Here is a 144,179-nt window from a genome sequence, read left to right as displayed (position 1 = left end):
GGTTTATTCTTGATAGAATCAATCACACAGAAAACTTTATTGAAATGAATTAAGAGAAAGTAGAGAAAAAGGAGAAAAACAAACACAAATTTTCAATGGAGAAATAGAACTCATATGTTTTCGAAAGTAGTATAAAATTGTACAAAAGTGTTGAAACAATTTGGCAATATCTGCACAAGCTCCATATGCTATCTTCCAACAATTCTGCTTCTAGATATTTATGATAATATATAATTGAGTGACTAATTTCAGGGTGTCATCATTTAGATGCAGGTATATAATGTCATGAAATCATACCTGAGATTTGGGACACAATATGTTTCATGAGAATGTGGCTCACACTTAGAGCACCCAGACCTTGTTATAATATGTTTCAAAGAGTAGATAAGCAAATAAACACAAAACAAGCTCAAAGAAAATTAAGTATCTTTAGACCTACAAGACCTTTTAGAACTAACAGCCCCAAAAGATGTCCTTTTCATTATAGGGGACTGGAATGCAAAAGTAGGAAGTCAAGAAACACCTGGAGTAACAGGTAAATTTGGCCTTGGATAATAGAATGAAGCAGGGCAAAAGCTAATAGAGTTTTGCCAAGAGAACACAGTGTTCATAACAAACACTGTCTTCCAACAACACAAGAGACAAGTCTACACATGAACATCACCAGATGGTCAACACCAAAATCAGATTGATTATATTCTTTGCAGCCAAAGATGGAGAAGCTCTATACAGTCAACATAAACAAGACCAGGAGCTGACTGTGGCTCAGATCATGAACTCCTTATTGCCAAATTCGGACTTAAACTGAAGAAAGTGGGGAAAACCATTAGACCATTCAGGTATGACCTAAATCAAATCCCTTATGATTATACAGTGGAAGTGAGAAATAGGTTTAAGGGACTAGATCTGATAGACAGAGTGCATGATGAACTATGGATGGAGGTTTGTGACCCTGTATAGAAGACACGGATCAAGACCATCCTCATGGAAGATAAACACAAAAAAGCAAAATGGCTGTCTGAGGAAGGATTACAAATAGCTGTAAAAAGAAGAGAAGTGAAAATCAAAGGAGAAAGGGAAAGATATAAGCGTCTGAATGCAGAGTTCCAAAGAATACCAAAGAGAGATAAGAAAGCTTTCCTCAGCAATCAGTGTAAAGAAATAGAGGAAAACAACAGAATGGAAAAGACCAGAGATTTCTTCAGGAAAATTAGAGATACCAAGGGAACATTTCATGCAAAGATGGGCTCGATAGAGGACGGAAATTGTATGAACCTAAAAGAAGCAGAATTATTAAGAAGAGTTGGCAAGAATACACAGAAGAACTGTACAAAAAAGAGCACCACTATCCCAATAATCACGATGGTGTGATCACTCACCTAGAGCCAGACATCCTGGAATGTGAAGTCAGAAAGCATTATACTAACAAAGCCAGGGAAGGTGACAGAATTCCAGTGGAGCTATTTCAAATCCTGAAAGATGATGCTGTGAAAGGGCTGCACTCAATATGCCAGCAAATTTGGAAAACTCACCAGTGGCCACACGACTGGAAAAGGTCAGTTTTCATTCCAATTCCAAAGAAAGGCAATGCCAAAGAATGCTCAAACTACCGCACAATTGCACTCATCTCACACACTAATAAATACTCAAAATTCTCCAAGCCAGGCTTCAGCAATACATGAACCATAAAATTCCACATGTTCAAGCTGATTTTAGAAAAGGCAGAGGAACAAGAGATCAAACTGCCAACATCTGCTGGATCATCGCAAAAGCAAGAGATTTCCAGAAAAAAAAAAAAAGGAAAGAAAAAAAAAAAACCACATCTATTTCTTCTTTATTGACTATGCCAAAGCCTTTGACTGTGTGGATCACAATAAAGTGTGGAAAATTCTGAAGGAGATGTGAATGCGAGAACACCTGACCTACCTTTTGAGAAACCTGTATGCAGGTCAGGAAGCAACAGTTAGAACTGGACATGGAACAACAGACTGCTTCCAAATAAGAGAAGCAGTACGTCAAGGCTGTATATTGTCACCCTGCTTATTTAACTTATATGCAGAGTACACCATGACAAACTCTGGGCTGGAAGAAGCACAAGCTGAAATCAAGATTGCCGGGAGAAATATCAATAACTTCAGATATGCAGATGACACCACCCTTATGGCAGAAAGTGAAGAAGAACTAAAGAGCCTCTTGATGAAAGTGAAAGAGGAGAGTGAAAAAGTTGTCTTAAAGCTCAACATTCAGAAAACGAAGATCATGGCATCTTGGTCCCATCACTTCATGGGAAATAGATGGGAACAGTGGAAACAGTGTCAGACTTTACTTTTCTGGACTCCAAAATCATTGCAGATGATGATTGCAGCCATAAAATTAAAAGACACTTACTCCTTGGAAGGAAAGTTGTAGCAAACCTAAATAGCATATTCAAAAGCAGAGACATTACTCTGCCAACGAAGTCCCGTTTCGTCAAGGCTATGGTTTTTCCAGTGGTCATGTATGGGTGTGAGAGTTGGACTGTGAAGAAGGCTGAGCACCAAAGAATTGATGCTTTTGAACTGTGGTGTTGGAGAAGACTCTTGAGAGTCCTTTGGACTGCAAGGAGATCCAACCAGTCCATTCTAAAGGATATCAGTCCCGGTGTTCATTGGAAGGACTGATGCTGAAGCTGAAACTCCAATACTTCGGCCACCTCATGTGAAGAGTTGACTCATTGAAAAAGACCCTAATGCTGGGAGGGATTGAGAGCAGGAAGAGAAGGGGATGACAGAAGATGAGAGGGCTAGATGGCATCACTGAGTCAATGGACATGAGTTTGAGTGAACTCTGGGAGTTGGTGTTGTACAGGGAGGCCTGGCATGCTGCAATTCATGGGGTAGTAAAGAGTTGCACACGACTGAGTGACTGAACTGAACTGAGACTTAAAATGAGATTTATAGCCATTTCATGTTCAGGGCCCTCAGTTTCTAGGGCTAGTCTTCTTACAACATGTACTTGAGTGGATGAAGCACATGAGATAAGAATCCCAGCAAACTGGGCACATCAGGATTTAGGAAAGCAAATGTACCATAAACCACCTTTCAGTGGGCTGACAGTTTCTCAGATGAAAACTCTCAACCACACCTAGAATATTTATTACGTATCAGTCATTAAGCTAGGAACATCATATGGACTATATCCAAAGTTATGTGGGTAAACTATTATTTAATATTACTTAAAAGTGATGCTTGTATATATATATATGGGGGTAACAGAAGATGAGATGGTTATATAGCCTCACCAATTCAATGAATATGATATTGAGCAAACTCCTGGATATAGTGAAGGACAGGGGAGCCAGGCAGGCTGTAGTAGATGGAGTTGCAAATAGTTGGACCTGACTTAGAAACTGAGCAGAAGAAAGTTATTTTCATGGATTTATATATACATATTGAAGTAGGAAATGGTAACCCACTCCAGTATTCTTGCCTGGAGAATCCCATGGCCAGAGGAGCCTGGAGGGCTACAGTCCATAGGGTCACAAAGAGTTGGACATGACTGAAGTGACTTAGAATGCACACATATGTATATAGATAGAGATAGAGATACAGATAAATATAGATATAGCTATATAGATTGTTGTTGTTCAGTCGCTAGGTTGTGCCTGACTCTTTTTGACCTCATGGAGTGTAGTCCACCAGGCTCCTCTGTCCATGAAATTTCCCAAACAATACTGGAGTGGGTTGCCATTTCCTTTTTCAGGGGATCTCCTAGATCCAGGAATTCAACCTGTGCCTGCTGCTTGGCAGACCAGTTGTTTAACACTGAGCTACCTGGAAAGCCCCATATTAATGGAGGGATTTTCTTAAATTACACATTGACAACTGTGAATATTTCTTAAATCTTCTGTTTTTCACTAACAGGCTGAGCAAAACATAAATAGCTAATCTTACTTTAATATATTTTGTATATAGCCTTGTGCAATATCGTCAGATTTTTTGCCAATTTGTGAACTTCAAGAAAAGGAAAAAAAAAATGATAATAAAATTTTATTTATTTGAATAGCACTTCTGTGATGGGATGATAATTTCCCATCCAACTCCAATACTCTAAAGGCCCCCACACCATATATACACAGACACAATCATTACATGCACACACAGATACACGCAGCATGCATATACATTCTATACGTGTATACTTTAAAGAAATCCAAATGCTTTTGGAAAAAAATTACATTAAACCAGATCAAATGGTACTATGAATGTTTTGTCAAATCTAATTTACAATGGAATGGGCAGAATATTTCTCCTCATATTCCAATGTATCCAGAAGAGAAAGAAAGTTATTATCTTCATATGAAATAAAGAGACTGTGAGATATTTCCCCAGCAAAAATTAGTTTATTCACTATTAACAGAGAATCACAATGTGGGGTCTGAAACCCTGGCAAGAAAAATGCTTGAGCCTGTGTAAGTCCTCGAAAAACGAGTGTGAAGGAGAAATTTATTTATACAGAGAAAAAGGCAGGTTATAACAAACAAAGAGGTCATGGCTTTTCTTTGGCTGAGCCTCTGTCAGGAAAGGAAAGTCTTTTCTTTTGTATTTTGGGCTGTGTTGTCACAAGATGTAAAATGTCCTTGCTACCGATCTACCAATACAATTTAATTGAGGTTTCTCTTTATTAATTTTTTTTCACTGTTCTAAGAGCTGGAACATTAGAAGAAGGGATCTTGATCGTTAAGACAATATTTAACATAGTCTCTGTGTGTCTTTCCTGGGTTTTGTCTTGGTTGAGAGTCAGGAGTAACTTCATCAAGAAAACTGTGTGGAAGATACGTCATCATTTGACTGAGAAAAGAAAAGTGCTTGGGCAGAGTGAAATGTCTAGTCAAGTAGGAACCAAAGTTAGAAGCTGAGATTGTGTTATGTGATTCAGTGAATACAAGGGTAAGGGACAATCAAAGAGCCATACCTTCTCAATGCATTAAATAAATAAGTAAAATATATATTATTGGTGATTGAAAGTCTGCTGGATTTCAATCACTCCATGATTGAAACATGAGGACATATGTTAAAATTTTAGCCTTTCTGACATTATTATTAATGCATGATTGTTAATGACATAAATGCAAGTTCTAGATATGTGAGAAAAAATGCATGAAGTTAAACAAAGAGAAAAAAAAGAATTTTGTATTTAATTCAGAAACTTTTGCTACATCTTAATTTATCCTGGAAAAAGAGATAAAACATAATTAAGATATGGCACACAATGTTCTGTCTAAGTCATATTAGAAAAACCCAGTTCATAAGAAGAAACATAAGATGCCAGGTTATTTGAAATAGAGCCAGACATCCTGGAATGTGAAGTCAAGTGGGCCTTAGAAAGCATCACTATGAACAAAGCTAGTGGAGAGGATGGAATTCCAGTTGAGTTATTTCAAATCCTAAAACATGATGCTGTCAAAGTGCTGCACTGAATATGTCAGCAAATTTGGAAAACTCAGCAGTGGCCACAGGACTGGAAAAGGTCAGTTTTCATTCCAATCTCAAAAAAAGGCAATGCCAAATAATATTCAAACTACTGCACAATTGCACTCATCTTACTCACTAGTAAAGTAACGCTCAAAATTCTCCAACCCAGGCTTCAGCAGTACATGAACCGTGAACTTCCAGATGTTCAAGCTGGTTTTAACACAGGCAGAGGAATCAGAGATCTAATTACTAAAATCCACTGGATCATCGAAAAAGCAAGAGTTCCAGAAAAATATCTATCTCTGCTTTATGGAATATGTCAAATCCTTTGACTGTGTGGATCACAATAAACTGTGGAAAATTTTGAAAGAGATGAGAATACAAGACTACCTGATCTGACTCTTGAGAAATGTGTATGTAGGTCAGGAAGCAACAGTTAGAACTGGGCAAGAAACAACAAACTGGTTCCAAATAGGGAAAGGCTGTATATTGTCACCTTGCTTATTTAACTTATATGCAGAGCACATCATGAAAAACACTGGGCTGGAAGAAGCACAAGCTGGAATCAAGATTGTTGGGAGAAATATCAATAACCTCAGATATGCAGAAGATACCACCATCATAGCAGAAAGTGAAGAAGAACTAAAGAGCCTTTTGACGAAAGTGAAAGAGGAGTGAAAAAGTTAGCTTAAAGCTCAACATTCATAAAACTAAATTATGGCATCTGGTCCCATCACTTCATGGCAAATAGATGGGGAAACAGTGGAAACAGTGACATACTTTATTTTGGGGGGCTCCAAAATCACTGCAGATGGTTATTGCAGTCATGAAATTAAAAGACGCTTACTCCTTGGAAGAAAATTTATGACCAACCTAGATAGCATATTCAAAAGCAGAGACATTACTTTGCCAACTAAGGTCCGTCTAGTCAAGGCTATGGTTTTTCCAGTGGTTTTGTATGGATGTGAGATTTGGACTGTGAAGAAAGCTGAGCGCTGAAGAATTGATGCTTTTGAACTGTCGTGTTGGAGAAGACTCTTGAGAGTCCCTTGGACTGCAAGGAGATCCAACCAGTCCATTCTGAAGGAGAACAGCCCTGGGATTTCTTTTGAGAAAATGATGCTGAAGCTGAAACTCCAGTACTTTGGCCACCTCATGCGAAGAGACTCTGATGCTGGTAGGGATTGGGGTCAGGAGGAGAAGGGGACAACAGAGGATGAGATGGCTGGATGGCATCACTGACTCGATGAACGTGAATCTGAGTGAACTCCTGGAGTTGGTGATGGAGAGGGAGGCCTGGCGTGCTGCGATTCATGGGGCGCAAAGAGTCGGACATGACTGAGCGACTAAACTGAGCTTAACTGAACATAAAAAGAAAAGTCAATAGAAGACCTCAGTTACCATTATAAGAAAATAATATTTTTACTGTGTCACAAACAACTTTAAAAACTTACCTGCAACAGAGAAGCAGGTCTCCACCATTCTGTTTCTCTGTGGCCTGAGTATAACAGGGAGACCAAGGCTCTTGCATCTGAATCTGTAGCTCTAGGGACTCAAACCCTGGAGGACCACTAGCAACATTTTCCTCAGAAGCATCACATCAGATCATTAAGGCAAATGGCAGGTCTCATACCGTTTTTAATAACTAGAAATTTTTTGGAATTACACAAAAAATTATGGCTTAAAATTGGCTGCTGGGATTTGTTTCCGTGTAATTAAAATGCCCCTGGAATGAATGACACGAAATTGAAGCTAATGGAAAAAAGCCATATATATGTGTGTGTGTGTGTGTGTGTGTATACACACACACATAAAATGATGTCTAAAATTGGAAGTTTATACACATAATTTTCTTTGCAATTAGGTTTAAAATTTTCCAAATTTTTTCACACATGATATACACAGTGTTGCAAATATTTTCATAGAAAGCATTTTATCAGATATATATTTCATGTTTGAATTATAATGAACAGGACACAAGTCAATTCACAGTCAGCTACATCAGCAGTATGTGAACCATGCACTTCCAGATGTTCAAGCTGAATTTAGAAAAGGCAGAGGAACCAGAGATCAAATTGCCAACATGTGCTGGATCATCAAAAAAGCAAGAAAGTTCCAGAAAAACATCTATTTCTGCTGCATTGACTATGCCAAAGCCTTTGACTGTGTGGATCACAATGAACTGCAGAAAATTCTGAAGGAGATGGGAAGACCAGACCACCTGACCTGCCTCTTGAGAAACCTGTATGCAGGTCAGGAAGTGCAGTTAGAACTGGACATGGAACAACAGACTGGTTCCAAATAGGAAAAGGAGTAAGTCAAGGCTGTATATTGTCACCCTGCTTATTTAACTTACATGCAGAGTACATCATGAGAAACGCTGGGCTGGAAGAAGCACAAGCTGAAATCAAGATTGCCAGGAGAAATATCACTAACCTCAGATATGCAGATGACACCACCCTTAGAGCAGAAAGTGAAGAGCTAAAGAGCCTATTGATGAAAATGAAAGAGGAGAGTGAAACAGTTGGCTTAAAGCTCTACATTAAGAAAACTAAGATCATGGCATCTGGTCCCATCACTTCATGGCAAATAGATGGGAAACAGTGGGAAAAGTGGCTGTCTTTATTTTTCTGGGTTCCAAAATCACCACAGATGGTGATTGCGGCCATGAAATGAAAAGACGCTTACTCCTTGGAAGGAAAGTTATGACCAACCTAGACAGCATATTAAAAACTAGGGACATCAATTTGTAAACAAAGATCCTTCTAGTCAAGGCTATAGTTTTTCCATTGATCACATATGAGATCACGTATGAGAGTTGGACTATAAAGAAAGCTGAGCACCGAAAAATTGATGCTTTTGAACTGTGGTGTTGGAGAAGACTCCTGAGAGTCCCTTGGACTGCAAGGAGATCCAACCAGTCCTTCCTAAAGGAGATCAGTTCTGGGTGTTCATTGGTAGAACTCATTTTGAAGCTGAAACTCCAATACTCTGGCCACATGATGCAGAGAGCAGACTCATTTGAAAAGACTCTGATGCTGGGAAAGATTGAGGGCAGGAGGAAAAGGGGACAGCAGAGGATGAGATGTTTGGATGGTATCACCGACTCAATGGACATGGGTTTGGGTGGACTCCGGGAGTTGCTGATGGACAGGGAGGCCTGGCATGATGCAGTTAATGAGGTTGCAAGGAGTTGGACACAACTGAGCAACTGAACTTAACTGACTCTGTGTGTAATGGGACCCCCTATGATGTACAGGGAAGGCTGACATGCTGCAGTCCATGGGATCACAGAGTCGGACATTCCTGAGTGAATGAACTGAACTGATGATGGAGTCATTAATATTTGATTTCCATCCAACTGAAATCAGACAAGGACACTATCCTGGCCTTTCTTTGTGGCTGAACTCACTGTTGACCTCTTCCCTCATCTGTTTGTATAAAATAAACACATGGCATCTTCCATATAGCTCACACAACAATTTGCCAGTTCTGTGAAACTGTACCCCTTTATTTGTAAATCAGTTTGTGAAAAGTTGTCTAGGTGACTTTTGAATATTCAAATAGGCCTTTATCTTATATTTCAATAAAATTTTGTCAGTTTTGATTGACAAATGAGAGAAGAATTTAGGTTTGTCTCTGTCAATTTTTCTGAAACAGCATAATTTATTCTCCTCTAGTGTAATTACATCCAGAATAACTATATTGCTCTCCTCTAGTATAGTATAACTATAACCTATAACATTACTCTTATAGGATTAAAACAAGCTCCAGAGGCATCCATACCATGACTCCTTTTTCTCATGATTTTCCTAGAGAGAGGTCAGTCTAAGTAATATAGAGATGCTTTGAAAATACTAATGTCCTGGATTTATGATTTTCTTGTTTTTTTTTTTTAATTTTATTTATTTTTTTATTTTTTTAATTTTAAAATCTTTAATTCTTACATGCGTTCCCAAACATGAACCCCCCTCCCACCTCCCTCCCCATAACATCTCTCTGGGTCATCCCCATGCTATTCTTGCCACATATCTTTGACTAAGAGATTAATCAACATATTAAGTTGTGGTCATATTTTTTAGCCTCTGATCATGCATCTTAAAAGGTTAAATATTTAGAAAGATCGCTTTATTAGTTTCCTATTGTTACTTTTAAAAATTTGCCACAAACTTGGTGGCCTATAACAATTCATAATTATTATCTTGGTAGCAAGAAGTCCAAAATGAGTCTTATGGGGCTTGAGACAGGGAATGGGCACAGCTCTTTCCTTCTGGAGATTCCAGGAGCCATTCATCCTTCTCTTTTTCCTGCTTCTGGTGGCTGCTGGCATTCCTTGACTTACAGCAGGCTCACTCCAGTCTCTGGTGCATTGTCACATTTTCATCTCCTCTGTAACAAATCTTCCCCATCTTCTTCTTGTAAAGACCCTTATATTTTGTACTCAGATGATCTTCCTATCTCAAAGTACTTATCACAGCTGTAAAGTCCCCTTATAATAGAAGGTCACTCACAGATTCCAGAGTTTAGAGCCTGAGTGACTTTGGGAGCTATTATTCAGTCTCTCACAGTAATTCTCTAATTTTGTCCTGAGAAGACTTTGTAAGTGTGTATGTATTTGTGTGTAGGCACATGAATGTATTTGTGTATTTATATGCTTACACTGTCATGCGTGTATTTATCTATCTTCTTCTTCCACCAAGATACACAAAGTATTGAAGAATTATACTTGTTATGAGGAAATAACCACCCCCGCCCCTCAGGACTTTGCTGCTGTTATAGTCCTCTACTGTATCTGCACTTGTTTGAAAAATTTGTCTTCTGTTTGTATCATCTTCTACATTTAATAAAGAGATGAAATTTGCTGCTTTCTTCTCTTTCCCACTTTTATTGAGGCATACTATTTTCTAGCTTTATTAACTTATAACACTATACAATTTTAATGTGTACAATGGGATGATTTGATATACACATGTATTGGGAAACATTACAATAAAGTTAGTTAGCATATCTGTCATCTCACATAGTTACTAATGTGTGTGTGTGGTGAGACCATTAAGATCAACTTTTTAGAAACTTTCAAGTATACACTAGAGTATTTTTTAACTACAGTCACCATGTTGTACATTGGGTCTTCAGAACTTATTGTCTTCTTTTTTTTCTGAAAAGCTTATTTATTTATTTATTTATTTTTAATTTATTTATTTTAATTGGAAGCTAGTTACTTTACAATATCGTGGTGGTTTTTGCCATACACTGACATGAATCAGCCATGGATGCACACACGTTCCCCATCCTGAACCTCCCTCCCACCTCCCTTCATCCTTCAGGGTCATCCCAGTGCACCAGCCCTGAGCACCCTGTCTCATGCATCGAACCTGGACTGGCGAACTTATTGTCTTATAACTGGAAGTTGCACCCTTAGACCAGTATCTCCCTGCTTCCCTCACTCCCTAACCCTTGCAAACCACCATTAAACTCTGTTTCTATGAGATCATATTTTCTGATTCCATATATAAGTGAGATGGCATGGCATTTGTCTTTCTTTGTCTTAGTCTATTTAGCATATTGCCCTCAAGATTCATCCATGTTGCTGAAAATGGCAGGATCTCCTTCTTTTCTATACCCGAATAATATTATATATTATTATACATACTCATAAAATTCTTAATCCTTTCATTTGTTAATGGACACTTATGATACTTGTATGGCTTCCATGTCTTGACTATTGCAAATAATGCTGCAATGAATGTAGGGGGGCAGATATCTCTTCAAGATACATTGATTTCATTTCTTTTGGACATGTACTCAAAAGTGAGATTACCACATCATACGGTAGTTGTATATTCATTATTATGCACCATTTTCTATACAGTCACCAACAGTGCTCCAAATTCTGTTTTCTCTTCACTATTAGCAAATTTTCTCTCCTCTCCCTCTTTTTTTTTTTTTTTTGTCTTTCTGTTTAATGTTTGTATAATAAGCATTCTGAAAAAGGTGTTGCTGCTGCTGAGTCGCTTCAGTCGTGTCCAACTCTATGCAACTCAATAGACAGCAGCCCACCAGGCTCCTCCATCCCTGGGATTCTTCAGGCAAGAACACTGGAGTGGGTTGCCAATTCTTTCTCCAAAAGGTGTTAGTGATATTTCATTTGGGGTTTAATTTGTATTTCCCTAATTATCAGTGATGTTGAACATGTCTTCATGTATTTTTGGCTATGTGTATATTTTCTTTGGAAATAAGCTGCTTCTCTTCTGGAAAAAAATTTCATCTTGATTATGTTGTAAATCAAGGTGACTCTGCCTTTTGGCTAAAATTTTAGTTTTTTCCATGAGTTAAGTATTTCAGAGTACTAAATGAGCAGTTTCATTTTTTAAGTTTTCTAGAGCCTGCTTTTTTTCTATACCAATATATCACTTGATAAGAACCATTTACCATTCACAGCTCTTCTAAATCTTCTACATGTGAAATGTTTAAATGGTTTTAGATTTACAACAGATATTTTTGTCACACTGGTTATAAACAAGAAAACTAAATATGAATACACGTTGTTTTATCAACTCCAAACTCCCTGAACATCAAAAAGTAATTGCTTCCTAGAAAAAGATTTTTTGGTACTTTTAATGATCTCCCTTGGGGAAGAAATAAAGAACACTGAGACTTTCCATTGTGACTTTTCTTTCCCATTGAAACACTGAGAGCTCAATATAAAAAAAAAAATTGCTTATTTATTTTTTTTTAGAACACTACATCACAGATCAAAGATCCTTTCATAACTTCCTGGCAGTTCAGTTCTATTCAGTTCGGTGCCTCAGTTGTGTCCGACTCTTTCAATCCCATGACCCATGGCACACCAGGCCTCCCTGTCTATCATCAGCTCCTGAAGTTTACCCAAAGTTATGTCTATTGAGTAGGTGATGCCATCCAACCATCTCATCCTCTGTTGTCCCCTTCTCCTCCTGCCCTCAATCCCTCCCAGCATCAGGGTCTTTTCCAATGAGTCAGCTCTTTGCTTGAGGTGACCAAAGTAATGGAGTTTCAACCACAACATCAGTCCTTCCAATGCACACCCAGAACCTATCTCCTTTAGGATAGCAGTTCATTCCCTTCTTATTCCTTGGTGAGTAACTTAATCTATAATTTGATTATTTTCACTCCCATGATATTGTTTATCTTGTAGTACCTATGTGAATATTTATAATCAAGATATATAGTATTCACTGTACTTTTGATTATAGATGAGATTGAATGATATTTATGCTAACTGGTATACTTTTCTAAGGCAATAGTTTTAACTTGTACAGTATTTAATTGTGTGACTATATCATTTTTAAAAAATTTCCATTAAGGCTATTTTCATTTTTTGTTATTGCAATCTATATGCAGCTGAATGTTTTTTCATATCTTTTTGTGCATGTACATTTGAGTTTCTCCAGAGCAGTGATTTGCCATGATTTTTCATGTGATGACATACACAGAAAAAAAAATACCTGTTGGATACACAAGGAAAAACTGAAGATGATTTATTCCACATATTTTCTCAGTTTTATAACTTCTTTACTGTATTTTCCTAAGTATTTTGTCATCGATATTGTAATATTGATATTTACTAGATACTTCTTGTAGATATTGATCTTCAGCTTTTTAAATATATTTATGTTTTTTCTCTCATTCTGAGGCTTCTTTTTAATGTTTCCACGTGCTTCAATATAACATATTTTAGTTCTAACATGGTACGTTTATTTTGATTTTTAATATTTACCTACACTGAATTCATAATTTGTTCATTACCTTAAGAGAGACCAACTTTTATAAGAACATTAGCATAACAAGTAAGTATAATTGCTTAAAGAGAGATTTTTACAGACTTTCTACAGGGTTTTTTACATATTTCAGACACATTTTCTTGTGAATCATACAATTTTTCTGGAACCTGAATAATTTTGAGGTGCTATACTTCAGGAATAGGAATATGAGTGTCACTATTTCAAGCTTTCCAATAAGCACAATTATCACTTGGTAGGTGTCCCAAACTAGTTTAGCCAGAAATATGTGGAATGATCCAGTATCATTCTGGCTTTTAATTCAAGTTATAAACAAATTTCTCCAATTGTGGTGGACCAGAATCAACCTAATCAAAGATATGATTTATCAATTATATCTAGAACCCTACAAGTTTGAATTTCTGGATCCAAGTAATTCAAATGAGCTAATATATCTAAAGTATTAACTACATTACTGAATAAACTCTTCAGATTTTCTGAAATCTGTATTACCTTATAAAGGGCAAGATCCCTAAATGAACATGACCAGTTTTAATAAACTACATTCAAGGCCTAATTATGAGACACTTTTGATAATGAAAGTGTCATTTCTGTGGTTCTCAAAACTGCAAGAGTCAAATGTTTATAGAAAATGCAACTACAACTAAATACTTAAAATTGGATAAAGAAATATATTTCAGGGTACCGTACTCAGCAATAGAAGCATTTACATAAGTATGGTTATGTTTTTATCTTTGAGTGTATTATTTACATTGTTTTACCTTTTTAAATTTCATGTGACAACTATATTCATTAAAGAGACATCACCTAGGTGAAGTGTTAATCACTCAGTAGTATCCATCTCTTTGTGACCTCATGGACTATAGCCAGGTTACTCTGTCCAGGGGATTCTCCAGACAAGCATACTGGAGCGGGTTGCCATTTCCTTATCCAGGGGAACTTCTCAATCTGGGGATCGAACATGGGTCTTCTGCACTGCAGGAGGATTCTTTACCATCTGAGTCACCAGGGAAGCTCCCTTACCTAGGTGAGCACAGTACTAATTATTATGAATTATTATTATTATAAATCATTATTATTATTACTATTATTTAGTCAGAAATTTTCATTTCTTTTTATCTTTTAGTCATCTGACAAGTATTCACTGAAGGCCAAACATGTTTCTAGGTAATTTTTTAGGCATTAAAGATATAATATACAATAATAATACCAGAAATTTCTGCTCTCTTGGAGTGTATACAAGGAGAAGGAAATAAGAGACAAATAAATTGTTGCATGTATTAAACATATCATCAATTTCTAGGAAAAAATATAAATCAAGTTAAGGGAATAAGGAGTGATTATCTCATTATGTTAGGCTTTCAAAAAAGAACTTTCTTGGAAGGTGATAGTTGAATATGCACATACATGATTTAATTGAAATATATTTATTAATGCTGAATTGAGCACTAAAATATTTTGGTGTCTATTAACTTCTTTACAAGGTGTTTCATGTTTTTGTATTTCAAGTATTATGTCAGTGAGTATATCAGTATGTATACTGTATGTCAGTGAGTTCAGTGTGAGGATTAGTGTGGTATAAAAGAGACTCTACTTGAACAATTATTTATGAGAATTTGGAACTGAGCATACTATAGAGGGGCTTCCCAGGTGGCGCTAGTGATAAGGTACCTGCAGGAGAATAAGCGACTGGGGTTCAATCCCTGCATCCAGAAGATCCCCTGGAGGAGGGCATGGCGACCCGCTCCAATATTCTTGCATTAGAATCCCATGGGCAGAGGAGCCTGGAGGCTACAGTCCAGGGTCTCAAAGAGTCAGACACGAGTGGAGTGACTTAGCACACAGCATGCACATAATATATAGAGAAATGATGATGATGTGTGGAAGGCACAGGTAGACAGGACTCTGTGATGTCCACAGGTAGAAAGTATCTTTAAAATAGTGACAGAAGGGAAAGCTAGGAAATGATGACTATGAACTTTCTTAGTTCATTGAATTGGCTAAAGTAAAACAAGATCTAAAAGGGCAGCAGATTATTCATATCAAATATGTTAACTATGATGGATTCACAGTAGGGAGTACAACTGAAAGGATGAGTGTAAGAAATAGTCTACGCTCAGCTGTAGCATCAGCCAAAAGGATGGAAACAGCTTCTGGGGAACAATAGTTGTATAAAGTGCAGGTTTACAAACATCCAGGAAGCAGTTATGTACCAACAATACTAAAAATGAGTTTGTTTTTTTTTTTTTTTTTGAGAATTGTGTGTGGTTTAGGAGGAAAGAGAGAGAAGCAGAATTCACACACCCTCCTTCCCTGTGTGTCTCTGTATATCTTTTTCTGTATCTTACAAGGACACTCATTAGATTTTGAGTTCACTTTAAGCTCATCTTAACTGTTACCTTAATTACATCTGCAAAGATCTTATTTTCAAATAAGGTGACATTCTGAGGTCTAGATGACATGGATATTTGGGGGACATTATTCATCCACAGCACTTCCATGGTGGCTCAGAAGGTAAAGAATCTCCCTGAAATGCAGAAAACCCAGATTCAAACCCTGTGTCAGGAAGATCCCCTGGAGAAGGCAATGGCTACCCACTCCATTATTCTTTCCTTGAGAATTCCATGGAGAGAGGACCCTGGCAGGCTATAGTCTGTGGGGTGGCAAATAGTCGGACATGACTGAACAACTCACAGTTTCACTTTTCACATACCCACAACACACATCATTTTACACATGTTATACAGCTATTTTATTTGACATTGAACTAAACAGAAACTAAAAGATCAAATAGGCAACTTATGACTCTAAATTTATGGTCTAAAGAGTTGACTACATAATTTGAGTCATCATCTCTATAAGAATATTTAATCAACACTATGTAATAGATCAAATTTCTTTTGGACATACAGATATTAAACCAAATTGTATTAAGTGATTAATTAATTTCTTGATGCTCTCTTTCACAACTTTGTCCCTGAGGCTATAGATCACAGGGTTCAGCATGGGACTCAGTTCAGTTCAGTTCAGTTGGTCAGTCGTGTCTGACTCTGAATCCCATGAATCGCAGCATGCCAGACTTCCCTGTCCATCACCAACCCTGGGAATTCACTCAGGCTCACGTCCATCGAGTCAGTGATGCCATCCAGCCATCTCATCCTCTGTCGTCCCTTTCTCCTCCTGCTCCCAATCCCTCCCAGCATCAGAGTCTTTTCCAATGAGTCAACATTTCACATGAGATGGCCAAAGTACTGGAGTTTCAGCTTTAGCATCATTCCTTCCAAAGAAATCCCAGGGCTGTTCTCCTTCAGAATGGACTGGTTGGATCTCCTTGCAGTCCAAGGGACTCTCAAGAGTCTTCTCCAACACCACATTTCAAAAGCATCAATTCTTCAGCCCTCAGCCTTCTTCGCAGTCCAACTCTCACATCCATACATGACCACTAGGAAAACCATAGCCTTGACTAGACGGACCTTAGTTGGCAAAGTAATGTCTCTGCTTTTGAATGTGCTATCTAGTTTGGTCATAACTTTCCTTCCAAGAAGTAAGCGTCTTTTAATTTCATGGCTGCAGTCACCATCTGCAGTGATTCTGGAGCCCCCCAAAATAAACTCTGACACCGTTTCCACTATTTCCCCATCTATTTCTCATGAAATGATGGGACCGGATACCATGACCTTCGTTTTCTCAATGTTGAGCTTTAAGCCAACTTTTTCACTCTCCTCGTTCACTTTCATCAAGAGGCCTTTTAGTTCCTCTTCACTTTCTGCCATAAGGGTGATGTCATCTGTATATCTGAGGTTATTGATATTTCTTCCAGCAATCTTGATTCCAGCTTGTGTTTCTTCCAGTCCAGCGTTTCTCATGATGTATTCTGCATATAAGTTAAATAAGCAGGGTGACAATATATAGCCTTGACATACTCCATTTCCTATTTGGAAGCAGTCTGTTGTTCCATGTCCAGTTCTAACTGTTGCTGCTTGGCCTGCATACAGATTTCTCAAGGGGTATGTCAGGTGATCTGGTATTCCCATCTATCTCAGAATTTTCCACAGTTTATTGTGATCCACACAGTCAAAGGCTTCGGCACAGTCAATAAAGCGAAATAGATGTTTTTTCTGGAACTCTCTTGCTTTTTCCATGATCCAGCAGATGTTGGCAATTTGATCTCTGGTTCCTCTGCCTTTTCTAAAACCAGCTTGAACATCAGGGAGTTTACGGTTCATGTACTGCTGAAGCCTGGTTTGGAGAATTTTGAGCATTATTTTACTAGCATGTGAGATGAGTGCAATTGTGTGGTAGTTTGAGCACTCTTTGGCATTGCCTTTCTTTGGGATTGGAATGAAAACTGACCTTTCCAGTCCTATGGCCACTGCTGAGTTTCCCAAATTTGCTGGCATATTGAGTGCAGCATTTTCACAGCATTATCTTTCAGGATTTGAAACAGCTCAACTGGAATTCCATCACCTCTGCTAGCTTTGTTCCTAGTGATGCTTTCTAAGGACTCACCACTGTATAAAATATATAACCTACTTTGTCCATGAGCCATGAGTTTTTGGAGCTGGCTACACGACAAAGAAACAGAACAGTCCCATGGAACATGGTGATGGCAGTCAGATGGGAGGCACAAGTAGAGAAGGCTTTTCAGCGAATCCCAGCAGAGGACTTTTTTATGATAGTGACAAAAATAGAAATATAAGTAGTGAGGATAATTGCCAGGCTGCTCACCTCATTGAATATGGCAATAGCAAAATAGCTCTTGGCTGATGAAGGGATCAGAGCAGAAGATTGAGACAATGATAGAGAGCTCATAGAGGAAATTATTTATGATGTTAGACCCACAGAAGGATAATGTCTGGATAGGACAGGTGAATGTCAGGGAGGAGCCTACACCCCACGTACAGGGACCAGCCACTGACAATGCACAGAGCTCTGGGGACATGACCACTGTATAGAGTAGTGGCTTACAAATGGCCACAAATTGGTCATAGGCCATCACTGCCAACAGGAATGTCTCTGCCACTGCAAACATACAAGCTGAGAAGAATTGCATGATGCATCCTGTGAAAAGACGGTTCTATCTTCCACACCAAGTTATCCAAGAGTTTGGGTGTAACTGTGGTGGAAAGCAGAAATGAACAAAGGACAAGTGACTGCAAAAAATGAACATGGGGGTGTGGAGTTTGGGACTGATCCTGATGATGGTGATCATGCCCATGTTCCCCACTACGGTGACTGCATAGATGGTGAGGAAAACCATAAACAAGGGAACCTGGAGGTCAGGATATTCTGAGAAGTTCAAGAGGATGCACATGGTTCCAGCACTCTGATTTCCTTCAGCAAACCACATATTTATTGTTGGAGAAAATCTGCAATAGTGATAATAAAATGGTAACAGTGATAATGATGACAGTCCATGGATATCACATTTGTTGTGTGGCAGATATTGTGCTAAAATATTGGTAAGTTTATTTTGACCACTAAGTAAGACTTATGAATTTCAAAACAACCAGTCTCATATTTTACAAAAGGAAATGGTAGTATATATGAGTTAAGAAACTTGTTTGAATTAACACAGCCTGCTGGTGATGAGATAGGTTTGAAGTGACCATGAGTGACATAAATTGAATTTAATTTAGAGTCAGAGAGAAATATTTTCTATGGTGTCATAGAAAAACATGTCTTTCACAGTTCTATCATTCTGAAGGTCAGTGTTGTTTAATGGGAGTAACATAACAATAAATGAAATCAGCACTCAAGTTTATTTTCAAAAGCAGGAGGAGTAATATTTTTAGAGGCAGTAGTACTTCTATCATTATGTTCAAACTGAAGATCATCAAAAAGGCAGAGGTCATGGGTCACCACAAGAATTTTCATATTTTGGAAAACATAAATGGACATTGAAAGAAATAAATCTCCATCTTCAAGTTTTCCAATGATTCCAGTTTGATGCTGAAATTGTTGGCTTTGTGTTCAATGCGTTGACCTGGTAAAGTAATGATGCCATATTATAATTTGTAGTGCCCTCACTACTGTTTTCTTTCCTGTTTGACTGTTTATCATTTGTCTCACATATTGCCATTAATGCTCTCAATATAGTCTTTTAAATTATTTGATCAATATCTCTAACTTGCTATCAATATTTTTAATATAATAAATTTATTAGGAATATTATAGCATTAGATGCTTATAGAATATCTGAATTACAGAGTAACTTAAAATATATTTTGCTCAGCTCTTCCACATTCTATACTGTTTCTCAAGAAAATCAGAAAATACAGTGATAAATACGAGTGGTTACATTACCACCTTCAAAACTTCTGGTGACAGGACTATTGAGTTTGATTAAAACTACAGGTGATAATCTTGCTTTGAGTCATACAATTATTTGTATAGATTATTTTGGGAAAACAATAGCATCTTGTACTGGTAAGCAGTTTACAACAACAGAAGCATATTTATTTAGCAAAGATTTTAAAATAAGCTAACCAATAATAAGCACACATCTGAAATATTCAGATTAATAAAGACTATCAGTTAGACTGTCATAAACACAGATGCAATTTTAGTTTTGTCTGACCATGTGAAGGGAGAAATAATTGATTATTTCTTGAATACCTTTATGGTACTTTTGACAGTCAAAAAATGTATTTCCTATATGCAGAAAAGGGAATGGGTGGGAAGGGGAAAAGAGTTAGTGATAGACTGGCACAATGAAAGGAGGAGTTGGAAACATAGATTTAAATTCAGTTTCAAGCTTTGGCATTTACTGTATGATCTTTGGTGAATCACTCAGATTTTATGAGCCTCAACTTGTTTATCAGTAATAGTTACATGATAAAGCTGAAACTCCAATACTTTTGCCACCTCATGAGACGAGTTGACTCACTGAAAAAGACTTTGATGCTGAGAGGGATTGGGGGCAGGAGGAGAAGGGGACGACAGAGGATGAGATGGCTGGATGGCATCACTGACTCGATGAACGTGAATCTGAGTGAACTCCTGGAGTTGGTGATGGAGAGGGAGGCCTGGCGTGCTGCGATTCATGGGGTTACAAAGAGTCGGACACGACTGAGCGACTGACTTGAACTGAATATATATTTTATAAGTGTATAAGTATTAAGTTAGAAAATGACCTTAATATAATTAGCCCAAAGTCTGACAGTTATGGAATTCAAAATGTATGCGTTTTCCCACCCTAATCCCTTTTAATTCTTAACACTCTGAATAACTGTTATTATTTTTAAACACATATTATTTTAAACAATGTAAGAAACAGGTCAAGGTCCAAAGTTGGCAGCAATAAAAATGAAGGAACAATTTGTAATGTTGAAGAATAGCTCAACTAATTTTTTTTTTTTTTCCTGAATTTCCTCTTGGCCCTGTTCATGTTAATTCATCAATCACTATCCTTCAATAAATTGACTCCATTTCCCCTTCATGTTATCATAATTATCTGACTCTTGCTAATCATCTAATTTTAATCTCATGGTCACCTAGGCTCAGCCAACTTGCCTGTAGTGCTGCTACTCTGCATTGTGAGAAAATGAATTTCTTCTTTTCTCGATTACTCTTTTATGACAGTTTCTGACTCTTGAAAACTCTAATTTCTCCCTATTAACTAATTTATCAAGTCTAAATTTCTCTGCTCAGCTTTACCTAAAGCCTTATCCTAGCTATATTCTTCAATTTTCAACCTTCTTTGAGCGCCAGTATTCTCAGATTATAATGCCTGTAATTTCCTCTTTTCTTACATACTGATACAGCACTTGAATAATATACCAAGCATTTCATGAAAATTGCTATCATAAGGATGATTTTCCCTTTCACTTCAACCATATTTCCTACACCCTTGATATACCTGTGGAAATTACTGTCAGAAAAATGAAATCGTATATTATGGTGTTCATTATTATTATATACATATGATTCTTACCTTTTTTGACTCAATTTTGAGGTGTTGAGGAATTCTCAGGCATTATAATATTTTTAAAAATTTCATTGTGACTATTCTGCTAAGCACAGTGTGGATATCCTCAGAGCAAAAATCAAGATAATACCCCAGTGAAGGGGAAAGAGATCAAAGTTCAGCCTTCAGGAAAATGGACTTGGGAGACATCACCACATAGAAACTGACAAAGAGTGTCCACTGCTTCAGAGGTTTCAGGATCTGAGTTCCCCAAAGGGTAGAAAAGAAACACGATAGACCATCCCACCTGAAACCAACTCACCTGAAGATCCTGTTTCTACTATTAAATATCTCCAGGCGAGTTCCCACTCTGAATTCAAATATCATGCAAAATATTAAGGAGTTGGTCAATGTAGCAGGAGCCCACAAAAAATGTAATGGGACTGGAATATAATTCTTTTTTAATATCCAGAAAAACTAGGAGAAAGGAAGAGACAGAGAGAGAGAGAGAGAGAGAGAGAGAGAGAGAAAGAGAGAGAGATTTGGAAGCTGAATCTAATGCCTATAAACAAAATGTAAGGCTTATTTATGCTTCCATGACCTTGGGGATTTAGATCCCAGAGAGTATTTTTTGAGCTATTACTTTTTATATCCGACATCCAGAAAATAACTTGAATGTTTTTCTATGTGGCAATTTGCAAGAATGTAATTTCCTCTAAATGGCTGGAGATAGAGCCTCAATACAATATTTCATGGATTTCTTAAAAAAAAAAAATTATAGAAAAATAACATGGTGACTAAAATAAAACCTCAAATTAAAGATAAATAAGTTACTCATACAGAGATATTAATAACTGCTATTATATATATTTACTTTATGATTTTTCTGTCCCATTCTGTGTATGAAGTGCCATGTGTTTTGAGATGCATGAACAACACAAATTGGTCTCTGGTTTTATTGCCTAACTTAAATGAATATTATTCTCTGCAGAAACAGTGATGTTCTTTACTGAAACTAAATTGTGTTTCCTTCTAAATATGAGCTATACACACCTCCAAGCTTCAGTTCAGTCGAGTTGCTCAGTCGTGTCCGACTCTTTGCGACCCCATGAACTGCAGCACACCAGGTCTCCCTGTCCATCCCCAACTTCCAGAGTTCACTCAAACTCATGAGTCATGAGTCAGTGACACCATCCAGCCATCTCATCCTCTGTCGTCTCCTTCTCCTCCTGCCCCCAATCCCTCCCAGCATCAGAGTCTTTTCCAATGAATCAACTCTTCCAATGAGGTGGCCAAAGTACTGGAGTTTCAGCTTTAGCATCATTCCTTCCAAAGAACAACAAGGGCTGATTTCCTTTATAATGGACCAGTTGGATCTCCTTGCAGTCCAAGGGACTCTCAACAGTCTTCTCCAACACCACAGTTCAAAAACATCAATTCTTCAGCATTCAGCTTTCTTCACAGTGCAACTCTCACATCCATACATGAACACTGCAGAAACCATAGCCTTAACTAGACGGACCTTTGTTGGCAAAGTAATGTCTCTGCTTTTGAATATGCTATGTAGATTGGTCATAACTTTCCTTCCAAGGAGTCACCATCTGCAGTGATTTTGGAGCCCCAAAAAATAAAGTCTGCCACTGTTTCCCCATTTATTTGCCATGAAGTGATGGGACGAGACGCCATGATGTTAGTTTTCTGAATGTTGAGCTTTAAGCCAACTTTTTCACTCTTCTCTTTCACTTTCATCAAGAGGCTTTTTAGTTCTTCTTCACTTTCCTCTATAAGGGCGGTGTCATATGCATATATGAGGTTATTGATATTTCTCCCAGGAATCGTGATTTCAGCTTGTGCTTCATCCAGCCCAGCGTTTCTCATGATGTTTAATATGTATCTGCATAGAAGTTAAATAAGCAGGGTGACAATATACAGCCTTGACATATTACTTTTCCTATTTGGAACCAGTGTTTTGTTCCATGTCCACTTCTAACTGTTGCTTCCTCTCAAGAGGCAGCTCAGGTTGTCTGGTATTCCCACCTCTTTCAGAATTTTCCACAGTTTATTGTGATCCACACAGTCAAAGGCTTTGGCATAGTCAATAAAGCAGAAATAGATGTTTTTCTGGAATTCTCTTGCTTTTTTGATGATCCAGCAGATGTTGGCAATTTGATCTCTGGTTCCTCTGCCTTTTCTAAAACCAGCTTGCACATCTGGAAGTTCACGGTTCACGTATTGCTGAAGCCTGGCTTGGAGAATTTGGGGCATTACTTTACTAGCATGTGAGATGAGTGCAACTGTGCAGTAGTTTGAGAATTCTTTGGAATTGCCTTTCTTTGGGATTTGAATGAAAACTGACCTTTTCCAGTCCTGTAGCCACTGCTGAGTTTTCCAAATTTGCTGGCATATTGAGTGCAGCACTTACACAGAATCATCTTTCAGGATTTGAAATAGCTCAACTGGAATTCCATCACCTCCACTATCTTTGTTCATAGTGCTGCTTTCTAAGGCCCACTTGACTTCTCATTCCAGGATGTCTGGCTCTAAGTGAGTGATCACACCATCGTGATTATCTTGGTCATGAAGATCTTTTTTGTACTGTTCTGTGTATTCTTGCCACCTCTTCTCGATATCTTCTGCTTCTGTTAGGTCCATACCATTTCTCTCCTTTATCGAGGCCATTTTGCATCAAATTTTCCCTTGGTATCTCTAATTTTCTTGAAGAGATCTCTAGTCTTTCCCATTCTGTTGTTTTCCTCTATTTTTTTGCATTGATTGCTGAGAAAGGCTTTCTTATCTCTTCTTGCTATTCTTTGTAACTCTGCATTCAGATGCTTATATCTTTCCTTTTCTCCTTTGCTTTTCACTTCTCTTCTTTCCACAGCTATTTGTAAGGCCTCCTCAGACAGCCATTTTGCTTTTTTGCATTTCTTTTCCATGGAGATGGTCTTGATCCCTGTCTCCTGTACAATATCACAAACCTCATTCCATAGTTCATCAGGCACTCTATCTATCAGATATAGGCCCCAAATCTATTTCTCACTTCCCCTGTATACTCATAAGGGATTTGATTTAGGTCATACCTTAATGGTTTAGTGGTTTTCCCTACTTTCTTCAATTTAATCTGAATTTGGCAACAAGGAGTTCATGATCTGAGCCACAGTCAGCTCCCAATCTTGTTTTTGCTGACTGTATAGAGCTTCTCCATCTTTGGCTACAAATAATATAAACAATCTGATGATATGGTGTTGACCATCTGGTGATCTCCATGTGTAGAGTCTTCTCTTGTGTTGTTGGAAGAAGGTGTTTGCTATGACCAGTGCGTTCTATTGGCAAAACTCCATTAGCCTTTGTCCTGCTTCATTCCATATTCCAAGGCCAGATTTGCCTGTTACTCCAGGAGTTTCTTCTTTTTTATTATTTTTTAAAATTTTTATTTTTACTTGATTTTGCTATACAATACTGTATTGGTTTTGCCATACATTGACATGAATCAGCCACGGGTGTACATGAGTTCCCAATCCTGAACCCCCCTCCCACCTCCCACCCCATAGCATCTCTCTGGATCATCCCCATGCATCAGCCCCTTGATTTCCTACTTTTGCATTCCAGTCCCCTATAATGAAAAGGGCATTTTTGGGGGGGGGGGGTGTTAATTCTAAAAGGTGTTGTAGATCTTCATAGAACAGTTCAACTTTAGCTTCCTTAGTGTTACTTTTTGGGGCATAGAGTTGGATTACTGTGATATTGAATGATTTGCATTGGAGATGAACAGAGGTCATTCTGTCGTTTTAGAGATTGCATCCAAGTACTGCATTTCAGACTCTTTTGTTGACCATGATGGCTATTCCATTTCTTCTAAGGGATTCCTGCCCACAGTAGTAGATATAATGGTCATCTGAGTTAAATTCACCCATTCCAGTCCATTTTAGTTTGCTGATCCCTAGAATGTCTACGTTCACTCTTGCCATCTCCTGTTTGACCACTTCCAGTTTGCCTTGACTCATGGGCCTAACATTCCAGATTCCTATGCAATATTGCTCTTTACCACATCAGACCTTGCTTCTATCACCAGTCATATCCACAACTGGGTATTGTTTTTGCTTTGGCTCCATCCCTTCATTCTTTCTGGAGTTATTTCTCCACTGATCTCCAGTAGCATATGGGGCACCTACAGACGTGGGGAGTGCCTCTTTCAGTATCCTATCATTTTGCCTTTGCATACTGCTTATATTAATACAATTAAATAATATAATCTCTTAAAAATGGCAAATCCGTCTTGGAAACATGTTTAAATCTCTAAAACCTGAGTGTCAATCAATCCACTGGTTTCACTACACTGAAATATCACACACACAGGTAGACCCAGTGACTTGCCTGGTGGCTCAGCAGTAAAAATCAAGTTGCCTGCAATGCAGGAGATCTAGTTTCTATCCCTGGGGTCAGGGAGAAACCCCGGAGAAGGAAATGGCTACCCCCTCCAGTATTCTGCCTGGGAAATACACTGGACAGAGGAGCCTGGTGGGCTGCCATCCATGCAGTTGCAAAAGATTTGGACATAACTTAGTGACTAAACAACAACAAATGCTGTCCCTATCTCCTGAAAACCTGCCTAACAACTTGCCAGACTCTACCATGAAGCCGTAACACACCAGAGGCTGTTTCCCACCAGGCACAGAATTATTGTACACAGCGTGATCTTGATCCAAAATCCCACAAGTCATCGTGGCTATTCTTTCACTGAGATAGGTTTGAGTTCCACAATGCATCTTCCCCACATTGCTGACACTTCTGTACACTGGAGTAACTTTGGAGCCGATATCTACACTCTAGTCATCCAGAGTTAGCAACCTTTTTGGATATTAGTTTTCCATGCTGTACAACAAATTGCCACCAACTTAGAGACTTAAACTGCTATCACAGTTTCTGTAGCATAATAGTCTGCCGCATAACTTTATAAGATACTGCTAAACTATTTTAAAAGTTATTTAACCTTGTATTCTTATTTGAAATGCATAAGCATTCAGCTTGTTCCACATTTTCACCAAGATTTGAAGCTCTTATTCATTTTAGCTATTCTAAATAGGGTACAATAGTCTCTTCTTGTGGTTTAAGTTGTAATTTTAATAAGAATGGCATTGATGACTAATGATGCTTAGTATTTTTTCATGTGTTTATAGATGGTTTGTGTGTTTTGTTTTGTCAAATGTGTGCTCAGATAATTCATCAAACCTTTAAGTAGCTTTTTTTCTTGTTGTTTTGACTATAAAGTCTTCTCTGTACAGATAAAATAATTTATCAAATATAAGTTTTGCAAATATTTACTCACAATCTATAGCTTATATTTTCATTTTATTAATGGTGTCATTTATACTTAAGAAACTTTTACCAATTATTTTTAATGGTAATGAAGTTCCTCTTGTTGTTTTTTAAAGATCCATCATTTTTATGTTCACTAAAAAAGTTCTCACCCCAAGTTTTAAAAGATATTTTGTTTTATGCTAAATTTTTTAGTTTTAATTTTTATGTCTACATCTATGATTCATTCATCTATGATTTCTTGGAAGTAAAGCCATGACAGACCTAGACAGTGTATATAGGATGCCTGGGGCTGGTGCACTGGCATGACCCAGAGAGATGGTACGAGGAGGGAGGTGGGAAGGGGCTTCAGGATGGGAAACATGCATACGCCCATGGTGGATTCATGTTGATGTGTGGCAGAACCAATGCAATATTGTAAAGTTAAAAAAAAAATCCATAAAGCCAAGTCAGGTTAGAGCTTAAAAAAATAAAAAAAATAAAATAAATAAAAAGTACAGACATAACTTTGCTGACTAAGGTCTGTATAGTCAAAGCTATGGTTTTTTCAGTAGTCATGTTCACGTGTGAGGGTTGGGTCATAAAGAAGGCAGAGTGATGAAAAATTGTTACTTTTGAATTGTGGTGCTAGAGACTTTTGAGAGTCCCTTGGACAGCAAGGGGATCAAACCAGTCAATCTCAAAAGAGATCAACCATGAATAGTAATTGGAAGGACTGATGCTGAAGCCGAAGCTCCAATACTTTGGCCATCAGATGAGAAGAACCGACTTATTAGAAAATACCCTGATGTTAGGGAAGGTTGAGGACAGGCAAAGGGGGAAACAGAGGATGAGATGGTTGGATAGCATCACTGACTCAATGGACATGAGTTCGAGCAAACTCTGGGAGATGGTGAAAGCTAGAGAAGCCTGATGAGCTGCAACCCATCAGGTGGCAAAGAGTTGGATATGACTTAGTACCTGAACAACAGCAACGATTCATTTTATTTCATTCATGTTAATAGTTGTGTATGCTATGAAGTAAAAATAAGAGCTTATTCCTCCATGTGGATATTCAGTTATCTCATCCTTGTTTATTGAAAATTATCATTTCTCTATTGAATTATAATAGCAGGTATTTTTGAAATTTAAATGACCAGAGACACTTGAGTCCATTTTGGTACCCTATTAGACTAATCTCCTATTGCCTTGATTACTGGAAAAGCTTTTGTAATAAAATGAGGATTTGAACATGGGGAAAGTAGAATGATATTTTAATTTTGTTTGTTGGTCAGCAGGCTTTATATTTCATGAATAGAAATTGACTTCTACCATTTATTATGCAATGATTATCAAATGATTCATTATAAACTACAATATTTGCTTAAGCCAGCTCTGGAGTATGATTCCTAGTCTAGGGATTTATGTTTGGCTTGCATATATCTGATGAGCTGAGAATCAGTTTTTCTTTAGAAAGGAAAGTTGCTCAGTCGTGTCCCACTCTTTGAGACCCCTTTGGAACTCTCCAGACCAGAATATTGGAGCGGATAGCCTTTCCTTCCAGAGTCCAACTCCAGCAGCCAGGGATTCAACCTGAAGGGGTGAGTGGTGTTGGTGAGAAACTGAGGCAGCCTCTCAGTTTTCTTGGACTGCCTATTTATTTCAAGCTTAAGATTCTCCTTTATATTTTTCCAAAAGCATTAGGTCAGAGGTTTAACATTTTCAGTTCCCCCTCACCCAGATTTATTATCTCTATGAATCATTGTTGCCCTTCAAACAGAGTTCCTGCTTCAGCGGTTCTCTCAGAAAAGTTTTTCCTTTAACTCATGATTATATTGTAACTTGTGCTTCAGGTCTGGGATGCATACCACAAACCTCAGCTTATTTCTTATCTTTCTAAGTCCTGTTTGCCCCTAGTATACTGAGCTCACTAACTATTAAAAATACTTCCAGCTATTAGTATCTCTAAAATTCCTAACCTCTATAAGCTATAGTAAAATATGTTAACATTACAACATTCCTTAAATCTTTAACTTCTAACTATTTTAATTATTTCTAAGCCCTAAATTCAGTAAACTCCTTTGCCCTAAACATTTTCCTCACAAATAGGCTTCAGATAGCAATCCCTCCATGGCCTCAAGCTGCAGCCTATGTGTTCATCCTGGAACCCTCTTTTGTAAATGTCCTTGAACAAATGTCAATGATTAATTTTATGAATTATTCTCTGAGCACAGCTGCAGAAGTCTGTGTGCCTTCTCATGCTCCTCTCAAAAACAATAAGCACCTTAATACTCCTTTTTAGTCAACTCAGCCGAGAAGAGGAAAAAGCAAGTCAGAATTATAAGGCCTAACTCTTTCATCCTGGGTCCACGCCTGCAGGACAAGGAGAGGGGGTTGGGGCCGTGCCTCCATTTTGTCAGTAATACCTAACATGGCTCCTGACATTTTCCCATCTCCAGGGGATCTTCCCAGCCCAGGGATCAACCCAGGTCTCCAGCATTGCAGGCAGGTTCTTTATCAGCTGATCTGCAAGGGAAGTCCTTTCTTTGGAAACACACATATAAAATTATACTCTTTATGGTAAAGATTTCCTAAAGCAACTATACTCCAATAATAAAATAAAATTAATTAATTAATTAATAACAGTCATTGAAAAGCTTTGATCAACAATTGCTCTTACTATTGTTGACATTTTTATTATCAATAGCAAAACATATGAAGTAAAATTGATTTTCATGGCTGTGAACTCTAACTGATAGTACCTGATTGTTTTCATAAAGTACGAGTTTGAACCCTAAAAAAATGATAAAGAAACAGGGTTACCAGGGGCCAAGGAGGAAACAAAACCTAATAATTTTCATCAAGCTCTATTCTCCCTGCTGACTCCAAGTGTCTTCTATTCTAGATTGCTGTCATGCATGTCTAAACACTGTAGTCTAAGACAACGTTTGGTCATTGTATGATTAGTATAATTGTGTTGTTGTTTGGTTACTCATATTTTATTGCTATTGAGTGTTCAGTTGATTGGTTCTTGGAGTCCACGTTGCCCTCCTGTCTTTAATTTTCCCAGACTTGTGTTTTGAAAAGGGAGTTATAAATAGTTTTATGCCTTCTTTGCATGAAACATGAACTTTCTCCTTAGTCATCCTTTTTATGATGTTCATGTCAACTGTCTAAGGCAGAACAATAGTTTATTTCACCCTGTACCCATAAACTGTTAATAAATGTTGATTCACTCAATTTGTAAACAATTTACAAATATTACAAAAAAAACAGTCAAAATTTTGTTTGTTTTGGTTTATATGGTTTTTTTTTTTAAGTTTTACTTTATTTTTCTTTACAATACTGTATTAGTTTTGCCATACATTGACATGAATCCACCAAGGGTTTTTTTTTACTTTTTTTTTTTTTAATTTTACAATACTGTATTGGTTTTGCCATACATTGAATGGAATTGGAGGAATCAACCTGCCTGACTTCAGGCTCTACTAGAAAGCCACAGTCATCAAGACAATATGGTACTGGCACAAAGACAGAAATATAGATCAATGGAACAAAATAGAAAGCCCAGAGGTAAATCCACATACATATGGACAACTTATCTTTGACAAATGGGGCAAGAATATACAATGGAGAAAAGACAATCTCTTTAACAAGTGGTGCTGGGAAAACTGGTCAACCACTTGTAAAAGAATGAAACTAGATCACTTTCTAACACTATACACAAAAATAAACTAAAAACAGATTAAAGATCTAAATGTAAGACCAGAAACTATAAAACTCCTAGAGGAGAACATAGGCAAACACTCTCCGACATAAATTGCAGCAGGATCCTCTATGATCCACCTCCCAGAATACTGGAAATAAAAGCAAAAATAAACAAATGGAATCCAATTAAAATTAAAAGCTTTTGCACAACAAAGGTTTACATGTGTTTTACAACTATTTTACTAAACATTGATGTATGCAACAATCAATAAACAACTACCAATAAAAAGTTGTCCTGCCATAGATATATTAACTAAAAGCTTATTTATTAAAAGATTTGAATCATCAATTGCACTACAAGAATGGAACAATCTGTAGCATAGTTAATCAGCTTTTTTCAGAAATAGAATAATGAATGTAAGAATATTAGGGGGCATGACAAAGTGATTTTGTGGAAATTAACCTTATGAATGCATTTTTTACGTCTTTGTTCCCCAAGCTGTAGTTCAAGGGTTTCAGAATAGGAATAATGACTGTGTAAAACACAGAAGTCACTTTGACTGTCAGCCCTATCTACCAGTAGGTGTTGTGGAGGCTGTGTGTTTGCACAAGGGCACTGGATAACAGTCGTTTTCTCTCCCCGAAGCTCGACAGGCTGTCAGTACAGCCCCAGGAGCAAACCCAGCAGCAGCACCAGCAACCAAGACATGCTGCACAAAGCCCCGAAGAAGAAGGGCATCAAGTCCTCCATCAGCTGCTTGTTTAGCAAAAAGGAAAAGGGCCAGCCTGGACACCCCCGCAAGGAGGGGTTACGACTAGGTGGGTGCTTCACTGTTCAGAGGGAGGAAGGCCTGCTGGCATGTCCCTTCTGTGTCTCCCCCGTTGTCCCCACGAGGCTTCTGTCACTCACGCTGGGGGTCCTCCTGGGAGCAGGAGTGGAGGAGGCATCTGTCTTCTTGGTGGGTCCGAGATGATCGGATGAGTTAATGAGTGGATGGGTGGATGGATGGATGGATTAGTGAGTGGGTAGATGGATGGGTTAGTGAGTGGATGGATGAATGAACATATGGCTGGCTGCATGGGTGGATGAACGGGGCATGGAATGAATAAAACAGATGTTTATACTCCAATGCTAGAAACATATTCTACGAAATTGATTGAGTAGGAGCTGGGCAATGATTGTTTCCTCCAGAATAGTGACACGTGTTTGGAAACGGCCTAAGTGCTCATCAGTGAAGGGTGAGGTAAAATCTGTGGACACCCCACAAGGAACAGACCCCCTCCTTCCTGCCACTTTCCGCATCCACAGGAGCTCATCAGGGGTTCTGCCCATGCCCCCCACCACACCCCACCCCACAGCCACACAGGTCCTCCTGGGGTTTCCTCATCACACAGGGTTATCATCAGGCCCCCGTCTCGCTCAGCTTCATCTCCTTGAGGATAGGGTATGTCCCTTCCTCTTCAGCCACAAATTTGTTGAGTGTCTTGTTTGTGCTGGGTGTGGGATTTCCAGGGGTAAGTAAAACAGATGTGGTCTGGAGCACAGTTAGGTGACAAGAGAGAAAAAGGAGAAGGTGATTAAATGCTATCCCTATTATTAATAAATACAACGCTGACATGGATGGTACATTGATTATACATCAGATGCTGTGTGTGCCCCTTAGGAAGCAGGTGCTGCCACCTTCCAATTTACAGAGGAGGACACATGGTTAGGGAGTGGTGAGGGCAGGTTCACACCCACGTAGTGGGCCCAGGCACTTTGCCAAGCCCCAGCCACCTCTCTGGTGGATGCAACAGGAATGAGGTGGTTCTACGGCATCACTGATTCAATGGACATGAGTTGGAGCAAACTCCAGGAGATAGTGAATGACAGGAAAGCCTGGAGTGCTGCAGTCCGTGGAGTGGCAAAGAGTCGGACACACCTGAGCGACTTAACTAAAGCCTGAGTATGTGCTAAAGTGCTTCACTCGTGTATGACTCTTTGCGACCCCAGGGACTGTAGCCCACTAGCTCCTCTGTCCACTCCAGGCAAGAATACTGGGGTGGGTTACCATGCCCTCCTCCAGGGTACCTTCTCGACCAAGGGATCGAACCCACATCTCTCATTATCTGTTGCAATGGCAAGCGGGATCTTCACCGCTAGCACCACCTGGAAAGCCCCAGTGAACGCTGACAACTAGGAAATGCAGAAAATAGGGGCTGCTCCTAAGTCAAACTGGAAGAGCAGCAAGCACAGGTTGTAAGGAGGAAACCACATGATGAGCGACAACAGTGCCGACAGAAACAAGCCTGGATGCGATCACCCACATAAAGAAAATATCTGTGCCATTCAGAAGAGGAGCCCATCAGCCCTTGGAGGGACAGTTGGAACCGGAATGAAAACTGAGGCCATGGTCACTAGTGCCCACCCACACAGCCCGAGTGGAGTGGTGTCATTCACCGGACTTCCTGCATCCACGAAACTGCTGGTGGTAACATCTCTGAGTGCTAGGCTGGGCAGCATCCCTGAGTGAGCTGTCATCATTGCTCTCCTTCCAGTGCTGCTGCAGGGCCCTCTGTGGGCGGCCAGCCTCATCCCCTGCCCTCCCACCCGCTGGGGCCCGGCTGTCCCACTTGGATCCTTTCAGCCCTTGAGCTTGGGTGTTCCCAGCCCTCTGACACGCCAGACTGGGACAAAACTCAGTACTTGGGCTTGAGATATCGAGGAGACCATGATTCTGGAAGGGGACAGCCCTGGGGCCAGTGAGAGAGCAGGAGATCAAAGCCCCCACTGGGAGGAAGCAGAGCTGGGGAATGTGCCCACAGCCTCCACTGCCGCCTCTACAAGTGCCTCTTCTTTGCCTCTGCTTGACCTGAAAACAACAACAACAACAACAACAATAACAACAACAACAACAGCAACAACAGCTGCTGCTGCTCTGCAGGTGATTCCTGAAGATGCACCTCCTGCAAGAGCTATTGTCCTGCTGCTCTGGGGCTGCCTGAGTGTGTTCAGGACCGTCAGACAAGTAGGGCTGCCACACCTCATACTGGAGGTGGGGGGCCTGATACTGGGGAAGGGTCTGAGGCTGGAGGAGGGTCTGACGCTCGGGAAATGTCTGATGCTGGACTAGGGCCTGATGCTAGGAGGAACGTCTGATGCCTGGGGATGGCCTGATGCTGGACTAGTGTCTGATGCTGGGGGATGGCCTGATGCTGGAGGGAAGGCCTGATGATGGTGGACAGCCTGCTCCCAGATGAACACGGAGTGTAGGATAAATCTCTATGATAAATCATTTTTTCATACTTTCCTGACCACCTTGCTGTGTTCTTTTTAACTTAAGGATAATTGCTGTGCAATATTGGTCTGATTTCTGCCATACATCAACATGAATTAGCCATAGGCGTACATGTGTCCTGTCCCTCTTGAATCTCCCTCCCACTTCCCCTTGCTACAATGTTGTTTCTATGGATATATGAATAATAAAGACTGTTGACTAAAATATCATGAAAAGCTCCCACACACAAGCGTGCACACGCACACTCCCTAATACATCATTCGGGTCCACGTCAGGGTTGCTGTCGGCCACCCCACCCTGGGACCGACGGTGAGCCTTGACACCTGCACTTTGTTCCCACCCTCGGCCTGCTGCCCATGCCTCAGCAGCACAGGGGCCCTGTCCCCACAGATGGTGAAGTGATTGAACCTCTTTTCTCCAGAGCCAAGGGCATGAACACACTGTCGGTCGTCCTTTGGGGACACCTATGCTTCTGCCTTCTGGCCTTTCCATTGTATCCATCCGTTTCTCTTAACAGAATGTCCTTGTGATGACACGGGCTCCTATTACCAGCTCTGGTTTGTTCTCAGTGAGAGTACAGCTTACTCTCGGCACTCTTTATGGGCAGTGGGAAATTTTGCTTCAGTACTTTATTGAAATAAAGCAATAAATAATACTGTGATAAAAATAGTTCAAAAGTAGACTGTACATACTTTGTCACATATTCAGGAAGTCCACAAAAGATTAATAGGAAAATAGAACGGTAACAATGAATTGTACAAGTAAATTAAAGGCAGAACCCACCTGTAAAGAGACATGGTGTCTCTGTCAACCGAGATACCAGCTGCATAATAAATATTCCACCATGATCTGAACGCATCTCTTGTTGGCTTTTTTAATGTGCCGCTGAAAAAGTAAAAGTTACATTTGCTACTTATACAATCCAGAATGGCTGTCATCACAATCTAAAAATGTATGCCTAGGTCCATTCTTTAAACATGTTTACAAACAGCTGTAAAAACCTGATTTACATAAAAATAAGGCCTTTGTCAGGACTGCACTATGCTGTCTGTCTGTAGGGGACGTGGCACCTTCACCATCCAACGCACCGGCACCACAGCAGGTGCAGGGCATCGCAATTGGTCCCCGAAGAGTCTCACCAGAGAGGAGGGATCCGGGTCTACAGAGACCAGGTTATGGGAGAGATTTTCATAGTCTTCTTCTAGCCATCCTTTCAGCCCAAATTTCATTAGAAGCTCACATTTAACACCCAGTACTTTTAAATCACTTCACGCTGCAGACAAAAAGCATTTCTTGCTAGAAAAGGTACAGTTTAGGTCAGTCGTTAAAACACAAAACACCTGGTTGAAATTAAGTTTGCTCATTTCAGAGTGATTGTTGGAGAGCTCAGTTACATTCTGGAAGGATAATGCACACCGTGTCATGACGATTTTACAATCGCAGGAAAACCCCTTCTCTCATGGCTTAACATCTAAAAATTAAACAGGAATAATTACAATAAGTGCATCATTTACAAAAGTCCTATATTTGTTCATAGGATTTACACAGACAAGCACTGCAGTACATTCATTTGAAAGACTAAAATCAGGTATCAGAACATGAATTGATATGAAAGGATATTTAAGCCTGATTATACAAGAAAAAGTAAGTAATTATATAAATGAAGTCATAAGTTTACATAAATATAAGAAACATTACATTCTAAAATATTTTCTTCTATGGTATTCATGAATTTATCACTAATTAAAAACCCTGTAATAAAATATCTTCTGGTCCATATAACAAATATTAACACAGTAAAGATTGCATTCAGTTAAAAATGTAGTTTTTGTCATATTCTGGACGCTGTATAATCACCTGTATAATTAGCGTGGGTAAACTGGAAACAAACACACAGATGAGTCAGTCCTGGGATGGTGGCTGGTGCCCGAGCCCCTGCCCCTCCAGACATCCCCCGCCCCATTCTGGGTTTCAGCTGCTTTGAGAATTCAGAGAAACATGGAGGACCAAGCAGATCAAGGCGATAACTCTGTGGCTGACTTTATTCTGACATATAGCTAAAAGCTGCTGGTAAAAAACTCAAAACCCAATCCAGCTTTCTAGCTGAGATGTGAACAGGACAGAGCAGACAGCCTCCTGCCCTCAGAGTGGCTGGAGCAGGGCTGGGCCCCCAGGCCGGACCCACCAGAGGACCACCCAGAGCAGCACCTGCAAGGGAGGGTGGCCCCTCAGTGGCGGCCGAAACCCACACGATGGTGCACCTCCATGTGAAATGCTGGCCTCCGCACAGAGAGGCCCAGGGCAGGGCAGCCTCGTGAACCCTGACGCTCTGGGCTCTGCTCCCTCCGAGGACGTGCACACAGGGCATGGCCGGTAGCACTGCCACTGTGGGAGGGACACCCATGCGCACGGACGCGAGGGAGCCTCGGGCCGTGCTCTGATCACTGCGGTGACAGCTGGGCGCCAAGGTCACGTTCTCTGCTCCTGAGGGCTCTCCCGGCTGGCCTCCAGAGACCCACTGACCCTCCACTCCCAGGGCATGGCCTCCGTGCCCCCGTGGGACCAGGCTGGCCTGTACTCACCCCAGAGCTCAGCAGGAGCAAATCCTGACTGTAGTGGAATCCAGCCTCTACATGCCTGCCACGCTGCCTGGTCCCACGAGCGTGGGAGGAAGGGTGCAAACACCTTCCTTGCACTAACCTAATGCGCTTAGTCATGCAACATCACACGGGGCACGGGGACACACACTCACACCCGCAGCAGTGCCCGCTCCTACTGAGGGTCTGGGGAAACTTCTAGAGGGTGGATGAGCCAGAGAGAGCGAGCCAGGGGTCTGCCACGTGACGGTCCCAGCCACCCGGGGGGGATGGCAGTCACACTAGAGCAGCAATGGCACATTCGATGACAGAAATGCCATCATGGGGACAGCTACTCCAGGTGAGCAGCTGCCAGTCTCTCCTTAGACCTCCAGACTCACAAGGCTGCTGGACCTCTCTTCCAGCCCTCAAGATTCGATCTGTGAGACTGGATGGGGGGAGGGACCAGCTGCTTGTGGGTCAGCGGCTGGGCACTGGTGGCCTGGAGCCCCACGATTGCTGTCCTGGGGGGCCAGGCCACTCTCCCCAGCCTGCTTCAGGGAGGGCCGTGCACGGGGCTGATCTAAAAAACCAGAAACTCAGTCTCAGCCTCCCTCGGAAATATCACCGCTGACGTTGTTTTCTCATCACAACCCAGGCTGTAGGGCCCAATGGGTCAGCCTGGACCCCCGCTCCAAGTTGACTAAGAAATCTCCATAACCCCCTAGCAGAAACCCGCTGCTCCCAATTCAACGATTTCTGTCTTCCCCTGGGCCCATCAGGAACATATCTGATGAGTCGCTGGCCAGGGTTTCAGAGAGGGCTGAAGACAGCAGGGGCTGCTGATGGAGAAGGCCACCCGTCCAAGCCCTTCTGATTCTAGGAGCCCCAGACACTTGCTGCACTGTGACTTCAAAAGCCATAGAAACAACCCAGTTACACAATTTATGCCCTGCCTATCTCACGCGGTTTGTAAAAGGTCAGATCCTGTACATCATATTCCCAACACCTCTTTCTAGCATTATTTCTGATTTATCTAAACTCTAATGTCTACGTCACCATGTGCATCTGACAGGGAAATGTTGGATTTATAATGAGGAAAATGGAAAATATAAAAGCTAGCAGTTCGACTCTTCAATCGACTGAAAGCTAAGCTACAGTCAAGATTTGTAAAAATGAGCTGCATGCTCATTGGAAGAAAAATGCTGTTTAAAAAAGGAGAGAGTCACTGGGTCCCCCCCACCCCTGGTAAAGCATATTAGTGAGTTCTGGTGATGAGACAATGCAGCTTCCCCGTAAGTCCCCTTACTGAATGTGCCCAGCTTAGCACAGGCTTTACCTAAATGTACTTTGCTCTGTGAAAGCAAGTGAGAGCAAAGCTTGTAAATCTACTCATGGGAAGGGCTAATAACAGGGAAAAAAATGGCACCAAAGAGACCCTCCAGGCCCCGCCCCGTTGGGGTAAGTGCACACTCCCTCTGGGAACCCCCAGTGTGGCTGGCACAGGTAACCAGGGAGAAAGGAGCCACTGAGATGCCCCTGTCATGGATGAGACACTGGGCGGCAGTGGGGGGTCAGGACGTTGGGCACATGCACAAGGCATCTCCTGAGCCACAGAGCCTGACCCCAGCCCAGGCTGTCTGGCCATGTATCTTGACATCAAGTGGGGACACAGTGGCCCTGAGCATCCAGCCTGAACTAGCAGTGTTCTCTGGCAGAGTGGCTGTCAGAGGGAAAACCAGGACTGGGTTTGAAAGGACAACTCCCGGGATGGTGTACACTGCCTGGCTGAACTCGGGAGAGGACCTCTCCTGGCCTTAGCTTCTTCCTTTGCCCCATCGACTGACAGTGTGCAAGGGACCGACAACGGTGGAGATGAGGACGGGGGAAGGACAGGAAGGTGGATGCTGCTGTCACTGAATATGGACTCGGCCATCCTCCCAGTGTGGAGAGTCGTTGAGAGGCAACTGTGTGGCCTGAGAGTGACCCTACTGTTTTATGAAAGAGCTCTTGAGCACTGCCGGCCACACACACATCTCTACAAGCATGGGTGTCAATCTAATGCTCTGAGAACACACATGAGTCTCAGTTTTATTAGTTGGAAGAATATGCTAATATTCAACCAGACAAGAATTTGAAAAAAAGAAAAAAAGAAAAAAAAAAAAAACCACATGACTGTTAAATGTTTACAAACAGATGTTAGGATTCACTGTAGAGCACTGACCCTTGGGCATGCAATGGCACTAAAGAGACCTGTAACCTGAGAAGCAGGCCATTCCAGCTCATCACCATTCTAGCCCAGGGCTGTGCACTATGCCTATCCTGTCACCTACTGTCCGGCTGCATCTTCTTTGCCTGCATCGAAGGTGAGGGCAGAGAGGACAGGACCCAAAAGCTTGCAGGCAGAGTCTCTGTGCATGCAGCAGCTAAGCCATGGACGTCCGTTGGTCTGAATGTTTTCCTCCAAGAAAGTGCCCTCCTAAAGCTTTTATCATCGTGCTTGGAAATTACAGGACAGAAAACAAGACAGAATTTAAAACAAAGGACAAAAACAAAAAGCCACCAGCCCTTTAAAATGGCTGAGTTTCCTACTGCACTTTTGTCCATGTGTATTTGACCCCATTTGTGATGACTGTGTGACTGATATGCCCAAACTGGGAACAGAGGAGCGTGACACAGGGTGGGGTAACACACGTACTGGGACCCTGACTGGACCCTAACTGTACCGCCCTGCCTACCCCGGTGGGTGTTCCTCCTGACAGTTAGCAGGTTTCACTTCCCATCGTGGAGAAATCACCTCCTGCTATATAATACAACACACTGTCATTTGCCATGGAAATATTTTCAAGCTGTAACCAGTTCTGTCTCACTCTGGGACAGAGCCAATGGACGCTTCTTCAGGTGTCCGATTCTTCTTGTCAAACTCAAGTCTCCTTAAGGTCCGATGAAGAGAAGAACGATAGTGTGGGAGTGAACGAGTCATGGTTGTGTGTCAGGGGAAATTAGTGTTTTTTGTGTTTTCAATACACTTATGAAACAGTCCCCCAAAGCACACGGGCCCTAGAATAGGGTAAGGGCATCCAGTTGCTCCCCAAAACACAACTCACAGACACCATTCCTAAGCGGAAACCAATGTTTTAATATGAAATATTTTTGAGGGGGCTAAAACTTAAATAGCAAAAACAAACAAACAAACAAACAGACCTAACCCACCCTCTATCTTACTAGTGAAGACACTAGTTTTTTAATGACTCATTTGCTGATAAAACTTTAAGAGCAAAGTTTAACTTGCAAGATAAATTTATCTCCACATTTAGAAGAGATACCCTGACTACATGGCTCATACAAGTGTAATAAAATAATTTCCATTAAGGCAACTTTAAAAATCATTAAGCTGAAAACTTACTTCATCGAACCTTCTGTCAGTTCCCATGAAGGACTTGATGCCCTTCTTCTTCGGGGCTTTGTGCAGCAAGTCCTGGCCGCTGGTGCTGCTGCTGGGGTTGTTCCTGGGGCCATCGAGAGCCTGTCGAGCTTCGGGGAGAGAAAACGACCTTTAACCAGCACCTTCATGCAAACACACACCCTCCACAAGACCTACTGATAGAAATGGGCACCCAGCAACACCTGTGCCTCAACCTCACAGCAGACAGTGGAGTCTCCCTCACCAACCACACTCTACACGAGCAACGCAGGCTCCCGGCCACAGATAACCACCCCGGGAAGCTGAAATTCTCTGCCTTGAGCTCTCCGCGTAGGAGGGCTTGACTCCAGGCCAGCTGGTGCAGAGGCGGCTCCGACCCTCGCTCAGGGTCACTGCTCGGCAGGTGACAACACTCCAGGAGAAGGCGAGCTCCCCTGCTCTGGGCATTTCCCCACGCCTCCCGCAGGGTGACCGTCCCCAGCCATGGCAGGAGAGCGACGGTCACCATGCAGGGCTGCTGGTCAGGTCGTCCTCCATCGAGTGCTGCCTGGCTCAGGACGGGAGCTCAGCAGGTGGTGGTCTGCATGAGGACAGTGTCAGTCACAGGAGGGGACCCAGAGCCTCTTGAGAGAAGACCCCTGAGGAAAAGGAAGGGACCCTCAAGAGCGAACCCAAGAGGCACGGGGCCGTCACCGTCAGGAACGTGCCTCCCAGGCCGAGCAGACCACTAGTAAGAGCAGGAAGAAATCTCCCGCAGGAGTCAATCCGAAGAGACGAAGGTTTTCTAAAATCACTGGGGTCACTGAATTCTTCTCCCCCAGCACCTGAAGTTCACCACTAAACACAGGCACTGAACCCAGTGGGATTCCTTTACGATCATCCTTGCAACTCTTCCAGGACAAGAGGCACGGGGCTCCTGAAACTGACAATGAGGCACGCAGGCCCCTTACTTGTGGGCATCCCTGATGTCCTCGTGGCTGGCTGTGTGCAGCACCCCAGTGTGCAGCTGGTCCAGCCAAAGGGATCACAGTGAGGTAGGGGTTGAGGTTTCACACCTGATGGTGCTCTTGTCATCTCGTACCTCTTCCCGTAAAGCTGTCACCTGAGTGAGAGAGGTAAGTGTAAACTTGGCTTACAACAGACCATGTTGAAAAAGCAATCTCACAGGATTTACATTATAACCAGAAACCTATTTCAAAATCTATTAGCTATGCTATCTGCCAAGTACAAAACAAACAAACAAACAAAACAAAACAGAAAACCTTGTTCTAGCTTAATGCCATCTTAAAGGACTGTCTTGCTCAGGAGAAACGGGGGCGTAGGGCAGTAAGAGCATGTGACTGATCGCAGAGACCCCGGAAGGGAGCCTCCCTGCAGCCGGACTCTGCCCTCCCTGGCATCCAGCGACCAGATGGCCCCGCCGGGCAGGACAGCAGAGTCACACTGGAACCGTGAACCCTGCATGGCATGAACTGCCCCAATGCAAGGACTGTGCTCATAGGCAGATGCTGCTCAGAAGCACCACAGCTAGAGTAAGAAATCTCTCAGCAAAGTTGTCCAGACATTTCTGTTTGAAGGAGAAAAGGACACAGCTTGCGTCACCCTCCAAGATCATTTGTAGTGATGATTCAGGTTGCTGGAACCCATTACAACAAGTGAAACACAGAAAAGGTACCGAACCTCTGCATGCGAACACCATGTGTCTGGCACATATTTCTTGGTAACACACAGACTGGGGGCTGCACACTGAAGTGCTTACACGCTGTTTGAGTGTAATTCACTCACTGTGGTTTACATGAAGCACCCTTAGGTCTTCACTAAGAGATGATCTTGTATCAACCTAGAGTGGTTGGATAGGGAAGGAGATGGGAGGGAAGTTCAAAAGGGAGGGAATATATGGATACCTATGGCTGATTCATGTTGAGGTTTGACAGAAAAGAACAGAATTCTGTAAGGCAATTATCCTTCAATTTAAAAAATAAACTAATTTTTAAAAAATGATGATTTCTCCTGGATTTTTCTGCTGGTCCTGGGTGTGAAGACAGGAAAGACAGTGGTGGCAACTGTCTGGACCCTCAGGGTCCAGACAGGTCTCAGTTATACATTTGGGTTTGTGGTTAAGCCAGGGGAGGTTTTAGGAAATGTGCACAGGAAGCATTTTTATAAACAATGAGTATGTTGTTTTAACCAACTAACCTGTGCGTTTTTAGTGGGATTCTGTAAACAATACTGATCCACTGAAGCCAGACAGGAGCTTGATGACAACAAAGTAACTTAGTGCAAAATACAGCTGAACTCGTTTAACAGCAGCTGGATAAACTGTGCACCCTCTCCTGATCTCTAACAGCAACCCTCAGAAAACAGAAGGCTAGAAATTATCCACATGGAACTGAACAGGGATCAATCTCAAATTCCAGTTAAAATAAGCATTTAAAAAAATCAGAAAGCAACAAAGAACAGAGCAGGGAAGTGACACACCTGCAGTCCAAGTGACTATGGACTCAATGGAAACAAACACCTGCCTCAAAGTCAGGGACCACGGCCACGCCCCTTCCCCCAGACCTCCTCCTGAGGAAGGCCTCAGGATCCCCAGCCTGGCGGCCCTCCCCCAGAATGGGAACCTGCCCCACAGGTGCTGACTTGTCCTCACTTAACAGGAGGGCAAAGCAGGCACAAAGTGGGTGAGTGGCACACCCAGGTCACCAACCCCAGGGTGACAGAGCTGCTCTGCTGTGCCCAGCAGAAGGGCTCCTGGGCACTGAGCTGCCTGAACTGGAGCATGGCTGCCCAAGTCCTGCGGGAGGCCCCAGGAGTGCTTGATCAGTGGGCTGGGAGCGAGAGAGGGACGAGGAAGACCAGCCCTCGGGATACTGGACTCCAACAACAGGGGCTCATCCACGTGACCCAGAAGGAGAGGCAGCGAGCTCCCTCCTGATGCTCCCTCCATCAGGGATGCCATCATGGACATGAGAGCCTCTGGAGGAAAGTGGTCTGGATGGCAACATGGTAAAGTGTTCAGGCTCTGATCAGACCAGTCTGCACCGTGCTGCTTGGTGTGTGAGCCTGGGCACGATGCCTGGCCTCATTAAGCCTCAGTGTCCATGTCTGCTGAAATGGGATAACAGCAGCTTGGACTGCACCGAGGTGTCTGCGGGATGAGATGACAGACTGGGAAAGCACTCAACACGGTGCCTGGCGCACAGAGTCTCCTGCACACTGCTACCCCCGTCATTAGTTTGACTTCCCGCAAATCTAACATCCATGGTTCTGATTCAATCATTTAAAAAAAAAAACAACTGTAAGTGGAAATTTCATGGTGGTCCAGAGGTTAAGACTTGGCACTTTCACTGCCGGGACACCTGTCTGATTCCTGGTTGGGGAACTAGGATCCCATACGCTATGCAGCATGGCCAAAAGAAATAAGCAAGATTTTTTTTTTAGTATTAAATAATACTATGTGCACGTGTGTTAGTCACTCAGTCGTACCTGACTCTTTGCGACCCCATGGACTGCAATCCACCAGGTTCCTCTGTCCATGAGATTTTCCAGGCAAGGATACTGGAGTGGGTTGCCATTTCCTTCTCCAGGGGATCTTCCCAACCTGGGGATTGAACCCGGGTCTTCTGCACTGCAGGCAAATTCTTTACCGACTGAGCTACAAGGGAATGTCTATTATAAATAAGCATGAGATGATTCAAAGGCAAACAAGTGGCAGAAATGCAAACTGTTACAGTTGTCCCAACAAATGACCTATCTCCAACAGAACCATCAGCATATTTCAAGTGGTGGGTAAGTTTCAAAACTTCCATTAAAATGTCAATTATTCACCACTACATAACTGCACAGTGTTCATTTTCATTCACGTAACACGATAAGGACTCTTTAATACTTCACAGAGAAACAAAGGCCTGCTAAATTACTAAATAGTTTACCTTTCGACGCTGCTTCCTTAAATCACTAGGCTGATAGATGCATGCAAAGAAGTGAAGAGAAACCAGATTTATTGCAACTTTGAAGCTAAAAATTCAAGAATCAGTATAGGCAAATACAGTAAAGCAAAAATGGTGGCAAGCATATAAGTGAGATTAAGACTTAGAGAGTCCCTTGGACTGCAAGGAGATCCAACCAGTCCATTCTAAAGGAGATCAGTCCTGGGTGTTCATTGGAAGGATTGATGCTAAAGCTGAAACTCCAATACGCTGGCCACCTCATGCGAAGAGTTGACTCAGTGGAAAAGTCTCTGATGCTGGGAGGGATTTGGGGCAGGAGGAGAAAGGGACAACAGAGGATTAGATGACTGGATGGCATCACCGACTCGATGGACATGAGTGTGGTTGAACTCCGGGAGTTGGTGATGGACAGGGAGGCCTGATGTGCTGCAATTCATGTGGTCACAAAGAGTCAGACACGACTGAGCAACTGAACTGAACTGAGCTGATATTGCATGTGCGTTCTAATTATTGTTCATTCTTGCCAACCTTTAATGTTGTCATAGCAGACATTTTAATATTTTCAGGTTGGTGGTTGAGTAGGGGTACTTCATTTTGTTATGAATTCAACTCCACTTTACGAATGTGGTTGATTTCCTATAATTTAGTTATTAGTCATTTGACTTGTCTTACTTCTTTGTGAAGGGCCTATTCAGTGTTTTTTTTTTTTTTTCCTTTTTACCTATTTTTCTATTAGGTTGCTAATACTTTATTATTAAATATGTATTTTATTATGCATTGTAAATAAAAGACCTTTTATGTTTGTATCCTGAATATTTTCTCCTAGATTGTGGCTGATCTGTTTTCTCGGTTGGTGATGTATTTAGGTGCAGACATTTCCTTATGTTTAATGAATCAATATTTATCAAACTGTTTCTTTACACAGTAAAGTGCTTCTAATACCTTATTTAGGATTCACTTCTTACCTCCAAAAGAGTAAAGATACTCTCAAATTTTATGTGCTGAATTACCACAAATTTCATACAGTATTATATTTTATATTCTACTTCTTCTATTTTCAATTTGGAGCTTTATTTTCTCTTTTTACATTGATTTTTAAATTTATTTCAAGCTGAAAGTAAATTTTGATGGGGCATGACTATAAGCTAATTTTATATTTTGACTTATTGGTGTATATTTACCCCAGAAATACTTATACTCTGAGGGTCCAGACAGTTGCCACCACTGTCTTTCCTGTCTTCACACCCAGGACCAGCAGAAAAATCCAGGAGAAATCATCATTTTTTAAAAATTAGTTTATTTTTTAAATTGAAGGATAATTGCCTTACAGAATTCTGTTCTTTTCTGTCAAACCTCAACATGAATCAGCCATAGGTATCCATATATTCCCTCCCTTTTGAACTTCCCTCCCATCTCCTTCCCTATCCAACCACTCTAGGTTGATACAAGATCATCTCTTAGTGAAGACCTAAGGGTGCTTCATGTAAACCACAGTGAGTGAATTACACTCAAACAGCGTGTAAGCACTTCAGTGTGCAGCCCCCAGTCTGTGTGTTACCAAGAAATATGTGCCAGACACATGGTGTTCGCATGCAGAGGTTCGGTACCTTTTCTGTGTTTCACTTGTTGTAATGGGTTCCAGCAACCTGAATCATCACTACAAATGATCTTGGAGGGTGACGCAAGCTGTGTCCTTTTCTCCTTCAAACAGAAATGTCTGGACAACTTTGCTGAGAGATTTCTTACTCTAGCTGTGGTGCTTCTGAGCAGCATCTGCCTATGAGCACAGTCCTTGCATTGGGGCAGTTCATGCCATGCAGGGTTCACGGTTCCAGTGTGACTCTGCTGTCCTGCCCGGCGGGGCCATCTGGTCGCTGGATGCCAGGGAGGGCAGAGTCCGGCTGCAGGGAGGCTCCCTTCCGGGGTCTCTGCGATCAGTCACATGCTCTTACTGCCCTACGCCCCCGTTTCTCCTGAGCAAGACAGTCCTTTAAGATGGCATTAAGCTAGAACAAGGTTTTCTGTTTTGTTTTGTTTTGTTTTGTTTGTTTGTTTGTTTTGTACTTGGCAGATAGCATAGCTAATAGATTTTGAAATAGGTTTCTGGTTATAATGTAAATCCTGTGAGATTGCTTTTTCAACATGGTCTGTTGTAAGCCAAGTTTACACTTACCTCTCTCACTCAGGTGACAGCTTTACGGGAAGAGGTACGAGATGACAAGAGCACCATCAGGTGTGAAACCTCAACCCCTACCTCACTGTGATCCCTTTGGCTGGACCAGCTGCACACTGGGGTGCTGCACACAGCCAGCCACGAGGACATCAGGGATGCCCACAAGTAAGGGGCCTGCGTGCCTCATTGTCAGTTTCAGGAGCCCCGTGCCTCTTGTCCTGGAAGAGTTGCAAGGATGATCGTAAAGGAATCCCACTGGGTTCAGTGCCTGTGTTTAGTGGTGAACTTCAGGTGCTGGGGGAGAAGAATTCAGTGACCCCAGTGATTTTAGAAAACCTTCGTCTCTTCGGATTGACTCCTGCGGGAGATTTCTTCCTGCTCTTACTAGTGGTCTGCTCGGCCTGGGAGGCACGTTCCTGACGGTGACGGCCCCGTGCCTCTTGGGTTCGCTCTTGAGGGTCCCTTCCTTTTCCTCAGGGGTCTTCTCTCAAGAGGCTCTGGGTCCCCTCCTGTGACTGACACTGTCCTCATGCAGACCACCACCTGCTGAGCTCCCGTCCTGAGCCAGGCAGCACTCGATGGAGGACGACCTGACCAGCAGCCCTGCATGGTGACCGTCGCTCTCCTGCCATGGCTGGGGACGGTCACCCTGCGGGAGGCGTGGGGAAATGCCCAGAGCAGGGGAGCTCGCCTTCTCCTGGAGTGTTGTCACCTGCCGAGCAGTGACCCTGAGCGAGGGTCGGAGCCGCCTCTGCACCAGCTGGCCTGGAGTCAAGCCCTCCTACGCGGAGAGCTCAAGGCAGAGAATTTCAGCTTCCCGGGGTGGTTATCTGTGGCCGGGAGCCTGCGTTGCTCGTGTAGAGTGTGGTTGGTGAGGGAGACTCCACTGTCTGCTGTGAGGTTGAGGCACAGGTGTTGCTGGGTGCCCATTTCTATCAGTAGGTCTTGTGGAGGGTGTGTGTTTGCATGAAGGTGCTGGTTAAAGGTCGTTTTCTCTCCCCGAAGCTCGACAGGCTCTCGATGGCCCCAGGAACAACCCCAGCAGCAGCACCAGCGGCCAGGACTTGCTGCACAAAGCCCCGAAGAAGAAGGGCATCAAGTCCTTCATGGGAACTGACAGAAGGTTCGATGAAGTAAGTTTTCAGCTTAATGATTTTTAAAGTTGCCTTAATGGAAATTATTTTATTACACTTGTATGAGCCATGTAGTCAGGGTATCTCTTCTAAATGTGGAGATAAATTTATCTTGCAAGTTAAACTTTGCTCTTAAAGTTTTATCAGCAAATGAGTCATTAAAAAACTAGTGTCTTCACTAGTAAGATAGAGGGTGGGTTAGGTCTGTTTGTTTGTTTGTTTGTTTTTGCTATTTAAGTTTTAGCCCCCTCAAAAATATTTCATATTAAAACATTGGTTTCCGCTTAGGAATGGTGTCTGTGAGTTGTGTTTTGGGGAGCAACTGGATGCCCTTACCCTATTCTAGGGCCCGTGTGCTTTGGGGGACTGTTTCATAAGTGTATTGAAAACACAAAAAACACTAATTTCCCCTGACACACAACCATGACTCGTTCACTCCCACACTATCGTTCTTCTCTTCATCGGACCTTAAGGAGACTTGAGTTTGACAAGAAGAATCGGACACCTGAAGAAGCGTCCATTGGCTCTGTCCCAGAGTGAGACAGAACTGGTTACAGCTTGAAAATATTTCCATGGCAAATGACAGTGTGTTGTATTATATAGCAGGAGGTGATTTCTCCACGATGGGAAGTGAAACCTGCTAACTGTCAGGAGGAACACCCACCGGGGTAGGCAGGGCGGTACAGTTAGGGTCCAGTCAGGGTCCCAGTACGTGTGTTACCCCACCCTGTGTCACGCTCCTCTGTTCCCAGTTTGGGCATATCAGTCACACAGTCATCACAAATGGGGTCAAATACACATGGACAAAAGTGCAGTAGGAAACTCAGCCATTTTAAAGGGCTGGTGGCTTTTTGTTTTTGTCCTTTGTTTTAAATTCTGTCTTGTTTTCTGTCCTGTAATTTCCAAGCACGATGATAAAAGCTTTAGGAGGGCACTTTCTTGGAGGAAAACATTCAGACCAACGGACGTCCATGGCTTAGCTGCTGCATGCACAGAGACTCTGCCTGCAAGCTTTTGGGTCCTGTCCTCTCTGCCCTCACCTTCGATGCAGGCAAAGAAGATGCAGCCGGACAGTAGGTGACAGGATAGGCATAGTGCACAGCCCTGGGCTAGAATGGTGATGAGCTGGAATGGCCTGCTTCTCAGGTTACAGGTCTCTTTAGTGCCATTGCATGCCCAAGGGTCAGTGCTCTACAGTGAATCCTAACATCTGTTTGTAAACATTTAACAGTCATGTGGTTTTTTTTTTTTTTCTTTTTTTCTTTTTTTCAAATTCTTGTCTGGTTGAATATTAGCATATTCTTCCAACTAATAAAACTGAGACTCATGTGTGTTCTCAGAGCATTAGATTGACACCCATGCTTGTAGAGATGTGTGTGTGGCCGGCAGTGCTCAAGAGCTCTTTCATAAAACAGTAGGGTCACTCTCAGGCCACACAGTTGCCTCTCAACGACTCTCCACACTGGGAGGATGGCCGAGTCCATATTCAGTGACAGCAGCATCCACCTTCCTGTCCTTCCCCCGTCCTCATCTCCACCGTTGTCGGTCCCTTGCACACTGTCAGTCGATGGGGCAAAGGAAGAAGCTAAGGCCAGGAGAGGTCCTCTCCCGAGTTCAGCCAGGCAGTGTACACCATCCCGGGAGTTGTCCTTTCAAACCCAGTCCTGGTTTTCCCTCTGACAGCCACTCTGCCAGAGAACACTGCTAGTTCAGGCTGGATGCTCAGGGCCACTGTGTCCCCACTTGATGTCAAGATACATGGCCAGACAGCCTGGGCTGGGGTCAGGCTCTGTGGCTCAGGAGATGCCTTGTGCATGTGCCCAACGTCCTGACCCCCCACTGCCGCCCAGTGTCTCATCCATGACAGGGGCATCTCAGTGGCTCCTTTCTCCCTGGTTACCTGTGCCAGCCACACTGGGGGTTCCCAGAGGGAGTGTGCACTTACCCCAACGGGGCGGGGCCTGGAGGGTCTCTTTGGTGCCATTTTTTTCCCTGTTATTAGCCCTTCCCATGAGTAGATTTACAAGCTTTGCTCTCACTTGCTTTCACAGAGCAAAGTACATTTAGGTAAAGCCTGTGCTAAGCTGGGCACATTCAGTAAGGGGACTTACGGGGAAGCTGCATTGTCTCATCACCAGAACTCACTAATATGCTTTACCAGGGGTGGGGGGGACCCAGTGACTCTCTCCTTTTTTAAACAGCATTTTTCTTCCAATGAGCATGCAGCTCATTTTTACAAATCTTGACTGTAGCTTAGCTTTCAGTCGATTGAAGAGTCGAACTGCTAGCTTTTATATTTTCCATTTTCCTCATTATAAATCCAACATTTCCCTGTCAGATGCACATGGTGACGTAGACATTAGAGTTTAGATAAATCAGAAATAATGCTAGAAAGAGGTGTTGGGAATATGATGTACAGGATCTGACCTTTTACAAACCGCGTGAGATAGGCAGGGCATAAATTGTGTAACTGGGTTGTTTCTATGGCTTTTGAAGTCACAGTGCAGCAAGTGTCTGGGGCTCCTAGAATCAGAAGGGCTTGGACGGGTGGCCTTCTCCATCAGCAGCCCCTGCTGTCTTCAGCCCTCTCTGAAACCCTGGCCAGCGACTCATCAGATATGTTCCTGATGGGCCCAGGGGAAGACAGAAATCGTTGAATTGGGAGCAGCGGGTTTCTGCTAGGGGGTTATGGAGATTTCTTAGTCAACTTGGAGCGGGGGTCCAGGCTGACCCATTGGGCCCTACAGCCTGGGTTGTGATGAGAAAACAACGTCAGCGGTGATATTTCCGAGGGAGGCTGAGACTGAGTTTCTGGTTTTTTAGATCAGCCCCGTGCACGGCCCTCCCTGAAGCAGGCTGGGGAGAGTGGCCTGGCCCCCCAGGACAGCAATCGTGGGGCTCCAGGCCACCAGTGCCCAGCCGCTGACCCACAAGCAGCTGGTCCCTCCCCCCATCCAGTCTCACAGATCGAATCTTGAGGGCTGGAAGAGAGGTCCAGCAGCCTTGTGAGTCTGGAGGTCTAAGGAGAGACTGGCAGCTGCTCACCTGGAGTAGCTGTCCCCATGATGGCATTTCTGTCATCGAATGTGCCATTGCTGCTCTAGTGTGACTGCCATCCCCCCCGGGTGGCTGGGACCGTCACGTGGCAGACCCCTGGCTCGCTCTCTCTGGCTCATCCACCCTCTAGAAGTTTCCCCAGACCCTCAGTAGGAGCGGGCACTGCTGCGGGTGTGAGTGTGTGTCCCCGTGCCCCGTGTGATGTTGCATGACTAAGCGCATTAGGTTAGTGCAAGGAAGGTGTTTGCACCCTTCCTCCCACGCTCGTGGGACCAGGCAGCGTGGCAGGCATGTAGAGGCTGGATTCCACTACAGTCAGGATTTGCTCCTGCTGAGCTCTGGGGTGAGTACAGGCCAGCCTGGTCCCACGGGGGCACGGAGGCCATGCCCTGGGAGTGGAGGGTCAGTGGGTCTCTGGAGGCCAGCCGGGAGAGCCCTCAGGAGCAGAGAACGTGACCTTGGCGCCCAGCTGTCACCGCAGTGATCAGAGCACGGCCCGAGGCTCCCTCGCGTCCGTGCGCATGGGTGTCCCTCCCACAGTGGCAGTGCTACCGGCCATGCCCTGTGTGCACGTCCTCGGAGGGAGCAGAGCCCAGAGCGTCAGGGTTCACGAGGCTGCCCTGCCCTGGGCCTCTCTGTGCGGAGGCCAGCATTTCACATGGAGGTGCACCATCGTGTGGGTTTCGGCCGCCACTGAGGGGCCACCCTCCCTTGCAGGTGCTGCTCTGGGTGGTCCTCTGGTGGGTCCGGCCTGGGGGCCCAGCCCTGCTCCAGCCACTCTGAGGGCAGGAGGCTGTCTGCTCTGTCCTGTTCACATCTCAGCTAGAAAGCTGGATTGGGTTTTGAGTTTTTTACCAGCAGCTTTTAGCTATATGTCAGAATAAAGTCAGCCACAGAGTTATCGCCTTGATCTGCTTGGTCCTCCATGTTTCTCTGAATTCTCAAAGCAGCTGAAACCCAGAATGGGGCGGGGGATGTCTGGAGGGGCAGGGGCTCGGGCACCAGCCACCATCCCAGGACTGACTCATCTGTGTGTTTGTTTCCAGTTTACCCACGCTAATTATACAGGTGATTATACAGCGTCCAGAATACGACAAAAACTACATTTTTAACTGAATGCAATCTTTACTGTGTTAATATTTGTTATATGGACCAGAAGATATTTTATTACAGGGTTTTTAATTAGTGATAAATTCATGAATACCATAGAAGAAAATATTTTAGAATGTAATGTTTCTTATATTTATGTAAACTTATGACTTCATTTATATAATTACTTACTTTTTCTTGTATAATCAGGCTTAAATATCCTTTCATATCAATTCATGTTCTGATACCTGATTTTAGTCTTTCAAATGAATGTACTGCAGTGCTTGTCTGTGTAAATCCTATGAACAAATATAGGACTTTTGTAAATGATGCACTTATTGTAATTATTCCTGTTTAATTTTTAGATGTTAAGCCATGAGAGAAGGGGTTTTCCTGCGATTGTAAAATCGTCATGACACAGTGTGCATTATCCTTCCAGAATGTAACTGAGCTCTCCAACAATCACTCTGAAATGAGCAAACTTAATTTCAACCAGGTGTTTTGTGTTTTAACGACTGACCTAAACTGTACCTTTTCTAGCAAGAAATGCTTTTTGTCTGCAGCGTGAAGTGATTTAAAAGTACTGGGTGTTAAATGTGAGCTTCTAATGAAATTTGGGCTGAAAGGATGGCTAGAAGAAGACTATGAAAATCTCTCCCATAACCTGGTCTCTGTAGACCCGGATCCCTCCTCTCTGGTGAGACTCTTCGGGGACCAATTGCGATGCCCTGCACCTGCTGTGGCGCCGGTGCGTTGGATGGTGAAGGTGCCACGTCCCCTACAGACAGACAGCATAGTGCAGTCCTGACAAAGGCCTTATTTTTATGTAAATCAGGTTTTTACAGCTGTTTGTAAACATGTTTAAAGAATGGACCTAGGCATACATTTTTAGATTGTGATGACAGCCATTCTGGATTGTATAAGTAGCAAATGTAACTTTTACTTTTTCAGCGGCACATTAAAAAAGCCAACAAGAGATGCGTTCAGATCATGGTGGAATATTTATTATGCAGCTGGTATCTCGGTTGACAGAGACACCATGTCTCTTTACAGGTGGGTTCTGCCTTTAATTTACTTGTACAATTCATTGTTACCGTTCTATTTTCCTATTAATCTTTTGTGGACTTCCTGAATATGTGACAAAGTATGTACAGTCTACTTTTGAACTATTTTTATCACAGTATTATTTATTGCTTTATTTCAATAAAGTACTGAAGCAAAATTTCCCACTGCCCATAAAGAGTGCCGAGAGTAAGCTGTACTCTCACTGAGAACAAACCAGAGCTGGTAATAGGAGCCCGTGTCATCACAAGGACATTCTGTTAAGAGAAACGGATGGATACAATGGAAAGGCCAGAAGGCAGAAGCATAGGTGTCCCCAAAGGACGACCGACAGTGTGTTCATGCCCTTGGCTCTGGAGAAAAGAGGTTCCATCACTTCACCATCTGTGGGGACAGGGCCCCTGTGCTGCTGAGGCATGGGCAGCAGGCCGAGGGTGGGAACAAAGTGCAGGTGTCAAGGCTCACCGTCGGTCCCAGGGTGGGGTGGCCGACAGCAACCCTGACGTGGACCCGAATGATGTATTAGGGAGTGTGCGTGTGCACGCTTGTGTGTGGGAGCTTTTCATGATATTTTAGTCAACAGTCTTTATTATTCATATATCCATAGAAACAACATTGTAGCAAGGGGAAGTGGGAGGGAGATTCAAGAGGGACAGGACACATGTACGCCTATGGCTAATTCATGTTGATGTATGGCAGAAATCAGACCAATATTGCACAGCAATTATCCTTAAGTTAAAAAGAACACAGCAAGGTGGTCAGGAAAGTATGAAAAAATGATTTATCATAGAGATTTATCCTACACTCCGTGTTCATCTGGGAGCAGGCTGTCCACCATCATCAGGCCTTCCCTCCAGCATCAGGCCATCCCCCAGCATCAGACACTAGTCCAGCATCAGGCCATCCCCAGGCATCAGACGTTCCTCCTAGCATCAGGCCCTAGTCCAGCATCAGACATTTCCCGAGCGTCAGACCCTCCTCCAGCCTCAGACCCTTCCCCAGTATCAGGCCCCCCACCTCCAGTATGAGGTGTGGCAGCCCTACTTGTCTGACGGTCCTGAACACACTCAGGCAGCCCCAGAGCAGCAGGACAATAGCTCTTGCAGGAGGTGCATCTTCAGGAATCACCTGCAGAGCAGCAGCAGCTGTTGTTGCTGTTGTTGTTGTTGTTATTGTTGTTGTTGTTGTTGTTGTTTTCAGGTCAAGCAGAGGCAAAGAAGAGGCACTTGTAGAGGCGGCAGTGGAGGCTGTGGGCACATTCCCCAGCTCTGCTTCCTCCCAGTGGGGGCTTTGATCTCCTGCTCTCTCACTGGCCCCAGGGCTGTCCCCTTCCAGAATCATGGTCTCCTCGATATCTCAAGCCCAAGTACTGAGTTTTGTCCCAGTCTGGCGTGTCAGAGGGCTGGGAACACCCAAGCTCAAGGGCTGAAAGGATCCAGGTGGGACAGCCGGGCCCCAGCGGGTGGGAGGGCAGGGGATGAGGCTGGCCGCCCACAGAGGGCCCTGCAGCAGCACTGGAAGGAGAGCAATGATGACAGCTCACTCAGGGATGCTGCCCAGCCTAGCACTCAGAGATGTTACCACCAGCAGTTTCGTGGATGCAGGAAGTCCGGTGAATGACACCACTCCACTCGGGCTGTGTGGGTGGGCACTAGTGACCATGGCCTCAGTTTTCATTCCTGTTCCAACTGTCCCTCCAAGGGCTGATGGGCTCCTCTTCTGAATGGCACAGATATTTTCTTTATGTGGGTGATCGCATCCAGGCTTGTTTCTGTCGGCACTGTTGTCGCTCATCATGTGGTTTCCTCCTTACAACCTGTGCTTGCTGCTCTTCCAGTTTGACTTAGGAGCAGCCCCTATTTTCTGCATTTCCTAGTTGTCAGCGTTCACTGGGGCTTTCCAGGTGGTGCTAGCGGTGAAGATCCCGCTTGCCATTGCAACAGATAATGAGAGATGTGGGTTCGATCCCTTGGTCGAGAAGGTACCCTGGAGGAGGGCATGGTAACCCACCCCAGTATTCTTGCCTGGAGTGGACAGAGGAGCTAGTGGGCTACAGTCCCTGGGTCGCAAAGAGTCATACACGAGTGAAGCACTTTAGCACATACTCAGGCTTTAGTTAAGTTGCTCAGGTGTGTCCGACTCTTTGCCACTCCACGGACTGCAGCACTCCAGGCTTTCCTGTCATTCACTATCTCCTGGAGTTTGCTCCAACTCATGTCCATTGAATCAGTGATGCCGTAGAACCACCTCATTCCTGTTGCATCCACCAGAGAGGTGGCTGGGGCTTGGCAAAGTGCCTGGGCCCACTACGTGGGTGTGAACCTGCCCTCACCACTCCCTAACCATGTGTCCTCCTCTGTAAATTGGAAGGTGGCAGCACCTGCTTCCTAAGGGGCACACACAGCATCTGATGTATAATTAATGTACCATCCATGTCAGCGTTGTATTTATTAATAATAGGGATAGCATTTAATCACCTTCTCCTTTTTCTCTCTTGTCACCTAACTGTGCTCCAGACCACATCTGTTTTACTTACCCCTGGAAATCCCACACCCAGCACAAACAAGACACTCAACAAATTTGTGGCTGAAGAGGAAGGGACATACCCTATCCTCAAGGAGATGAAGCTGAGCGAGACGGGGGCCTGATGATAACCCTGTGTGATGAGGAAACCCCAGGAGGACCTGTGTGGCTGTGGGGTGGGGTGTGGTGGGGGGCATGGGCAGAACCCCTGATGAGCTCCTGTGGATGCGGAAAGTGGCAGGAAGGAGGGGGTCTGTTCCTTGTGGGGTGTCCACAGATTTTACCTCACCCTTCACTGATGAGCACTTAGGCCGTTTCCAAACACGTGTCACTATTCTGGAGGAAACAATCATTGCCCAGCTCCTACTCAATCAATTTCGTAGAATATGTTTCTAGCATTGGAGTATAAACATCTGTTTTATTCATTCCATGCCCCGTTCATCCACCCATGCAGCCAGCCATATGTTCATTCATCCATCCACTCACTAACCCATCCATCTACCCACTCACTAATCCATCCATCCATCCACCCATCCACTCATTAACTCATCCGATCATCTCGGACCCACCAAGAAGACAGATGCCTCCTCCACTCCTGCTCCCAGGAGGACCCCCAGCGTGAGTGACAGAAGCCTCGTGGGGACAACGGGGGAGACACAGAAGGGACATGCCAGCAGGCCTTCCTCCCTCTGAACAGTGAAGCACCCACCTAGTCGTAACCCCTCCTTGCGGGGGTGTCCAGGCTGGCCCTTTTCCTTTTTGCTAAACAAGCAGCTGATGGAGGACTTGATGCCCTTCTTCTTCGGGGCTTTGTGCAGCATGTCTTGGTTGCTGGTGCTGCTGCTGGGTTTGCTCCTGGGGCTGTACTGACAGCCTGTCGAGCTTCGGGGAGAGAAAACGACTGTTATCCAGTGCCCTTGTGCAAACACACAGCCTCCACAAGATCTACTGGTAGATACGGGAACCCAGAAACACTTGGGCCTCAACCTCGCAGCAGAGAGTGGAGTCTCCTTCACCAGCCACACTCTACATGAGCAACACAGTCTCCCGGCCACAGACAACCACCGCGGGAAGCTGAGATTCCCTGCCTCGAGCTCTCCCCTGAGGAGGGCTTGACTCCAGGTCAGCTGGAGCAGAGGAGGCTCCAACCCTTCCTTAGGGTCACTGCTCGGCAGATGAGGACGCTCCAGGAGAAGGCAAGCTCCCCTCCTCTGGGCAATTCCCCCGGCATCCCACAGGGTGACCGTTCCCGGCCCTGGCAGGAGAGTGACGGTCACCGTGCAGAGCTGCTGGTCAGGTAACCACACGTGCCCTCCATCGAGTGCTGCCTGGTTTAGGACAGGAGCTCAGCATGTGGTGGTCTGAGTGAGGACAGTGTCAGTCACAGGAGGGGACAGTCTCTTGAGAGAAGACCCCTGAGGAAAAGGGAGGGACCCTCAAGAGTGAACCCAAGAGGCACGTGGCCTTCACCGTCAGAAATGTACCCCAGGCCAGGCAGACCGCTAGCAAGAGCAGGAAGAATGTTCCCACAGGATTCAATCCAAAGAAACAGAAGTTTTCTAAAATAACTGTGGTTACTGAGCTCTTCTCCCCCAGCATCTGAAGTTCACCACTAAACACAGGCACCAAACCCAGTGGGATTCCTTTATGATCATCCTTGCAACTCTTCCAAGAAAAGAGGCACAGTGCTCCTAAAACTGACGACATGCAAGCAGGCCCCTTACTTGTGGGCCTCCCTGATGTCCTCGTGGGTGGCCATGTGCAGAGCCCCCATGTGCAGCTGGTCCAGTCGAAGGGACTGCAGAGAGGCAAGGGTCAAGGTCTCACATTTGTTGTTTCTCTTGCCATCTCGTACCTCTTCCATAAAGCTGGCAGCTGAATGAGAGGTAAGTTTAAAATTGGCTAACAATAGACTGTTGAAAAGGGCAATCTTAGGAGCTTTACATTATAACCAGAAACTTATTTGAAAATCTATTAGCTATGCTTTCCCTCAAGTACAAAAATACAAAAAACAAAAAAACAAAAAACAAAACAAAAAAAAACAAACCCTTATTCTAGCTTAATTCCATCTTAAAGGACTGTCTTACTCAAGAGATGCGGGACCATGGGGCAGGGAGAGCACCTGACTAAGCACAGAGACCCTGGACGGGAGACTCCCTGCAGCCGGGCTCCACCCTCCCTGGAATCCAGCAACCAGATGGCCCCACCAGGCAGGACAGCAGAGTGACACTGGCACTGTGAACCCTGCATGATGGCATGAACTGCCCTGATGAAACAATTGTGCTCATCACAAGATGCTACTCAGAAGCACCACTTGCAAGAGAAAGAAACCTCTCAGCAAAGTTGTCCAGATCTTTCTGTTTGAAGGAGAAAAGGACACAGCTTCTATCACCACCCAAAATAATTTGTAGTGATGATGCAGGTTACTGGAACCCATGACAACAAGTGAAACACAGAAAAGGTACCTAACCCCTCCCTGTGAACACCATGTGTCTGGCTCATATTTCTCAGTAACATACATACTGGGGGCTACACATTGAAGTCTTACACGCTGTTCAAGTATAATTTGCTCAGTGTGGTTTACATAAAGCACCTCTAGGTCTTCACTAAGAGATGATCTTGTATCAACCTAGAGTGGTGGGATGCAGAGGAAGATGGGAGGGAGGTTCAAAAGAGAGGGGATATATGGGTACCTATGGCTTATTCCTGTTGAGGTTTGACAGAAAAGAACAAAATTCTATAAAGCAATTATCCTTCAATTAAAAAATAAACTAATTTAAAAAAAAAAAAGAAAAAGATGATCTCTCCTGGACTCCCACCTTTTCCATTGGTCCTGGGTGTGAGGACAGGAAAGACAGTGGAGGCAACAGTGTGGGGAACAGATAATCCCCTTCAGGGTCCAGACAGGTCTCAGTTATACATTTGTGTGTGTGGTTAAGCCTGGGAAAGTTTTAGAAAACATGCATGGCAAGTATTTTTATAAAAATGAGTGTGTTGTTTTAACCAACTAACCTGTGCCTTTTTAATGGGATTCTGTGGAACAATACTGATCCACTGCAGCCCCACAGGAGCTTGGTGACAACAAAGTAACTTAGTGCAAAATACAGCTGAACTCGTTTAACAGCAGCTGGATAAATTGTGCACCCTCTCCTGATCTCTAACAGCAACCCTCAGAAAACAGAAGGCTAGAAATTATCCACATGGAACTGAACAGGGATCAATCTCAAATTCCCGTTAAATAAGCATTTAAAAAAATCAGAAAACAACAAAGAACAAAGCATGGAAGTGACACACCTGGGTTGACTATGGACTCAATGACTATGCCTCAAAGTTGGGGACCGCGGCCACGCCCCTTCCCCCAGGCCTCCTCCTGAGGAAGGCCTCTGGGTCCCAAGCTTGGCCGCCCTCCCTCAGGATGGGAGCCACCCCACTAGGTGCCCACATGTCCTCACTTAACAGGAGGGCAAAGCAGGCCACACAACAGACAAGCGGCACACCCAGGTCACCAACCCTATGGTGACAGAGCTGCTCTGCTGTGCCCAGCAGAAAGGCTCCTGGGCACTGAGCTGCCTGAACTGGAGCACGGCTGCCCCAGTCCTGAGGGAAGGCCCCAGGAGTGCTCAATCAGTGGGCTGGGAGTAGGAGAGGGACAAGGAAGGCCAGCCCTCAGGGCACTGGACTCCAACAACAGGGGCTCATCCAAGTGACCCGAGGGGAGAGGCAGGGAGCTCCCTCCTGCTGCTCCCTCCATCAGTGATGCTGTGATGGACACGAGAGCCTCTCCAGGAAAGCGGGCTGGATGGCACCATGGTTAAGTGTCCAGGCTCTAATAAGACCAGTCTGCACCACACTGCTGGGTGTGTGAGCTTGGGCAGAGTGCCCGACCTCTCTAAGCCTCAGTGTCCATGTCTGCTGAATGGGGATAACAGCAGCCTGAACCTCACATGGGTGTCTGTGGGATTAGACAAAAGGCTTGGAAAGCACTCGACATGGTGCCCAGTGCACAGAGTCTCCTGCACACTCCTACCCACCATCATTAAATTGGCTTCCTGCAAATCTAACATCTGTGGCTTTGATTCAGTCATTTCTTATAAGAAAACACTAAGCAGAGATTCCATGGTGGTCCAGAGGTTAAGACTTGGCACTTTCACTGTCAGGACACTGGTCTGATCCCTGGTTGGGGAACTAGGATCCCATAAGCTGTGCAGCATGTAAAGAAAAATTTAAAAATAATAAATAATAATGTGTCTATTGTAAATAAGCATGAGATGATTCAAAGGTAAACAAATGGCAGAAAGGCAAAGTGTTACAATTGTCCCAATGAATGACCTATTTCCAACAGAGCCATCAGCATATTTTAAGTGGTGGGTGAGTTTCATTACTTCCATTAAAACGTCAATTATTCACCAGTACATAAGCAAAGAGTGTTCATTCATGTTAAACGTTAAGGACTCTTTAATACTTCACAGAGAAAAAAGGCATGCTAAATTACTGAATACTTTACTTTTTAACGCTGCTTCCTTAAATCACTAGGCTGATAGATGCATGCACAGATGTGAAGAGAAACCAGATTTATTGTTAATTTGAAGTTAAAAATTAAAAAAAATCATTATAGGCAAATACAGTAAAGCAAAATGATGGCAAACATATAAGTGAGATGAAGATTTAGAGAACATGTGACTGGTAATAGAACTTTTTTTTTTTTTGGACCACAGAAGTTAAATAAGCTATTGAATATTTACTAGAGAAACACTATAAATTATTACTCAGGAAGATACAATTCTATTACAACATCATGATTTATTAAAGCACAGCATTCTGTACAACAAAGGGCCTTAACAGTTGTCTATTCTCAGCCAAACTTCTCTATATGTTAGTTTCTCTTAATAAAAACCATGTTATACTTTAAATTAGTAATTTAACTGATGAGGACGTTACCATAATACCTATTTTAACCTTGAACAAATCTAACCACCTATTGGACATTAATGTAAAATCATGACAAACTATTTTAACATTGAACAAATCTAACCACCTATTTGACATTAATGTGAAATCCTGACATATAATTTGATTTAAAACTTCTCAAAATAAATTCATTAAAGCAGGTTCCCTGTGAAAATATGCAAGAATAAAAGCTTGCATAATAGCAGGTGCAGTCTTTACATTTTATTAACCATAGAAGATAGCTTTTAAAAGAAACATTAACTGTGCAAAAGCTGATGTGATTTACAGTCTTAAATACAAGCACCAACATAGAAATGATATTGTGTCAAAAGTCCATTAATTCTACACTTAAGAGGATCATTTCTTTATATAAGGATAATCTCATTTATGAATTACACATGATATGTAGTTTAGGATCCATCTACATTATGCTTGTAACTGCAGGCTGCTGCTGCTGCTGCTGCTAAGTCGCTTCAGTTGTGTCTGACTCTGTGTGACCCCATAGAGAGCAGCCCACCAGGTTCCTCCATCCCTGGGATTCTCCAAGCAAGAAAGAACCCTGGAATGGGTCGCCATTTCCTTCTCCAATGCATGAAAGCGAAAAGGAAAAGTGAAGTCACTCAGTCGTGTCCCGACTCTTTGTGACCCCATGGATTGCAGTCTCCCAGACTCCTCTATCCATGAGATTTTTCAGGCAAGAGTACTGGAGTGGGTTGCTTTGCCTTCTACTCTAACTGCATAGTGATACCCTAATTCAAACTTACTGCTATGGGGAAAAACATTTAATGAGATATGAAGACAAAGCACAAACTCGACTAAAGGGACACACGCTGTGGACCATAGCACTGCTATGACCAGAGCAAGTGGGAGGTTGGGGGAGAGGAGATGGATGTGTAAACTACAGCCTCGGGGGCGGGGGGTGGGAGGGGAGGAGGGGAGGCTCGGGTCTGGATTGACGAAGACTAAACAGAGATCCAACCAGTCCACCCTAAAGGAGATCAGTCCTGGGATTCATTGGAAGGACTGATGCTGAAGCTGAAACTCCAATACTTTGGCTGCCTCATGCGAAGAGCTGACCCATTGGAAAAGACCCTGATGCTGGGAGGGATTGGGGGCAGGAGGAAAAGGGGACGACAGTGGATGAGATGGCTAGACGGCATCTCTGACTCGATGGACATGAATTTGAGTGAACTCTGGGAGTTGGTGATGGACAGGGAGGCCTGGGGTGCTGTGATTCATGGGGTCACAAAGAGTCAGATATGACTGAGCGACTGAACTGAACTGAACTGAACTAAACAGACAACAGGATGAGACAGGAAATCAAAACCAATGAGGAAAGCAGACAAACCATCAGAGAACTCCAACAACAAGGAAAACATATACAGAACTGTTCTTTTACAAATACTCAGAAAGAAATCAAGAAAGAAACCACAGAGAAATGGTCAAATAATTTTAAATATCAGCTAATTAGCCAATGATGCAAATTATAAAAACAGTGTGTCAAAAGATCACAAAATTGACTAGTTAACATTTCACATGCATCTAAAATGATTCACAGTTAATTTAATTATATGCTGACTAACAATGCAGCTAACATGAAATGGGTGGTAACCGAAAAAAGTGATAATACAAATCCAGTTACAAAGCAGAGTGTTGTACACATGATTTCATGGGGTTAAATAGCAATGCACTCACAAAACCTAAGCTAAACATGCAAGAAAGCTGGAACATGAGCTTTAGAGCCACACACTCTGTCACCAAAAGCCCTAGGTCGTCATCCCATTTTTAGACTCAGAAGAGTGAGGAAGCCGGACTTCTTCCTGGGGCCCTGGGGTACCAGGCTTTTAACCTGGTTTCACACGCAGAGCTGGCCTGAGCATGCAGCCAGGCCCATCAGCAAGCTGACCAGTTTAGATTCTTGGTTTTGTTCCCACCGCATGCCCTGCACCCTGCAGCCAGGCATCCCCAATGGAAAATGTGCTGCATGTTTTTCACACACCATGAGAGCTGCCTTTGATTACTTTCACAAAGCTGTCTGCTCCCCGAGAACAGAAACTTCCCTGCAGCTGCTATGCCCAGCACAGGCCAGGCCCAATATTACAGAGGCAGGCTCTGGCTGAGTTCATGATGACACACAAAGCTAGCGGTCCAAATATCATGACATTTGTCTCTGTGTGATTATGGAATGATTAAAGACTAAGCAGTTTTAAAAGAATTTAGACCTCTGAGTGTAGCAAATGTACCTGAGTTTCTCCTGGGTAAAAAGAGAAAAAACTAAGAGGGATGTGGCAGGGAGGAGGCAGACACATACCAGAGTCATGATGCCCAGCTTGTCTACTTCCCACACCGGGCTGTGGCGCCTCCTTTGGGGCATGGAGCACACACTGCTGGGTGGGCAGGAGCCAGCAAGCGAGGAGGTGGGATACAAGTTGAGGGAGTTTAAGGATTTAAAATGAAGGAGGTTGCCTAAGCTCCCCCCGCCCACCCTGCTCTCAGTCTCCTCGACTCGCTGCTCCGTATTCTCCTTCTTGGATCAACCTAAGATAGAATAAAACCCGTCACGTGCCTTTGTCAGCAGAGAAATCTGTCTGGATAACATATTTGGGCTGGCATTCTGTAACACGATTAGCAAATTCCAGGAACAGCTGCTCAGCAAAATGCTTCGACTTTCCCTCTTTTTAATTTCCTCAAACTTAGAATAACTTATCATTGAGTCTTACAAACTGGCCCCTGATCATTCACGTTTGATTTGACTTATTTACTCTAACATTCTGATGGGGCAGCAACTCCTGGGTGGCGACTCTCTCCCTGTGAGGAGATACCTCAAGTTGATAACCTTTACCTTCCCTTCCCTCTTAGGGCAGAGATGCATGTCAGTGCCTCAAGTCTTTTCCACTAGAAATCAGGAACTCTGTACAATCGAAACATTGATTCATGAACAAGCTGGAGTTTCTAAACACAAGTCTCCAGACCAGATGAAGTGCCTAGTTGATTTTTTTTTTTTTCTTAAGGTTGTATATGTACAAACTCATCACTTGATAAAGTTCTCCACCGGCTTTATGTGAGTTTCTGGATGCACATGTCAATGTGCTGCATTAGCCGAGAATTCACGGTTACTGCTCTTCTCCCCTAATGTGTCATGGATGACTTTATATAGCAGTTTAAATATACAATTATGCATTTAAAATGATTTTCTAAATAAAATACAAGATTCTTGCAGGTTGTAACCTCTCCAGTTTCACTTCTACTTCTATGTCCTAAAAGTTCTTCACTGGTGATAACAAGTTGATGGAGAGAATTTACCATTTACATCAAGTCAACTTGTTGCATAAGGAAAAATCACTTTTACCTAACAACTTGCTGTAAAAATAAAAACATTAATATATAACTGTTCCGTATTTCCTGTGGAGATGGAGAAAGACCATCTTTCTGAGCTTGTCTGTGCTCAAGCATGGCCCATAAAGCAGTCTGTCTCAGCGTCAAATGTGCAGGCGGCACCACCTGTATTTGCTGGTTGTGCCATTCAGGCCCTGCCTTTCCCCCAAGGACCCCGTGCTAGGCAAACAGGAACGGGCACGTTGGCCTGGGCTGGCGTGATGAGAAGAGTCTGAGCAGCAGCTCTATCTGTGCAGGGTCACCAGCCTGCTGCCACTCTGGATGTGGACTCCGGACAGGGGCACGGCTATGTGGGTGTGGCATCAGGCAGGCCTTGGGGCCCACAGCCACCCGGCTGCACCCAGACCCAAGGCCCCATGCTCACCACAAGGCTGGTCTTTTGATTCTATCATGTTTTGTAAACTGTTATAACTGCCAAGGCGGTGTCTAAAGAAAGTATCTTAAACATATTTATGAGTTGAGAAAAACTCAAACACATGTCCTTGGGCTACTGTCTTACAACAAGCCAATATTCACACTGTATTAAGTTAAAAAGGAAAATGCAGACTTGAGTGGGAATTTTTCCAACCCAAAAACCCCAGCTTTTCTGTTCCAAGTGGCTTTTCACCAGAACGTGGGAGTCTCCGAGGGACACACGAGGGTGAACTCTCAGTGCTGGAAGGTGCACGGGCTGCAGGGGACACTGCCTCAGCACCTCACCCACCTTAGGGCTCAGAGATGGGGAGGGACACCCCATAATGCCCCCCCCCAGAGTGCTGACACCACACTGTGGACCAAATGCCCTGGCTGACTGAGCTTTATAATCAAGGGCAATCTTGGAACTGAAAATTCTTGAAGCAGACCTGAAGTCAGTTTTCTTACTGTGGAACACTCAGGCTTCTCTAAGGAGAAGACAGCTCCTCAGAGAAACCGAGTTTCCGGGGAGCTGGGATCAGGTGCACCCACTGGATCTCTTTGTTGATGGCGTTCAGCTGCTCCCGAGGCATCACAGTCAGAGTCTCGGCATTGGCCTGCCTGCTGGGCGACAGTTGAGTGGCCGAGCTGAAGAGAGTGACCCTGTCGTCGCTCGTCACTCGACACGCCCTCGTCACTCTTGAATGCCTGGGCCACGTTGACCAGCACACTGGCTTGCTGCACACTCCCAGTCCTGTTCCTTCAGGGTCTGCACCTGGGCACGAGAGGACCATGTCTCATCAGCAACATTTAGAGCAGCTCAAGTCTATCAGGAACTGAACACAATTTTACATGGAAGCCCTAACTGGATAAATGGGCCATGCTTATGAGACACTGCCATATCTTACGCGAGCAGTAATGAACAAAGGGGCAGGAGGAGAATCCAGTTCCTAGATGGCCTGGTGACATTCAGGTCTTAGCGTGGATGGAAGGCACTCCTATGAGGTTGTTCACAAGGGTGGGCTGATGGAGGCAGAGACAAAAACTGAAAATTTAAAAAAAAAAAATACATCCATGCCTCCATCAGCCAGGCTGAAGGAAAATAAGAGAAAATAACCCTTCAGCTTCACAGCCACTGGGTCCCCCTCACTGGTCATTACTGGTACCAGTTCACCAAGGAGTACTGTCCTCATAGATTCCCAGCCCTCCGTTTCCCAGGCTGGTCTGAACACCCACAGACAGGAGAGAGCAGGGGCAGTCAGGGGATGGGAAGGCCAGCCCCTCACGGCTCTCCTCTTGGGTCACAGGCCCTTGGGTTGTTTTGGGGGATGGCTCCTTGCACCGCAAGTGTGACTCTGTCATCAGAGACACACAGGAGAGTGCCCATGGGGCCCTGTGCTGCCCTCCTGCTCTCACACCTCACATCCTTCCCTCTGTAGTTCTCCCCGTAGTTCTCCCCCTGCCCCACTGTCACCCAGGTCCTGCCTTCTTTTCCCAGACATGACTTCAAAGCAACCGAGGGGCAGCCACGAGGTTCTGCCTTGCCGGTCCCCTCTCCCCTGTGGCCAATGCCCTCACCCCCTGTCTTTGTCACGACCCTTCTCCAGAGCTGGCCTACCCCCTTCGTTGGCTTAAGAACCACCTGCCATCATTCCTGCTCTGCTCCAGTGAACCAGCTGCCTATGGGTTCACTCCCATCAGCCTGGTCAGCATGTCCTCTCCCTTCTCTCGCCTTCAAATTGCACAAGGGGAACCAGCAGATTCCTCCTCCAGGGCTCCCTGTAGCGCCTACTGTGGGTCTCTGAAAGTTCCCTGGGAGCGGCCTATACTGCCCCCCTCCCCACCCAGTGCCCAGCCCTCTGCAAGCAGGCGGTGTGCCCTCCCTCACAAGACAGCTCCCTGGGGGCTCGAAGATCCCATGTTACCAAGCCCCCTCCTCTCCTTGCCCTCCCCTAAGACCCCTCAGTATGTCTCTCCCTGGGCTCCAGGCCCCGCCCTCCCTGGGGTTATTGCTCAGTCCCTTGTGCCCCTTCTCAACTTTGGAATGTGGGGTGCCCCACGGCTCTACCCTTGCACCCCATCTGTCTCCACCGGCACCTGCCTGGTGACTTTACCGTGCTCATGCCTTTAAATGCCATCTATATGCCCACAACCCCAGGTCCACCCTGAGCTGAGTGAATCCTCTCCTGGATGCAGACTGGAATACTCAGCTGCTCTCCTGACAAGTCCCCTGGACACACCATGGGCTTGTCCACCTCAACAGGGCTCTTAGCTCCCCACCCTGGCAGCCTTCCTCACCTCAGGAAATAGGCTCTGGCCTCGAGATGCTCACGCCTGAGCCTGAGGTCCTCCCTAATGCAGGCCGCTCTCTCCCTTGTCCCCACTTATTGACACTACCCTTTTTCTATCTCCAAGTGGCTACTTCTCTTCCTGCCTTCGGGTCTCTGGTTCAAGGTCACCCTCCTGGAGTTACCTCGCTGGCCACCTTGTTCACACACGATCGTCCCCTCCTCCTCGGACAACTTGGGCACTCTGGTCTCCTTTCCCTGCTCATCACTGTCCGACAGGCTGTGTGGGTTCAAAAATGGCTCCACAAATTCTTCCATCCTCCTCCCTTCAAGAGGCAGAGAGGGCAACTCCTGCTCAGCCCCTGAGTGAGGCAGGACTTCTCAGCTCACTCTCGCAAACAGAAGTGAAGGTGTTCATCTTCCAAGACTGGGGCGTGCAAGGCCCCGGGGTACACCCCATGCTCTCTCTCTCAGAGGGAGTTCCAAGGAAAGCCAGGCCATGAAAAGGTCCACACGGCAGGGACCTGGGCCTGTCCCCAGCAACCAGGTGAGTCTGAAAGCCTGCCATCCAGCCCTGGGGGGCCGTCTCATGTCTGCATCCTCAGGAGGCCCTGAACCAGGCCCACCTGCTACAATGCACAGGAACTGTGGACTGTGAGCTGTTCACTGGGAAGTCACTAAGCTTTGCAGTGATTTGTTATGTAGTAGTGGATAAAGAACACACAATTTTTAATTCAATGCTGGAGTCATACTTCTGACGATGTCTAGCACAGACTAGCTACTCACTGAATATGGAAGCTCAAAACACAGATATGTATGAAAAAATACATGCCATGAATGAGGTGAAAATATAAAGGCACTTAAACTTCCAATGAGAATTCTTCTCACTAAAAGATGATGGATATATGTATCCACTTATTTGTAGGATGATTTCAAAACTGTGCTAATTTATACCATGCTTGGCCTCACAGTAGGCCACAAGTTATCAAAACTGGTTCTTTTAAGAAAAAAAGCATGCCGTAAAGTAAACTCTTAGCCAGAAAAGGGAAAATGGGAAGACATAAAGCGATCTATCAATGCTTTGCTCCAAACCCATCTCAGGACCACAGTGTGAGGGGGCAGGCACCTCACGAGGTGCCCACCAGGGATGGGAAGGGGCCAGGGGTCCTTGTCTTAGATGGCTCATCACACAGTGCTGCCAGCTGGCCTTTCTGGGGGCACTGCAGCAGCGCTGTGCTGTTGGAGGAGTCTGCCAGCCAGTCTGCCACAGGGAACCTGAAGTCCGGGGTGCTGCCCAAGTGGGGTCAGTTGAAACACAAGGGAAAGAAGAGCACTGTTAGAAAAAAAGAAGCTTACTCTGTCAGTCAAGCCAGAGCCGGTCAATTTGGAAGATCGGCAATTTCACAGCAAAAGGGTCCCCGGGAGGGCACTGCCCTCCTGGCTCCAATAGTAACAGGCTTCCTTCTGTCCCACAAACACTCAGGGCTCAGCCCCACCAGCTGGAAAAGTCCCGTGTGTGGGGAAGGCAGTGCTGAAGCGAGGGTGTGGCGCTGACTAGGACAGGATCAGCTGTCTGGGGTTGGGACGTCTGTAGTCCCCCCGGAGCCCACCCTCAGGTCCAGGGCGGGGCCTGCACCTGCTCTGCTTTCTCCTTGGCACCCCATCTCCCCTCTCGCTGCACCTGTTCTGACCTCACTTTGCCATGTGAAGTCCGTGGATCACAGTCACCTGTCTACCTGCAACACTGTCTGCACCACTCTCAGTGCTTCTAAGGGCACCTCAGACAGCCTGCAGCAGAAAGGCCTCGGACCCACAGCTCGGAGCTGAGCCACATTGGTGTCTCCCATCAAAAGCAGAGATGAGCGTGTCACCAGATTCTGGGCTGAACAAGGCTCAGGACAGATGCTCAGGCCCTGATCACTAAGGCCTGGGCCTGCCTGCACCAGGAGTTCACTCAGTAGGGGCCTGCTGAGAGGCAGGACAACCCCGCCTTGACTGTGAGCCACTGCACTGCAGGACTGCCTGGGCTCTGCTCAGTCTTGTCTCTGGGAAGAGGGTGGTGCCTTCACATGCAGGAGTCCCTAAACCAGGGAGACAGAGCCCTCCTCCGAGGACAGGACACCCCATACATCTGCAGAGTGGCCAGGGCCAACCACCAGCTCAGCCTGTTCAGGTTCACACGCTGCTCTGCTCAATGGTTTTGCGAGGAAAACTGTACTGCACAGGAGATGGAAGTCTGGAATCTCCCCGAACCACACCTGTATCCCTCTCATCTCCCCTCCCTCCTGACAGAACCACTCCTTTCTCTGCTCCACTTCTACCCAAGGGCCTGGGGCCAGAGCACACTCAGCAATTGGGTAGGAGGTATGACACGGTCCCGCCATGGGCTGCAGACCCTCGCAGATCCTCTGAGGGCCACAGAGGCCTCTGGGTTGGGTCGTCCCCCAACTATTACCTCCCAGTCCCCTGGCAGAGTGCAGCCTCCATCTCTCTCGCCCTTCTCACTCGAGGCGCTTTCCTCCAGGAGAAGGTCTCAGAGACAAGGTGATCAATTGCACTGGGAGGTCCTGCCAAATACGTCAAACCTGCCCTGCCTGTGAGCCAGGTTTTCAGTACACACTCTCTCCCTCCTGAGACAGCATAGTGGCCCCCACCCAGCCCACACTGCCTGTAAGCCCCACTTCTAGGACCCCCTGTGCTGCTAAGTTACTGCCATGACCCCTCAAGAGCTGCCTCCTGGAGACATCCCTCCCTTGCACCAGCCACTGTGGCCCACTCTCTTCAGAGCACAACGGCCCCTCCTGCCCCATGGCGGCTTCCTCTTCTCCTTTCTCACTCTCACTGACACACAGGGGACTGGTGACCAGGTCCCAGTCTTCTCCATCTGAATCCCCTAACCATGCCAGGCCTTCAGGTCCCAGCACCAGCAGCACCCCCATCCTTACCCAATCCCCCCAAGAGCAGTAGGCCATGTCCACCTCCTCTTCCTCCACTGTCTACACAGTCCTCCTCACACTCACCTCATCCACCCTGGGAGCAGGGGTTCTCCACCTCTGACAGCACCAGCCCCTCACCCTGGAGGAGCTCTGCCAGCAAGTCCGGCCATGTCCCCTATCCGTTCTGCAGGGCATGTGCTCCCCTTGAACTCCACCCACCATGGATTCAGACACAGGGCCAGTTTCTGACTCTGCCTTTGTCTCGAATGATATCCCCTTACTCCAGAAGATGGCTGGGCAGGGGCCCTGGACCACAAGGATCCCCTAAGCACACAAACGCATAAATATGCATATGGGCTCCAAATTGCCTCCTAACTCAGGATTCAAGCAGCAGTCGATTTCCTACACATAAATGAATGTCACCAGTTAAGCACTTTAATAACCTTTGCTTAAGTTTATCTCTCACTTGTGACCATATTCCATCAAGAAACCACAGAAACATTTAAATACTTAATAAGAATTACTGCCCCTATAAAACAAGTAATGAAAATTCAGGATGCTCAGTAATCTGCTGGCCTCATTCACAAGCCAGGTGATTCCTCCCACTGCAGTCAATGGCAAGTCATGTCTCAGTCTCCATTCACATAAAAAAGGCTACAGGTCATTAACCTTCTGCACCTCTTAAGAAACATCAGTGTCACAGTCTGTCAGGCCCCTCAAATGAATACACCCAATATCAACTGGTTGGCCCCCCACTTCCAAACCTCTGCCTGTGGTTGTGAATTTTGTCAATACTGTGACCACCACTTTTCCTGGTACCAAGTTCAACCCTAAGGATCAATGCTTGTCTCTTCCCTCTCGCTGGCCACAGGCTACAGGCTCCTTGAGGTCCAACAATGAGAGACACCCAGTCATACTGTCCACACACCAGACAGGCCCTTGTCACACTTGACAGTGCTGAGGGGAGCTGCCTGGGGGAGCAGCCTACCCATGGTGGAGGGGAGCCCCTTACAGCCTTGTCTGGTCCAGTTCGGCTCTCAGGGTTTGTAAGTTTAGAATCAGCTGGTCCTACGAAACAGCAAATGACACAGCCTGCACCACTTGCTTTCCGGATGTAAAATGACTTGCATCAAAATGTGCATAACAGGTTACATTAGCAGTTATCAACTTCAAACATTTTAATTCTGAGAAAATGTTCTCTAAGAGTCCCACAGCAAATATAAACACTCAGAACAATATTAACCCTTATAAATCATAATGAGTAAGAAGTTCCACCTCAGGTGTAGCAAAGCTTCTGGAGGAAACATGGCAAGCTGTTAACAACGATGAAGTCTGCAGAGAGAAGCTGGACTTGGGGCGGGGGTTCAGGTGGCAGGGGACAGAACTTACTCTATTGCCCTTGCTTCTCTCTTTGCTTTAAACTGGCTCCATGGAGCTCACCTGCATTCATGGGCATTCCTCACATTAATTCTTCTACACCCCACTTCACTTCCTCACAGGGTAAAACAAGACAAATGGGCCAAGTTTCTGAGTCACTTGACTTAACCTGGCAGCTCTGTGCTGTCGGCCAAGGCAGTCACTTGCCTCATGCAGCACCTGAGTACATGAGACAGGCTGGCGCAAAGCTCGATATGGAAATCACACAGAAGAGTTCAAGACTCGTGGTGAAAGAAGGATGTCAAGCAGTCCACTGGTTTTTAGGAAATTTTAGATTGTGTATGTGGCTCTTATTATCTTTCTGAAGAACAGCACCGTCCATCTGAAAGACTCACGCTTTGTCTCAGCTTTCGGGTGAACCCAGAAAGGTCTACTCAGAATTCTGAACCACACACAATGGCCACACACACTAAATCCACCTATAATGCAAACACATTCACTGTTCAAAACCAGAAATGCTATACTTGTTACAGCAGTGGATTAGCCATAAGGAAAATGTAACGACTTCCGCTAAGCATCTCTAGTGACTGTAACAACAAACCCAGCTCAATTCAGCTCTTAACCAAATTTCTAAATGATTTAGACATTTAAGTACCTTGTTGTTTTGCATTTCTTCTAATCGCTTTTTCACATTTTCAACTTCCCATAGGAGAGAATTATGAAAAAGATACACACACTGCTTTAGGGTCAGTTCTTACAGATGCTGCGTGGACTGTGGGATGGCTACTCTTCTGTTTGAAAGCATAAAGCGCCTTGGGAGAAGGGGCGGGTCTCGTGCCCAGAGTGAAGTGCCAGCACGAGGCCGGTTGACAACTTTTAGCACTAACTTATACACAAACCATCTCCTCCCTCCCCGACTGATCTTCTAGGTACAAGAAGGCCAGGTCCCTGGGGTAAGTGAAACTGCTTTATACTTGCTTTCAGCTTTTGCAGTTCGGTGGTCACTCAGGAAACTGGCGCAGGTTTCACATGCCAAATTCAAACCTGAGACAAAGCTATCCCCACCTCAGGGCCAGCTCACAGGTCAGGGTGAAGTAAGAGGACAACCCTGTGTGGTCTCTAGTGAAGTGTATGTGTCATCTTGGGTTTTGTGGGGGGGGAAATGTGCCACAGTACTTGCAGTGACCATAGGTCTCTCTCAGAAAAGCCGACATCAGGGATGATTCTGGGCCTCATCTTTAGGGCACTAGTGCAGCTCGGCCATGTTTTCACCAAACCTGAATCGGACTGTTGCCCACTGAGCTGCTCTGATATAGGTTCTCAGACATTTTCCAAAGCAAATGAAAAGAGAGAAGGCTGGAGGTGGAATATAAGAATGCTTGCTTTTACTTGCTTCAATCTTTTCTATCATATTATATAAAAGATCCTGAACTAAACTTCTTAATTTGGCTGGATCAGGCCTTAGCTACATCACACAGGATTCCTTTGATGTGATTGCCATGTGGCATGTGGGATCTTAGCTCCCCAAGCAGGGATCGAACCTGCATCCCTGACCTTGCAAGGCAGACTCTCAACCACTGGACTGCCAGAAAAGCCCCAGAAATAAACTTCTAAGAAAGAAACGAAGGGGTGAGGGTGGATCTAGAAGAAAGTTCTAGCACAGCAGCTGGTAACATCGCGGCCATTTGTGGATCCGGCTCACTGATGATTTCTGTAAGGGTTGCAGGCACATATCTATTGTCTATTCCGTTACACACTGCCACGCTTATTGACTAGCATGAAATGCTGCTACTCGGTTATTCATAACCAGTAAAGGCACTCACTCTGGGGCGCTCTATGGGGACACTTTTCCAACTCCTGGCTTGGAGGTTTCCCCCCACACAGACTGGGCCAGGCCAGGCCGGGCCATGCCAGATGTGCCTCTCTGTAAAGGGACTGTGGGGCTGGCTCACCTTACTCTCCAGAGCAGCCATTCTCTCCTTCAGATGAGGCTGAAGCCTCTCCTCTGATTTGGACAGAAGCTTATGCACAGTATCTGATAAGCATTTATTGTGTTCTTCATTCATTTTTTTTCTCTCTGCCTTGCCTAAAACAAGAAAAACCCAAAACTCATAAACTTCAAGAGCAAGTACGGTCCTTCTTTTAAAACCACCCTGTATGCAAGACAGCAAAAGAGACACAGATGTGTAGAGCGGACTTTTGGATTCAGAGGGAGAGGGAGAGGGTTGGATGATTTGGGAGAATGGCATTGAAACATGTATACTATCATGTAAGAAACAAATCACCAGTCTATGTCCAATGCAGGATACAATATGCTTGGGGCTGGTACATGGGGATGACCCAGAGAGGTGTTATGGGGAGGGAGGTGGGAGGGGGGTTCATGTTTGGGAACACATGTACACCCGTGGTGGATTCATGTCAATGTATGGCAAAACCAATACAGTATTGTAAAGTAAAATGAAGTAAAAAAATAAATAAAAAAATAAAAGCACCGTGGAGCAGCGACGTGAGCAGCCTGTGCCCTGATTCCCTAGGAGGCCCCCTCCCATGTCCACCTCTGGTGGGCTCTTGGGAATCACCAGAGCAGACTGGTAAGTGCAGAGGGAGGCAGAGACTTCACTTGTCAAAGGTCACTCCCAATGCTTCTCTTTGACAGAGCACCTAGGAGACCTTAGTGTCACCAGCCATTACCTGTCACAGGGGCTTGGAGAGCAAGCAGATTTACATTCAGAAACAAGCAGACTTTAAAGGGGATCAGCTTACACACACATTGGTAGAGGAATTTCCCAGTATATAAACAGAAGCTTGAGTCTGGATTAAGGGGCATATTCAGTTTATAAAGCAAAAGTTGAGAAAATTCATTTTGGGATAAAAGCCAGTGGAAATAGACTTTCACATATTTTTCTTTACATGCAACATCACTTGAATTCTTTGTAACGATTGCTGTTGTTCAGTTACTCAGTCGTGTCTGACTGTTTGTGACTCCATGGACTGCAGCACACCAGGCTTCCCTGTCCTTCGGTATCTCCCAGAAGTTTCTCAAACTCACGTCCATAGAGTCTGTTTTGCCATCCAACCATCTAGTCCTCTGTCGCACCTTCTCCTCCTGCCTTCAATCTTTCCCAGCATCAGGGTCTTTTCCAATGTGTCAGTACTTCGCATCAGGTGGCCAAAGTATTAAACCTTCAGCCTCAACATCAGTCCTTCCAAAGAATATTCAGGACTGATTTCCTTTAGGATTGATTGGTTTGATCTCCATGCAGTCCAGGGGACTCTCAAGAGTCTTCTCCAACACCTCAGTTCAAAAGCATCGATTCTTTGGTGCTCAGCCTTCTTTACGGTCCAACTCTTATATCCATACATGATTACTGGAAAAAAACATAGCTTTAACTAGGTGTTCCTTTGATGACAAAGAAATGTCTCTACTTTTAATATGCTATCTAGGTTGGTCATAGCTTTTCTGCCAATGATAATTCATATTCAGTTCAGTTCACTTGATCAGTCGTGTCTGACTGTGCAACCCCATGGATTGCAGCATGCTAGGCTTCCCTGTCCATCACCAACTCCCAGAACTTGCTCAAACTCATGTCCATTGAGTTGGTGATGCTGTCCAACCATCTCATCCTCTGTCATCCACTCTATTCTTGCCTTCAATCTTTCCAGCATCAGGGTCTTTTCCAATATGAAAATTCGTATTAAAAAATGAAATAATTACCTCAAGCAATTTTAAATGTAATAACAAAGTTGGCAAGTCTGTGTTTTATAAATTGAGCATCAATTTCATGGTTTAAAAAGCTGTTTTAAGACCTACCGTATTAAAAAAAATGGAGAGAAGACAAAAGAATGATCTATTTGAGATTGGCCCTGTGTTAGAAATTGCTGAGGCTAATTGATGGGTCATGGGTATTTATTATACTACTCCATCCACTTTTGGGCATGTTTGAAATTTTCCACCAGAAAAAATTAAACAAACGGGTCATTTTCTGTTAAAACAGAGTCTTCTCCAGCAACACAACTCGAAGGCATCAATTCTTCAGTGCTCAGCCTTCTTTATGGTCCAACTCTCACACCCATACGTGACTATTGGAAAAACCATAGCTTTGACTATGTGGACCTTTGTCAGCAAAGTGATGTCTCTGCTTTTCAATACGCTGTCTAGGTTTGTCATAGCTTTCCAACGAGCAAGCATATTTTAATCTCATGGCTGCAGTCACCATGTCTGCAGTGCTTTTTGAGCCCAAGGAAACAAAACCTGTCACAGCTTCCACAATAAAGCATTGGCATTCAAATATTTTTAAAACAAACCAAAAGTTTACTTTGAATTGGCTTAGTCATAAACAGCATCCCGATCTCAACAGCCTCTGAGCAGCACTTCTGAAAGTAAGGAAGTACACCCTGATCGGGCGATATTGAGCTCTCTGCCTAAGAGGGGAGGGTGCCTCACCATTGGTCTCATGATGGGAGTCAGAATCACTGCCCCCCAGGAGCCTGCGTGTGAGGCTCTGTGGTCCAGGCCCAAGAACACAGGCATAGTGGGGACAGTACTGACATGTGAGGCTGGACCTGGGATCCCCACTCCATTTCCTGGATGGTCTGTATTGACGTGGGGCCAGCCCTTCCAGGAAACCTCTCTCAGGACTTGGTCATGCGAGCCTCCACCATCACCCTTTCCTGACGCGCCTTCTGTCTCAGTGCAACTATGATTCTCCTCCTGTCTAGGAGCAGCCATCCTACACACATACTGTGTCTGGACGAGCAGTTTGGCATGTGGGACTCAAGCGCCACATCCGAGGCAAGCGCCATGTTCAAGGCAAGCAGGCTCCACACCTGGGTGCCATGCCTTCAGTTTCATGGGCCTCGGGCTGGCACCCACAGGTTTGTCTGAGGGGCACTCGTGAGGTCCACCTGTATCCCAAGCAGCTCTCTGGACTGGCTGCTCAGACCAACAACAAGCCTCTTTGAATATGGGGACGCCCTGGCCTCTGCCCACTGCCTATGGGCGACCACCTCTGGCCCTGCTCCCGATGGGGCCACACATGCACACACTTGGAGGCAGAGATGGGAGCAGCGGAGAGAGGCAGCAATGGCCCCTGACCAAGCTGCGTCTGCCACCCAGACGGAGCCTCCCTGTCAGCACGCGCACCCACTGCAGCTCCTTGTTCCTCTCCTCTAGTTGGGCCTCCACCTGGCACAGCCTCTCCTTTGTGCTGCCATGTCTCTCTCCCGCCTATTGGTCAAGAACAGCATCAGCTCTGCTGGCAACTACCCTGTTCTGATGGCTCGCGGGCTGTGATTGCAGGGGTGGAAAGTGGGCCATGGAGACCATGGGCCCCAGGTTGGCGGGGGGCATGCCCGCATGCCTGCTCACACAGCCTGCACAGCTTCTTGTGTGACACGTGGGTCAGGGAGGGTGCTGGTGCCTGGCTCATGAGAGGAGACGCACTCCCCCATGCCCTGGGCCCTGCACCCACGGCCACTGCACCCGCTCGTTGGACTGCCTGTGGCGAGCCAGCGTGGGCAGCAGGCAGTGGCAAGTGTGGGACACACGAGGCACACGTTCTACATTCCTAATCTGGGAGGTAAGTTCAAACCATTTAGTCTCCTTAGTGGCAGAGCTTCCTGAAGACAAAACGTTGGACTACAAGACCGTCTGGGGAGGGACAGCAGAGATGCTAGGGGAAAGAAAGCAAGCCTTGAGAGGAAGATCACAGGTAGAAGGGCTCCCCTCTGGCGGCTGTTAGTGACCCTGGTCTGGGAGGGTCTGTGAGCACCCAACACTGCTGGCCACCCGAGACAAGAGGGCCCCTCAGCCGCTTACTCAGCTCCAGGCAACGCACCCGACAGCTGCGCCAACACAGGCCCACCCGACTCTCCATGCCCAGCCAGTGCTCACCAGCAGTGCGGGGCAACACTGTTCCCACCAGAAGGACGGAGTGGCTGGCTGGCTGGCAGTGGGGACGATGCTCTCAACAACGCCACATCCCTGGGACACGGCCTCTCACCCGTGGGCTCCTGGAGATGGTGAGCTGGGAGTGGGGCCCCGGGTCTGCACATGCCCCTCTGTGACTTCTTCAACAAGTAAAGAAGTCTTCAATAAAGACTTAAAACTGTGTTCATTACAGAGCTATTTTGGCCATCTCTTAAACAAGAATGGGATTTTTCTAGGTCTCTATCCTGCTAGGCTTTGAGTGGCTGACTGAACTTTGAGCAGCAGTGACTCGGAGCTGAAGAGTCCTGGGGACACACAGAACACAGGACAAAACTGGAGGGAAATTACTGTAGGGATGACACAGAAGCGGGCACTGTCTGACACTCAGGGAGTGCTCCCATCTCAGACGGGCAGCGCTCCTGTGTGGACTAAGCAGCATGGGCAGGGGCACAGTGGGACAGCATGGGAGAAGGCCCTCTCTGCACCCGCCCCCCTTCACCTCCGGGACACAGAGCAGCACCTTAGAGAGCACAGCCACCCTCTGCGCCATCTCAGCCTCCACCTTGGGCAGCGTCTCCCTCTGCAGCATCTGCTGCAGCTTCTCCACCAGCTCCAGGCGCTCCTGCAAATGGCGGTTCTTATCCTCCATCTCCAAAGGGAGAGCAGAGGATCAAAACAGGCCGAATGGTGTGGTCACTGCCACTTTAAGTAAGCTGAGACAAAACCTAAATGCACGTGTCTACTGGATTAGTTCTGTTTAGGAAGCTGTGTCACAATAAATTTTCTCTCAGTGTTCCTGAGCTTGGTCTCAGTAAGCAGAACACCTCCTGCCAGAGTATTTGCTTTTCCTAGATGTTCCCCAAAGAAGTCTTAAAAAAAATTCTTATATATTAAAGAAAATCAGTTTTCTGTAGAATCTTATTCATTCTTATTGGCAAATTAAGGGAAGAAAGGTTCAGTAGAGACCCTTCTTAAAACATCACTAGAATCATCATTTGAAGAGAACCCCACCGACCGCAGATGGCCATGGGCCTGTAAGCCAAAATATAGCTTTCATTTCCTCTGAAATACAGACCTGATTAGAGCGTGCCTGGTGAAATGCCAGTCAACTAATATTTGTAAATGCATGATTATTCTTTTAATAGATCTTCTTACTCTGAAAAACTTTCAATGTAGAACATTTAGACAAATACTTTTTTAGAAAAGAAGGAAAAATGACTTATCTATAAGTTCAGGTTCCTGAGAGGTTATCATTTTCTTCTAAGCAGCTTTATTTTTTCTCTGTGTGTGTGACTCTATGTACATACATACACAAACAATACAATATGATTTAAAATCCTCAGAAAACAATAACATATGGTATGTAGTATTTTCTGATCTGCCTTTTACAGCCATTATTTTGTATATGCTCTTAATTAGCATCCCACAACATACTTTTCAATGGCTTTCTAGTATTTTATTTTTGTGGTGGGGACAATGATACACTTTGGCACACACCAGACTGACTCACTTTGTTTTGGAGAACCCAGATTTGGTTTTCCTGGTTAAGTCCTGATTATCTGAGACCACATGGGAACAGGAGCAAGTAAGTTTCACCAAACCGCAGGAAGGATAAACCCTAATCAGACCAGAGCTCTAACCTTGCCTTTTGTCATAGTGACCCCAGTTTCCAGCAGGCAGCCAGCTGCCATGAAGTTCCCTGCTGCTCTCTGCTCTTTCAGGAAAAATGCTAACAAGCCTACAGATTCAAGTCAAGTAAAACAAAAGAGTCAGGAGTAGAATTCCACAAAATAGTTAAACCAAGTCCCAGATAATTCAAACTTGTAAGTTGCAGTCACCCCCAATTTTTTTAAAAAATATATTTCCTTCCAGTACAGCTGATTTGCCATGATGTACATCCACACTTATTAATGCAATATTTTAGGGTCATAAGAACATTACACTAGGACTTGATTTCCAACGTGGTAGTCACAGGAAAAGGTCTTTACATTCCTTCCTGAGTAATTCATTACTATAAAAATCAGACACAGTTCAGTAAAACCCATTACCTTTTGATGCATAGAATCCTTATTTGCAATTTCATTTTCAAGTTTATCATTAAGGTCTTGCACAGAGGTGGCTTTGTGCTGTGCAGTGAGGTAACATTCCTAATGGGTAGTGATGCTCTTTTCCATGTCCTCCTACTGGGCCATGGCCTACATCTGGCATTACAGAGGAGAAAAGGGAAGTCATTATCATGGAACACTCCAATACACTTAAGAGTAAAAAAAAAGCTGGACTAAATCCTAAGTTTCAAATCAAACATAAAGTTAGCACCCTCAAAACGTATACTATCATGTAAGAAACGAATCACCAGTCTATATTCGATGCAGGATACAGGATGCTTGGGGCTGGTGCACAGGGATGATCCAGAGAGATGATATGGGGTGGGAGGTGGGAGGGGGTTCATGTCTGGGAACTCATGTACGCCCACGGTGGATTCATGTCAATGTATGGCAAAACCAATACAATATTGTAAAATAAAGTAAAAATAAAAATTAAAAAAACAACAACAACAACAACAAAGTGCTAGACATGGCGGTTTTCTTGGACATAGGCCAAAACGTGCCTGCCACAAATGTCACATCTGCCACGATTGGCACCAATCTGTCTTAATGTTCTGTCTGGCCACTCGGTTTACCAAGCTTATTTTCTACATAATAAACCCAAACAGCAAACAAAAAGTATACCAAACTACCCTGTTATTGCAAGAATTCCAGGAGGGAAGATATCTGGCATGAAATCAGGACCTCTGTCTGCTACACCATACAGGCAGGCTTGACCCAGAACAGGGAGGGATCTTCAACAGACCCAAGAGGGAGTTCTGAGGCTCGTTTCCTCAGGTAAAAGTTGGGAAAATCTCATGCAATTTCCTCAAAAGTAAAGTAAGAATATTAACAAGTGGAAACAGAAGTCAAAGTGTAACACAACTATAAGCAGCCTTCTCAAGCAAGCCTAGTTCTAAAGCAGAGTTACACCACATGTATGAAATACTCAAACCAGGACCAGAACTTGCTGCTGGTGCAACTCCTATCCGCCAGTTCAAAATCCATTTCAGGTCCCTCCCTGGTCACTAAGTAACCAATGTGGGCAAAATCCTAACATTAAAAGTGAAAGGTCTTAAAAATGCTTTTTCCAGAATTCTCTACATATTAAACTTTGCCACCTAATCTCCAAAGAGTAGTGTGAATAGGTTATACAAACATGTGCAAATGTTTCTGTTTTGAGTTCTCACATAGAATTACTCACACCAAGCTACTAAACAAGTACAACTGCTGTACCACGTGTTGAAGGGGTTCTGTCTGAGACAGTCTCATGGGGAAGGGTGGGGCATGGTGGGCACTATACAAAGGAGAGGTGAGGCTCACAGGAGGAGGCCTGAACCCCAGCACTCTTCTGTTTTCACAGTTACCATTAGGTAGTTTCTCATGAGTCATGAAACCCGCAGACATGACCACCAGAAACATCACGCTTCCACATGGTCACACAGTTTGGGCCTGAGGATATGAAGATGAGGAAATGCCACTCGACTTGTCTGACCACTGATATCACTGTTACACATCCCTTCAAGGAGCGGAACCTCAGAAAACTAGAGAAGATGGCCAAGCAAAGCTGCCTCAGCAGAGTCCACACAGCATGCTCCCATCTCTCCAAGAGAACGGGCTCCACAGACATTACCAGACTCGCCTGAGTGAATCAGAACGAAATTTCAGCATCATCAGGAACACATTCGACAGGCAGGTGGCGGGGGAGGGGGGATGAACCAGGAGACTGGAGTTGACATATATACAGTACCAATCCTATGTATAAAGTCAACGAGTAAGGACACAGTATACAGCATAGGGAAGTCTACTCAGTGCTCTGTGGTGAAGTAAATGGGCAGGAAATCTAAAAAAGAGGGATATATATATATATATATATTATATACGACTGATTCACTTTGCTGTACAGCAGAAATTGACACAGCAGTGTAAAGCAACTGTACAACAATAAGTGAATGAATGGATGAATGAATTTTTAAAAAAGGAACACACTGGGCCCCCTAGAACTTGTAGAAATGAGGAGTCCACACCCAGAGTGCAGCACAACGCCAGGGCTGCACACAAGTTGGCCCACTGCCAACAGACCGCCTGGACCAGGCCTCTTCTGCCCCAGAAACCTTGATGCAGAGGCAGGGAGGCAGCCAGTCATGGTCTCACCAGTGCTCTGCTCTTACTCATGCAGCCATCCCAAGGCTGAGATCACCAGGAGAACAAGGAACCCACATTCCACCTCAGAACAGACACAGCCTTTGTCACTCACTTCATGGACATCCCGCTGCAGTTTCATGTTCACATCCTCAGACTTGAGGAGGTCCTTCCTGGCCGTGTTCAGGTCCTCCTCCAGCCCTGTCACTTGGACAGAGAGGGCTGCCAGGCACTCCTTCATCTGGTTCTGCTCCTGTGACAGCTTGTCTACGAATTCCTGGAGCTTGATCACCTTAGCCAGGTCTTCCTCATGGCTTAGAGAGCCGTCGGAGGGTCTCTAGGGGGGAAAGGAAGCCTTAGACAGCCTTGTTTTGGGAGGGAGGGGACACAGCACTTCCGGGCAATTGGTGAGGTCAAAACTGCTTTCTGCACTCTGGGAGCTCACAGGAGCCTCACGGCCACTCAGACCTACATGGTGCACTGGTGAGAGGTCCCAACAGCCCCACACAGACTGGATGGTAAGATGAGAACCAGACAGAGAGTGAGACCAAGGACTTGTCTTTCCATTGGCGCTTGGCATGTTTTCTTGCTCATGATTTACATCAAACACCCCATCCATTAGTATCTTTTCCTGGCTATTCTCTTTAGGAATCATCTGCTAAAACCAAAAAAAAAAATTGAATCAGAGTAAAGAAATTAGTAAAGACAGCAAAACTCCACCTGGAAAAACTAAACTCTAAAACTGAAAACATAACATAAAAAGAAAATACATGGTGATGCTATCCATCCTGAATACAACCAGGTGATTAGAGTCAAAATTTGTCTTCTACTGGACAAAGGGGTACTTAAGAGATCCTGCAGGTCTGAGCCACAGGTCTAGTTTACTAGTTATTAAAATAACCCAGGTGGGCTTGTCTTCAATCAGAAAGATAAATAACATCTGATGTCCACAACTACAGCCTTCATACTTTTTTAAAATGAAAGGATACAAATGACAAACCCTTAACTGAAATTACACGATGACTGATCAAACTTATCTCTTTATGTGTAACACATAATTCTTCTAACAAACTACACCTTTCGATTGCTACTCATAATCACTCTCTCAACTGAAATAAAAGGGGTTGAGTCACCGTGTGTTGATGTGTGTATATATGTTAGTGCACGTCTGACTGTGTACTCACCCTAATACATGGCTACTGTAACAGAATACCTTTAATGTCTCTCATTGATCTTAACGTCAAGAAAATCTGCTTGTTAACAGCTTTAAATTCTAAGTTTGAGCGAACAAAATGTTATCCTAAATTAATTCTATTACCAAGTTTTTTAACTGCAAATTGATATACAGAATATAATAAATCTTGAGATATTTATGCCAACTAATACTTTTTAACTAGGGGCTTCCCAGGTGGCTCAGTGGTAAAGAATCCGCCTGCCATTACAAGAGGCAGGTTCAATCCCTGGGTCGGGAAGATCCCCTGGCTTAGAAGATGGCCACCCACTCCAGTATTCTTGTCTAGGAAATCCCAAGAAGAGAGGAGTGTGGTGGGCTATAGTCCACAGGGTCACAAAGACTGGGACATGACTGAGCATATACACAGCCAACACTTTTTAACCAGTCACTTTTCTGACTTCTTATGGAAAAAAAAAAATGTATCTACAAAAATTCAAGAAGCTCAAAAGTCAACTAGTTACATAAATACATGCCTCATCCACCTAACAAGGCAGCAAGTGTACAAATCCAGGACAGCCGGGTGGCTGGTACTTTCTCATCCAGGACCTTGTGGTGCTCGAACAGATTTCAGTGCCCTGAGCGCCTCCACCTCACTGGTCATGCTGGCTGGGGACTGCACCTGCTGCTTGCCCGCCATCATCTGGAGGGATGGCACGTACCAGGAAACCAGGCACTTCAGGTGCTCCAGCAGCAGGTGCAGGGCAGGGCCAAAGGAACACCTTCAACTTCATATTTGAATTCAGGGCAGATAACCCCTCTCAGCCTCATGCTATAGCCAAAAACATGCTAAGGTACATTGGAATCCTGCCAGTTCAGTCTAAAGTTAGAGTGGACTTTCCCAGTGGCCCAGTAGTTAAGACTCTACACTTCTGCATGGGTCATGAGTTTTAATCCCTGCTCAGGGAACTAAGATCCCACAGAAAGTGTAGCTTGGATAAAAATGTAAGTTGAGAGAACTCCCCCCTCAAATGTACTAAAATTACATTAGCTCTCACCATAAATTTGAAGCAAGGTATGAGAACCCCGAACTGATCCACCCTGGTCTGCTCAGTGGGAAGATGAGAAAAGTGACTTGAAAATCAGACAGAGTTTAAAGACGACAACAACACGGAGTCCAGTGGCGATCCCTGCGGGGCAAATGTCAACACGTAAGAATCCCCCTACTGACCCTGGTGTTGCTCCTTTCCACTTTCAGCACAGCTATTTCTTCTTCTCTTTTAAGAAGCTGTTCCTTGCATATATTTAATTCTTCAGTAGGAGTTGGACACTCCTAGAAAACAGTTAAACGTGTAACTAAATGCAAACACAAATTTAAAAGAGAGTGAGACTTTGAAGACTGACCCTGACATGTCTCTCCAGGCTCCACACAAAGGATCTCCCTGCCCCTCCAGAGAAGAGGGGGTCCGCTGACACCAAGACCACATAGACCACCACAACTCAGACTGGCCTTAAGCCTCCACCTCGACCTGGCAGGCATGCAGCAGGGGAGAACCCGGAATCCAAGCCTGCCTTCTCAAGAACGTCCAGGGATGTCTAAGAAACTTTCCTAAACATAAACCTAACAACAAAGTGGATAAAGAAATTCTTAAACAACACATAGACAAGTGACCTAGAACCACTGGGGAGAGTGAAGAAAAGAGGTAAGGTCTACAAGGCCACCAGGCTTTGGAGTGTTCCTCTGGGAAAAAGACTGATGGTACCCCAAGGCCATCTATTAGACTGACTCCACTGAAGTCACTCAGTTGTTCAATAAACTGGTTAAAATGTTAAATTTATGTTATATGTCCAGTTCAATTCAGTTGTTCAGTCGTGTCCAACTCTCTGCAACCACATTAATTGCAGCATGCCACGCCTCCCTGTCCATCACTAACTCCCAGAGTTTACCCAAACTCATGTCAACGAGTCAGTGATGCCATCCAGCCATCTCATCCTCTGCCGTTCCTTTCTCCTTCTGCCCCTAATCCTTCCCAGGATAAGGGTCTTTTCCAGTGAATCAACACTTCACATGAGATGGCCAAAGTATTGGAGCTTCAACTTCAACATCAGTCCTTCCAATGAACACCCAGGACTGATCTCCTTTAGGATGGACTGGTTGGATCTCCTTGCAGTCCAAGGGACTCTCAAGAGTCTTCTCCAACACCACAGTTCAAAAGTGTCAATAATTCAGTGCTCAGCTTTCCTCACAGTCCAACTCTTACATCCATACATGACCACTGGAAAAACAATAGCCTTGACTAGACAGACCTTTGTTGGCAAAGTAATGTCTCTGCTTTTCAATATACTATCTAGGTTGGTCATAACTTTCCTTCCAAGGAGTAAGCGTCTTTTAATTTCATGGCTGCAATCACCATCTGCAGTGATTTTGGAACCAAAAAAAATACAGTCTGACACTGTTTCCACTGTTTCCCCATCTATTTGCCATGAAGTGATGGGACCGGATGCCATGATCTTAGTTTTCTAAATGGTGAGCTTTAAGCCAACTTTTTCACTCTCCTATCTCAGTTTCATCAAGAGGCTTTCTAGTTCCTCTTCATTCTCTGCCATAAGGATGGTGTCATCTTCATATCTGTTAGTTAGTTCAGTCACTCAGTCTTGTCTGACTCTTTGCGACACCATGAAGCGCAGCACGCCAGGCCTCCCTGTCCATCACCAACTCCCAGAGTTCACTCAGACTCGCATCCATCGAGTCAGTGATGCCATCCAGCCATCTCATCCTCGGTCATCCCCTTCTCCTCCTGCCCCCAATCCCTCCCAGCATCAAAGTCTTTTCCAATGAGTCAACCCTTCTCATGAGGTGGCCGAAGTACTTAGCTTTAGCATCACTCCTTCCAAAGAAATCCCAGAGTTGATCTCCTTCAGAATGGACTTGTTGGATCTCCTTGCAGTCCAAGGAACTCTCAAGAGTATTGTCCAACACCACAGTTCAAAAGCATCAATTCTTCAGTGCTCAGCCTTCTTCACAGTCCAACTCTCACAGTCATACATGACTACTTGAAAAACCTTATCTGAATATCTGAGGTTATTGATATAGCTTCCATTAATCTTGATTCCAGCTTGTGCTTCTTCACAGTCCAACTCTCACAGTCATACATGACTACTTGAAAAACCATATCTGAATATCTGAGGTTATTGATATTTCTTCCATTAATCTTGATTCCAGCTTGTGCTTCTTCCAGTCCAGCTTTTCTCATGATGTACTCTGTGTATAAATTAAATAAGCAGGGTGACAATGTACAGCTTTGACATTCTCCTTTGCCTATTTGGAACCAGTGTGTTGTTCCATGTCCAGTTCTAACTGCTGCTTCCTGATCTGCATACAAGTTTTTCAAGAGGCAGGTCAGGTGGTCTGGTATCCCCATCTCTTTCAGATTTTTCCAGTTTATTGTGATCCACATATTCAAAGGCTTTAGCATAATCAATAGAGCAGGAATAGATGTTTTTTTCTGGAACTCTCTTGCTTTTTTGATGATCCATCGGATGTTTGCAATTTGATCTCTGGCTCGTCTGCCCTTTCTAAAACCAGCTTGAACATCAGGAAGTTCACAGTTCATGTATTGCTGAAGCCTGGCTTGGAGGATTTGAGCATTACTTTACTTGCATGTGAAATGAGTGCAACTGTGTGGCAGTTTGAGCATTCTTTGGAATTGCCTTTCTTTGGGATTCGAATGAAAACTGACCTTTTCCAGTCCTGTGGCCACTGCTGAGTTTTCCAAATTTGCTGGCATATTGAGTGCAGCACTTTCACAGCATCATCTTTCAGGATTTGAAATAGCTCAACTGGAATTCCATCACCTCCACTAGCTTTGCATGTAGTGATGCTTTCTAAGGCCCACTTGACTTCACATTCCAGGATGTCTGGCTCTAGATGAGTGATCACACCATCGTGATTATCTGGGTTGTGTATTTTACCACAATTTGCGTGCACCTGGGGCCATCCACGTGGTGAACTTGCTCAAACTGAACCACTGAGTCTTTCATTCTTCTATTTTTCTTAGCACAGATTAAAAACAAAACAAAACATCCTGGGCTACATATCCCCTACTACACACTGAGTATTCAGCACCCAAAACAGTGCCCAGCACCAGTAAGAGGCATGTAGTAGATATTTGAAGCTATGAGGGTGTATGTTATACATGTAAACAATAGGTACTCATCATTAAAATCTTGGACACACTGGTCTGTGCTTTGTAGGATAGAGAACATTAAGATGCTTAGCCTTACTGCTTCAAGGACTGACTCTAGCTCAATCCTCAATACCCCAGGCAGTGTTTCCCTTCTTGTGGGGCCTTCACCTACCCTCCATGCAGCACCTGCACAACCTCGTACAAGGTCAACCTGCTGGGGTCGATCCTGCCCACTAAGGCCAAAATGCCCTGGCAGCCAGGGACCACAACCATGGAAACAAAATGAAACAAAGCCCCAATGCTTCATGGGGTGAGGACCAATCCAACCAGTCCAGCCCCCAGATGCTCTCACCTCAGGCCACTCTGCTTCCAGGACTTGGGCCAAGGCCAAGTTCTTCCTCGTCTTGGCCTTTGCCTTGGGGTTGCAGCACTGAAAAAGAGCTCACAGGCAGGCTTTGCTGTGACCCATCCTCACTAATGGGGGCAGCCCTCCACTCAGGAGCAACTGCTGTTTCACGGTTTCATACATCAGCACCCAAGCTATCACCACCGATCTCATACTACGACAACCGCTATTCACACTACGACCACTGCTCTCACATACACCACTTTCACTTCTGATCTCAAAAGCACCACTCTCACGTACCACTCTCACACACACCGCTCTCACACTATGACCCCTGCTCTCACCCTATGACCACCAGCAACACTGTCTCAAGAAGAAATGGCACAAAGGCTCTGCCAGCAGCACATCTCCCAGGAGCCAGAAACCCAGAACCCACTCAGTCACAAGGGGCTCCGTGGTAACAGGGGGGCTGGGCTCAGGCCCACTGTCAAGGATGCAGAGGGGGGAGGGGCTGCCAAAAAGACGGCAGCTGACTGTGGGTGTGGGAGAAGGAAAGCTGTGCCCACAGCTCACGCCCACCATCAAACATGACCTTGCAAGATACTGGGTCACAGTCGAACTGAACAGTTTAAACTGTTTCAGAAACCACCACTGCTAGGAATCAGCACGTCTTCTAAGTGGGCTTCTTCCCCCTCCAACACCCAAACAAGCCTCCAGTGAGGCTACTGAAGGGGCACCCCTGAACTCAAGGGTATCCCCAGAACCACCCAGCTGAGGTGGACTCACCACGCTAGCTGCCCCTCACTCTCACCCTGTGCTCGGTCCTCCCTGACTGACTGTCTCACTCGAGCTCAACAAGGGCTTGACCAACATAGCTCCAGGCACTGAAAATGAACCCACAGTGGGTACAGGGGTTCATTCAACCTGCTGCAAACTCACCCTCTTAACTTCGACCCTGGGCTGCCAGACGACTCTGCCCCATGGGGGCTGCATGGTGGAGGTTCAGGGGTGTTCCTGCCTTGAGCCGTGACAGCCAATGCCTTCCAGACCCCACCAGGTGCTGCCCCACCCTCCACCCCCAAGTCTCCCACCCATCTCTTGGCCCCACTCCTACCCTCGTGGCTCTCCATTCGCCAGGGCACAGGCCACACCATCCCTGGATCAGCCAGAACCCCTGCTGTCACTTGAGGACCTCAGTCCCCAGGGTGCTTGGGGTTCTATATCCACCCATCTCAGAAATTACACACACTGGGAGAGACAGAGTACAGTTTGGGGTCCCGCCCGCTGTTCACCCTGAACACATTCTCTTTTTTTGAAATTATCTACTAGAGTTCGCTGAGATGTCTTTTTAAAATCTCAACTGTTGCTTTCAAAGAGACTGAAAAATCACTTGCTCAATTTTAAGAAAAAAATCTTCATTTTCAACCTTAAAGTGAAACTGACTAAAAGCAGTCATTTTTCAAACTGAAAAAAAAAAAAAAAAGTCCACAATGTGATCATGTCACAGAATACACCCTCCCTCCTCAGCCTTTTCCTCCACCACCAGCAGCCTGTCATCGCAAGGCCTGGGCTGGCAGGGGCAGGGGAAGAGGGCAGACCAGCTCCTCTGTCTCCAGGCCATGTGGGCTGCTTGCTCCACCTTCTTCCCAAGTTCACGTGGCACTGAAACAGCCCAGGCAAGCTGGGGATTCTGAACAGAAACACAACCGTGGGTACTAAGCAAGGACCCCTGGTTCTTGTCTTCCCTGGTATCAAATAACAATGATCAATACAATTACTGTGACAGTTACATGTGGCTTCAGATGACTGAAGACACCCAGGGCACCCCCACTTCCAGTGACAGATGTAAGCAGCTTGTAGGTCAGCCTACCAAGAGCTAGAAATACATTTTAAAAGAGGTCCTTAGGCAGCCACAATAAAAAATTTCAAATGAAATGGAAGCCCAGTGAGGGAGTTGGAGACTGAGAGGGCCACTCCTTCCCTCGGGGCATCTGAACAAAGCTCACTTTGTGAAGAAAAGGCAGAGAAAAAGTCAAGATGAGGGGGCTGGCTAACACAGCTCTGGACTGTTCCTTGGGCTTGGAAGACAAAAATTCGAGCACAGGCCTGACAAGTCAGTCCGGATGTCAGAAAATGTACACAACACTCTGCCCAAACCAGCTGAGTGCTGAGTATCAGTCACCTCATGGTGCTCAGGAGACAGACGGTGGGTCAGGACCTGCCAAGAAGGAGGGGCCCTGAGAGGCACCCCAGGCTTCCAGACGGAGATTCTGGAAGGCTCCTCCCTGGGGTCAGGGGGAAGGTAGGTGAAGGCTGCTGAGACTGAGCTTACAAGGATCCTCCAGCCTCAAGGGCCTGAGGGACAGACAGCTCTGCATCAGAGGAAACTCTGGAGAAGACAGCATCACCAGAACCTCTAGAGTTTTCCAAACATAATGTCCAACATGCAATCAAAAAAACAAAAGAGGTTGTAACAACCAATAGGACCAAGAGAAAGAGAACTGAACCAGATCCAGAGGTATCAGATGTATATCAACATATCAGAGGTATGCCAGAGGCATCAGATGCAAATGTCACCTGTTCAAAAATATACTTGACAAAAGGAAAAATTTCTGAGAACCAAAACTGATTCCAGAACTTTACAATAACAGTGACTGAATTTAAAAACTCAGTCTCTGGCTTAACATCAAATTGGACGTAGCTGAAGAGAGGTTCAGTGAACTGAAGGATGGGTCAGTTAAAATATATATATATAAGAGGGAAAAAAGTATAGAATATATTGAAGGAGCTCCTTGTTAAACTACGTTGTTAAAAACTATAAATGGGGACCTTCATGGAGAAACAGTGGAAACAGTGTCAGACTTTATTTTGGGGGGCTCCAAAATCACTGCAGATGGTGATTGCAGCCATGAAAATAAAAGACACTTACTCCTTGGAAGAAAAGTTATGACCAAACTAGATAGCATATTCAAAAGCAGAGACATTACTTTGTGGACTAAGGTCTGCCTAGTCAAGGCTATGGTTTTTCCAGTAGTCATGTATGGATGTGAGAGTTGGTCAGTGAAGAAGGCTGAGCACCAGAGAATTGATGCTTTTGAACTGTGGTGTTGGACAAGACTCTTGAGAGTTCCTTGGACTGTAAGGAGATCCAACCAATCCATTCTGAAGGACATCAACCCTAGGATTTCTTTGGAAGGAATGATACTAAAGCTGAAACTCCAGTACTTTGGCCACCTCATGCGAAGAGTTGACTCATTGGAAAAGACTTTGATGCTGGGAGGGATTGGGGGCAGGAGGAGAAGGGGACGACCGAGGATGAGATGGCTGGATGGCATCACTGATTCAATGGATGCAAGTCTGAGTGAACTCTGGGAGTTGGTTACGAACAGGGAGGCCTGCTGCAATTCATGGGGTCGCAAAGTGTCAGACATGACTGAGTGACTGATCTGAACTGAACTGAACTGAACCCATGGTGAAGAAAAGACAGAAAGGGGGAATAACCCCCTCCAGGGATTGAAACTAAAGTGCTTCTTAATGAAAGTGAAAGAGGAGAGTGGAAAAGCTGGCATAAGACTCATATTGAAAAAATGGAGATCATGGCATCCGGCCCCTTCACTTCATGGCAAATAAACAGGGAAATAATGGAAACAGAGACAGACTTTATTTTCTTGGGCTCCAAAATTACTGCAGATGGTGAAATTAAAAGATGCTTGCTCCTTAGAAGGAAAGCTAGACAGCTTATTAAAAAACAGACATTACTTTGCCGACAAAGCTTCATTTTGTCAAAGTTATGGTTTATCCAGTAGTCATGTATGGATGTGAGAGTTGGCCCATGAAGTAGGCTGAATGCCAAATAACTGATGCTTCTGAACTGGGGAATTGGAGAAGACTCTTGAAAGCCCTGTAGACTGCTAGGAGATCCATCCAATCAATCCTAAAGCAAATCAGACCTGAATATTCACTGGAAAGACTGATGCTGAAGCTCTAAGAATTTGGCCACCTGATGCGAAGAACTGATTCATTGGAAAAGAACCTGATGCTGGGGAAGACTGAAGGCAGGAGGAGAAGGGGACGACAGAGGATGAGATGGTTGGATGGCATCACCGACTCAATGGACATGAGCTTGAGCAAGCTCCGGGAGTTGGTGATGGACAGAGAAGCCTGGCATGCTGCAGTCCATGGGATTGGGTTGCAATGGGTCAAACACTGAGTGACTGAACTGACTGACAGAGACAGTGGCAAGAGTTGGTTCAAGAATCAGATCATTGAATCAAAAATGAAAACCACACGTTGGTTTCAGTTTCTCTGTGGTGCCTAAGGCAAGAAGAAAATGTTCAAGCACTCAGAGGAAAAAGGGTGTGGCTTTTAATGGCATAACAACACCAAGAGCTGACTTTTCAAGAACAAGGAAGTCAGAAGATAATGGACTGGCATCTGTAAAATGCTGAAAAACAAATAACCACCAACCTGGAATTCTATGCCCAAGAAAAACACTCTTCAAAAGTGAAAGCAAAATAAGGACTTTTAGGGCAAATGGAAATGAGACCACTCATCACCCACAGACAAGAACTAACAAAATATTGTGGAAAAGAAAAGTAGTCTCTGATGGAAATATAAAAAACTAGTAAAGACCAACAATGAGGTAACTGTGAGGGTAAATACTAACTTTACAAAACAATAATGTTAATGCCAAAAATATATCTAACAATTTAAAGTGTAACAGTAACAAAGAGGAAACAGTCGTGCCAAGGAAGCAGTAAAAGTACTAAGTTAGACTTGAATGTAAAACACACGCTGTATCTGCGAATGTATACCCAACAACCTGATAGGAGTACAGAACTGGAAAAACACTTCATACTTTTAAAATAAGGCAAGAGAAAAGAACACAGAATAGGTGGGACAAACAGAAAACAAACAGTCACGTGGTATCTACACACTGAAATATCAGCATGATAAATAGAGCAGATACTCTCAAAAGATAAAGTGTCAAACTGATTACAATGAAAACTATACACTATTCACAGAGGTACATGTTAAGATCAAGGTCTTTTAGAAAGGTGAAAGTAAAAGATATGCAGGCAAACAAGGACAGAAAACTGATGTGGCAATATCACTGGCAAATAATGTCTAAAGAAAGAAGCATTACTAGCGATAAAAAGGAGCATCTCATACTGATACAAGTTCAATCTAGCAAGAAGATGAGGATTCTAAATTTGAATGTACCTGAAAGTGAAAGAGGAGAGTGAAAAAATTGGCTTAAAGCTCAACATTCAGAAAACGAAGATCATGGCATCTGGTCCCATCACTTCATGGGAAATAGATGGGAGAACAGTGGAAACAGTGTCAGACTTTATTTTTGGGGGCTCCCAAATCACTGCAGATGGTGACTGCAGTCATGAAATTAAAAGACACTTACTCCTTGGAAGAACACTTATGACCAAACTAGATAGCATATTCAAAAGCAGAGACAGTACTTTGCTGACTAAGGTCTGTCTAATCAAGGCTATGGTTTTTCCAGTAGTCATGTATGGATGTGAGAGTTGGACTGTGAAGAAGGCTGAGCACCAGAGAATTGATGCTTTTGAACTGTGATATTGGAGAAGACTCTTAAGAGTCCCTTGGACTGCAAGGAGATCCAACCAGTCCATTCCGAAGGAGATCAGCCCTGAGATTTCTTTGGAAGGAATGATGCTAAAGCTGAAACTCCAGTACTTTGGCCACCTCTTGCAAAGAGTTGACTCACTGGAAAAGACTTTGGTGCTGGGAGGAATTGGGGGCAGGAGGAGAAGGGGACAACAGAGGATGAGATGTCTGGATGGCATAATTGACTCGATGGACATGAATCTGAGTGAACTCGGGAGTTGGTGATGGACAGGGAGGCCTGGCGTTGCTGTGATTCATGGGGTTGCAAAGAGTCGGACAAGACTGAGCGACTGAACTGAAGTGAACTGAACTGAATAACATAACCTCAAAATATCAATACATAAAAACTGACAGAAATAGAAAAGGAATAACAGTCAAGTTCATAATCACAGTGGGAGATGTTAAAGACACATGTCAATGTATGGCAAAACCAATACAGCATTGTAAAGTAAAATAAAGTAAACATAAAAATTTAAATTAAAAAAAAAGACACATCTCTCATGGAACTGGGCTCCCTGGTATGTAGTCACCTGCAGCCATGAAGTACCTAAAATGTGGCTGGCTTTAAAATGAGATGTGCTGCAAACATGAAACACACACTGGATTTTAAGACATAGCATGAAAAAAAGAACATGAAATATTTCATTAGGTTTTATCATGCTGATTACACACTGAAATGATATATTTTGGTTGTGCTAAAATAAAATATATTACAGGTAATTTCACCTATTTCTGTTTTACTTGACGTGGCTACTGGAATCTGAATTACATGAGTGACAAACCTGATCTAACCGATACACATAGAACATTGCATTCCCACTGATACATATTATTTTCAAGAGCCCAGGGAGCATATAACAAAGTGAATATATATTGGGCCATTAGGAAAGCTCAAATTATTTCAAAGGACTGAAATAATGCAGGGTATACTTAGGGATTGCAACAGGCTGATGGTTTATGTGCCCTCAAAGTTCACCCAGCATGTGGTGATGATCCTAGGAGGTAGGCACTCTGGGCGGGGTCAGGTCAGGAAGGAATGAGCTTCCATGCCTCTAGGACAGGGAGAATCAGCAGGCAGTCTAGGAAGTAGGAAACAGGCTTCACCAGACTTGGCACCTGCTGGTGATCTTGATACTCCCCAGCCTCCAGGACTATAAGAAACAACTTTCTTGTTGTTTATCAGCTAGTCTATGGTATTTATAACAGTAGCCCCAAAAGACAAAGACTGGCCTTTTCATGGAATTAAGCTAGAAATTAAAAAAGGGTCGCTAGAAAAACCTCCCCAAACATTGGGAAGTTACATGACATATTGCTTGAAGAATTTCATGAATAATAATTTTAAAAAACACAAAGACAATTCGAAAATACTTTTCCATAAAAGATAATGAAAATCTGGCTTATTCAACCTTGTGGGACGGAGTGAACTGTGTTTAGAGGGCAACTTAAAGCCTTAAACACATATATTGGAAAAGGAGGAAGGGTAAAAATCAATTAAGCCTCTATCTCTAGAAACCAGAAAAAAGGCAAAGCAAAAGAAACACAAGGCAGATGGGAAAAAATGAGCAGAAAATAAGGAAACAGAAAGCAAATATGAAATTAAAAAAAAAAAAAAGCCAAAAGTTGGCTCTTTGAAAGGACCAATAAAACTAATAAACCCCTAGAGAGACTGATTAAGAAAAAGAGACAAAGCACAAATCACCAGTATCAAGGATTTTTAAAAACGGAGACAACACATTTGGCAGATAATACAGATATTATGAACCACAGTTCACTTACTAATTGGAGAGTCTGCTGGCCTCAATAAATTCCTAGTAGGGGGGAAATGCTTTACTTAAATAGACCCAAGAATACATACAAAATCAGAAATTTTTATTTGCATGAAAAAAATTACATCTGAAATTTAAAGATTCCCTACAATAAAACCAACTGGTTTTGCCAATCAATTCTTCCAAAACTCTAGGAAAGAAAACAGTAATCTTACAGGAGTTCTCAGGGTAAACAAGGAACACCCTCCACCCTTGTTTTATAAGACTAGCATAACCTTGATACTAAAACCAAGAAGAAGTACAAGAAAGTAAAATTACAGACTGTGAGTATAGATGAAATAATCCTAAAGAAAACACTAACAAATAAAGTCCAACAGGAGGAGAATACATCAAGATCAGTTTGGAGTTGTTTTAGAATCACAAAATTTTTTAAAAGTTTAATCACCACATAAAAGAAAAATCACCTGTTTCAAAATCTGCAGAAAATAAACAAGAAAATTTAATGTGATAATTTTAGTTCATGACTAAGAAAAAACTCTTAGTAAATTAACAGAGAAGAATTTATATATTTTGATTAAAAATATCTACAAAAAAGCTAATATCATGTGTGATGGTGAAATACTGAAAGCTTTTCCTCTGATAATGGGAAAGACACAAGGATACTTATTCTCACTAATTCTGTTCACCACTGTACTCTGTACTGGAGATCCTAGTCTGTACAATAAGGCAAGAAAGAGAAAAGGGTTATCACAGTTGCAAAGGGGGAAAAAAGAACTTATTTGCAGACATAATTGTGTACACATAAATAAATACAATTAGAATTATTTGAAATAAATGGATTTAGCAAGTGAATATAGAAAAGTCAATTCTATCTCTATCTATCAGGAATTTATAATGGCACTGAAAATATCAAGATATCTAATTAAACATGTGCAAGACATACAGCAAACTATAAATTTCTAAGATAAATTAAAGAAGATCTAAAAAATGGAGAGCTATCTATATTGTGTTCATGGATTGTAAGAACAACATAAACGACACACACACAGAGTTAACCGTGTGAGGTGATGTGCATGTTGGGTAATCATTCCAAGATGTCTATGGGCATCAAGTCATCACAATGTAGACTTGAAATACACACAAACCGTTTCTGTCAATGACTCCTTAGTGAAGCTGGTGATCTAAAATCAGCGCCTGGCACCTGGTAGCTGACAGGTGTGGGAACTCAGACTCATGTGCAGGCTGTACACGCTCTTAATCACAGGTGAGACCTGAAGCAACCCAGCAGCTCTCCATTTTTCTTTTTCTGTTTTTCTCTGTTCCCCTTGCCATTTGTGTTTAACAGATTCCCAGTATTGAGTGAGCAGCATCAATGCTACAATAATGTTTCCCCATCTAAAGCAGGAGCATGTAACACGAGCAGACTTCCCAATCGCCCAGAGATAACTGCAGTGCCCCATCACAACAGAAAGCAATGAAACATGACATTACCCCCAGACAGAGCTGCCCGATGGCAGTAGGGACTATGGTCCACCAGACTTCCCAAGGGGACCCTCAGGGGCTTGGAATCCACGCTGGGGCCCTCAGCTTGAGGCCACACTTTCCTTTCCACCATTCTGGGGGTCCTGGCAGAAGAAAGCCAGGCCACAGAAGGGGGATGATGTGCCTGGCCTGTGGGACTCAGGGCAGGACTGACTTGGGTCTGTGCTGGGCTCCACGTCCAGTCACCACTCTTGGAGTGTACAAAGTTCTTGGGATCACTGTAGGTTTTTGGCAAAAAGCAATGGAGCTGAAGTCACTTAGGATGGTTTTTAAGAAAAAATCCTCACTGGGGATTCACTCAGCGCCAGCCTCGGCCCCTAGTGAGATGCAGACTCCGGGTCATCCATGGCTCTGCCCGTAGACCGCCGGGCAAAGGGAGGCTCCTGGACTGTGGAGGAGCTGGAAGGCTTTAAGCAAATACTGAAAATGTATTTGCTCCACTCATGACAAAGGTTGGAAGCTGAGACAAGCATAACAAAGGGTTATGAGCGTTCACTGAGTGCCCAAGGCTGGGAACAGATGATGAAGGGTCAATACACCCGGCCTTGAGGCATTCGAAGGCTTCCTTCTGACCACCTGTTTCTGAGAGCAAGGACTGTTGTTTCATGATAAGACACCCTTTAGAGTCTCACCAAAGCTATGTTATGGCTTGGGTGGTGGGAACTGTATTTTATGCTTGAATGCTTTAATGTTTATCTGGAATGGCTACGTGCAAAGCAGCCTTATGCTCTATTCCCTGAAAATTATAAAACTACACAATTGGATAATAAACTTTGTCAGTCCACTAGAGGCTGTCCCTGAGTGTCCTTTTCAGAGTGTGGTTCTCAGAGCCTTACAACTGGCACCCAACATGGGGCTCCAAGCAGCAGACTGATTTTGAAAAAGGGTCACACTCCTCCAGAAGCGAGGTAAGCAGGATGGGACACCAGTCAAGTAAAATTCCTTTTGTTCATCTCATGCATCATTTCTTGAAACAATACGGGGTTAATCTGCCTGAAGAGCAGTTAACTAGCTGTTACCAGACAGTGGTTGAATATATCCATGGTTTCCGGAGGAAGGAACCTTGGATTTACAAACTTGGACAAGAGTAAAGAATAATGTTTTAAAAGCTTATAGACAGGGGGTAAAAATTCCCCCACAATGGTGGGTAACTTGGTCTGTTTTATGGGCTGTTATGGAGCAATTAGATGGCTCAGGAGAAGATTTAGAGGTTGAAACTGTTTGATCACTGCATGAATGTGAATTAGAAGAGAAAGATCAATCAGAGGTTTTAAATCAGAAAAATGTCATGCTAGAGCAGATTACAGACAAACAAGAGTCACAGATGCTGAAAACAGTCAAACAATCAATTTTGCCAGAGGCCCCTGATCCGCCTTTACCTTGCTTTTCGCGAGCTCATATTAACAAGCCTCTAACACCTGCCGTTCCGCCCGCTGCAACGCTGTCCGCTGCTGCTACTGCTCCCCTATTTCCTAGCATTGCTCCTCAGGACATGCCTCTTCGTGTGTGGGCTTTTCCGGTTCAACTTAATAATCCTCAACCTGGACATAATCAATGGCAATCACCTGAATTTGATCTGCTCACGCAATTCAAAAAGGCATGTATGATATATGGACCTACCTCACCCTACTGTATGGAATTTCTTAGGGGATGGGCGGATGAATGGCTTCATGCAGATTTTTTCGCAGTTGCTAAAATGGTTATGACTTCACAACAGCTACTACAATGGCAAATGTGGGTCACAGATGAAGCCAAATTAATCTTGCTAGAACAGCAAAGCAGGGGAAATCCTCCTGGACTAAATTTTGAAATTCTCACTGGCACCAGAGCTATGGCTGAAACTTCTGCGCAATTAGAATTTGTGCAGCCGCCCATGTTATACTGGATTAAGGAAGTAGCTATCAGAGCATGGGCTAAAATCGAGAGTTCCACCTCCGATGGATCTTTTGTGAAAATATTGCAGGGACCAACTGAAGAATATGCTCAATTTATTGGTAAATTAAAGGACACCATTGATCACAGTCTTAGGGATGCATCTTTGTGAGAAATCATTTTGAAACAACTGACTTTTGATAATGCTAAGGAAGACTGTCAGGCTATTATCAGACCTATTAGGGAGCAAGGAGGAGTTATGGAATACTTGAAAGCATGCAGGAATGTGGGTATGATTCAACATAAAGCCGCTTTAGAAACCTTAAATATTTCCCCAAAGTCTAAAGTTAAATGTTTTAACTACGGCAAGCCAGGACACATGCGGAAGCAGTGTCACTTGCCTAGACAAACAGGTCTTTCTCTTGACAAAGGAGGGGCTATTAAAACTAAGCCCCCCGGGCTCTGCCCAAGATGTTGGCTGAGTGAATGCTGCTCCAGATTTGATAAACAAGGTAATGCTTTACCCATTCAGACACCTCCTTCGGGAAACTAGAATAGGGGCTCTCCTCTAGCCCCGTTAAACAAGGAGGACGACCAAATATTACTGAATTAACAGCGGCTACCAGACATAGCACATGTGTAGACATTCCTGCTCCCTGAGATATGGACTTATTAATGGTAAATAATCCTATGAAAATCTTAACTGGATATTTTGGCCCTATACCAAAAAATACTGTAGGCCTTCTGTTGGGAGGAAGCAGCAGGACCATGCATGGGATAATTGTACATACTGGGATCATTGATGAAGATTACACGGATGAAATTGCAGTAATGTTACATGTGACTCATAATTTGTATTTACAAAAGGGTAACAGATTTGCTCAGCTATTGCTATTACCTTATGTGCACCCACTTAATAGAAAAGCAGACACCAGAACAGGTGGCTTTGGGAGTACCAATGTTACTGCAACCCTTTCTACGGTTATAAAAGAAATCAATAGGCCCATGTTAAAATTAAAAATCAGAGGAAGAACTTTTGAAAGAATGTTAGACACTGGGGCGGATATTTCCATTATAAGAATAGAGGAATGGCCTTTGGATTGGCCTGCAGTTTTAGCCTCACACCAGTTGGTGGGAATAGGAACTGCAGATGCAGCTCAAACTTATGTTAGTTCATCTTACTTACAAGCCCTGTGCCCTGATCAATTAGTCGCTTACATTAAACTGTACATTGCCCCATTACCATTAAGTTTGTGGGGAAGAGACTTTCTACAACAAGCTCAAGCGACTATACAATTGAATGAAACTTTTTCTTAGGGGTCACTGAGATAAAGCCACTGAAGTTAGAATGGAAGTCTGATAAACCTATCTGGACAGCTCAGTGGCCCCTATCAAAAGAGAAACTGTCCGCTTTGCATACTTTGGTGGCTGAACTATTACAACAAAATAGAATAGAAACTACTCAATCACCATGGAACTCACCAGTTTTTGTCATTAAAAAGAAATCAGGTAAATGGAGAATGCTAACAGATTTAAGGACTATTAACACTATAATGATTCCTAAGGGAGCATTACAACCAGGACTCCCAAGCCCTGTTATGGTCCCTAAGGACTGGGCTATTATGATTATTGATTTACAAGATTGCTTTTCACTATGCCTTTACATCCAGATGACAGGCAACGTTTTGCCTTCTCAATACCTTCTATTAATACTCAATCCCCTGCTCAATGGTATCAATGGAAGGTCCTGCCCCAAGGTATGATGAACTCCCCTACGGTCTGTCAATTCATTGTTGATAAAATTTTGCAGCCCATCAGACAGCAATTCCCTGAGGCGTATCTCATTCATTACATGGATGACATTTTATTGGCTTCTCCCTCAGAATCTCAATTAAGTTTATTAGGTAATGAGGTCATACCTAATTTAACTAATCATGGGCTACTAATAGCAGAAGATAAATTGCAGCACCATTCCCCTTTTAAATATCTTAGATATCTTGTGGACCACTCTACTGTAAAGCCACAGAAACTTTCTATTAGAAGGGATAATTTACAAACACTTAAAGATTTCCAGAAACTTCTTGGGGATATTAATTGGCTACAGCCTACCTTGGGAATTCCCACATATGCTTTACAAAACTTATTCAAATTATTAGAAGTTTCCTCTGATTTGAATAGTCCCCAACGACTTACCCCTGAAGCTGAGGAAGAATTACAATTGGTACAACAGAGAATTCAACAAGCATTTGTTTACCGTATTAATTACAATTCCCCTTTTCAGATATATGTCCTTGGTACTAAGATATCTCCTACTGCCATTATAGTGCAGGATAATCACCCTATTGAATGGGTATATCTCCATTCCAAACAGACTAAATGCATTGTTTCCTATATAGACTTGACAGGGAAAATAATTTTTCTTGCACGGTCTCGTTTGTGCACTATAACTGGATATGACCCTACTCAGATTTACCTACCTTGACAAAAACAGAAATTGATAATGCTCTCCAGGTGTCTACTACCATTCAGATAGCCCTTGCTGATTATTCAGGGGAATTATTGGCCAACCCACCTAAAGGAAAGTTATGGAATTTCTTACAAAATACTTCTCTTATCATCAACAATATTGTTTCTGAACACCCTCTCATGAATGCATCTAATTATTTTATAGATGGAAATAAGGCAGGATGGGCAGCCATAATAGGTCCCAACCTGCAAAAGAAAATTAAAAGTCCTTATCAATCCGTTCAAAAAACAGAATTATTCGCATTATATTGTTTACTTACTCTAATAAAAACCCCATTGAATGTTTTAACTGATTCTCACTACGTGGCACATCTTTTCCCATCTTTTGTAACCGCTCATTTTATATCCAATGAAAATGATCTTATACATTTGTTCTTATTGATTCAGCAAGAAATAAGAGTTAGACTCCATCCCTTCTTTATTACTCATTTTCGTGCTCATTCCCATTTACCAGGACCCCTCAGTTTAAGCAATGATTTGACTGATTGCCTCATTGCCCCTATATTTTCTTCCCCTGAACAGGAACATCAGCTCTTCCATACTAACGCTAATACACTACGCGTTCAATATAAGATACCATTACAAACAGCTAGAAAAATTGTTTGGAACTGTGCCACATGTGCCCCCTTTCATTTAACCACTAGTCCCCAAAGGGCTAATCCTAGAGGCTTACAAGCAAATGAATTATGGCAAGCTGATTTTACACATTACAAACTGCCCCCTTTTAAATTGTTATTTGTAGTCATAGATACCTTTTCCGGCTTCATTTGGGCAGTTCCTTCCACTGCCGAGACTACTAAAGCTGCTTTCACAGCTCTTCTGCAATGTTTTTCAGTGATGGGGATCCCTGCCTCCACCAAAATGGACAATGGTCCTGCTTTTACAGCCAATGCTTTTCATGATTTCATGCATCAATGGGGTATTTACCATCTTACTGGCATCCCGTACAACCCCCAAGGTCAAGCCATCATTGAACGGGCCCACCGTACCCTCAAGCTCGTTCTTAATAAACAAAACAGGGGGAATAGACTAAGGGACCCCTATGGACCTAAAGCCATTTTGCCTATAGCCCTTTTAACAATCAGTTATTTTAATTTGCCTCTACACAGTCAGGAAACACGAGCAGAGTGACATTTTTCTGATTCACCCTCGTGTATGCCTGAAAAAACTGCTGTATGGGTTAAATGTCTTGATCAATGGCAGCCAGGAACACTTAAGTTCATAGGCAAGGGATATTGTCTTGTCATTTTAGATGATGGAACCGAACAGTGGGTCCCACTCAGAAGAGTCAGAAGACAGGCAGGCCTTGCTCCACACCCCCCGACCGGCAACAGCACTAAAACAGAAATTGCAACAGATGACACCGAAAGACGGCTAGAAAATGAAACATCCCCGACGCAATGCACCTTTTCTGACCTGAGCACAAATGAAAAATCTGTCCAGATGAGCTGAGGATACTCTGTTGATGATCAACAGTGAGGTAACACCGGAAAACCTGTTGCTGGCCATGATGGCTGTTTTAACCTGTGCTTCTGGGGTAAGCGGTAATTATACCTATTGGGCTTATATCCCCAACCTGCCTCTTTTACTAGTGGTGGATTGGACAGAATCATCTCCTGTGGTTTTCACTAATGATAGCTTACATTTTCCTGCCCCTTGGTCGGATCTAGGACCACGAATAAAAGAAGGAAAGACAGTTAATTTAACACTTATGTATCCAGTGCTCCCCATCTGTTTTGGTTCTCTCCCTTTGTGTCTCTGCCTATATCCACAATGGTGGGCTTACTGTTTCTCAAATGGCTCTTTCCGTCTTGGAATGTTGCTACCATGACCTTTGTTTTTAATTGGACAGAGACTGCCTATCATGGACAAATAGCCAACTTCACTCACTATCTATTTAAGCCTTCTGAGCCTCCTTGTGACAATGTATCTTGGAAGAAAAAATCGTCTGTGGCGGGGATGGACTGGTCCACCTGTAGAGGAAGGTTTGGAAAAGTTTCTGTTCACACCAACATGACTTTTGTTGATTGGGGGCCTCATTGCCGGGGTCCAGCCCCGGTGGATCCAGGGAATTCAAAGGGTGGACGGCGTTGGCGTGGAAAGACTTGTTTATTAATATAAGATTAGATTGAGAAACAATAGTGTAGTAGGAAGATTAAGTGGAGAAAAGAGGCTGATTAACTTGGGTTATGTAGAAAGCCAATAAAGTTCCAGACAAGGAGCTTGCACCATCTACGTTAGGCCGCCGGTGCCCGTTTGAATATCGGAGAGTGTCCCGCCTTGGGCTCTCTCTCTTGCGGATCTTAAAAGCCGGGACGAGTAAGTAGACATAGTGAGCCTCCACGCCCCAGATGGGAATTCAGCCTGAAATTAGAGTAAAGAGGAGACACGGGGGAAACCAGTCCAGCGACTGGCTCTCCTTCTATTGTCCTTCAAGGCCTTTTATACTTTTTATTATACATAGAGATCAATGGGTAATACAAAATTATGTAGCATTCGCAGCCCAGACTCTTTCTGTATATCTTTTTGTATACAAAAGGTCTCAGGTGATTTACATTATCTTCTGGCCAAGAGGCTTGTTAACACTTTTTGGCTCTCTTCCTTAATGAATGTTAATTTCATTTCCCCTGAAGTGTTTTTCTTTAATCTACATCTCCTTAAGGCGCTAAAGTTGCATCTCTATAGAACAAAGGTGCAGTGGGTTATAACAAAGAAGGTACTTAACTCAAAGATCTAATGTTGCTAAAACCAGGTCTACTACTTGTTTTTCTATATACCAACTATATCTAAAATTAAAGGATATGAAAATTTGGCAGCAAGCATTGGCTCAACAAATGAAACCTTTAATTAGTCCTATTCTAAATATTTTGACTCTTCCGAAGCCCCTACATTCCTGGGATGTTTTAAGCTTCCTGTGCCTCCTGCGGACAGGAGGCCTCAAACAATCACACGTGAGTCCTGCAGGCAGGCTAGAAAGCCATCAGAGAGGTTTTTGGATTGAAACACTCTTTCAAATGCAGAAGACTAAAGCCCTGAATTGACTTTTTCCAGAGAATGTCAGAAGAGTGGAAAAGCAGAGCACAAAAACCGGCAGATTTTTGTTGGGGTACATGCTTAGGAATTTCCAGAGGGGCCCCTGAAGTCTGAGCACGCCTTGCGAATGTCAGCTTCCTTCCTCATGACCTTGTCACGGGCGGGATTCCTCACACTGGCTCCCGGCACCTCATGGACTCTTTGTGAATTGCTCAGAATCATAAGAAAATAATAACACCTGCCAATAGTATAATGTTTCAGCACCACGTTTTAACAGAACACAAACAGGACTTTGGCATCAACACGATGAACTTCTGAACTGGTACAGACCCCAGAAAATCAGTCCAGTCCTGGGGCCTGAACACTGGCATCTTTGGAAAATTCCTGCTTCTTTGTCTCGGTTTAGGGTCTCATATGCTTATGCACATGTTTCCATCCCTACAAAATTATACTATTGAGTATAATTATACTGGTTATGTTCGTACTTGTGTAAATGTGCCCTATCTTTTTTGCTATTGGACAATTTAGGAGTAATGGCTCAATTCTGTTCTGTACTGAGTGTCGTTTGTATACTTTTTTTAAATCATAGTGTGCCAATTAATGTTACTAAAGACAGTGTTTTTTCAGTCCAGCAAAGTACTGATTTGTGAGTTCCAGTTAAGATTTCTGAACCTTGGTCAGATTCCATGTTGTTGTCTTTTGTTCTGAGAGAATCCCTAAAAAGAAGCAAATGCTTTATTGGCTGGATTATAGGTGCCATAACGGGTATTATTTCAGTTGTAACTGTTGGTACAGTTTCTGGAATGGCATTGTACAATTCTATTCAAAATCATGATTTCATTACTGCTTGGAAGGATTCTCATGACCTCTGGGCCTGGCAAGCTCAGATAGATCAACAAATACAAACATGCTTAGATGAACTACAAGCTGCCCTTATGTATGTGGGGGATAATCTTCATGCTTTACAGATACAGTTGAAGTTGCGGTGTCACTGGAATTTTACTACTTTCTGTTTGACTGATATGCCATACAATGCCACTGAATATCCTTGGGAACAAATAAAGTTACATCTTTTAGGTTCAAAATCAAACACTAGTCTAGACATAGAGAAACTGAAGAAAAAAATCACGTCTACCTTCAGCAGCGTTCCCCCTGTGTTATATAACACTGACTTCTATAATACACTATCTGCTAGTACTTCCTTTTTAAATCCAAAAAATTGGGTACTCAATACGATGGCTTCTTATGCACTGATCTGTTTATTGTTTGTTATTGTTCTTATAGGATTCTAAACGTTATGTGCTCGAGCCACCGCTGCCCCAAAAGCGGGAGTAACCATGGCTGCAGCAGTCCTTGCTCTTGAGGAAAAAGGGAAAAAATGTGGAGGAGCTGGAAGGCTTTAAGCAAATACTGAAAATGTATTTGCTCCACTCATGACGAAGGTTGGAAGCTGGGACGAGCAAAACAAAGGGTAATGAGGGTTTACTGAGTGCCCAAGGCTGGGAACAGGTGACGAAGGGTCAATACACCCAGCCTTGAGGCGCTCAAAGGCTTCCTTCTCACCACCTGTTTCTGAGAGCAAGGACTGTTGTTTCATGATAAGACTCCCTTTAGAGTCTTGCCAAAGTTATGTTATGGCTTGGGCAGTGGAAACTGTATTTTATGCTTGAAAGCTTTAATGTTTATCTGGAATGGCTATGTGCAAAACAGCCTTATGCTCTATTCCCTGAAAATTATAAAACTACACAATTGGATAATAAACTTTGTCAGTCCACTAGAGGCTGTCCCTGAGTGTCCTTTTCAGAGGTTCTCTGAGCCTTACACTGGACACTGGGTGCCACGTGGGGTTCTTCCCCCACTTTGAATGAAGTGTTGCAGCCCCCAGGATGAACCCAGCCCACCCCTCCACCTCTGATGATGAGGCACCCATGCCTCCCATGACCAGAGGATCCAGCCTTTCCCGGGGCCTCTGTGTCACTGCACAGGCCTTGTCCATGCAGCCTCAGCAGGCAGGGTGAGTCCTGTGCTGAGCCTCCCGGCTCTCTGGCCTCACTTCCCACGTCAGGGCCATACAGGAGCACTGCGTGTCCACTGAACGATTGGATAAGGGCCCCTAATAATGATGATGATGATGAGGAGGAGGAGGAGGAGGAGGAAGAGGAGGTGAAGGTGGCTGAGATCCAAATGTCAGTCCCTGATTCAGGCATCTGCGCATATTAACTTATTTAACCTCATGACAAGAGAGTGTGTGTGTGTCGGGGGGGGGGCGAGTCCTGCCACTGTTCTCACCTTGGAGCCAGCAAGTTCTCTCTCAGTGTCCAGGGGTGGCTGCAGACACTGGCCACAGACTGGACAGCTTTAACACAAATACATTTCCTCCCAGTTCTGGAGTCAGAAACCTGCAATCAAGGTGTAGGTAGGGCTGAGCTCCCCTCCAGAGGCTCCAGGGGAGGGTCCCTCTGGCCTGGCCAAGCCCTTGGGGGACCCCAGGCCTCCCTGGGCTTGTGGCCACATCACCCTGACCGCACAAACCTTCTCCCCTGGGTGGCTCTGTGCCTCAGAGCACTCTCTCTTCTCTTCCAAGGACACCCATCATCGGATTTAGGGTCCACATGCATCCTGGGTGATCTGGTGCAGAGGTCAGAAACTTACTTCCATCTGCCGAGAACTTTCATTGGAATAAGGCCACCTTTGCAGGCTGCAGAAGGATGGACGGCTTTCGGAACCACCACTCAGCCCACCACACTTGTCATGAGGCCACAGGGCAGAGCCTCACTGGGCATGGTGCAGGGAGCTTCGAAGAAGCAGGGCTCCAGGATCTCAGTCCCGGGGCTGCCTCAAGAACACACTTAGGATCAGGACACTCGGGCACAGGGATCAGATGGGCAGGGCTCAGAGGTGTGCTTGTGAGTGTGGAGCTCACCTGCAGGGAGCCTGGAGCCTGACGTGACAGCCCAGGGCTAGGAGACACTGAGCATGGTTTGGAAATGGACATATCCCAGCACGGATGAGTGGAGGCAGGCCCAAAGGTTCAGGCCAAGGGAGACCAGATCTTTCTGTTGCCCTGAGGGGGCAGGTCAGATGGGCACAGGAGGGAGACGTGGTTTAAGCGACCTGGGCCAGAGTCCTGGTCTGCTGCTGTGTTGTCTATGGTAAGTGACTCAGCCTCTCTGAGCCCACTGGAGAAGGGCTCGGTGGTGCCGGGGAAACAACACATGCATATTGGAACTGGGAGAAGAATCTTCATCACTTATTGGTACAGCTGGATCTTTTCTGGAGGCCATAACCAATGTCTTTATGTTTGATGTTCACTTCAAAGTCAATAAGTTTTTAAAAAAGATGTGTGGTGAAGGATTTAATTGGACTTGGAAAAGCTCTTCTTTCTCCTTTGTGAGCATGGCCATTCCATTATCATATGAGCAATAATGATATATCACTGAGTATGCACATCACCAGTGAGAATTTCCCGAGTGCCAGACTCTAAGTTCAGTACTTTATGATAACCCAGTGATGTAATGACTTGTTTCCCAGGTGGTTCAGCAGAAAAGAACCCACCAGCCAATGTAGGAGATGCAGGAGAACTGGGTTCAATCCCTTGGTAGGGAAGATACCCTGGAGGAGAAAATGACAACCCATTTCAGTATTCTTGCCTGAAAAATTCCACAGATAGAGGATCTTAGGGGCTACAGTTCACAGGGCTGCAAAGAATTTGACGTGAATGAGCCACTGAACATGCACACAGTCGTGTAAATACTGTTGTTATTTCTGTTTGACAAATGGTGAAGCTTTGGTGTTGTTGTTGTTTAGTCATCAGATTTTGTCTGATTCTTTGTGAGCACGTGGACTATACACTCCATGGAATTTTCTAGGCTAGAACACTGGAGTGGGTAGTGTTTCTCTTCTCCACGGGATTTCCCTGGTGGCAAAGATGGTAAAGCATCTGCCTCCAATGTGGGAGACCTGGGTTTGATCCCTGGGTCAGTTAGATCCCCTGGAGAAGGAAATAGCAACCCACTCCAGTACTCTTGCCTGGAAAAATCCATGGACGGAGGAGCCTGGTAGAATACAGTCCATGAGATCACAAAGAGTTGGACACGACTGAGTGACTTCACTTGAACCACATATTGTAAGACTAAACTTGAGAATTCTTGTTTTTTCTTTCATTTCAAATAGCCTTCGGGTATCTGAAAAGACAGTGTGGGTACTTTCAAGATGTCTTCTGCAAAACAAAGCCTTTTCAGGAAATGTAGTCATAATATCCAGGTAAGCATTGCTGTTGTAAGTGTCACATCTCAGCCAGAAGGCAAATTTTGAGCTCTTCCTCTGGCAGAAACAAATTCACAAAACAAGCCAAGAAAGAGAGCTGGGAAAACAAACCACACCAACAAGTGGAAAAGCTTTCCTCATGAGACAAACCTAGAAAAAAACCAATATCCTTGTGGCCCAAAAACCCTCTTAGAAATGAATGTTCAGTAAGGAAGAGAGGAAACATGTCAAGTTCCAAGGAGAGGCAATGCCCATGGCCAGTGTAATTTAGAGGTGGCCTGACCACTTGATGAAGTCACACACCAATGTAAACCCTTTGCAGACAGCAGTGACGGTCATCCACATAGTAAGTGGTTAGTCTGGTGACAACCTGCCCTGGGCTCCAGTAAGGAAGCAGACCTGGTTCTCTTCCTCTGCCCCTACCCCATACACTCATGAAGGCAGCTCAGGTGCTATTGTGCCCTGCCTGTCTGGCTCATCCATGAGCTGTAACCACCTCCAGGGAAGGACTCCCCCTTGTCTTTTCTGTGTGCCATGAACCTGCACACAGTGTACCTTCAGAACTTCAGGAGACTCACCCTACCCCCACTAGAGCCAGACCCTCCCCAGGCATTAAAACGGCTGCGGAGTCACTTTGGCTCAAGCCCTAGTTATGGATCCGTTTATACACAGATTCCTGCCTGTCAGATCTGAGCTTTGGGTTCATTGTCAGCTCTGTCCCTCCTGTGGCAGCCAGGTGGGCCACAATGCAGACAAAGGAGCTCATGAGCTGAGTTTCAAGGGAGGCATTGAAAGGACAGTGATGGATGCAACCTGTTGCAAACTGAAGTAGGGTCCCTGCATGTCTCAGAAAAGGGCTCTGGTGTGCAGGTGTGGAGGAGGGCCCCCACGGTGCAAAGGAAAGAGAGGTACTCAGGAGAAATTTCTCTTGGCTTCTCCTGTAGCAGCTCCAGTTGGTAGCTTGTGAGCAGTTGACAGCCAATGTGGTCACATGAGGATGACTCTTATTCCTTCACAAAGCAAGAGAAAGGGAGCAGGGTGTGGGAGTACCTGGAGGGTGTGGTGGGGTGGATGGAGGAATGCGTCCTTCCTCTCTCCAGTGCAAATTGCTTTTTTGAGTCTCAGAGCTGCCAGAAGGCAGTTACCAAGTCAGGTCCCCACTGTATCCAGCGTGGGCTGGTTGCCTTAGCCCCTGTCACATGGACAAGCCACACCATAGGGCTTCCCTGAATTCTAACAGCAGGATCTGGGGGTTTTGTCTAGGTACACACTTCCTTGCTGTAGCTGTGTTACCCCCTTCTTTGAACCCCAGTTTTGTCCTCTAGAAAAATGACATCTAGTACTACCTTAGCAGGTTGCTACCTTAAACCCATGAAGACTAACTAGGGTAATCCTACAATGAATAGCTGGCCTTAAGAGATACTGGGCTCCCCTGATAGCTCAGCTGGTAAAGAATCCTCCTGTCATGCAGGAGACCCCGGTTTGATTCTTGGGTCAGGAATGCTGATCCGCTACAGAAGGGACAGGCTACCCACTGAAGTATTCTTGGGCTTCTCTTGTGGCTCACCTGGTAAAGAATCTGCCTGCAATGCAGGAAACCTGGGTTCAACCCCTGAACTGGCACACGACGGAGGGACTTTCATTTCACTTTCAAGAGATATGACCTGAATCCAGATTAAACTGCAGTCTCCCAGTGTCATCTTGCATTTCTTCCCTTAAGCCAGCATAAACCCACACAGGTGCATTTCCAGGGTTTCCACTTAGCCAGCTGGACAGAAAACCCAGCGTGGTTCAAACAAGCTGACAGACAAGCAGGATAGGACTCACGGGCAGACGGCTTCCCTCCGGTCTCAGGTTGAGCTCTGGGACCACAGCAGGAACTGGCACTTTCAAACCCTGGGCTCGGCAGTGCCCTCTTTCTTAGGCCAGTGGCTCTGCCCTGATGGGTGCGGGAAGACCACCAACTGCCCCAGGCTGGCATCATGCCCCTCCCACTGCTGTAGCCTAATCTCACCCAGCTCCACCCCTTCCGAACCAGAGCTCCTCTTCCCTTGATTCCAGTATGAGGACTGGCCCTGGGTCTCGACTGGTCAGCGCCCCAGTCCTGAGCCAATCACGGTTCCAAGGAAGATAGAACACACCGATTGGCCAGGTCCAGGTCATATTACCATACTCTCCAGGACCTGTGTGAGCTGCTAACCCTGTGTCCAGGGTGGAGACAGTGCAATGCCCCCAGAGCAGGACTGAGAGTCCAGTAACTGCGTCCGTGTGCTCAGTGTCCTGGGACGCGCCTGCACATCCTCTCTACACACCACTTTGTCCCCTCTGCAGACCAAATATTCATAACACACATTTTCCCTTCCCAAGTGCTGTTTCATGTACCCACATTCAAGAGAGCAAGACCTCCTTTTGGAAAGTAGGTTTGGAGATTCTCTCTTAAACTCTGGGCTTGTTTCTTGTATCATGTTAAAGTAATTTATTCAGTCTAAAAACCCCCACTGAGCACCACCACATGCTGCTTTGCCTACTCAGGATTCTTAGCTGTTCTGAGTAGAGGGCATAGCCTAGGGCCCTCCCAAAGGGATTGAATTGTGTACAAGGAAGCACCTGAGAGTCTGAATCACTGAATCACTTTGCTGTACACCTTAAACAAATTTTTGTAAATCATCAATACCTCAATTTAAAGAAAAGATATTCCCTCATCAAAAATGGTTTGAAATTTTGTAAAGTTTTTTCTTCAGTTGTTGGTTTTTAGTATGTGCCTAATTCGTTTGGTGGTGTTTTTTGAGGTAGGGATCCAACTTACCTTCCCACATGGATACCAAATTGTCCCAATGGGACGATTCCTTTGTCCTTTCTCCTGGAAATGTCCTTTCTGTGTTTATACATTAAGAAGCTTTTAAAAAAAATGCTGAGTATCAAGAACTTCAGATCTTTGGAAATTTGTACAGCACCCCAGAGGCATATTTCCATTTCTGTGTCTTCTTTTCGCATTTCACCATTGCCAGTTTCTAGTATACACAAGTACCCTCAGAGGGTTCTCTGTAGTGAACCGTGTATGTTTCTGTGAGGACAGAGGATGCGAGCATGGAGGAGGGTCTGAGTCCATAGTGACCGTGTGACCATGCTCAGCAACCCCAATATTAAGTCTGGCTAAGACTTCCTAAGGCAAGGCCTGTGTTCCTTCCTTTTGGTGTCTGGATACACAAAAACAATGTTGGTGGATTGGGACTTGGGTCCCTGGGTCCAGCAGTGTAGAGATATACCCATAGCCTGCTTTTCCATTATATTTTCCTTCAGTGAGCTCTGCTGAGCTGGTGTGGAGATATTTCTGCTAAAGGATTCAGAGGTAGTTAATCCTTCTTCACATCCCTGGCCTCATCTGTAATTCTGTCATATTTTTTTAATGTAGATAATTCTCAATGTTGTTAGTCCTTGTGTCATTCTGACTCTCAGGCATCTGTGGTTTAATAGACCTCCAAGTCCCAAGAGCTCTTTGCCTGATGGAGTCATGGGGAACATGGAGCAGCACCACATCACACTGGAGACTGGACCAGAGAGAAGGTTCTTGCCAGGAAGGCTCCATCCCTGCTGTGGGGAGTTCAGCGTTCACATCTGATTGTGCAACCCCCAGGCCCTTGGTGCAGGAACAACTCTGAGATCTGGAAAGGAGGTGGCTTCCCTCCCTGACACAGAACTATTTTTTTCTTTTTTTTTGTCCTCGTCCTTGTCCAGTCCCATTTGGCTCCCAGGCTCTATACTTGACCCTTACCCACAGGATCAGGAGAACCCAGTTCTAGAGGACTTTCATACAAGGAAAGGCTTCCAGAAACACTCCAACCCCCAGGCCTAAATAAGCATTTCCTTGGAGTTTCACAGCCCTGGGAGGAGATACTGGGTTTATGTCTGTTTTACAGTTGAATATGTTGAGCTTCAGATCATTGTGTGATTTGCCCTGGTCACTCTTCAGGTCAGTGGGTAAGGTGGGATTTGAATCCAGACTCTATGTCTTGGAGCCCATGACTGTACAGGTGTTTCTGCTCCTCAGTTAAATTTATTTATTTTTTTGATGCATTTGTATATGATACTGTTCTGTTCTCTCTGATGGTTCATATCCTGCTACATTCCTGGGTTTATTAGTTTTAATACTTGTTACTTGATGGAGTTTTCATGGTTTCATATAAATCCTGTCATAATCAAATAGTGGCAGTGTAACTTCATTTGTTCCAATGGGAATGCTCTTATTTCCTTTTCTTGCCTAGTTATTCTGGGTAGGACACTTGCACTACTATGTTGAACAAGATTGGTGAGAGTGGGCGTCCTTGTACTATTCCTGATCTTCTAGGAAAATCTTTCACCTCTTTACCACTGAGTTGGATGCTACCTGTGGGCTTGTCTTACATACCCTTTAGGATGTTCCATGTATAACCACTGTATTGAGAGATTGTACCAAAATTGATGTTACACTTTGTCAAAAGGTTTTTCTGCAATTATTGAGATCACATGATTTCATCCTTAATTTTGCTCATATATTGTATCACAGTGATTGATGTGCAGATAATAAATCATGCTTGCAGGCACAGAATAAATTCTATTTGATCATAGTGTATAATTCTTTTAATATATCTTCAATTTGATTTGCTAATATTCTTTTGAGGATTTTTACATCCGTGTACACCAGAGTCAGTGTTCTCTGGTGGTTCATATGGTAAAGAATCAGCCTGCAATGTGAGAGACCTAGGGTTGACCACTGGGTCAGGAAGATCCCCTCGAGAAAGGAATGGCTACACACTCCAATATTGTTGTCTGGAAAATTCTGTGGACAGATGACCTGGTGGGCTACAGTCCATGAGTCACAAATAACTGGATATGACTGAGTTATTCACACTTATAAGAGTGCTTCTTGACATTCTTAATATCTAAATTTAAGATTTTCAGTTCAGTTCAGCTCAGTCGCTCAGTCGTGTCTGACTCTTTGCAACACCATGAATCGCAGCACGCCAGGCCTCCCTGTCCATCACCATCTCTCGGAGTTCATTCAGACTCACGTCCATCGAGTCCATGATGCCATCCAGCCATCTCATCCTTGGTCGTCCCCTTCTCCTCTTGCCCCCAATCCCTCCCAATATCAGAGTTTTCTCCAATGAGTCAACTCTTCTCATGACGTGGCCAAAGTACTGGAGTTTCAGCTTTAGCATCATTCCTTCCAAAGAAATCCCAGGGTTGATCTCCTTCAGAACATACTGGTTGGATCTCCTTGCAGTCCAAGGGACTCTCAACAGTCTTCTCCAACACCACAGTTCAAAAGCATCAATTCCCCGGTGCTCAGCCTTCTTCACAGTCCAACTCTCACTTCCATACATGACCACAGGAAAAACCATAGCCTTGACTAGACGGACCTTAGTCAGCAAAGTAATGTCTCTGCTTTTGAATATGCTATCTAGGTTGGGTCATAACTTTTCTTCCAAGCAGTAAGTGTCTTTTAATTTCATGGCTGCAGTCACCATCTGCAGTGATTCTGGAGCCACCCAAAATAAAGTCTGACACTTTTTCCACTGTTTCCCCATCTATTTCCTATGAAGTGATGGAACCAGATGCCATGATCTTTGTTTTCTGAATGTTGAGCTTTAAGCCAACTTTTTCGCTCTCCTCTTTCACTTTCATCAAGAGGCTTTTTAGTTCCTCTTCACTTTCTGCCATCAGGGTGGTGTCATCTGCATATCTAAGTTTCTTGATATTTCTCCCGGCAATCTTGATTCCAGCTTGTGTTTCTTCCAGTGGAGCGTTTCTCATGATGTACTCTGCATATAACTTAAATAAGCAGGTTGACAATATACAGCCTTGACGTACTCCTTTTCCCGTTTGGAACCAGTCTGTTGTTCCATGTCCAGTTCCAACTGTTGCTTCCTGGCCTGCAGACAGATTTCTCAAGAGTCAAAAAATACAGTTTAAGGCAAAACTGTCGAAAGTCCAAGAGTCCTTAAAAGTAAATGACAATAAGGCATAACAGCTGAAAGCAAGAAAGACTCCACATAATTAATTTTTCATAAGAATTTTAGATCTTCAGGGAAATTCTCATTGAACTGAATTAAAATGCAAGCTTTAGTTTAAAGGAAACCTTTTGCGGTATTGTTTCTATGTTGAGGCTGAAATTTTATTATTTATGTATGAGATATTAAGCAATACTGTTTAGCTATTAAAATCATATTTTTTAAACATTTAATGACATTTATAAACACTTATAGTGGAAAAATAGCTAGGAATAGAAGATGATCCCATATAGCTTTAGATGACAGTACCGATGTGTTGAATGAAAGTTTTCAGATTGTATTTATTTATTTTTAATTGAAGGATAACTCCTTTACAATGTTTGGTTGATTTTCCTCATACAACAACACGAATAGGCCATAAATATATTATCCACTCTTTGATGAGCCTCCCTCCCACTTCCCACTATCCCACCCTCTAGGTCGTCACAGAGCACCATGCTGGGCTCCCTATGTTATATAGCAACTTCCCACTAGCTAGCAATTTTACTTATGGTAGTTGCTATGTTTCAATGATACTCTCTCAATTTGTCCCACCTTCTCCTTCTCCAGCTGAGTTCACAAGGCCTACATCTGTGTATCTATTTCTTCAAATATTCACCAGTACCATTTTACAAGATTCCATGTGTATGCATTAACGTACTATGTTTTCCTCTTTCTGATTTACTTCACTCTGTATCACAGTTTCTAGGTTCCTCCACCTCAGTTAAACTGACTCGTATTTGTTCCTTTTCATGGCTGAGTAATATTTCATTGTGTATATGTTCCACAACTTCTTTATCCATTGTTCTCTTGATAGACATTAGGTTGCTTCCATGCCCTGGATATTTTAAATAGTGCTGCAATGGACATTGGGGTATGTATGTCTTTTTAGACGTATGGTTTTCTCAGGTATATGGCCAGTAGGGGATTGTTGCATCATGTGGTAGTTTAATTCCTACTATTTTAAGAAACCTACATTCCTTCTCCATAGTGGCTGTATCCATTTACATGTCTACAAACAGTGCAAGAGGGTTTACTTTCTTCCATGAACTGTCCAGCATTTATTATTATAGAATTGTTGAGATGGCCTTTCTGACTGGTGTAAGGTGACACCTCATATAATTTTAATAAGCATTTCCTTAATAATGAGTGATGTGGAGCATCTTTGCATGTGTTTGATGGCCTTCTTAATGTCTTCTTTGAAGAAGTTTGTTCACGTCTTCTGCTCATTTTTCACTTGGTTGCTTTTTTTCTGATTTGAGGCTTGATGATCTAGTTGTGTACTTTGTAGATAATCCTTTGTCAATTGCTTCGTTTACAATTATTTTCTCCTATTCTGAGGGCTGTCTTTTCATCTTGTTTATAGTTTTCTTTGCTGCTTAAGTACTCTAGGTGCCTTTTTTTAATTTTTGTTTTTATTTCAGTCATTCTCAGAGGTGGATCAAAGAGGATCTTGCTGTGGTAAATGTCAAACAGTGTTCTGCCTGTTTTCCTTTAAGAATTTTATAGTTTCTGGCCTTACTTTTAGTCTTTAATCCATTGTGAATTATTTTTGTGTATAGCGTGAAGAAGTGTTCTAATTTCATTCTTTTACATGTAGTTGTCCAGTTTCCCAGCACCACTCACTGATGAGGTTCTCTTTTCTGTCCTTTCTCCATTCTATATTCTTGCCTCCCTTGTCAAAGAAAAGGTGCCTATAGGAGTGTGGGTTTATCTCACAGCTTTGTGTCTTGTTCCATTGCTCTATGTTTATGTTTTTGTGCCTGCACCATAGTGTCTTGGTAGTATAGTCTGAAGTTAGAAAGGTTGATTCCTCCAGTTCCACATTTCTTTGGCCTTTCTGGGTCTTTTTTTCCCCCCATATAAATTGTAAAATTATTAGTCCTAGTTTTTTTTTTTTTTAATGTCATTGGTTGTTTGGTAGGGATGAATTGAATCTGCAGATTGGTTTGGGTAGTATAGTAATTTTCACAACATTGATTTCTTTCAGTTCAAGAACATGACATATCTTTCTATCTGTTTATTTCATCTTTGCTATCTTTCATCATACAACCTGTCTTTCTGCATACATGAGTTTTGTCTGTTTAGGTATGTTTAGTCCTAGCTTTTGGAGAAGAAAATGGCAACTCACTCCAGTATTCTTGCCTGGTAAATCCCAAGGATGGAGGAGCCTAATAGGCTACAGTCTAGGGGGTCCTGAATAGTTGGAGACGACTGAGTGATTTTACTTTCACGTTTCACTTTCATGCATTGGAGAAGGAAATGGCAACCTACTCCAGTGTTCTTGCCTGGAGAATCCCAGGGACGGGGGAGCCTGGTAGGCTCCCATCTATGGGGTCGCACAGAGTCTTACACTACTGATGCGACTTAGCAGCAGCAGCATTCCTAGCTATGCTATTCTTGTTGCAGTGGGGAATGGCACTGTTTCCTTAGTTTTTCTTTCTGATTTTTCTTGTTGTGCTATAAGTATGCAAAGGATTTTTGTGTATAAATTTTGTATCCTGGGCTTTACTAAATTCACTGATTAGCTCTAGTAATTTTCTGGTTCTATCTTTAGGGTCTTCGGTGAATAGAAACAGGTCATCTGCAATCAATGAGAGATGGACTTCTTCTTTTCCAATATGCATTCTTTCTCGTTTTCTTCTCTGATTGCTGTGTCTATGACATACAAAACTATATTGATTAATAGGAATGAGAGTGGGCACCATGGTCTTGATACTGATCTTAAAAGAAATGCTTCAATCTTGACACCATTGAGAATAATGTTTGCTGAAAGATTTTCCTACATCCTATATGACCTTTATTATGTTGAGGTAGGTTTATTCCATACCCATTTATGGGATGCTTTTTAAATCATAAACTAGTGTTTAATTTTGTAAAAACCTTTCCTTGCATCAATCAAGATTATCATATGGTTTTTATCTTTCAATTTGTTAATATAGTATGTCACATTGATTGATTTGCAGATAGTGAAAAATCTTTGCATCCCTGGGGTAAACCCCACTTGAACTTGGTGTATGATCCTTTTCATGTGTTTTTTGTTTTGTTTCTGCTAGAATTTTCCCCAAGATTTTTGCATTGATGTTCATCAGTGATGTTAGCCTGTAATTTTCTTTTCTATGTGGCATTTCTGCTTCATTTCGGTTCATGGTGATGGTGGGCTCACAGAATAAGTTGAGAATGCTCCTTCCTCCACATTTTTCTGGAACAGTTTGACCAGCATAGGTATTATCACATCTCTACCATTTGAGAGCATTCATCTGTGAAGTCCTAGGCATTTGTTTGTTGGAGACTTTTGATCACAGATAGTAGTGCTTGTAATTGATGTGTTCATATTTAGAGCTTGTGATTAGTGTTAGTGCTTGATTTATTCATATTTTCTATTTCTTCTTGGTTCAGTCTTAGAAGATTGTACTTTTCTAAGAATTTGTCCATTTGTTCCAGGTTATCCATTTTATTGTCATGCAGTTGTTTCTAATTGTCTCTTATGATCCTTTCTCTTTTTGTGTTGTCTGTTGTAATGTCTCCTTTTTCATTTCGAGTTCATTTGAGTGAGCTGTCTTCTATGGGGTTGCATAGAGTCAGACATGACTGAAGCGACTTAACAGTAGCAGCAGCATATAAGGCTCAGCGACCCCGAGCTTTCCCAGATGTGGGATTTTTAGTGCTAAAACCAGGACAACCCTTGGCAAACCAGGATCCTGGTCACCCTAGTTCTGTGTATCGTCTTCCTCAATCCTGATTGCTCCCCCTTGTCTGCCCCACCCCGTGTTTACTCTCTAATATTCCTCATCCTCTGTTTCTGCTTGCACATCACTTCTGCAGCCCCCAGGGAGTGATTTACTCATCCCATCTAGGCACTCTCTGGGAAAGATTGAGGGCAGAAGGAGAAGGGGACGACAGAGGATGAGATGGTTGGATGGCATCACTGACTCAATGGACATGAGTTTGGGTAAACTCTGGGAGCTGGCAATGGACAGGGAGACCTGGCGTGCTGTGGTGAGTCGGACATGACTGAGAGACTGAACTGAACTGAACTGAGGTGCTCCGGGGCTTCCCAGAGGCGCTGAACAGAAAGTGACAGTGTTAGTTGCTCAGTCATGTCCTGACTCTTTTGCGATCCCATAGACTGTAGCTTGTTAGGCTCTTCTGTCCATGGAACTCCCAGGCAAGAATATTGGCACCCATGCCCTCCTCCAGGAGATCTTGCTGACTTGGGTATAGAACCCAGGTCACCTGCATTGCAGATGAAATCTTTACCATCTGAGCCATCAGGGGTGCTAGTGGAAAAGAACCTGCTGCCAGTTCAGGAGACCCAAGAGATGTGGGTTCCATCTCTGGGTATGGAGAAGGAAATGGCAGCCCACTCCGGTATTCTTGCCTGGAGAATCCCATGGATAGAGAAGCCTGGCGAGCTACAGTCCAAGGGGTCTCAAAGAGATATGTGGGAGAGGGAGAGGGTGGAGTGATTTGGGAGAATGGCATTGAAACATGTATAATATCATATAAGAAACGAATCGTCAGTCCAGGTTTGATGCATGATACAGGATGCTCAGGGCTGGTGCACTGGGATGACCCAGAGGGGTGCTACGGGGAGGGAAGTGGAAGCTGGGTTCAGGATTAGGAAAACGTGTACACCCATGAAGGATTCATGTTGAGGTATGGCAAAACCAATACAATATTGTAAATTAATTAGCATCCATTTAAAATAAATAAATTTAAACTAAAAAAAATCCAAATATAACCGAGTGACATAGCACAAATTCTCAGGCTCTCTTTGTAGTGACCCCTGTGTTCTAACAGTTTCTCTGTCTCTTTTCAAGTTATAAACTCGTTAAAGACTGAGACAGGTTTTTTTTTTTTTTTCTTCAACCTATAATCTCAGAGCCTAGCAGAGATTCTGGCACACAGTAGGTGTGCAATGAAGTTTTCTTGATTTAATGACTATCAGTATCAACATATCAAGTGCCATCTATTTCATATCACTATATGAATGGGATGTTATGAACTGAATGTTTGTGTCCCTTCCAAAACTCATATGTTGAAGTCTTAACCCCCAGAGTGGCTGTATCTGGATGTGAGGCCTTTAGGGAAATGCATGAGTGTGTGCTAAATTGCTCAGTCGTCTGCAACTCTGTGACCCCATGGACTGTAGCCTGCCAGGCTCCTCTGTCCATGGGATTTTCCAGGCAAAGATACTGGAGTGGGTTGCCATTTCCTCCTCCAGGGGATCGTCCTGACTCAGGGATCAAGCCTGTGTCCCAGTGCAGGGGCTCTGAGTTTGATCCCTGGTCAAAAAACTAGATTCGACATGCCTTAACTAAGCCCTGGTGTGGTCAAATAATTTTTTTAAAAAATTCAAGTAACATTAAATTCAACACTATACTTTAAAAACAGCATTGCAGATTGAGCCTATTCCTGTTACAGTCACTCTATCTATGTAGCTCTCTATCCATCCTTCTATCTGTATTTGTTAAAATGGTGTTCACCAACTGTGGATATTTGTAGTATTTCTGTGATCATAAATTCAGGATGATTAGAACTTAGGTAAAAAAACAAAAACAAAAACAAAACAAACAAAAAAAAAAAAAAACGAGACACCAAGAGATCAGCCTTTCTCCCCCTCCCTCCATCCCCTTGCTTTTCCCTCCTGCAAACTCACCCAGGAAAGACTATGTGAGCACACACTGAAAAGGAACTCCCAAAGGGAGCTCTCAGCATATATCCACCCTGTCAACATTGGGTCTCAGTCTTCCAGCCTCCAGAGTGATAAGAAAACGAATTTCTGTTGTCAAAGCCACCAGCCTATGGTACTTTATTATGGTAGCCCCAGCGGGATAACACAGGGGATGTACCCAGTTCATATAACCATGGTGTGACCATTAATGGGTATGGTCACAAGGCACCCTCCTGAAGCAGAGAGCTGCTTTCTATTCCAAAACAGTTCCAATAATACTTCCCATTCCATTTTAAGAACATCAGTGCTCAACATGACAAAACTGACAAACCTATTTTTCTATAATTCTGCTTTACTTCTGCAAACAAGTATCTTAGAATCGTAACTTCTGGGACTGGAAATGATTACATGAATACGTGGTTCAGTTTTGAATGTATGACTAATTTTTTTTTTTTTTAGTTAAGTAGCATTTTCTGTTTTCCAATGACACTTTAAAGTCCATTTATGTTACCTGAGTATGCATAATTAATTCCTCCTTTGCAAATGTCTTTGTTTTCTCCACTGAGCTGACAATTCTCTATTGTCCCATTCAAACCCTACCATTTCCCTCCCACCCCTGGCCACACTTGTCAGCCCGTTCCCTGCCTCAAAGCCTGACATCTACAAGCTGCAACCCCCAGGCTTTGCTGTTCTCAGTGCCTCTTTCTCGGTTCTTGACCAAAGGGAAGCACTATCAGAGTGTGAAGGCAGGAGTATGACGGGCGGGGAGAGAGACGGGTGGGTCTTCTCCCTCCCTCTCTGCCAGAGCCTGGTCTCCACCATGGGTGCCTTCCTTTGTCATATAGCACCCATGCTGGGCAGCCCCTCCCCTATGACCACAGCTCTGGATGGGTTCTAGGAATAGCACACCCTTTCTCTTTTGTTTCTCCAGGCTCAAGGATGATAGAGGCTTCTGTTGTTAATAGTTTCCAGTGGCTTCTCCATTCGTCTTGATTCTCTACCTTGCCCACAGTGTGAGTTAAGGGTTGAGTTGTAACCATTGCCCCCCCATTCCTATGTTGTAGTTCTAACCCCCAGGACCTCAGAATGTGACTGTCTTAGGAGAGTGCCTTCAAAAAGGTAATTAAAGTTAAACAAAGTCATGCAGGTGGACCCTAATCCAATCTGACTTGTGTCCATATAATAAGAAGCCCAGGTGGCACTAGTGGTAAAGAACCTGCCTGCCAATGCAGGAGACATAAGAGATATGGGTTCGATTCCTGGGCCTGGAAGATCACCTTGGAGGAGGGCATGGCAACCCACTCCAGTATTCCTGCCTGGAGAATCCCATGGACAGAGGAGACTGGTGGGCTATAGTCCATGGTGTGCCAAAGAGTCGGACATGACTGAGCAACTTAGCATATACACAGTAACAGAAGATTAGGACATTGACAAGCAGAGAAGGAAGACAGTCTGTGGGGGAAGGCAGCCGTCTGCAAGGCAAGGAAAGAGGCCTCAAAGGAAATAAACCCTGCCCACATCTTTATCTTGGACTTCCCAGCCTCCAGAAAATAAATGTCTGTTGTTTTCAAGCCACTCATCAATGGCGGTGGTGGTTTAGTCACTCAGTCATGTTCAACTCTTTGTGACCCTGTGGGCTGTAGCCCACAAGTCTCCTCTGTCCATGGGATTTCTCAGGCAAGAATCCTGAAGTGGGTGCCATTTCCTTCTCCAGGGCATCTTTCCAACCCAGGGATCAAACCCAAGTATCCTGCATTGCATGCTGTTTCTTTACCTCTGAGACATCAGGGAAGCCCACTTATCAATGGTATTTTTGTTTCAGCAGCCTAAAGAGACTAATACTTTGTTACAGCAGCCCCAGAAAACTATGACACCACGGTTAATCATCCCATCATTAAACCGCTTGTAGAACCTTGGGGATGTGCTGGTTATATCCTTCTCAGACCTGGTCTCACACAGCCGACCTCACCAAGGACACTATCATATGTTCCTTTATCCACACCATGGTATCTATCATCACATTCCTAAGTTTATAAATATGTCAACGTTTGTGCTGTGAATACCTGTTCCTGAAATACTGCAGGACTTTCTTACACAGTAAGGTTCCTAAGTCATTTCTAAGCAAGGAGCCAAGTGACATCCAAGTCTCTGTGTAGAGCATCTTGTTGTCTTAGGAAAAATCTTTTCACATTTTTTTACATCAGCTGCTGCTGGAAGGCCTGGGGTGATGACTGAAGTCCAGAGAGCCTCTGGAGATGCTGTGTGAGTTTTTGTTGCTGCTTCAGTGGCTGGGAGGCCCAGTGGCTGGTGAGGAAGCCAAGCGAGGTGAGCGGGAACGTGTAGGGAGGCCCTGGGTTCTGCATTTAAGGAGCTCTAGGTAGGAAAAAAGATACCGCTAGAGTGAGAGTTGTTAGAAAAGCAGGAAAAGCTATCTAATTCAGCTTATTTAAGGAATATAAAGGGCTTCCTTAGTGACTCAGTGGTAAAGGATCCACCTGCCAAGCAGGAGATGTGGGTTTAATTCCTGTGTTGGGAAAATCCCTGGGAGAAAGGAATGGCAACCCACTCCAGTATTCTTGCCCAGAGAATTCCATGGACAGAGGAGACTGGACGGCTACAGTCCACAGGGTTGCAAAAGAGTCGGACACAACCTAGTTACTAATCAACGACAAAGTAGTATAAAACAATTTTATAAAATCATAGGACGGGATGGGATTTATTGAGATGTCTCAGCTTTACCACCTTCCCCCTCATGCAACCCCTCAAGTATTGAGTTACTCTTAATAAATATATTTCTTTGTCTCCAAAGCACTTTCACAACCATATTTCATTTAAGCCTCAAGGAAATTGTGTAAGGTAGATAGGGAGCTATTAATGTCTCCATTTTACAAATAAATGAAACTGAAGAACAGGTAGTTGAAATGCCAGAGTTCAAGGAGCTAAAAGGTGTTAGGGCTGGGCCTGGAGACTCCTGATCCTGAGATCAGGTGGGTATTGATAGAGTTCCCATTGTTTATGCTCCCTGCTAATCTGGGCATGCGCACAAAAGACTGATGTCACAGGTGGACATTCCTTCCAAAACTCACAGCGAGGAAGGACTTCTCAACATCTGGCCATGAGCAGAAAAGGCAGAGGAAGGGAGAGAGCGAGAGAAAGACATGATACGAGCTGAGTTTACAGGGAACAAGTGGGGGCACATGAACCTGTATCTCGGCCCCGACTGGGCAGAGCAACACAGGAGAGCAAGCAGACGTACAGAGGCTGAGCCTCTCTAAACACGGTCCCCCTCCCGACTCTATATTCAGCTGGTAGGTCCCAGGAGTCAGGTCATCCATTACCTCCCTCTAATGTTCTGATGGATATGTTTGTAACACACAGGGTTTCCATTAGTCTGAGGAAAATCCTACTTTAGGCTTTCACTGAATCAGAAATTGCTTCAGCTATGACTGCTGTCTCCAGTGAACTGGGTCCCTTTTTCTCCACAGAGATGCCCCATACAGGCTGCTCTCGCCTGTACCCTCCACCTGCCTGTCTCTCTATATATATTTTTTTTAATTGGAGGATAATTGCCTTACAATGTTGTGGTTCTCTCTGCCATATCGGAGAAGGCAATGACACCCCACTCCAGTACTCTTTCCTGGAAAATCTCATGGACGGAGGAGCCTGATAGGCTGCAATCCATGGGTTGTGAAGAGTTGGACACGACTGAGCAACTTCACTTTCACTTTTCACTTTGATGGATTGGAGAAGGAAATGGCAACCCACTCCAGTGTTCTTGCCTGGAGAATACCAAGGACAGCAGAGCCTGGTGGGCTGCTGTCTATGGGGTTACACAGAGTCGGACACCACTGAAGCAACTTAGCAGCATATATATATATATATATATATGCTTATATATCCCCCTACCCTCTTGAACCTCCCTCCCCCTGCATTCTACCCCTCTATGTCATCACAGAGTTCCAGGTTGTGTTCCCTGTGCTATATAGCAGCCTCCCACAAGTTACGAGGATACATGGGGCTTCCTTGGTGGTTCAAATGGTAAATAATCTGCCTGCAATGAAGGAGACTCGGTTTGATCCCTGGATTGGGAAGATCTCCTGGAGAAGGGAATGGCAACCCACTCCAGTATTTTTGCCTGGGAAATCCCATGGACAGAGGAACCTGGCAGGCTGCAGTCCATGGGGTCTCAAAGAGTCAGACATATCTGAGTGACTTTGAGAGTGAGTGAGTGTATATACACCAATGCTACTTTCTCAGTTTGTCCTAGCCTCTCCTTCCTCTGCCAAGTCCACAAGCCCATTCCCTACATCTGCGTCTCCATTTCTTCTCTGTAAAGAGGTTCATCAATACTGTTTTCCTTGATTATGTATATATGTGTGGTGCATGCATGCTAAGTTGCTTTGGTCATGACTTTGGTCATACAGACCCCATAGACTGTAGCCTGCCATAATGCATATCATACATGCATTAATATACAATATTTGTTTTTTTCTTTCTGACTTACTCACCAGCTCTCTTTACTCCTTCTCTACATCTATCTTTGGAGGCCCACCTTCTCCAAGAAGCTTGAGTGTTTAAACTCTCAGGGATTTTTGTCTGAGCTGCATTCCTGAAGCCATTATCATGCAGACCCCCAAACCCAGCACTGAACATATGCTTTTTAGGACTCATTGTTCTCTGATGAGATGTCAGCCCCAGGAGAATCAAGCTGGAATCCCACACCCTACTGAATCTATGATCCTGCTAGTAGATCCATGCATGTTACTGTGACTTTTCTGAGAAGGAGTAGGCAAAATTAGGGTTAAACACATCCAGTCATTGGAATCTAAGAGGAAAGGGGGAAGGAGTGGGAATTAATTGTCTTCCCGTGTTGGAAGTTTTCAGTGTTGTTTCAAGATCCACACACAGTAAGCATTTTCATGTTGCTCTAAGATTAGCACAAGGTGAGAGAACAAATAGAAGCCTTCCTTTGTGCTATTTTAGGAACAAGGAAAATAAAATAATACCTTCCAAATGGAGGAACGGCCTAGCTTTCTGTGACATAGGAATGGGCTTGTAACACCTCAGCTGTAACAGTTTCAAATGGAATTCTATTACAGGGCAAATAATATTTATCACTGTATTTGAGGAACTCTTTCTCCTAAGTGCCCACAGGGGGACATCCACAGGACCAGCCAAGCTCCTCTCAAGCTCTCCTTTTCCACCTTGGCTGGTCCCAGGGACTCTCCTGCCCCACCACGTCTCCTCTTGGTAATTGTCACCACCTCCCCAAACTGTCAAGTTTCTCACCCCTTCCTGAGGGGCTAAGGAAGCTGGTCTCTTTATGCCCACCTGTTGGACTGCACCTCGCAAGCCTACAAAACTTGCATTTGCCCAGCTTTAAGACAGAAGAAAGCCTGTATTGGGCAACAGAGGGCTTACCTGGTGGCTCAGCGGTGAAGAATCCACTAGCAATGCAGGAGACACAGGAGATGGGGATTCAGTCCCTGGGCCAGGAAGATCCCCTGGAGAAGGGAATGGCAAACCATCTTCATTGTTCTTGACTGGGGAATCCCATTAACAGAGGAGCCTGCCAGTCTAAAGCCCATAAGGTTGCAAAGAGTCAGACATGACTGAAGTGACTTAGCATGCACACATCCATCAAGCAACGGAGACATCAGTGGTTTGACAGATGGGGAGCTTCTGTGTCTGAAGCAAAGTCCTGGAGCAACACCCTCCCCCCTACCCTGTGCATCAGACACCTTCAGGACGTGGCAGCATTCTTTGCTCCTGGTGGAGGGGGAGATTGCCAGTTATAGGGGAGTTAATATCAGATGGGCTCATCGATTACCAGGGAAACCAATAGAAGGGCACACCCCTCACCACCACTTTGATAAGAACAATCACTAGCTGGGGCCCAAGGCAAGTATGTAGGAAGGTCAGACTAAGTGTAAATGAAGCAGGCACTGATCTGGCAAGGGATGGACAGAGAGCAAGGGAACAGCCATCTTGAGTGAGTTGGTCAGCTGCCACCCTTCCTGGTTGTCCCTGAGAAAAAGCTTGTAGACCCTCTTCATTTTAAGACTTTAATGCCCATCATGACAAGAGGAAAGACAAAATATGGGGAATTACATGTGTGTGTGTGTCCAGTGGCTAAGTCGTGTCTGACTCTTTGCAACCCTGTGGATTGTAACCCGCCAGGCGCCTCTGTCCATGAAACTTTACAGACAAGAATACTGGAGTGGGTTGTCATTTCCTCCTCCAGGGGATCTTCTCGACCCAGAGATCAAACCTGTATCTCCTGTGGATTTTTTACGACTTGAGCCACCTGGGAAGCCTGAGGAAATATACAAAGGGTACCAATCTGACAGTCTAGGGTTTGGTCCAGAGCATCTGATGATCTGGTTGAAATAACTGGAAAATTCTTTTATCTCAACATTGGATGTTGTAAGCAGATAGGGGAGGGAGGTCCCTGGAGAAAGAGAATCAAGCATGACTTCATTTTGGTCCAAGACATTTTGTGATCTAAGCCTGGCCACAATGCTTGCCCTTAAACAGGTCTCAGTCATTAATGTTCTTAAGGGAAGACAGGACTGCAGGAACAAAGGGAAAGCAGTCAAGAAACAATGGGTCTAGGACTCCCCTGGTGGTCCAGTAGCTAAGACTCCGAGCTCCCAATAAAAAGGGGCTGGGGTTCCATCCCTGGTCAGGGAAGTAGATCTTGTATGCCACAACTAAGAGTTTGCACGCCCCAACTAATGATCCTGCATGCTGTATGATGTGGCCATAAAAAAAAAAAAAAAAAAAATTGGCCCACATTAAAAAATATATACCTTAATTTTTTTTTAATAGAGAAAAAGAGGTGAGCAAGAAATAATCAGCACAGCAAAAGGCCTGTTTTTGTTCTTCATTTGTCTTTAGCTCTGGGGTAAAACTGTCAGTTATAGGGGAAAGACTAAGCAGAAAATTCTAGTTAGGGTTTTGAAATGTAAGTCCAAGATTATATGATGGCATCACTCAGCTTCTCAAATAGGTGACACAAAGTTGGGATGTGCCATCAAAAGTGCACAAGACATAGAATTCCTATAGTTCTTTGTTAGTAGGGACTATAAATTTACATTTCAAAGCATCCATGTCTGAAAACATTGGCTTCTAATGTAGTTTTCTGTAAGAAGCCTAACTATTTAATACAAAGGGTTATACACGTGCAATACATATAGACTACATATGCACATATATATATATATATATATTTAAGAATTTTTTCGATGTGTACCATTTTTAAAGTTGTCTATTGAATTTGTTACAATTCTGCTTCTGTTTTTGTTTATGAGCAGTGAGGCATGTGAGATCTTGGTTCCCCTATCAGCGATTCAATCTGCAGCCCCTGCATTGAAAGGCACAGTCTTAACCACGGCACCACCAGGGAAGTCCCTTTTGTTTAACTCTTAAGTAAAAACAAGAAGCCATTTACCCCCAGTCTAAATATTCAGGGAAAGAAGCAAGTAGAATTACTCCTGTTGGAAATGCCATATTAATTATGCATAGCATGATCAAACAAGAGGTCACGAGACAGAACAAGCAGAGTATGCTCTTTCAGAGGTAAAAGAGAAATGAAAAGATGCTAAGTTGTGGTCCTTCCTGAGAATTTATTTTGCCCCCAGAATTCTTAGCAATTAGGTATTTTCATCTTGGAGGTATCAGAGGCAGAGGGGGACACACAGCACCAAATCCACTGGACAGAGTTCAACACGCAGTATTCTACCTGGGGGCATGGAATCAAAAACCCAGAACTGAGAAAGAGTCATGCACAGACACAAGATTTATGGAGGCCATGCAGGGAAAGAAAATATGTAGGTTACATGTCATATCACTTTGGATATAAACATTTTTCACACAGCAGAAACTTTGAAAGAGAAGACAAAGGAGAAAGACACAGAAAAGTGGGGAGGGGCCTTCCCTGTTGGTCCAGCAGTTAAGAATCTGCCTTCCAATGCAGGGGACGAGGGTTTGATCCCTGGTGGGGGAACTAAGATCCCACAAGCCACAGGGCAATTAAGTTTGCAAGTCACAACTACTAGGCCCAGGAGCCACATCTAGAGAGAAGGCCATGTCCCACAATGAAAGATCCCACATGCTGAAATTAAGACACACCATAGCCAAAAAATAATTAAAAATATTTCAAAAAAGAAAAGTGGGGAAATAAAGGTAAAATCAGGAAACAGAATGTTGAGCCTCCTCCTGGACACCTGGCTGACCCCTCGCCAGCAACTCAGCAGCCACTCAGCATCAGCACTCTCTCAGCATCCCTGCTGTCTCCACGGTGATTTAATGTGATTCTAATAGATGTGACTATTTCATGAATGCTTCCTGGAGCTGGGCACTAACTCCATTAGTTAGTTGTTGCTAACTCTTTTCCAGATGAGAAAACAGTGCTTCTGAGATTGTTAACAACTTGTCCCAAATCACAGAGTTACTAAAATTGTGGGATCAGGCATTGAACCCTGGCTGTTTCAGGCCCAAGTGTGTGCTCTTGGTGAGCAAAGTAACAAATAAGATGCTGTTTAATGGAGAAGAACGTGAACATATATTGAATACTTAATATATACCTGGCATGTGATCCTCACAACAGTCCTGCAAGGGAACTATCATTCCCATTTCATAGATTAAGAAATCGAGGCTCAGTGCTCACTTTGGCAGCACATATACTTAAATTGGAATGATACAAAGATTAGCATGGCCTCTGCTCAAGGATGGTATGTGAATTGGTGAAGCATTTCATGTTTTTATGGCAGAAACCATCACAACATTGTAAAGCGATTTTAACCCTGTATGTGAGACAGCAAAAGAAACACAAATGTATAGAACAGTTTTTTGGACTCTGGGAGAGGGAGAGGGAGAAGGTGGGATGATTTGGGAGAATGGCATTGAAACATGTATAATATAGTATATGAAAAGAATCGCAAGTCCAGGTTCGATGCATGATACTGGATGCTTGGGGCTGATGCACTGCGAGGACCCAGAGGGATGGTATGGGGAGGGAGGAGGGAGGGGGGTTCAGGATGGGGAACACGTGTGTACCTGTGGCGGATTCTTGTTGATGTATGGCAAAGCCAATACAATATTGTAAAGTAATTAACCTCCAATTACAATAAATAAATTTATATTAAAAAATAAAGTTTAAAAAGTATGACTAAAACAGGGAATTTTTTTTAATTGAGGCTCAGAGAGGTTAAGTAACTTGTCTGAAGTTGCACTGCTTAGTAAAAAAGCCACGGTCTGGGGCACTTCACCTCCTCTCAGTGTCTATGCTGAGAGTTTTGTACTTTCTCTCTGAAATAAATCCTGTTTGCTTGCTACCATTAAAAAAAAAAAAAAAAAAGGCCAGGTGTCTCAGACTGCAAAGCCCATATTCTATTAAAAAAATCATATATATATATATATATATATATAGTTGTTTTGCTTCTAAATTTTATTTATTTATTTGGCTTCTTCAGGTCTTCACTGTGACATGTAGAATCTAGTTTCCTGACCAGGAATCAAACCCAGGCCCCCTACATTGGGACTACAGTGTCTTAGCCACTGGACCACCAGGGAAGTCCCCCATATTCTTTCTTATTCTTTCTTCCAAATGGAATTCTCAGGAATTTCACGGATTGAACTAAGTAATTAGAAATCTTTCTAGATAGTTTTAGTTCTGCATATCCAAACCAAACACTTAGTGTATTTGTCAGAATTTGAAAAAAGTCTATTAAAGACTGCTTGCAAGAAAACCACTGTATAAACTATGTTTTATAAATTATTCTGTTTTAATTAATTAGGTTTTCTAAAGTTTGAAGGAAAAAAGAAAGGAGACAGAAACCAGTTTTTAATGATTTAGAATTAGGATTCATGAATACACTGGATTCTTTTTTGGTACTGGGGGAAAGCAGAGAATAAACGTGATGGGAAACTATGAGGGTCCCGAGATTCATACTTTAGCCTGAAAGAGACTTTAAAGAGGTATTTCAGGACTTCCCTGGTGGTCCAGTGGCTAAGACTCTGTGCTTCCAGTGCAAGGGATGTGGGTTTGATCCCTGGTCAGGGAAATAGATCCCACATGCCCTTCCTTGTGGAAAGAAGATTGAAGCTCTTATGTGCTGCAATTAAGACCTGGTACAGTGAAATAAATACTTAATAAATAAAATAAATATTTTAAAAAAACATCAATTATTTTAAAAAAAGATGCAATTTCAACTTATTTTAGAAATAGCTTGAGTGTCTGCTAGTCAACAGTAGAGCTAAGGCCAGAACCTGGTGTTTCACAATTCTTAAACCATTGTGTTTTTGTTTTGTTTTGTTTTGTTTTGCCTTTTTTTTTTTTTTTTTTGTAGACATGAACCATGAATCGCTTTAGAGAATACTCCTTTCTCCTCTCTTAATTCAGATGGGGGGGAAAAAAACAGTGAGAAAGCTTAAAGACTATTAAAAAAACAATCAGGACATTAAGAATCAAGTTATCCTGGAAGACGGTCAAGATGTTAACCACAGAGGCTGGAGTTAAAGGTGGGGGGGGGGGGGAGCACCAGGCAAGATAAGGTCTTATCTAAAGCAATGAGAGTAAGCAGGCAATTAGAAGCTTTTGTTACTTGTATCTAGTTGAACACTGTGAACAGAAAGCTTTTTTAAATCCTTGGCTAAATCAAAACCTGGAAAGTGAGGACTTCTAACATTCAACAAAAATAGCTGAACATGAGACAAAAAGGTACTTTTTTTTTTTTTTTTTTAGTATACTTAACTTGGTAGGAAAAAGGAAAGAAAAGGAAAAAAAAAAAAAAAAAGATGTCAGCTTAGCTGGGTCCCAATTCCAGCCCTGGAAAGCCCAAAGCCCAGCCCTCTTAGTTTTAGTTTTAAGGATAATAATTTTTCCCTCCCTTGGCCAAGTTCAGTGTGTAGGATTTTAGTTCCCTTACCAAAGATCAAAACTTCACCTCATGGAAGTGTGAAGTCTTAACCACTGGACTGCCAGGGAAGTCCCGCCCTCCCCACCTTGTTTTTTGTAAATAGTCCTAAAGGGCTTTCTTGGTGTCTAGACTACTGAGATGTTGCTTCCGTGTGTAAATTGAGTACAATTTCCTAACGAGATGGAAGACAGGCTTTACATCCCAAATTGTTCTTTATTGACTATTCCAAAGCATTTGACTGTGTGAATCACAATAAACCGTAGAAATTCTGAAAGAAATGGGAATACCAGACCACCTGACCTACCTCTTGAGAAACCTATGTGCAGGTCAGGAAGCAATAGTTAAAACTGGACATGGAACAACAGACTGGTTCCAAATAGGAAAAGGAGTACATCAAGGCTGTATATTATCACCTTGCTTATTTAAATTATATGCAGATTACATCATGAGAAACACTAGGCTGGAAGAAGCAAAAGCTGGAATCAAGACTGCTGGGAGAAATATCAATAACCTCAGATATGCAGATGATACCACCCTTATGGCAGAGAGTGAAGAGAAACTAAAAAACTTCTTGATGAAAGTGAAAGAGGAGAGTGAAAAAGATGGTTTGAAGCTCAACATTCAGAAAATGAAGATCATGGCATCTGGTCCCATCACTTCATGGAAAATAGTTAGGAAAACAGTGGAAACAGTGTCACACTTTATGTTTTGATTCCCATCGCACCTCAAGAGGAGGCGGTCTCAACTTGAAACTCGAGAGGAACTCCAGGGGTCGTGCCACAATTCAAAAAGACCCCGATATCCCAATCCACTCCAGATACACCTGATTCTCCTGCACTGACTCGACTGTCACCCAGAGTATCCACTCAAAACACAATGGCAGGTGTGACAGCTCTGTGGCACCTCGAGAGAAAGCCACAGATCCCTAAGTCAACTTGACAGGAAGCCTGAGACTACTTTTACAGCTCAAGAGGAAACTGGACTTCCTTTTCACCATACGAGAGAAGGCCAGACTCCCCTGTTGAAACGCCATAGGAACCCCAAAATCCATGTTAACACTGGAGAGGAGCCATGAAATTCTGGCCTTAATTCGAGATGAGGACCTAGTCCCCTACACCGACTGGAGAGGAATCCCGAGAGAACCCTTGCAACTCACATGGAGACTTGACTTTACTGAGGCTACAAGAGAGGGTCCCTGAGGTCCCCGTCATAACTAGAGAGGAACCCCATGTTTCTTGCTGAAACTCGAGAAAAACCAGGAGATTCTCCATTCAACACAAGATGAGGCCATTTTTCACTGTGGTGTCTCGTCAAAAATCCCACCTTCCCTCTTGAGACTTGAAAGAGTCCCTGACACCCTTGGTGCAAATGAAGAATTTCCCAGACATACCCGTCTCCACCCGAGAGGAACACCGAGTATCCCACCACAACTAAGAAGAGCCCCATATTTCCCTCCTCATCATGAGATGAAGGTACATTTTCCTGCTTCATTGGGAAAGCAATCCCAGCGTTCCCATCGGACCTCAAGAGGAGCCAATCTCAACTTGAAACTTGAAAGGAACTCCAGGGGTCATACCAAAATTCATGAAGACCCCGATGTGCCAATCCACTCCAGATAAAATTATATCATTGCACTGACTCGAATGTCATCTTGAGTATAGACTCAAAACATGATGGCAGTTGTGACAGCCCTGTGGCACCTCGAGAAAAACCCACAGATCCCTATGTCAACTCGACAGGAAGTCTGACACTACTTTAACGGCTCGAGAGGAAAACTGACTTGATGTCTCCACACGAGACGAGGCCTGACTCCCCTGTTGAAACTCCATAGGAACCTCTAGATCCATGTCAGCACTGAAGAGGAACCCTGAGGTTCCAGCATCAACTCTAGATGAGGATCTAGCACCTGGCACCAACTTGAGAGGAATCCTGAGAGGCCCCTCGCAACTCGCATGGAGACTTGACTTTCCTGAGGCAGCACAAGTGGGTCCCTGAGTTCCCCGTTGTAACTAGAGAGGAACCCCACGTTTCTTGCCATAACTCGAGAAAATCCAGGAGATTCTCCCCTCCAGGTGAGATGAGGCCCTCTTTCGCAGCAGCTTCTCGAGAGAAACCCCACCTTTCCCCTTGAGCCTCAAAAGATTCCTTAAAACTCTTGATGCAACTCAGGAAGTTCCCTGACATATTAGTCTCCACTCAAAAGGAACACCAAGTGTCCCACCACAACTCAAAAGAGCCCCGTTTTTCCCCCTTCATCTCGAGATGACAGTCCACTTCCCTGCTTCGTGGAAAGGAATCCCTGCTTTCCCATCACACCTGAAGAGGAGGTGGTCTCAAGCTGAAACTCGAGAGGAACTCCAGGGGTCGTGCCAAAATTCATGAAGACCCTGATGTCCCAAACCACTCCAGATAAAACTAATTCCTCTGCACTCACTCGACTGTCTCTCTGAGTATCGACTCCAAACAGGATGGCAGGTGTGACAGCCCTGTGGCACCTCCAGAGAAAGCCACCGATCCTTATGTCAACTCGACATGAAGCCTGAAACTACTTTTACAGCTCGAGACGAAAGCGGACTTCCACATCTCCATACAAGACGAGGCCTGACTCCCCAGTTGAAACTCCATAGGAAACCCAAGATCCATGTCACCACCGGAGAGGAAACCTGAGGTTCTGGCCTCAACTCCAGATGATGCTTGGGCCCCAGCACCGACTGGAGAGGAATCCTGAGAGGCCCCTCCCAACTCACATGGAGACTTGGCTTTCCTGAGGCAACAGGAACAGGTCCCAGAGGTCCCCGTCGTAACTAGAGAGGAACCCCAAGTTTCCTACCGCAACACGAGAAAAACCAGGAGATTATCTCCTCCTGCGAGATGAGGCCCTTTTCCGCTGCGGCATCTTGAGAGAAATCCCTCACTCCCTCTTGAGCCTCGAAAGCGTTCTTTACACTCTTGATGTAACTCAAAAAGTAACCTGACATACCCGTCTCCATTCGAGAGCAACACCGACTTTAGCACAACACCTCACCAAGAGCTTCGTTTTACCCTCCTCGTCTTGAGATGAGGGTCCATTTCCCTGCTTGGTTGGGAAAGGTAACCCACCGTACCCATCACACCTCAAGAGGATGCGGTATCAAATGGAAACTCGAGATTAACTCCAGGGGTCGTGACACAATTCCAAAAGAACCCAATGTTCCAATCCACTCCAGAGATACCTGATTCCTGTGCACTGACTAGACTGTCACCCCGAGTATCAACTCAAAACACAATGGCAGGTGTGACAGGCCTGTGGCACCTCGAGAGAAAGCCACAGATATGTAGGTCAACTCGACAGGAAGCCTGAAACTATTGTTACAGTTCGAGAGGAAAGCACACTTGCATGTCTCCACATTAGACGAGGCCTGGCTCCCTTGTTGAAACTCCATAGGAACCCTGAGATCCATGTCAGCACTGGAGAGGAACCCTGAGGTTCTGGCCTCTGCTCCAGATAATGAACTAGGATCTGGCATGGACTGGAGAGGAATCCCATAAGGACCTTTGCAATTCGCATGGAGACTGAACTTTCCTGAGGCCACACGTGGGTCCCTGAGGTACCCATCGTAACTGGAGAGTAACCTCACGTTTCCTGCTGCAAATTAAGAAAAGCCAGGAGATTCTCCCCTCAAAGTGAGTTGAGGCCCTTTTCCGCTTCAGAGTTTCAAGAGAAACCCCACCCGAAAGAATCCTTGACATCCTTCATCCAAAAGACCACCATGGCCAAATCCACTTCAGATACACCTGATTCCCCTGCACTGACTCAACTGTCACAGCGAGTATCTACTCAAAACACAAAGGCACCTGTGACAGCCCTGTGGCACCTTGAGAGAAAGCCACCGATCCTTATGTCAACATGACTGGAAGACTGATACTGCTGTTACCGCTCGAGAGGAAAGCAGACTTGCATATCTCCACATAAGATGAGGCCTGACTCCCCTTTTGAATCTCCATGGGAACCACAAGATCCATGTCAGCACTGGAGAGGAAACCTGAAGCTCTGGCCTTAGCTCCAGATGAGGGCCTTGGACCCCACACTGACTGGAGAGGAATACCGAGCGGCCCCTCGCAGCTGGCATGGAGACTGGACTTTCCTGAGGCAACACGAGCGGGTCCCTGAGGTCCCCGTGGTAAATCGAGAAGAACCCCAAGTTTCTTGCTGCAACTCGAGAAAAACCAATGATTCTCCCCTCAGCGCAAGATGAGGCCGTTTTCCCATGCAGGGACTCAAGAAAAATCCCACCTCCCCTCTTGAGCTTCTAGAGGGTCCTTGACACCCTCGATGCAACTCTAGAGGTTCCCCACCATCCCCGTCTCCACTCAAGTGGAACACCAAGAATCACGCCACAACTCGAGAAGACCCCAGTTTTTTCCTCCTCATCTCGGTATGAGGGTCCATTTCCCTAATTCTTCAGGAAAGGAATCCTGGCGTTCCCATCTCACCCAAAGAAGAGGCGGTCTCCACTTGAAAGTTGAGAGGAAAGCCAGGGGTCGTGCCAACATTCCAAAAGATCCTGATGTCCCAGTCCACTCAAGATACACCTGATTCCCCTGCACTGACTAGACTGTCACCCCACTTATCGAGTCAAAACACGATGGCACGTGTGACAGCCCTGTGGCACCTCAAGAGAAAGCCACTGATCCCTATGCCAACTCGACAGTAAGCCTGACACTACTGTTACAACTCGAGAGGAAAGCGAACATCCATGTATCCACACAAGACGAGGTCTGACTCCCCTATAGAAACTCCAGAGGAACATCAAGATCCATGTCAGCACTGAATAGGAACCCTGAGGTTCCGGCCTCCATTTCAGATGAGGAGCTAGGACCCGGCACCAACTGGAGAGGAATCCCGAGAGCCCCTCACAACTTGCATGGAGACTGAACTTTCCTCAGGCAACACGAGTGCATCCCTGAGGTCTCTGTCCTACGTTGAGAAGAACCCCAAGTTTCCTGCCACAACTCCAGAAAAACCAGGAGATTCTCCCTTCAATGTGAGATGAGGCCCTTTTCCACTGTGGTGTCTGGAGAGAAATCCCATCTTCCCTCTAGACCCTCAAAAGGGTCCTTGACACCCTTGAGGCAACTCAAGAAGTTCCCCAACATACCTGTCTCCACTCGAGAAGAATACCGACAGTCCAGCCACAACTCAAAAAGAGCCCCGGTTTTCCCTCCTCATCTTGAGATGAGGGTCTATTTCCCTGCTTTATTGGGAAAGGAATCCCAGCATTCTCATCACACCTCAGGAGGAGGCGGTTTCAACTTGACACTCGAGAGGAACTCCAGGGGTTCGGCCACAATTCCAAAAGACCCCAGTGTACCAATCCGCTCCAGATACAACTGCCTCCCCTGCACTGACTTGACGGTCACCACGAGGATCGCCTCAAAACACGATGGCACGTGTGAAAGCCCTGTGGCAACTCGAGAGAGCCACAAATCCCTATGTAAACTCGACAGGAAGCCTGACAGTACAGTTACAGCTCGAGAGAAATGTGGACTTGCATGTTTCCACATGAGACGAGGCCTGACTCCCCTTTTGAAACTCCATGGGAACCCCGAGATCCATGTGGGCACTGGAGAGGAAACCCGAAGTTACGACCTCAGCTTCAGATCAGGGCATAGGACCCAGCATCTACTGGAGAGGAATCCCGAGAGGACCCTCACACCTCGCAAGCCGACTGGGCTTTCCTGAGGCAACACGAGCTGGTCCCTCAGGTCCCCGTTGTAAGTTGAGAGGAACTCCATGTTTCCTGCCACAACTCGAGAAAAACCAGCAGATTCTCCCCTCCATGCGAGATGAGGACCCTTTCCCCTGTCGTGTCTCAAAAGAAATCCAACATTCCCTCTTGAGCCTCGAAAGGGTCTTGCCACTCTTGATGCAACTCAAGAAGTTCCCCGACATACCCGTCTCCACTTTAAAGGAACACCGAGGGTACAACTACAACACGAGAAGACCCCATTTTTTTCCTCCTCATCTCAGGATGAGGGTCCATTTCCCTGATTCGTCGGGAAAGGAATCCTGGTGTTCCCATCACACCTCAAGAAGAGGCGGTCTCCACTTGAAAGTCTAGAGGAAAGCCAGGGGTCGTGCCACCATTCCAAAAGATCCTGATGTCCCAGTCCACTCAAGATACACCTGATTCCCCTGCACTGACTAGACTGTCACCACGCGTATCGAGTCAAAACACAATGGCAGGTGTGACAGCCCTGAGGCACCTCGAGAGAAAGCCACAGATCCCTATGTCAACTCGACAGGAAGCCTGACACTACTGTTACAGCTCGAGAGGAAAGCGGACTTGCACGTGTCCACACGAGATGAGGCCTGACTCCCCTCTTGAAACTCCATAGGAATCTCGAGATCCATGACAGCACTGGAGTGGAACACTGAAGTTCAGGCTTCAACTCCAGATGAGGACCTAGGACCCGGCAATGACTGGAGATGAATCCTGAGAGTCCCCTCTCAACTCACATTGAGACTGGACTTTCCTGAGGCCACACTAGCGGGTCCCTGATATCCCCGTCCTAAGTCAAAACGAACCCTAAGATCCCTGCAGCAACTCTATAAAAACCAGGAGATTCTCCCCTCAAAGCGAGATGAGGCCCTTTTCCACTGTGGCGTCTCGAGAGAAATCCTACCTTCCCTCTTGAGCCTCGAAAGGTCCTTGACACCCTTGATGCAACTGAAGGAGTTCCCTGACATACCCGTTTCCACTCGAGAGGAACCCTGAGGGTCCTGCCACAACTCTAGAAGAGCCGCGTTTTTCCCTCCTCATTTCAAGATCAGGGTCAATTTCCCTGCTTATTCAGAAAAGTAATCCTGGCTTTCCAGTAGCACCTCAAGAGGGGGCGGTTTCAACCTGAAAGTCGAGGGGAATGCCAGGGATCTTGCCACAATTCCAAAAGACCCTAATTGCCGGGAGCCAGCATGGGAGATACCACCCATGTCAAGTTCTTGCGGAGATACCTGACGAGGCTTGTTGGGTCAGGTCTCAAGGGGTCCTCTGCCTGAGAGTCTACCCCGAAACCAAAATCTGTCTGTTTACTGTCTGCTATACTATATTCTTCTGACATTACAGGGGTTATCCCCAACCACCTTTCTCTGAAAAATGTTAACTTAGAGCTGCAACTGGTCTCCTGCATAAGAAAGGAGTGTCTCAGCTCAAATCCCTCTGATGGCTCTCTAACTTGCCTAACAGGTTCCCCTGGACTTTTCCAACTTGTGAATTGTTTACAGCCCCTCAACTGCGAGAGGCATGTAGCTTAAAGCATCTTAAAGATATAGAGCTTTTTCTCCCGTGGTGGATTCATATCAATGTATGGCAAAGTCAATACAGTATTGTAAAGTAAAATAAAGTAAAAATAAAAATTAAAAAAAATAAATTAAAAAATAAAATATTAAAAAATAAAGATATAGAGCTTTTTCTAAAAAGCTAGAAATTATATTGGTGATGGGTTTCAATGTTGAGTCAATGACTGTCGCCAGGCTCCCATATTCTTTATCTTTTAGGCACCTGAAGGATATTAATCAATGTAATTGGGATATAGAAAAGGAATAGAGTAGTTTTAATGTTAGCAACACTGGACTTTTGAGTTAATGAATTTGCTCTTTGTTATAAATCACTGTACTCCTCTTTCCTTGTTATAAATTGTTGTGTCCTTGCTATGTAAGAATGTAACTTTATTTAGTGCTTTCTGTGAGTGGCACCAGACTTTGGGAAGAACAACACTATTAAAGCAAATAAGTTTTCTGGCTGACAGACCCTTATCAGAAAAGGGCCATAAAATGTTAATTGGCCTTCTGGCCAGAAGACAATGTAAATCACCTAAGACTTGTGTATACAGCTGGGTATGCAGAGAGAAAGCCTCGTCTCAATAAGAGTCAGGGCTGCTGACACTGCATGATTTTGTATTATCCATTGATCTCTGTGTACAACCAAAAGTATAAAGAGCCTTTCTGGACAATAAAAGTTGGGCCAGTCACTGGAAAGACTGGTTTCCCCCTTATCGACTCTCTCTCTCTCTTTCTCCCTCACCCTGCCTCTCCTTTTCAGGCTGAATTTCCATCTGGGGCATGGAGGCTCACCATGTCTACTTACTTGCCCTGGCTTCCAAGACAGACACGAGAGGGAGCCCAAGGCGGGGCACCCTCCGCTATTCAGGCAGGTGCTTTTGGCCTACATAGATGGTGCAAACCTCTTGTCTCAGGGTTTTATTAGCTCTCCACATAACCCAAGTTATTCACCCTTTTTTCTTCACTAATTTTCCTACTATACGATTTTATCCTAATCTTTATATTTCTAAATAAATAATTTTTTCAAAGACGTCCCTTCGAATTCCCTGGATCCACCAAGGCTGGACCCAGGCACCTGATGTTCCAATCCACTCCAGTTACATCTGTTTCCCATGCACTGATTCGACTGTTACCGAGTATTGATTCAAAACACGATGGCATGTGTGACAACCCTGTGGCACCAAGAGAGAAAGCCAAAGATCCCTTGGTCAATTAGACAGGAAGCCTGAAACTGCTGTTACAGCTTGAGAGGAAAGCGGACTTGCATGTCTCCACATGAGATGGGCCCTGACTCCCCTGTTGAAACTCCATAGTTACCCCGAGATACATGTCAGTACTGGAGAGTAACCCTGAGGTCTGGCCTCAGCTCCAGATGAGGACCTAAGACCCAGCAACGACTGAAGAGAAATCCTGAGAGGTTCCTCACAACTCGCATGGAGAATCGACTTTGCTGAGGCAAAAGAAGCCAGTCCCTGAGGTCCCCGTCTTAAGTCGAGAGGAACCCCACGTTTGCTGCCGCAACTTGAGAAAAACAAGGAGATTCTCCCCTCAATGCGAGATGAGGTCCTTTTCCACTGCAGTGTCTCGAGAGAAATCCCAACTTCCCTCTTGAGCCTCAAAAGGGTCCTTGACACTCATGAGGCAACTCAAGAAGTACCCCAACATACCCTTCTCCACTCAAGAGGAACACCGAGGGTCCCACCACAATTCAAGAAGAGCCCCGGTTTTCCCTCCTCATCTCGAGATGAGGGTCCATTTCCCTGCTTCGTTGGGAAAGGAATCCCGGTGTTCCCGTAGCACCTCAAGAGGAGGTGGTCTCAAGTTGACACATGAGAGGAACTACAGGGATCATGTTACTATTCCAAAAGTCCCCAATATCTCAATCCACTCCAGATACACCTGACTCCCCTGCACTGACTCAACGGTCATGCCGAGGATCAAATCAAAATACAATGGCAGGTGTGGCAGCCCTGTGGCACCTCCAGAGAAAGCCACCGATCCCTATGGCAACTCAACAGGAAGCATGACGCTGCTTTTCCAGCTTGAGAGGACAACGGACTTGCATGTCTCCACACGAGACGAGTACTGACTCCCCTGTGGAAACTCCAGAGGAACCCTGAGATCCATGTCAGCACTGGAGAGGAAACCTGATGTTCTGGTCTCAACTCCAGATGAGGACCTCGGCCTCAGCAGTGACTGGAGAGGAATCCCGAGAGGCCCTTCACAATTCACATGGAGACTGGACTTTCCTGAAGCCACCATGAGTGGGTCACTGAGGTCCCTGTTGTAACTCAAGAGGAACCCCAAGTTTGCTGCTGCAACTCGAGAAAAACCAGGAGATTCTCCCCTCAACGCGAGATGAGGTCCTTTTCCACTGTGGCGTCTCGAGAGAAATCCCACCTTCTTTCTTGAGCCTAAAAAGCGTCTTTGACACCTTTGAGGCAACTCAAGAACTTCCCCAACATACCTGTCTCCACTCGAGAGGAACACCAAGGGTCCCACCACAACTCAAGAAGAGCCCCTGTTTTCCCTCCTCATCTAGTGATGAGGGTCCATTTCCCTGCTTTGTTGGGAAGGAATCCAGGCATTCCCATCACAGCTCAAGAGGAAGCGGTCTCACCTTGACACTTGAGAGAAACTCCAGCGATCATGTAACCATTCCAAAAGACCCCGATGTCTCAATCCACTCCAGATACACCTGACTCCCCTTCACTGACTCAACGGTCATGCCGAGGATCAAATCAAAATACCATCGCAGGTGTGACAGCCCTGTGGCACCTCCAGAGAAAGCTACCGATCCCTATGGCAACTCAACAGGAAGCATGACGCTGCTTTTCCAGCTTGAGAGGAGAATGGACTTGCATGTCTCTACACGAGACGAGGCCTGACTCCCCTGTGGAAATTCCAGAGGAACCCCGAGATCCATGTTGGCACTGGAGAGGAACCTGAGGTTCCGGCCTCAACTCCAGATGAGAACCTCATCCCTGGCAGTGACTGGAGAAGAGTCCCAAGACACCCTTCACCACTTGCATGGAGACTGAACTTTCCTGAGGGCACACAAGTAGGTCCCTGAGGTCCCCGTCAAAACTCGAGGGGAACCCCAAGTTTCCTGCAGCAACTCGAGAAAAACCAGGATATTCTCCCCTCAATGCGAGATGAGGCCCTTTTCCTCTGCGGTGCCTCCAGAGAAATCCCACCTTCTTTATTGAGCCTAAAAAGCATCTTTGACACCCTTGAGGCAACTCAAGAACTTCCCCGACATAACCGTCTCAAATCGAGAGGAACACCGAGGGTCCTGCCATAACTAGAGATGAGCCCCGTTTTTCCCTCCTCATCTCAAGATGAGGATCCTTTCCCCTGCTTTGTCAGGAAAGGAATCCTGGAGTTCCTGTCACATCTCAAGAGGAGGTGGTTACCACTTGTAAGTAGAGAGGAACTCCAGGGATCGTGCTAAAATTCTAGAAGACCCTGATGTTCAAATCCACTCCAGATACAGCTGATTTCCCTGCACTGACTCGACTGTCACCCCGAGGATCAACTCACAATATGATGTCACGTATGACAGCCCTGTGGCTCCTCAGGAAAAAGCCACAGATTCCTAGGTCAACTGGACAGGAATCCTGACACTACTGTTACAGCTCGAGACGAAATAGGGCTTGCATGCCTCCACATGAGAGGAGGCCTGACTCCCCAGTTGAACCTACATAGGAACCTTAAGATCCATGTCAGCACTGGAAAGGAACACTGAGGTTCCGGCCTCAGCTCCAGATGAAGACCTAGGACCCGGCACCGACTGGAGAGGAATCCTGAGAGGTCCCTTGCAACTAGCTTGGAGACTGGACTTTCCTGAAGCAACACGAGCTGGTCCCTCAGGTCCCCGTGGTAAGTGGAGAGGAAAACCAAGTTTCCTGCCGCCACTCAAGAAAAACCAGGAAATTATCCATTCAACGTGATATGAGGCCCTTTTCCCCTGCGGCATCTCGAGAGAAATCCCCCCTTCCCTCTTGAGTGTTGAAAGGGTCCTTTATACCCTGGATGCAACTTAAGAAGTTCCACAACATACCCGTCTCCACTAGAGAGGAACACCGAGAATACCGCCACAACTCGAGAAGAGCCCCGTTTTCCCTTCCTTATCTCGAGATGAGCATCCATTTCTCTGATTTGTCTGGAAAGGAACCTGGGCATTCCTGTCGCACCTCAAGAAGAGCCGGTCTCTACTTGAAACTCGAGAGGAACACCAGGGTTCTTGCCACCATTCCAAAAGACCCCTATGTGTCAATCCATGCCAGATATACCTGACTCCTCTGCACTGACTCGACTGTCACATGGAGGATCGACTCACAACACGATGGCACTTGTGACAGCCCTGTAGCACCTAGAGAGAAAGACACAGATACCTAGGTCAACTCGACAGGAAGCCTGTCATTACTATTACAGCTCGAGATGAAAGTGGACGAGAACTGACTCCCCTCTTGAAACTCCATAGGAACCTCAAGATCCATGTCAGCACTGGAGAGGAAACCTGAGGATCCGGCCTCAGCTACACATGAGGACGTAGGACCCAGCACTGACTGCAGAGGAATCCTGAGCTGCCCCTCGGAACTCGCATGGAGGTTGAACTTTCCTGAGGCAACATGAGTGCATCCATGAGGTCCCCATTCTAACTCGAGAGGAACCCCAAGTTTCCTGCTGCAACTCGAGAAAAACCAGGAGATTCTCCCCTCAACGTGAAATGAGGCCCTTTTCCTCTGCAACGTCTTGAAAGAAATCCCTCCTTCCCTCTTGAGCCTAGAAAGGGTCCTTTACCCCCTTGAGGCAACTCAAGAAGTTCCCCGACAGCCATCTTCACTTGAGAGGAACACCAAGGGTCCCGTCTCCACTCAAGAAGGGCCCCGGTTTTCCCTCCTCATCTCGAGATGAGGGTCCATTTCCCTTTTTCATTGGGAAAGAAATCACGGCATTCCAGTTGCACCTCAGGGGGGGGGGGGTGGTCTCAACTTGACACTCAAGAAGAACTCCAGGGGTCATGCCACCATTCCAAAAGACCCCGATGTCCCAATCCACTCCAGATACAGCTGACTCCCCTGCAATGACTCGACGGTCACCCTGAGGATCAAGTCAAAACATGATGGCAGGTGTGACAGCCCTGTGGCACCTCGAGGAAAGCCACCGATCCCTATGTCAACTCGACAGGAAGCCTGACACTGCTTTTCCAGCTCAAAAGGAGAGCGGACTTGCATGTCTCCACACAAGACGAGGTCTGATTCCCCTGTGGAAACTCCAGAGGAACCCCTAGATCCATGTGGGCACTGGAGATGAACCCTGAGTTTCCAGCCTCAAATCCAGATGAGGACCTCGGCCCCAGCAGCGACTGGAGAGGAATCCCAAGAGCCCCTCACAATTTGCATAAAGGCTGGACTTTCCTGAGGCCACACAAGCGGGTCCCTGACGTTCCTGTCATAACCTGAGAGGAACCCCAAGTTTTCTACTGCAACTCGAGAAAACCAGGAGATTCTCCCCTCAATGCTAGATGAGGCCCTTTTCCATTGCAGCATTATGAGAGAAATCCCTCCTTCCCTCCTGAGCCTCGAAAGGGTCCTTGGCACTCTTGAGGCAACTCAAGAAGTTCCCCGACATACCCGTCTCCGCTCGAGAGGAACACCGAGGGTCCCGCCACAACTCAAGAAGAGCCCCGGTTTTCCCTCCTCATTTTGAGATGAGGGTCCATTTTTTCTGCTTCGTCGGAAAATGAATTATGGCATTCCTGTTGCACCTCAAGAGGAGGCGATCTCAACTTGACACTCAAGAGGAACTCCAGTGGTCGTGCCACATTCCAAATATCCCAATCCACTCCAGATACACCTAACTCCCCTGCACTGACTCACCAGTCACTCTAGGGATTGACTCGAAACATGAAGGCAGTTATGACAGCCCTGTGGCACCTCGACAGAAAGCCACTTATCCCTATGTTTACTCGACAGGATGCATGACATTGCTTTTCCATTTCAAAGGAAAGTGAACTTACTGGGAGCCCACACAGGAGATCCCACCCACGACAAGGTAATGAGAAGTGGCCTGATGGGCAAGACGAGTCAGGCCTCAGGGGTACCCCCTGGATTTTCCTGAACATCTACCCACAAAAAACCAGAGTCTGCCTGCCTTATTGTACTGTGCTTTTCAAATCTTCTGACACTCTCTAGAAAAAGTTAACTTAGGGCTTCAGTCTTCTTCATTTGAAAGAAATGTTTCAGCTCAAACCCTTCTGATGGCTCTCTATCTAGCCTAACAGGTTCCCATGGACTTTTTACCACTTATGAATAGTTTACAGCCCCCCAGCCACCAGAGGCACAAAGCTTAAAGCATCTTAAAGGTACAGAGCCTTTTCTAAAGAGCTAAAAATCATATTGGTGATGGGTTTTCACTGTTGACTCAATGACTGCTGCCAGGCCTCCATATTCTTTACCTTTTAGGCACCTGGGAGGGTATCAGTCAATGTAAACGGGATGCAGAAATACGCATATAGTAGTTTTGATGGTAGCAACACTTGACTTTTGAGTTAATTACTTTTCTCTTTATAAATCACTGCACTCCTTTTCATTGTTATAAATTGTTGTATCTTTGCTATGTAAGAATGTAACTTTATTTAGTGCTTTCTGAGAGTGTCACCAGACTTTGGGAAAAACAACACAAATTAGTCTTCTCATTGACAGACCCTCATCAGAAAAGGGCAGTAAAATGTTAATTGACCTTCTGGCCAGAAGATGATGTAAATCACCTAAGACTTGTGTAAGCAACTAAGTATACAGAGAAAAAGCCTGGTCTGGAAAAGAGTCAGGGCTGTTGACACTACATAATTTTATAGTATCCATTAATCTCTATGTACACAAAAAAAAAAAGGTATAAAAGGCCTTTACAACAATAGAGGATGGGCTAGTCACTGGAATGGTTTCCCTCGTGTGGTCTATTCCCCTTCTATGCTTTTCTGGCTGAATTCCCATCTGGGGCGTGGAGGCTTGTCATGTCTACTTACATGCCCTGGCTTCTAAGATCCACGTGAGAGGGAGCCCAAGGTGGGGCACCCCGTGCTATTCAAGAGGATGCCAGTGGCCTAACATAGATGGTGCAAGTTCCTTGTCTGGAACTTTATTGGCTTTCCACATAAACCAAGTTATTTAGCCTCTTTTCTTCACTAAATTTTCCTACTATACTATTTCTTCCTAATCTAATTTTATATCTCTATATAAATAAGTTTTTCCTCGCCACACTGTCTCCACTTCAAATTACCCTGGATCCACTGGGGCTGGACCCCAGCATGGAATTGCATGTCTCCACACGAGATGAGGCCTAACTCTTGTGGAAGTTCCAGAGGAGCCCCGAGATCCATGTCAGCACTGGAGAGGAAACCAGAGGTTCCAGCCTCAACTCCAGATGAGGACCTCAGCCCTGGAAGCTACTGGAGAGGAATCTTGAGAGGCCCCTCGCAACTCGTACGTAGATGGGACTTTTCTGAGGCTACACGACCGGGTCCCTGTGTACCGTGTCTAAACTTGAGAGGACCCCAAGTTTGCTGCCGCAACTCAAGAAAAACCAGGAGATTCTTGAGGCAACTCAAGAAGTTCCCCGACACACCTGGCTCCACTCAAGAGGAGCACCGAGGATCCTGCAACAACTCAAGAAGAGCCCCGGTTTTCCCTCCTCATCTCAAGATGAGGGTCCATTTCCCTGCTTCGCTGGGAAAGGAATCTTGGCGTTCCCTTCACACCTCAAGAGGAGGTAGTCTCAACTCGACACTCAAGAGGAACTCCAGAGGTCATGCCACCATTCCAAAAGACCCCAATGTCCCAGTTCACTCCAGATAAACCTGACTGCCTTGCACTGACTCAACGGTTACCCCAAGGATCGACTCAAAACACGATGGCAGGAGTGACAGCCCTGTGGCACCTCGAGAGAAAGCCACTGATCCCTATGTCAACCC

At 44.5% G+C, this 144,179-nt stretch overlaps 1 pseudogene; it reads right to left on the bottom strand.

Moving 5' to 3' along the window:
• Positions 35,567-85,820, bottom strand: LOC102177053 (annotated as a pseudogene).

The sequence above is a fragment of the Capra hircus genome, chromosome 6, assembly GCF_001704415.2.
Source record: "Capra hircus breed San Clemente chromosome 6, ASM170441v1, whole genome shotgun sequence".
Classification (NCBI taxonomy): domain Eukaryota; kingdom Metazoa; phylum Chordata; class Mammalia; order Artiodactyla; family Bovidae; genus Capra; species Capra hircus.
The sequence above is the reverse complement of the archived record's forward strand: the minus strand, read 5'-3'. Positions and strand labels throughout refer to the sequence as shown.